Source organism: Anastrepha obliqua, chromosome 2 (genome assembly GCF_027943255.1).
Source record: "Anastrepha obliqua isolate idAnaObli1 chromosome 2, idAnaObli1_1.0, whole genome shotgun sequence".
Classification (NCBI taxonomy): domain Eukaryota; kingdom Metazoa; phylum Arthropoda; class Insecta; order Diptera; family Tephritidae; genus Anastrepha; species Anastrepha obliqua.
This window is the reverse complement of record NC_072893.1, coordinates 105,594,972-105,714,581: the sequence shown is the minus strand read 5'-3', so window position 1 is coordinate 105,714,581 and position 119,610 is coordinate 105,594,972. Positions and strand designations below refer to the sequence as shown.

At 37.3% G+C, this 119,610-nt stretch overlaps 1 protein-coding gene across 1 annotated transcript; it reads left to right on the top strand.

Moving 5' to 3' along the window:
* The first annotated feature begins 22,605 nt into the window (after positions 1–22,605).
* Positions 22,606–78,715, top strand: LOC129239069 (glucose dehydrogenase [FAD, quinone]). Its single transcript, XM_054874352.1, has 3 exons — positions 22,606–23,048; positions 77,024–77,274; positions 77,340–78,715. Exons 1-3 carry the CDS (start codon positions 22,606–22,608, stop codon positions 78,713–78,715), a joined length of 2,070 nt encoding a protein of 689 aa, XP_054730327.1.
* Positions 78,716–119,610: the final 40,895 nt, after the last annotated feature.

Below are 119,610 nucleotides of genomic sequence, written 5' to 3'. Positions count from 1 at the left end.
CATATAGCAATCCAAGAGTAAGCAGCTACGCAAGAACTCATGCTACACATGAAAGAAAATTTCAAATTAGGCAACTTCACCGGTCACCTAAGTATCCTAAATAAAATCAAAAACACCATAAGCATAGCTCAAGTTTCAGACCACATTGACCCAACCCTCTGTTTCACAAAAGGATACACAGTTACCTTTCCTAAGAGGATCGCGTGGAAAACAAACCCAAAATGGATGAATAATGATTCACAAAAATGGTACACTGATGGATCAAAAACACCTTATGGTGTAGGAGCAGGAGTAGTGGGGCCCAGAATCCACAAATCATTCACTCTCTCCAGGGACACCACCAATAATGGAAGCAGCAAACATCATGCAACGTAAAAACCACAAGAGAGTAAAGATCAAAGTACTCTCGGACAGCCAATCAGTTCTAAAAGCTTTAGATAGCTATACCTACAACTCAAAAACTCTCTTAGAATGCCACAAGGCACTCAATAACCTGGCATCCAAAAACAATGTTTCATTAATTTGGGTATCAGGACATGAGGGATATGACGGCAACGAAAAGGCAGACTTTCAAGCTAAAAAAAAAGGGCAGATGTAAACTTCGTCGGAGCTAGTCCCATGTTTGGATTTAACAAAAACAGTCTAACACAAAAAGTAAAATACTGGGTCAAAACTCTATTAAATCAGCATTGGAACAACGTAGAGGGTCTTAGACACTCCAAAAAGTTCCTAAGTTTCAACGCTAAAAGAGCTAATATGGCCCTCACGTTAAACAAAAAGAGCATTCGCACTCTCACAGGCGCCCTCACGGGTCACTTCACCTGCAACAAACACCTACATAAATTAGGCATAACTAACACCAACACCTGCAGATTTTGCTGCGAAGATGAGGAGTCTATAGAACATCTCATCATCGAATGTCCGGGGTTGATGCATAGAAGGAAAAGGTTTTTAAACAAGTTCATGCTTACAGATGAAGACTTTCAATCACTCCCTCAGAAGGAGCTGCTACAATTCATAAGCATACTTAACAGTCAATAGACAGCATAGGGTGCACAAAAGATCCATATGGTCGCAGTGCTAAAGGCCCATACCTTAACCCTTTACTACCATTAACCATTAACCATTAGTGCGATTATCGCTTACGCGATTTCGGCCGAGTTTAACAAAGCGCGCCAGTCATTCCTTTATCGTGCTAACCGGCGCCACTTGGAAATCCCAAGTGAAGCCAAGTCCTACTCCACCTCATCTTTCCAACACAGAATACTTTTAGAGCCGAAACTTTGGAATCGTGTATACCTGCAATACGTAAAAATTAACTATGAATTACGAGTATGAATAAATGGCGCATTTATTATGAAGGGAATTATCTTTAAAAAATAAATGTCATGAATGGTTCTAGACAAAAATTTTCGTTTTTCGTTATTTTATTTCAATTTAAAATCTGATACCTCTAAATGGATCACCCTTTATATAAAATCAATAGGTTTAGGTGAATATGCAATTTTCCAAAATATATAGAAAAATCGATGTAAAATTGTAATCAGATGGTAGGAACGCAATTGGGTTGGTGAATGGGAAATCCATTCAAAAATATTTGTAATAATTTTTGTTGTAAGGTTTTAACACAAAGTAGACACATTTTTCAAGTATTTGTAAGGTGTTGCTGGTAAAAAGCATTATGAAAATGCCAATGTATTTGTAAATATGTATTGAACAATCTGATGGATTTACCTGACAATTCAACGCTTCCAATTATCACGCGTCCGGCAACCACACATACTGACATGCGTGATTCCGAAATAATATGAAGACTTTCACTATTGCCAAATTTTTTAGCTTCAAGTGCAAATACCTAAGTACTCACATACAATAAAGAAATATTTATAATTATCCACAGGAGTTTGTTGTTGTGTCATTTGTATTGCTGCTGGATCTACGAGCGCCACAATTGCTCGTAAAAAGGTGAAAAAGCACTTCAATTTAAAAAGAAAGGAAAAGAAGAATAAAAAAACAAACAAATGCGGACAATCAATTCGCAAAGCACGATAAAAAAAGTACACCTTAAAAGCGAAGAAGCCGCCGTTGGCTGAGTACACAAATAATAAAGGCGCACAATTTGCGCATGCGCCAGGTTTATTTGACAAATTTAATTTCGATTACACGCATTAGTATTTATTACCGGCGTTAGGAGTTGTGTGAAATACCGAACAAAGAGTCGGTGATTAATTGCAGAAAACTATTAAGAGGGCACAATGCTGCAGTTGTTGATGTAATCAGCAGTTATCTCCTTTTGGGTTTAACTTCGTTCAAAAAAAAAATTAACTATCTTTACTTTGTTACGCCTAAAATAGCCAGCAGTAAATGAGAGAAGCCCATCTGTAACTATTTAGTTAAGGCGTTTGCTAGTGGGCCAGAAAGTGAATTCGTAAATCAATTTTGAAGTTTTTTGGGCTAACATTGGGCTAACAACTTTATGGCTAAAAAGTTCAGGCAATAGAAATATTATTTTAACTAACTAACTTACTTACAGCCAATTCTAGCAAATGTATCTTAAACATTCGCTGTAGTAGACGAATGGGTTGGTATGTGAAACCTCGTGATTCGAAACCACATGCACGAAACACCAAATGACAGAAAAAGTGTTTCCTAATAGCGGTCGCCCCTCGACAGGCAATGACAAATCTCCAAGTGTTTTTCTGCCATGAAAAAGCTTCTCATAAGAAACCATATAGCCTTTGGAACCGGAATAAAACTATGGATGCTTCTATTTGCGGAAATTCATCAAGACGCACACCACAAATAGGAGGAGGAGCTCGGCCAAACAACCAACAAAGGGTGTAAGCGCCAGTTCTTATTATTATCTCAAACAAAACCTCGGCCGATATGGTCAAAGTACACGTAGCGTTAGCTGGTCTATGAATTGCGGCATCGTAATTGTATTCGTGGCAATGTAATGGCTGATGTGCCGGCTTGGAACTGCCCGACCCACGATATCTCAATGGCAGAGAGGTTCTTATGTCTGGAAGTTGCATCAGCATTATATTTGTCTGACTAATTAAAGATAGAGGGACGCAGTGGCGTAACAATAGGGTGGCATGGGTGGCAAAATGCCACGAGCCCCCGACCCAAAAGAGCCCCGGGCCAACAGGCCGCGAGCTCAAGAATTTTTTTTTATATTGTACATGAGTAGTTTATTTTATGTGAAAAGTATATTTTTATAAATTCTGCTTAAAATCGAATCAATAAATCGTTAAGCATTTCAACCGAACTTAACAAAAAGATGTGTATTCATTTTTAGAGGGAAACTTTTTGAGTATTGTTGAGAGATTAGGAAAATACGATCCGATTTTGGAAGAGTTGTTAAATAAACCAAAGGGCCAAATAAAATACTTAAGTCCGAAAATACAAAATGAGCTAATTTCTGTCCTGGTTTTAAAAGTAGAAAATGCACTTATAAATGAAATAAATGAAACACCATTCTACTCTATCATATTCGATAGAATGCAAGATAGGTATTTCAAAAATTGTTGAAATGTGTGAACTTTACCGTTATTGTGTGATCGAAAAAGATTGTAATGGGATCCCTAAGACACTTGTCATTAACGAAACATTTTTGGGATTTCATGAAGTTAAGGATCAAACTGCCTTAGCAACGTCCAAGCAAATTATTAAATCCATAAATCACAAAAACATTCCTCTAAATAAGTGTCGAGGACAAGGATATGATGGTGCTAACACAATGAAAGAGACTTATGGTGGAGTTCAAAAACTCATAACAGATGTTGAGCCAAATGCCGTATATGTTCACTGTGCTGCTCATAATTTAAATCTAGTCTCAATAATGCAGTGAGAGAGGTTATTGATATGCAACATTTTTTTGAAACAATTCAACAAATTTATAATTTTTTTGGGCATAGTATCAAAAGATGGAATCTTTTATCAAGTTTGATATCTAATGAAGAAAGTGAGTCTTCAAATTCAATAACATTGAAAACATTAAAGCCTACTAGATGGGCAGGACGTTATGATGCCGTTTTTGCTTTAAAAGTTCGGTTTGTTGAAGTGCAAAAAGCGCTAACGAAAACAATCCTGTTAAATTGCAAATCAGATGAAAGAAATGAAGCTGTTTCACTCAAAAAGAAGATCGATAACTACAATTTTGTTATGTTACTGGTTTTTCATTGCAAGATCCTACTTACTATTGATGCAGCCTCTAAAGCACTTCAGTCTAAAGCCACCGATCTTTCAAATGTATTGGAAAGTTATCGACATGAATTTGAAAATTTAAAGATGGAAGCAAATAGTGTAGCTGAAAAATGGTCCATCACCCCTGAATTTTCTAATACTCGTCAGAGAAAGGTAAAACGCCATTTTGACGAGCTGTGCGAAGATGAGCGCCTCCAAGATCCAGAAAGTTTGTTCAGAGTGAATATAGTTTACCGAATATTGGACTTCATTATAAACCAACTGAAATCGCGTTTCATTCGAAAAAATAAATTTAAATATGCTCCAGAATTTGTTGAGATTTATAAAAAACACATATCTCAATCATTTGGCAGAGAAATTCTAAGTTTTCGATCCACCTTCAGAGACGAAATAGAAAAAATTGGTGTGTATTAGAGACCTTGCTGATTTATGAATAATAAAAAATTATTTTATGTCTTGCATTACATTAATGTTATTTCTCACAATTCCTGTGACTACAGCTAGTGCTGACCGATTATTTTCAAAACTAAAATTGATAAAGACTTAAGAAACTCTATGAGACGAGACAGGTTATGTGACTTGGCTATTCTGTCTATTGAAAATTCTATGGCCCGATTTCTAAACTTCGATGATGTTATAGTCACTTTTGCGGAACAGAAATCTCGAAAAAAGATTTTTCTTGATAAATAACTTATTGAAATTAAATTGTTGTTTTGTTTATTAAAATCATTTGTTGAAATAAAATTTGTTTCTTTTAATCAAACTGAGTACAACGTGATTGATAGGGCCCCCATCATAAGAATTTGCCACGGGCCCCAGATGTTGTAGTTACACCACTGACTCCTGCCCAGGTTAGGTTAGGTTAGGTTAGGTTAGGTTAAATGGCTGCTCTAGCTAAAGGGCTCACTTGGACAAATATTAGGAAATTCTTCCGTTGTGGTGCCATACATGGGAGAGGAGGAAGGAGATGGGAAGGAATAAGGAGCCTTGGGATTAGAAACGATGATGACCATACATTTTTACGACGGCGCCGACGGGGGCTGATTTGCGTTCGTAGTTAGCCGTAACAAGCTACTAATGAACTTCATCAAATTTATGATATCTACACCGGCTATATCCGCAGGCGTAGCGAAAAAGTGAGAGCCCAGATTTCTAAGTCCTTGCCAGACGAGAGCAGGGCAGCTGAGAAGAAGGTATTGAGATGATTCCACCTCGTCCTCCAGACAGTTTCTGCAGAACGGACTTGAGGCAATCCCAAGTCTTACGGCGTGAACACCTAACGGACAATGTCCGGTAAGGATGCCCACCAAATTTGAGAGCTGGGGCTTTGTTAGACTTAGGAGTTCCCTTGAGCGTCTCCGATCTACCCGTGGCCAGAAGGATCTCGCGACCTTGCACGTTCGCGCACTAGCCCAGCGCTCGCTGAGTTGACTCGAGGCCCATCTTTCCAGGAGCAGACCACAGGTTCTCAGGGGAACCCCAATTCTCTCATTTCGCGACGAGACCGTCTCCAAAGTTCCCTGTCTAGCCAGCTAATCAGCCCAGCAGTTTCCCTCTATGCCGCTGTGCCTGGGAACCCAAATGAGCCTGATTATGAAGTATTCGGGTGCAATCGAGAGAGAAGCCAGACATTCCCCGACCAATTTCGAGCGCACAAACAGCGAGCCCAAAGCCCTAATTGCCGATTGGCTATCGGAGTAGATATTTACTTCCTTAACGGTATTTACCGAAGTAAGCAACTAGTCCACCGCTTCCTTAATTGCGGATACCTCCGCTTGGAAAACACTACAGTGGTCCGGGAGCCTAAATTTAAGTTTGATGGGACGCTCCTTACAGAATACTCCCCCACCAACCCTTCCGTCCAACTTCGAGCCATCCGTGAACACGTTTGCCATGCCTTGCCGCCGAATGTTGCTCCCCGCCCACTCATACCTTGAGGGAATGTGAGTAGAAAAAGGTCCGCACGGACTTAGCGTGGGTGTACAGTGGTCCAGCGCCATAGGAATGAACTCAAAGTTTTTAAGAATGCTAGAGTGTCCGTAACTTAAGTCTAGCCTATGACCCGAACACCTTAATCTGATTGCGGCGCGGTAGTTTTTCCTACAATGTCCACGGGCGCCACATTCAGCATAGCGTTAAGCACTAGAGTAGGAGTGGTACGGAGAGCCCCACTGATTCCAATGAGGGCAGACCTTTGTACCCTCTCCAGCTTCTTAACTGATACCATCCTTTCTAGCGAGTTCCACCAGACAAGGACTCCGTATAGCAAGATTGGTTTTATAATCGTGTTATAAAGCCAAAAAGTGACTTTAGGCAAGAGGCCCCATCTTTTGCCGATAGCGCTCCTGCAACCATACAGGGCGACTGTTGTCTTTCTGATTCTCTCCTCAATGTTTGGCTTCCATGTAAGACCTCTGTCAAGGATGAGTCCCAGGTACTTCACCTTGTCAGAGAGCACCAACGGAGCGCCCGATATTGAGGGGAGAAACACTTTTGGTATTTTGTATTTCCTCGTAAATAAGACGAGCTCCGTCTTCAGAGGATTTATCGATAGGCCGCAATTTGCGGTCCAATTTATAACTAGATTCAGATAACCCTGGATCAGTTCCATCAGAGTATCTAGAAACTTGCCTCTGACAATAAGTGCCACGTCATCCGCGTAGGCAATTACCTTACAGCCTCTCCCCTCCAGCTCCTCCAGCAGACCGTTAAGTACGGCAACCCAGAGTAGTGGCGAGAGAACACCGCCTTGCGGAGTGCCTCTGTTCACTTGCCGGCGGAGAGAGGTGTCACCCCATTCTGCCACGACCGTTCTATCGGTAAGCATCGTGTGGATAAGCCTTATAAGTTCGGTTCCGACTCCTAGTTTACATAACGACCTGGTGATTGCCTCCGGGAGGACATTATTAAAAGCCCCCTCAATGTCGAGGAAGGCACCCACAATGAACTCCTGCCCAGCTTAAATGCAAACTTAGCCGCAACAGCAGCATAATGATGATGCTTCTATATTTAAATGATTAATTCTGTAGGAAATTTTTCAAGATGCCACTATACTCTTCACTCTCCATCGTTCTATACGGATTATATTATCAATATTTAAAAGTGTGCCCGAAATGCCCCTACTTAACCTCAAGGTGCGTACCTAAATAGTTATAAGTATTTTATTAAGTGTTTCCTCGATATTATAGCGATTAGTATACACTTGCTTTTCTTCATGAGATCATTAAATTTTCACTGCAACTTCAATTATTTTATATACAAATTTGTTAGACATTAAGAAATTCTGCTTTCCTATGTACGGCAATTTCTATTGGACAATTCCGTAACAACCAGCCCTATTTCGGCATTTCTACAAGTGCTTAGTGGCCGCTTTGTAGTTTTATTTATTTTTCCATAATTAAAACTTTCTTTTACAGCGATGAGTTACTGTTAGGCGCTGATAGATTTTGGTTTACTTTGCATCAGCCGCGCTAGCAGACGCGTTTGTGAGATCCAATGAAAGGCACCTACTTCTGCTCAATTCGTGTCTTCATATCCGCGAAATACGGTGATGAGTAAACGAAAAATGAGTTTAGGTATGTCGCATCCAATAACTCTTATTTGCGGCCAAGTCGACCGTGTTGGGGCGACACAGTTTAAAAAGCTCACCTGAAAAATAAATAAAAAGAGGAAGCGTCAATTTTATATAAATACAAATGCTAACAACTATAATATTATCTAATGAAGTAAATGGGTTTATGTAGCAAAAAATTTATGAGCATTTCCATTAAGAGTTAGTCTCCGTGATGTAACAATCAAGTTCCGGCACTTTGCCAATAAATCAAAAGCAGATGAAGTTACACGCATTTTATTACCGACCAATGCGATTGTTTTCCTTTAACTCTTTACAAAGATTGCAACGTTGCTCCCACGTTTGGAAGCACCTCCTGTAAGCTGCTATGTAGGTCCTCCATTTATGAAACAACATCAAGACGCACATCACAAATAAGAGGAGGAGCTCGGCCAAACACCCAAAAAGGGTGTACGCGCCAATTATATATACTAATCATGGGTAGTCTTTTCGTATTTCGTCAATAGATATCGTTGGAGTCATCTGTCTCCAGTGCTACCAATCACATTGTGTCATATCGTATGGTGTTAGAAAGGTGACATTTTAAGCTTCATTTAACCAAAAGAAAACTAAATTCGGAGAAGTTGAAAAAAAGTTATAGCTGTTCAGAAATGAGTGAAAATAATGAAGAAATTCGCTATATTTTGAAATTTTTGTATAAAAAAGGGAATAATGCCACGAAAGCATCCAATGAAATTTGTGAAGTTTACGGAGACGATGCTGTATCAGTTCGTGTAGCACAACAATGGTTCGTTCGCTTCCGTTCTGGAAATTTCGATATGAAAGATGCACCTCGCTCCGGTCGATCTATTGTTGAAAACGTCGGTGAAATTATGGAAAAGATTGACCAGGACCGTCACATAAGCAGCCATGACATCGCCAAGGCACTAAACATTCATGATCAAACGGTTTTGAACCATTTAAAAAAGGCTGGTTACAAAAAGAAGCTCGATGTTTGGGTACCACATGAATTGTCTGTGAAAAATTTAATGGACCGAATTAACATCTGCGATTCTTTGCTGAAACGAAATGAAATCGAACCATTTCTGAAGCGAATGGTAACAGGAGACGAAAAGTGGATCAAATACGACAATAATGCGCGAAAAAGATCATGGTGAAAGGGTGGTGAAGCTCAACAAATGGTTGCAAAGCAAGGATTGACGTCTCGAAAGGTTATGCTGTGTGTTTGGTGGGATTGGCAAGGAATCATTCACTATGAGCTGCTCCAGCCTGCTCGAACGATTGATTCTACACTTTACTGTCAACAACTGATGAGATTGAAGCAAGCAATCGAAAAAAACGGCCAGAACTGATCAGCAGAAGGGGCGTCGTCTTCCATCAGGACAACGCTAGGCCACACACATCTTTGATAACTCGGCAAAAACTGGTAGGGCTTGGCTGGGAAGTTTTGATGCATCCACCATATAGCCCTGACCTTGCACCATCGGACTACCATTTGTTTCGGTCAATGCAGAACTCCCTTAATGGAGTAAAGTTGGCTTCAAGAGAAGCCTGTGAAAATTACTTGTCGCATTTTTTCGCCGAGAAACCACTAAAGTTTTACACTGATGGAATATTGTCTCTAGAAGAAAAATGCCAAAAGGTGCTCGACCAAAATGGTACATATTTGGTTTAATAAAGTTCATTATAAATATATAAAAAAATGAGTTGAAGTTTGATTAGAAATACGAAAAGACTTTTTCGACTACCCAATATATATACCACTTTTTGTGACCTAGAATCAATACTATTATGTATGAAATGATTACTGTATAAAAAGTTCGAGGAGTTTGTCATCTTCTAGAGCGATTTAAACTTGCTCGACTAGTTTTTGTGGGGTGACGTCAAACCTATAATCTTTGCAGATAAACCACGAATGATTACTACTCTGCAGCCTTACATTACTCGCGTTCTTAATTAAATTGAGCGACATGTATGCGAAGATCTCATTCAAAAGTTGTCCATTAGGGTGCGCTATAAGCAGCGATAAAAATTGGGGTGGTAGAACTTTGAAAGTGGAGGTGGAGATTGTTTGAGCTTTTGCTTCGGATTGACTTAAATGAAATCTGTCGTCAAGCACTGGATTATAATCCACAAGGTGTTCGCAAGATTGGCCATCCAAAAATGTCTTGGAGGAGAACAGTGCAGAAGGAAGTTGAAATATCAGGCAAAACTTGGAACGAAATCAAGCATCTTGCAAAACGCAGAACCAGATGGTGTTTTATGTAGGCCTTATGCTCTAGTGGGAGAAACAGGAAACGATGACGATGATGATATACAGCGGAGTTGTGGCGTTCATTTGCGTGAAGTTACATTCCCCAGATAGTTTTATTAAATGCATATGAAAAAAAAAAAATAACAATTATGGCAAAATCGCTCAAACTGTTTGTTTATTTATTTATTTATCTTTATTTATTTAGTTAACTTTAAATTTTAAGCGCCCTTGTTGAAAAATCATATACTCTTATTTCATCAATATCTAAAGGTAGCACAAAAACGTCGCTTCCCATTGAAGATACCATACGCCTCAAAGCTAAGTTCTCTGAGCCTCTGTGTCGTCTTAATTTGCTGACGACTCAAAAACTAACTTCAATTTGGGATCTGGATGCTATTTCCGAGATAATTGATATAACCTCTATTTCTTTTAGCGTTCGAGGCCGACAGACAAAATGGAACCAAATGGCGTAAATTGAAATCAAGCATCTCAACATTTCACCCACGTGGGAATGGACTAGGCTTTCTTTGGTCCGCACCCATGTATTATGTACTATCGCAAACCGAAGCCCACACCAATAAGTGGGTCTCATTTGTAGCTGATGAGTAGACTCAGCTCACGATGTCATTCATTTCAGAAGGTCTAAATGAAAATTCCAAAAAATGTATTATTATGGAAAAACATTAAAAAAACGAATTTGATATGAGCTCTCTATGTAATCAACAATCTGCTTCAACTTGTTCATAAATCGCGTAAATTCCAAGCAATAGAAACTCCAAAAGAAATACTCGTACGCACGAACGACGCGTGGTATGAGCGCTGCTTTCTGCACCTGTTGTTGTGTAGTTCCGACAGATAAGCGCCACCGTTCGCGAAAATGTGAAATGTGACTGAAGAAGCGCAGCAAAATCGGCACTGAAGTGTGTGCGCATGCGTGCTTTGTGTTAGGTGTCGAACAAGAAACACGTAAAAAATGTCATATGAACATACTCGCATGCATGTGTGCGTATGTATGTATGTAGTATAATTGTTTAAATAAATGTAAAAGCACACGCTTGATGCTCAGGTACACCAAAAAGTGGTTCAGTTGGTGAAATAAGTAGTTGCATACAATTACACCTATGAAATGATAAAATCAGGATTTTCATTTGCTACACCCATCTACATACATACATACATACATACAAACTATATGTCATATACACTGGTGTTCGCAATAATAGCAGCGCAAAGTTTTGAATATTTTTTTTACTTAATTTTAATTTTTGTATAATTTAAAATATACAACAAAAATCATACAACTTAAAGTGTCAATTTCGGTACAAATTGGAAAAAATCAAAAATGTTCACCAAAATTTCAAGCTTCAGAATTTCTAGTATACAGTTTTACAGCCTATTTAATTTTGGTACAATAAAGTGCAAATTTGAAGTGACCCAAAAATCTCGTTGATTTTTACATTTTTTTCTTTTTGCGGAAGTCCTGTGCATTTCCTCTACATAAAAAGAAAATTCTAGCTTTAAAAAAATAATTCTCAAAAGTCAATGCTAATTCTTAGCCACTTTAAACTGGCACAATTAGGTATAGAATCTACTATTCCTATGTAGATCGAAAATCTATTACGCCGCAGAAGAATAAGAGCGGAATGGCAGGAAGCCAGGTTAGTCAGAAGGTTAGTTAGCAGGGGTATCCCTCAAGGTGGTGTGCTATCACCGCTCCTATGGCCAGTAGTAAAGGGTGTTTTTTTTTAGAGGTTAGGTTTTCAAGTTGGCACTATTTTTTTCGTAGATGGTCTTTTTGACAGCTGTCACTGGATTTATGCTCAGTTTGGTTTGCCATTTCATAATGAATAGACTTACACCTGAACAACGTTTGCAAATCGTGCAAATTTGGGCCCAAAACGAGATGGCGACCGATCCCGATTTTCACAAGAAAATTTTGTTCAGCGATGAAGCTCACTTTTGGTTGAATGGGTATGTCAATAAGCAAAATTGTCGCATTTGGAGTGAACATATATTAATCCACAAGCCATTGCTGAGACGCCGTTACATCCTCAAAAAGTCACTGTTTGGTGTGCTCTATGGGCAGAGGGAATCATTGGTCCATATTTCTTTAAGAATGAAGCCGGCCATAATGTTACAGTCAATGGAGAGTGCTATAGAGCCATGATTAATGACTTTTTCGGGCCAAAGCCGCGATCCGGCCGGCCAAAAAAACTCTCACAGAGAGACGAGCGTCGAATCTTAGATTCAATAAGGTCTAATCCCAGAAAATCTGCTGTGGAAATACAGGAAGAGGTGCAGCAAAGCGTTGGAATAAGCGTCCACCCACAAACTGTTCGAGATGTACTCCATAAGGCTGGGTACAATGGTCGAACACCGCGTAAAAAGCCTTTTATATCTAAAGTAAATAAAAAAAAAGAGGATTACCTTCGCTAAAGACTATTTGAACAAGCCCGAATCATTTTGGAGCAACGTAATTTTTAGTGATGAGTCTAAATATAATTTGTTTGGTCCAGATGGATCCGTAAAAGTTTGGAGAAAACCAAATGAGCAGATGAAAGTGAAAAATTTGGTACCCACAGTGAAACACGGTGGCGGTAACATTATGGTTTGGGGCTGTATGGCAGAAGCTGGTGTTGGAAAGCTTGTGTTTGTTGACAATGTAATGGATAAGCACCTCTACCTAAAAATCCTAAGAGAAAATCTTGAGGGTTTGAAAAAAATGTGTTCTTGTTTCAACAAGACAATGACCCGAAACACACGTCATATTTGGTCAGAGAGTGGCTTCTATATAACTGCAAGCAACTACATACACCACCGCAGTCCCCGGATCTAAATCCTATCGAGCACATCTGGGATCTGCTCGAAAAACGAATACGTAAACACACAATTACTTCGAAGGAATCCCTAAAGAAGGCTTTATCGACTGAGTGGATGAAAATAACCCAAAATGATACCGGAAACTTAGTGAAGAGCATGCGGCGGCGCTTACAAGCAGTTATCGATGCCGGGGGAGGGCCAACGAATTACTAATAACACTTAACCTATAAGAATTTTCAAATATTTTTAATATTTTCGGTTAAGTGTACGAAAACTTATTTGACGTGCGCTCAGGACTTTTTTTAATTTTTGTATAGCTATTTCTATGTCTTAAGTTCGTAACCCATAAAAAGGCTTATTTTCTGTTCTTTAACCTTTAAATATATCTATTTCGAAGAATAAATTTTATTTTTAGATTGTATGATGGAGTTTTTATTGATAATTTTCTAAAATTTCAGGTGTACTTAAACGTTTTTGGCTCACTGTAATTGGTTTGTGATAGCTGAAATATGAAATATATGACTGAGACTGCCTTGCAGTCATTTCCATGCTTGGTGTGATGATATTTACGCTATCATCTTGATTGTGGTAGATTGCCACACCGCTAGCTCTAACAATTAGTCGCTTATATTTGATGACGCAATTGAAATTTGGTATACTAATATCCTCGTTATCGTTTAATCAAGTTTCGGACAAAAGTACTATACTCGATTTGCGGATGACAGAGTCTGTTAAATCTGCGGAATGTGCTCGTAGGCTCTGACAATTAAGAGTATATACAGATAGCCCTCTTCTCTGAGTCATGAAATCGATTATTTGTTTATCTACAGTTTCCAGTCTATTTAACGATAGTCTCCGGAATTCATCTTGTAAATGAGACATAATCACTGATGCTCGTCGACCATGGTAGAATCTAAAATCATTTCCGTTCGTTATAATCCACAAGCCTTCAATACAAGTGACTCGTGATAAAGCAACGTAAACTAATGATTGCGAATGTTTTTTATCATATTCGTAAACAACTTCAGAATACGTGCTTCCCTGAGACTTGTGAATGGTCGTCGCACAAGCACAAACTAATGGTAAATGTGATCGTTTAGCGTTAATCGTTTTGTTGTTGTTAAGCGGGATTGTTGATGTGCGTCGTCCGATTGGTACCGCTGTTTTACTGATATTATGCGCTGCAACATATATCTGTATACTCTGTCTTACAACGAAGCCTGTCTTTTAGGTATAGAAAATGTATAGCTCTCTTTCTCTTTCTCTCTACGTTATATCTTTTTTTCTCTGTCGCGTAACATTATGATGTATAGCTCTCCTTCTCTTTCTCTCAATGTTATATATCTGTATACTCTGTCTTACAACGAAGCCTATGTCTTAGGTATAGAAAATGTATAGCTCTCTTTCTCCTTCTCCCTACGTTGTATCTTTTTTTCTCTCTCGTGTAACGAAATCTCTAAACGTTACATTTTTTCCAATTCACTCTCTATTCTCGCTCAAATATCAGACCGCCGCTAAAGAAGTTTCACTTCAAAAATAAATAAGTAAAATAAAATAAATTAATTAAGCAATTTGATAAATAAAATAGAAATAAATAAAAACAATAAAAATACATTAATAAAAAATAATATTAAAATAAATAATATGTACATACATATATAAATAAATAAAATACAAATAAATCATCCAAACTTTGCGGCTATTTTTTTTTTCATTTCTCTTTAAAATGCTATGCTGTGCATATGTAATTACAATATATACCGCCTTAGTATGTAAATATGTATACGTAATAGAAGCCTGTTTTAATCGCATGCATAACATTTGACATTTTCGCTCTAAATTTTTATACTTTTTATATATTATAACATAAACAGGTAAAATTACTTAATTTTTAGGCATTATTCGCATTTTTGACATTCAACTAATTTCTCTTTATAATTTCTTCGCTTCGCTTACTTCACTTGCCGGTACAGCCAAGTGCTGACAAGTGGTTAACTTCTTCATTACTCCTCGGCCACTGAGTGTGCAAATTTGAAGAAGTTTATTTGGCAATAGGAAAATTATTTTCTCTAAATCATTTTCATTTTCAACTCAAGAAGATGATTAGGACGAGGTTTCTAATTTTTCCCAAATGTTTTAAAAATAATTTCGTGAGAAGAGCCCATTTCTGTAGATCTCGGGATTTCCCTCCAGTCCATATTGCTTGCGTTCAAGCTTCAGTGGCATGTAATCGATCAGGACGCGCATTATTAGGAACTTATATAATGTGAGTTTCGCTCGTCGAGTCAGAAATTTTCTATCTTCTTGTCTACTTAAACTAAAGTAGCACTTCTTGGCAAGAGAGATTTTCCATTGGATTTCAAAGCTGATATTATTACCACTCCTGCTCCAAATTATTTAGCGGTATTAAGTACTTCATTCCGAATTTAAAGAAAAATTAAACTAACGGCCAAATATTTTAGAAATAGGTGGAAAACTCATTTTAAGTAAAAAAATTCATTCATACCGATGCATATCGAAGCGGATAGAAACGCACAGTTTAAATTTGTATGTATAATGTATATTTGTATTACATATCTACATACATATACATTTTGTAAAAAAGTTACCGGAAAAACAAAATATTTATTATTCATTGAAGTGTTTAAAAAATCATTCTGAAGAAATCCTATCGTTTAATTTAGAGAGGAGAGCGGCTATGGTGCCTGAGCATGGTGAAAATAATTGAGAAGGTGTAGCCAATAACAGCCCGTTATCCGGCTCTCACCGTTATCTTACCCTTTGTTGCTTTCTATGTGATTTTAGTTGCATCCTATCCTATCCTATCTTTTGTATTTGAAGCTGAAGTCGTCTAATGTAGACCCGACACTCCCGACTAAATGCGCTTAATTAAGTCAGAGCAACTCTCTGACTTGTGTCCGCCTATACATTTGGTAGATCTTAACTTTTTGTTGCAGTTGTTAGAGTAATAGTTATAACCCAAATATTTGTAGCATCTCTTTACTGTTTGCCCATTATAGAAGGGCATCCTAAGCAATATTTTGTTTCTTTGAATCTATGACCTGTAAGAAAAATTTTTCTCGATTTCAATTGTCGCATTGAATGCCTCCTTATCGTCACAGTTTATATATTATACATTAAGGTTGTAAATATAATATGTAAGAATGTATACCAAAAATATACTAGATATACGAAAATTTTAATTTCCTGAATGTATTGTTGGCCTACGAGGGGTGCCTTTTATATTTCGGGATTTGGCAACCCTGGTGTTGCAATCTGGCAACTGACAGCTGTATCGCAAAGTTTGACATTTTTTGGCTTTTACGTACTCAGAACGTTTTGAAATACCAGCGCTATTTGTGTTGTTTACAGTAACTTAAAAGATTCATCTCGGTCCAAAAGTGGAATTAAATCGTGAACATTTTCGTGCGATTATTTTTTACAACTTTCGACGTGGATTAACTCAGCAACATTGCATGGATGAACTTAACTCGTTTTTTGGCGATGAAGCTCCATCAAGGACCAGTGTTTATCGATGGTACGGTGAACTCAATCGTGGTCGTAGTTCACTCCAAGACGAATTTCGTGAAGGTCGTCCAAAGTCAGTTGTTGTTCCGAAAACCATTGATGCTGTGCGCGAACTAACGAACTGATATTGCAAGATCGTCATGTGACCTATCGTGAGATTGAGACAGTCTTAGGCATTAGTGGGACCAGCATACATTCAATATTGCATAAACATTTGACTGTCAAAAAAATTTGTTCGCGTTGGATCCCACACAATTTGTCAATCGCTCAAAAACAGGCTCGTGTCGATTGGTCGAAGGAAATGTTCAACAAATACGATCGCGGGGCTTCGAAACACGTCTATGACATCGGGACAGGTGATGAATCATGGATTTACGCGTATGAGCCTGAAAGTAAACAGCAGTCGACTGTATGGGTGTTTCAAGATGAGCCAAATGCAACCAATCGCCAAAGACGGATCACTCTTCACCAGGACAATGCGAGCTCTCACACATCGGCTCAAACAACTGCATTTTTGAGCACCCAAAACATCGAATTAATGGGTCATCCGCCGTATAGTCCTGACTTGGCACCGAATGACTTCTTTTTCTTCCCGTACGTAAAAAACAAACTGAGAGGTCAACGTTTTTCGACACCGGAAGAAGCGGTTGCGGCATTCAGAATGCATGTTTTGGAGGTACCTCATTCAGAGTGGCAAAAGTGCTTCGACAATTGGTTCAAACGCATGCAAAAGTGTATAGATCTTCATGGAGAATATTTTGAAAAACAATAAAGTGATTTTTGATGATTAAAATTTGTTTTTGTTCTCTAATCCCGACATATAAAAGGCACCTCTCGTATAAGACTGCAAATAAGTAAAAAATTATGAAAATTTTTTCAATCGGCTTCAGTTCTACCATCAAATTCTCTTTATGTCTTCTATCGAGTGAAAACGGATATCTCGCAATGGTAATTTGAATTTTTGAAAGAGACAAGCCAACTGGAGCCATATCAGGTGAAAACGAAGGTTGTTCGATGATACTCATTGAGTTCTTAACCAGAAATTCATTCAAAGTGATAGCCTCTAGGAGCTATTTTCCCACAAACCTCGAGTTTTTATGAAGAATTTCATATCTCAAACGCCAGATAAAGCCAGGATAACATTTTTTATTCACCTCTTTAAGTTTTTCCGGAATTTCGTTAACGGTTTTCAATGATCGATTCTCGGTACTCTTTTCACAGAATGCCATATTTCAAATCATCCATCCATCAATGCAAGGTGATCAATCAATGCAAGGTGATGAATTTCGACAAATATCAACCGTTGCAAGAGCTCAAAGCAAAGCGTGAAAAATGCTGATTAAATTGTGGCCTTCGAAACTTGGTCAACTTTAAATTACTGCTCTACGCACTTAACTATTGTAATTGCCAAAAGCAATAAAGATGTACAAGTACCAACCAATGAACGACCTGAAATGTAAACATATGTTTGTATGTATATATGCAAGTGCGCATGTAAGTACTTATGAGTACTTACACAATTCAGCTGACCTAATGGGCTATTTCAGGGCAAATGTTATGAGTTATTTTTGTTGATTTTTTTGTTTATGATCGTTTACGTGACTTTAGGTACGGGATGCAATGTGAAGTTTTGCGACACATGTGATTTGGCAGAAAAGATGTTGTTGTTGTTGTTGTTGTTGTGGAGCGTTTGAGGCTTTAATTGTAATAGAAATACAGTGGGAAAATGGAATGTGAGAAAATGATTTTATAAGCGCATTGGAAGTTGGAAATTGAAATATATCCCCTCACTCTACTAGAAGCAGCGAGATTTAACACATGCCCTGTAATACCAGGATCGGTTGAGTAACATTCACTGCGAGCCTGCTTATATACACATCAACTGATGCGCGTCGCGGTGATTGACCATCCTTCGATACCACTCGTTCACTCTAAGAGGATATGGTAAACCTAACGCAAGGGCCAAGTCTAACACTCATTTGACTTTGATCAGGCTGCTGCTGCAGGCTCAAAAAATGTAGAGCAAGGACAAATTTTAACATCGAGCCTAAATTTGCCCTTGTCCTGATACGTGCCCTATCATTTGAGACCGCAAAACCTTTTTCTCACGCCCATTGGCGGGAGTTAGAGAGCTCAGATGTATCCCTTCCCACGCTTTCTTTGAAAGTAAGCCGTACCAACGTCCCGATGAAGTCCAAGAAAAAGCATACAAAAGCGTGGGATTGAAGTCCCCAAGGAAGTCGCAGATGCGGCAAGCGACAGGTGGATGCAGAAGATCAGAGCAGAAAGCAGGCTATTCGTGGAGAAATTTCTAGCTTCAAAAAAATCAAATTAAAATCTGTGTGTTTCTATGTTTCCTAGAAAAATATATATTTTCAAGCTTACTATAATCAGGTATTTAATCTGAAAAACTACCTGATCATCTGAACTATGGTCGAAGTGTGTTTTGGTGTTTGGGCTCACTTTTCACCTTTGGCTTTCTTGTCGCGTCCGTAAATTCATGCCTCAGCATGTCAGCAGTTATGTTGCGTGTCATGAAATTGGGATCGCAGGAGGCCTCCAAATTATATCTCCCATGACTTTTTATGCTATTTTTGAGAAAAAATTATAGAGTTCTTAAAAGTATAGCTAACGTAAAAAGCATCTTTTCAGTATATGCGAGGGTTGCCTTTTTTATTTAGGGCCCTTTAGCCACAAAAAACCACACAACCATTTCTTTGCCAAAGGATTTCGGAGAATTACGGAAAACCAACCGCCAAAGATGAATCATTCTTCACGAAGACAATGCGAGTGCTCACGTATCGGCTCACACAAGAGACTTTTTGAGCACTCAAAAGATCGAACTAACGGGTCATCCGCTTTACAGCACTGATTTGACACTCAATAATTTCTTTTTGTTTCCCGCACATCAATAATAAAATGCGAGATCAACGTTTTTCAACGCCTAAAGAAGTTCTTGAAGCCTTTAAACAGCTCGTTTTGGTGGTATAAAATGGGTTCAAGCGAATGCAGAAGTGTATTAACTTCCTAGTAGAATGTTATGAAAAATAATAAAGCCATTCTATAACTGTGTTTATTATCTTACTGTGTTCTCCTTATTGAGAGCAAAATATAAAACGCAACCCTCGTAACGTGACAAATATTGAGAATATTGTAAAAAGTAGCTTGATTATGTGAGCACAAGTGTACATTTTATGGCAAAACGTAGTAGTAAAAAAATTATTATAAAATAGCTTTTATTGCGCAAAATTTTCACTTACTACTATGGGCAAAAAGTAAGGTGAATTTGGTTGTAAAATGAAAAATCTTTATTTATTTATTTATTCTTGTAAATCAATTTCATCCTCTTCAAAACAATCCCCTCTCGATGAAATACACTTATGCCAACAATTTTTTCAATCCCCGAAATATGCCAAATAGTCCATTTCCGGTATAGCCATCAGCACCTTCTTCGATTCAGCTTTTATCTCCTCAATCGACTCGAAACGCGTTCCCCGGAGTGGTCTCTTGAGTTTTGGGAATAGCCAGAAGTGACACGGAGCCAAATCAGGCGAATACGGTGGTTGCGGAACGATATGCGTGGAATTTTTGGCGAAATGGTCACGAAGAACGAGTGCAGTGTGAGACGGTGCATTATCGTGATGCAAAAACCAAGAGTTGTTGGCCGATAATTCTGGTCTTTTTAGACGAATTGATTCACGTAAACGACGCATAACGCTCAAATAATATTCCTTATTAACAGTTTGGCCAGGTGGAAGGAATTCATAGTGCACCACACCACGAAAATCGAAAAAAACTGTCATCATGACCTTTATTTTTGAACGACTTTGACGTGCTCTTTTCGGTCTGGCCTCGCCTTTAGCACGATATTCGCTTGATTGATCGGTTGTTTCAGGGTCGTAAGCATAAATCCAAGTCTCATCTCCCGTAATGATGCATTTGAGCTTGTCCTGATAGTCTGAAAGCATTGTTTCACACACATCAACGCGACGACTTTTTTCCAAGAAATTGAGAGTTTTCGGTACCAAACGAGATTTGACTTTTCGTAGGCCCAAATGGTCCTTCAAAATGGTTTTCACAGATCCTTCTGATATTTCGATCATATCAGTAAGGTCTTTAACAGTCAACTGACGATTTTTGAGCACTAACTCCTTCACTTTATTGACGTGTTGGTCATCTGTTGACGTCGATGGTCGTCCGGAGCGCTCCAAGTCATCAACACGTTCTCGACCCTCTTTGAAATCTTTGTACCACTTATAAACATTTTTCTGCGACATGGTCGAATCACCAAATGCCTTCTGCAACATGCTAAACGTTTCCGCAGCCGAAAGTTCATTCCGCAAACAAAATTTGATGGCACTTCTCTGCTCAATCAAATCAGACATTGTAAAAATCGAAAAATGAAATCTTGGTCGTTTGGTAAACACAAGCGTAAATATATTGCTGATAATGACATTCACATGAAAGTTGGCGCAGATGTTATTAACAGTGCTGCCAACTCATGAAAAAAATAACTAGAGCGAAATTTTAATCCAGCGAAGTTTGACAAATAAATTCACCTTACTTTTTGCCCACAGTAGTATACTTAAAATACATAAATAATTATAAAAAAGCAGCCAATGATTTTCTACGGTCTTCAACATTTTTTGTTCAATATTTGCGCTGGAAACATTGTTTCAAAGAAATTTGGGCACTAATTTTTTGATTGAAATTTATCAGGTAAAATTAGTGAATATTTTTCTATTAAAAAGTAAATATTAGAAAAATTCGCATTGAAGGTATCGCCAATCTTTTTGTTTTAATAATAATAAAAAATAAGAAAATTAAAAAAAAATAAAAAAAATAAAATTATTTATATTCAACTCTCGTCACCTATGAGTGCCAGTGGGAACTCAAGCGCGAGGAGTTAGTTGGTACACCTATAACGACATAAAAGCTTGCGAAAATCATGGCTTTGTTCATTTTATTATTTAAACGAAGAGTCATTTTTTGTGGAACGGAGGTTGCGCAGTTTTACGTTAGTCAGTGAACTGAATTTGCTTCTCGACTTCCTATTTGTCTCCTCGGCCCTTAAATCCTACTTTTTTGTAGGCAAGTTTTATGAAAGCTAAAATTGTTCATGGAATGTTGAGAGAGAAGAGGACAAAAATATACTGAGCCATAAAAATAATTGCACTTTTGTTGTTAAACAATTTATATCGACAACAAAAAAAAAAATATTTAAAAGAAAAAGTTAATACACGAAAAAGTCCAAAAGTAAGTACAAGCAATAACACACCAACACAACACAGCCTTGAGAAACATCCCTTATAACAGCAAGAAAAAACACCCAGAGAAATTGAGTATCAATCGGTTCAGTCCACAATAACCGTTTCGCTGCATTACCAAACCGGCTGTGAGCGACTTGCGGCGAGAGCGTACGATTTGCTGTTGTCAGCACGCGCATGCGCGCATTTATTGCATGCCAGAGTGTTGAGCACAAAAAACAAGTCTCTAAGCCAGCCAATGTTGGCCAATATGCCACAGACCTCTCCATAGGCTACCATGCATGACCAACACATTTGCTCCAGCCACAAACATTTTTTTCGCGCAGAAGTAAAACGGCGGTGTAACACTGCAGACGCGTTTAACGGTAAAACGGGCGATTTGTCGAAACTTTCCTATGCGAAGAAAAAGAAGAAAAAAGTGTTGTGAATATAATCACATGGAAAAAGTGGAAGTGGACGGGCGACAACACACGATTTGTGGCTGTGCATTTAACGATTGAATAGAAAATTTATGCAGCAAAACATTTCGATTGTTGTAAACAAATTAACTGCTTGGCTTTAGTGGGCGCATGCGCCACCACAAACGCCATCGGTTGATCAGGAGAAATGCCTTAAATGCGCATACGTGAAAGAAATCTCTCAAGTGTGCATACAAAAAAATTCCAACATTCTTCGTCGTCGAACGTCACATGTCTCCTGCGCGCCGTCGTAACGACAACAATAAAAATAACAGTTGTGTTTGGTTGAGCAAGTAAAGAAAATAACAAATCAAAGAAAGTGTAAAATTAGTTTTAATAAAACGAGTCTAGATGAGTGAAAAGTGACCGAATTGTAAGGTGCAGAATACGTACGTGCGCATGCGCAGTGTAAAAATTGCCGCAATCATCGTTTTGTGCTACTTAAAAAAACATAAATTCCCTTGTCAATTGTCAATAATTTCTATTTAAAAATCCACAATGGTGCTTGGTCTTGGCGCTGCTGCTGCCGGTGTCATCTTCAAGGCAAGCGCCGGCTCGAAAGCGGCCGTCACAGCAGGTGCGGCTGCGGTGGGTGCCACCAAGTTGGGTGTTGCCATTGCAGGCGCTATCAAAATCGCCACCACCGTGATTGGTGTGGGCAAATTGGCTATTCTGCCTTTTCTGGTAGCTGCCATAGCCTACTACAATTACGATCTCTTCGATCCGGAGAATAGGCCATTCAATGTGCCAGAAGTATCGTTGGCCTACGATTTCATCATTGTGGGTGGCGGCTCGGCGGGATGTGTGTTAGCTTCGCGTTTGTCAGAAGTGACACATTGGCGTATTTTGCTGCTGGAAGCAGGCGGCCAAGAGACGGAGATCTCGGATGTGCCGCTGTTGTCGTTGTACTTGCACAAGAGCAAATTAGATTGGAAATATCGGTAAGTGTGAAGAAAGAAGTGCAAATCTAAGATATTTTTCAAAAGTAGGTATAAGGAAGTACAATGAATGTTAAAACAGTGAATTGAAATTGGAAAACTCAATAGACTGAGTGTAAATATGTATGAACACTAGGAGAGCCGAGGAAAAAAAAATATTTTTTTGCTTAATGTTATATTATTTTAATAATATTTTTATTTTTTTCTTCCTCCGCAAATTCTCAACATCGCGTGAATTGTTTTTTAGTCGTTGGGATATTTTAGCGTCTTCAAACTTTTCTATAACCTGACTAGGGTTTCTAATTTCAAACGGAAATACCGATGATTTTACTTCACGACACTAATCACCTGCTCAAGTGCCTCCTCCAACGCACTCTCCTAACATCTCTCTTCCTGTGGACTCACCTCGTAGAAATAGATGATGAGATAGACGATGATAGCCGATAACTACACTGTAAAGGCAGGGCTTGATACACTACTAAAACAACAACAAAAACGCAGAAGCTCCTCAAAAATGGCGAAAATAACAAACCATTTGATTGATTTTAATGAAACTTTCCATAGAAGGGGTTTGAGCTCGTTGATTAGGAATCTGAAGTTTATTTTTTAAAATTCAAAATTGCAGGCTTAATTTACCGGTTGACTTAAAAATGATGCTCAGATTTTGATTCAACTTCGTATATGGGGCATATTTGGCATTGTTGACTACTAATCTGAAGTTGGGTTATGAAAAAATGAATGAATTAATGACTTTGAGCATAGCGTCCCCTAACATAAAATACCCACAAAAATAATAAAAAATAAATAAAAAAATTGTTTTCTAAGATTAAACACAATTAAACCATAAGCAAACAAATATTTATAATATATTATAAAAATTAGAAAATATAAAAATATAAAACTAAAAAGCATAAAAGAAAAAATATATACCAAAAAATTGCTTATAAATATTAGAAAAATCTATACTATAAAGGTGAATGTCTGTACGTTGTCCGCGCATCACTACGAAGCGACAACACCAAATGACGTTAAAATTTTGTATACATTCATATTTTCACCCAATGAAGGTTATAGGCATGTTTTTATGATGGAACACCCTTCCCACAGCCCCCAGGCAGTGCCACCACTTTCATTCGTCACTAATAATCGAATATTTGCTTAAATTTAATCTAAAAAATCTTAGTTTTTCCTATTTCCCACTATTTATAGCACACTCTAGACTTCATAATCCACATAAGCTGTTCAAATATGACCCAAATGCAAAGTTCAAAAACGGTTTGAGATAGAAAATTAATAAAAATATTTTTGCTTGATATTTTTCTGAATGGTTTTTTTATTCAACGAGGCATAGCAACGGATGCCGGGTATTGTAATGGTTATTATGGTTATTAATAAAAAATTATTTTCTATGAAATTATTGTTTGTAATTCTTTTATATACATATCCTAAATCCCTCAACTCCTATGCGAGCGGGGCCGCAGGTTAAAGCTATAAAAATTACATATGGAACGTCTATAAAGATTAAAAGCAATGCATAATTTGTAAAAAAAAGTCCAAAAATGGTACCACAGCCTCTTCGTGGTGGAATCTGCTAACCACATTGAAGGCCTACAAATACGAATCTGAAGTAGATTTTCAAAAAATTAATAAAGGAATGATTTTGAGCTTATCGGCACAGGGGACGATACATAAAACACCTATAAGAATATCATTAAAAAAAGAAAATAAAAAAGTGTTTTCTAAAATTAACACAAAAACAAAAACTTATAATATATAAAAATTAAAAAAAAAATTTATAAAATATAAAAACATAAAAATATAAAAAGTAAAAAATGTTACAGTAAAAAGTATAAAAAAATGTATTTATAATAATTAAAAAATTTTTAAATATTTAAAAAATACTATAAAAAATAAAAAAACATAAAAATAAAAAATAATTTTTAAATAAAGAGGTCCAAACTACACTTGTTGTAGGCGAATGAGTCGCAGACCTATAGCTACGAATCTACAGTGAAGTTTTCAAAAAATGTATGAATAAATGATATTGAGCTTATCGACATAGATGGCGATGCGTAAAATACCTACAAAAAAATATAAAAAATAGATTGAAAAAAAACAATTTTTTTTCTAAGATAAAAAACAAACACAACACCAAGATTTATAAAAATTAGAAAATATACAAATTTAAAAATTGCATCGCCATGATTGTTGGCGTAACGAGCCGGGTTGAACCTTGGCCTCCCTCAATAACTTGGACCAAAAATCTTGATCCTTTGCAAAGATCTTTCAATTTTTCAATCCAAAGATCTTGGCGTCGTCATTAATTGTCGGTCCAGGTTTTCCTTAAGCGATCACTTTCATAAGGCTTACTATTGTTAAAAGAATTGTACACAAATTAAACAATCAAAACAAGTATCTCTAAAAAGACTATAAAAATTAAAAAACCTTTAAGAATTACAAAGAAAAAAATCTATAGAAATTAAAAAAGCCTCTTCAAAATTAAAAATACGAAACAATATATAAATTAAGCACAAAAACACAACATATTGAAATTAAAAATTATTGAAATTAAAAAAAATTAAAACAATATTTATATAACTAAAAAAAAGACAGTCTATAAAAATTAAACAAAAAAAAAAATATATATATATGTGTATATAAAACTAAAAAACGAAATCTGAAAAAACTAACACAAATTTATAAAAATAAAAAACAAATCCATAAACATTAATCAATCACAATTTATTAAAATTTAATAAAAAATCAGTCTATAAAAATTTAAAACATCAACTATAAAAACTAAAAAAAAAATCTATAAAAAATAAAGTAAAAAAAAACAATCTTCAAAAAAAATTGATAACATTTAAAAAAAACATCAATCCAATCATCCAAACATTAATTAATCAGAATCTATTAAAACTAAAAAAGAAATTAACAAAAATTACAAAAAAACAATCTATAAAAATTAAAAATAAAAAAAATAATTATTTGTAAATAAAAACGGCTCCAAAAATGGCACAGTAAATGATAAAACAATATGCAATAATTAAAAAAAAGAACAATTTATATGTCGGTATGAAAACATTGAATAACTTTGAAAAAAAAAACTACTGATTTGTGTAAGTGAGGTATTTTTATTTACAAAAAAACAAACATTTAAAAAAATTTTCAAATATATATAAAAACTATAAAAAGTTTATACAAAATTTTAAAATAAAATCTATAAAAGTGAAAAAAAACATTCAGGAATATTAAAAAAAAGCTATGAAAAGTACAAAAAAAAAAACAATCTATAAAAATTAGTAAAAAATATTATTTGTACCACAAAAAGGTCTTCAAAAATGGCACAGTGATCTCTCCGTGGTGAACCCTCCAAGCTACATTTATTGTAGGTGAGCTGCAGGCGTAGCAAGACAAACAAAATTGACTTCAGATTTTTAGTTACCGCAGCCAAAGTAAGCAGTTTATGGATAAAATGTTAGATTTGAATCTAAAAAGTTGCAAGGGATGACACAAATTCCTTACAGTCTACACTCTAAAGAAGAAAATTACCTTAAAGTCACGTCAACATCGTGATAAACAGAGGTTAATGGCTATTTAGGAGTTTTTATAGGACTAAAAATTGTAAGAATTATAAGTTTCGCATAAATTCATGTAAACATACGAATTAGTTCAAGGTTAAAATCTCTCGAACTTTGAAAACTGGCAACCTTTTTTACCAAAAGATACTTTATAAATTCAATTATACGAGGGGTGCCTTTTATATTTCGGGATTTGGCAACCCTGGTGTTGCAATCTGGCAACTGACAGCTGTATAGCATTGACATTTTTTGGCTTTTACGTACTCAGAACGTTTTGAAATACCAGCGCTATTTGTGTTGTTTACAGTAAAAAGATTCATCTCGGTCCAAAAATGGAATTAAATCGTGAACGTTTTCGTGCGATTATTTTTTACAACTTTCGACGTGGAGTAACTCAGCAACATTGCATGGATAAACTTAATTCATTTTTTGGCGATGAAGCTCCATCAAGGACCAGTGTTTATCGATGGTATGGTGAATTCAATCGTGGTCGTAGTTCACTCCAAGACGAATTTCGTGAAGGTCGTCCACAATCAGTTGTTGTTCCGAAAACCATTGATGCTGTGCGCGAACTGATATTGCAAGATCGTCATGTGACCTATCGTGAGATTGAGACAATCTTAGGCATTAGTGGGACCAGCATACATTCAATATTGCCTAAACATTTGACTGTCAAAAAAATTTGTTCGCGTTGGATCCCACACAATTTGTCAATCGCTCAAAAAAAAGGCTCGTGTCGGTTGGTCGAAGGAAATGCTCAAAAAACGCGATCGCGGGGCTTCGAAACACGTCTATGACATCGGACATCGTGACAGGTGATGAATCATGGATTTATGCGTATGAGCCCGAAAGTAAACAGCAGTCGACTGTATGGGTGTTTCAAGATGAGCCAAATCCAACAAAAGTTGTTCGCGCACGAAGCACTTCCAAGCAAATGGTCGCCTGTTTTTTCGGAAAAACTGGGCATGTCGCAACCGTACCACTAGAACAACGCAGAACAGTAAATTCTGAGTGGTACACAACCATTTGTTTGCCAGTTGTCGTCCAAGAAATTAGGAAAACCAATCGCCAAAGACGGATCACTTTTCACCAGGACAATGCGAGCTCTCATACATCGGCTCAAACAACTGCATTTTTGAGCACCCAAAACATCGAATTAATGGGTCATCCGCCGTATAGTCCTGACTTAGCACCGAATGACTTCTTTTTATTCCCGTACGTAAAAAACAAACTGAGAGGTCAACGTTTTTCGACACCTGAAGAAGCGGTTGCGGCATTCAGAATGCATGTTTTGGAGGTACCTCATTCAGAGTGGCAAAAGTGCTTCGACAATTGGTTCAAATGCATGCGAAAGTGTATAGATCTTCGTGGAGAATATTTTGAAAAACAATAAAGTGATTTTCGATGATTAAAATTTGTTTTTGTTCTCTAATCCCGACATATAAAAGGCACCCCTCGTTTGCGTGTTAACATAAGCTCAATAATATTTACTCGTTATGTGTTCGGGATCAGTGCAAGCGACCATGTTTCCCATCTTTCTGACACAATCTACTGCATGTCCTTAGAAAAACTTCTTCAGTTCAGATCCCTTTCACTTTTGCATAAAATCGACTTCGCGAAAGTACCTGAGTACCTCGACCCTCAGAATAACTGGCACAAAGTCAGTGAGAAACTCTAAGCTTCTCGCTGCCAGATACAAACAACTAACGTTAGAAACACAGTTCTTGGAGCATGTGACTCGACTTCGGAACTCTCTTCCCCAAAATTTAGTATCTATACATAAGTAGCATGAACACACTTAGACGCGAACTTCAGAAATATATTAGCACTAAGAGAGATAATTTTGATTCACAAGTAATTTATTAGTAATGTTAACATTATTTGGTTTTCTTTCTAACTTAAAACGTCTTTGTAAATTTTATCATGAAAATTGTAACCTATTGTGACTTACACTAATAATTATAAGGTTTACCCTTTGCTCTGTTAGGATCGAATCATTAAATAAATTAAATAAATAAATATGATAATTTGCAAAACAAAAAAAAACCGATCATTGCTTCCAACAAATTTCAAAGTTTAAATTTCTACCAGCAATGAAATATTTAATAAATTTATTTGAAATGTGGGCCTAATGTATCTTTATTTATATATAATAAAAGAGTCTGATCAATTTCAGATCTTGATTTCGGTAAATGTTCGCCACTTTTGAGGGGTTTCTGGCACATAGTGGAGTGGTGATATATTTTCAGTGCAACCGACAGACAACTTTCCAGTTTTGCAAATATGATAATACATAACAGTGAAGACTGTGATGATGGTCACGTTGATAGCTACCAACTTCGTGATGAAATTTGTGTGAAATTGTATCTCGCGCGCATGTCGGGCGGATTTGTGTACGAGTATAATGAAAAAATCCAACAAAGCAAGCAAGCAGCGAATATGCGAAAAAAAGAAAACGAAAGTTGGAGAGTAAAAAGCGCTAAGTCACTGCTATTGAAAGATGTGCCTGTGTAAAAATGAAGAAAAAAATGTTTATTATATTATATTTCAATGTAAGTGCTTATAAAAATGTAACTAAATATTTAACGACCTGTTAGGACAATTAACAAGTAGAAAACAACGGTTGCAATAGAGATATAAATATCCAGGCGTAGTTCGTACGTGGTTTCCAATGCCAATTTAATTGAAAATCACACAAAAGACTTCTGTAAACACCCGTTAATGGTTTTATAGGCAAAAATTATATATTGAAATTGTTTAGAGTAAATTTGTGACTTTAACTTTTCAATCAAGCCATAGCAAGAGTATAACTTTTGCATAATTTCATTATCCCTAGCACTCTTTTTTGTAGATATTTTTCTTTAATACATGAATGTTAATTCACAAATACGATGAATGTGCGCTCGATGAGTGCCAGTAAGATTCACGTATTTTTATTATTTCACTTCCAATTTCATTTTTGCCAGCATTTCTTATCTCACGTAATTTATGTAATTTATTAATATTTTTTAAATTTATATTTTTTTTATTTATATTTGTTTTATTTAAATGTTTTTTTTTTTAATTTAAATTTTTTTTATTTATATGCTTTTTATTATTATTTTTTTAATTAATTTTTTTTTTCTTTTTTATATTGCATTTAAGCCAAGTCTTTCGCATGTAATCGTGAACAGTAGGCCGGGTCGATTTGTGGGGAGGCAAAAAAATCGACCATTGCTCTGTGAAAATCATATTCTAGGGATCAAAATAAGAAACTTTGATGAAGGAACCATACCTCTAAAACGAGTTCTGATGTCCCCCAATTTGGGTCGAACTTTTTAGTTTCTTTTCTCATGTAAAGGCCAAAAATGGTGATATTTTGAAATGATTGTATGGGGAACCCCCCGGGGGAGTTCCAGGGGGTGTGCCACTGGCATGGGTGGATCGGCCGTCAAAAGTTAGTGGAGGTCGGTCATACATTTGGACTCGATTGGAGCACTCTAAATGGATCAAAGTGGGATTTTTCGTTCGACCCAAATTGGGGGACATCAGAATTCGTTTTAGAGGTATGGTTCCGTCGGCAAAGTTTCTTATTTTGATCCCTAGAATACGATTTTCACAGAGCAATGAGTGATTTTTAAATCGACCCGATCTACAAATTTTCACAAAAATTTCGCAATTTTAACCAAATCCGTAGAATAATTTCTGGTACGTAGTTGTATGGCCCATTCAATTTTAGTATACCAAAGTGCAATTGCAAGTAGCTACAAAATAGCATTAATTTGGGAAGAAAATTGTCCTGATGATGCTAGCGAGCACCTTTTATATGAAAAAAATAGGCGAACGTACTTTGTATGGCACATAGAAGTACGATGGATTTTTTACATTGATTTTTTGCAAAAACTGCATTATTAAAAAAAAAAGTTAATAAAAATAAATATCGTCACAAAATTGTTGACTAGAGAAATTAATTCATTAAAAAATCCATTTGCACTGATTGTAATTGTAATAAAACTACATACATTTGAAATTTCAAGTTAATCAGCCCATATTCGTTCTGATTACTTTCACTACCGATATCTCCAGAGAACCAATGAAGCTGTTCTGTTTAGCAACTTATTCTGCCGAAATTATTACAAAAAAACAAAAAAATGTTTACCCGATAAATTGTTAGCGAAACAATTAAATTTAAATTAAAAAACAATAGAATTTAAATGAAATAAAAAAAATTAAATAAAAGTAAACCTAGAAAAATAAGATAAAAAAAATAACATAAAAAAATGAATTTTTTTTATATATATGTGATGCAAAAAAAAAATTATAAAAAGTTCAAAAGAAGCGCAGGTATTTCCTTTATAATAATTCTATAGGGTGGGCCATGTAAAATTTCCTTTTTGAATCGGCTATAAAAAAACGAATCAATATTTTTTCAAACTTTTTTTCTTATTTTGAAGATTGAACATTGTCATTTATGAATGAAAAATAATATCGTTCCACGACTGGCTTTATAGTAGGCCATTCGATCAACCCAATTTTTAAACACATTTTCGATTGTTTGGGCTCCAATTTCATGAATGGCAACTTCGATTTCGTGTTTTATAGCATCAATCGTCTCTGGATGGTTCGCATAGCATTTGTCCTTAACGGCACCCCACAAAAAATAGTCCAACGGGCTTAAATCCCAGCTCCGAGGCGGCCAATCGATATCGGAATTTCGGCTGATTATTCGGTTTTCAAAAACGGTAGCCAAAAGTTCGAGTGTAACTTTAGCAGTGTGACAAGTTGCACCTTCCTGTTGAAACCAAATGTCGTCCATGTCATCCTCTTCAATTTTTGGAAACAATGTCACGGTAACGCTCGCCATTTACTGTAACCGCGGCCCCTCGCTCATTTTCGAAAAAAAAAATGGCTCGATGATGCCGCCAGACCAAAAACCGCTCCAAACAGTGACTCGTTGTGGATGCATTTGCTTCTCTACAGTAACGTGTGGATTTTCTGAGCCCCAAATCCGACAATTTTGCTTATTGACGTAGCCACCGATGTGAAAATCAGAAAAGAGGAAGAAGACTCATCACTTTGGAAATAGGTTTTCAATATTTCCCAATTTTGTTCAAGCGTATAGCGTCCCATTTCGTAAATGTCAAACCTTTAAGTAAATTATGAACACACTTGACATGTCATTTGTGTTACCATTCTCAAAAAAATAGGTGGTTCAAAAAGCAAGCGCTATATGGCCCACCCTGTATACCAAAATATTTAATAGTGGATAAATCTCAAATTCCGTGGTTTTTTCAACATTTTTTCAGTTGACCTCTGTTCAAGTACAATCTTTCAATCATTATATTGATTGATTTGTTACATACATATGGACGTATTGGAAGAGTGTGCAAATTTTTTAAATGATTTCAGTTAAAATGAGACCTACATTTGCTTACCTGCCACTTAACGAAGTTATAAATAATTAATCTCTCAAACAATCCGCATATTATATGCGAGGTATGTGCGAGCTGCATTTGGGCTGGAAATACAACTGATGTAAACACCGCGTTTCTTATAAAGCTATTGGATTCAAAATTATAACACTGAAAAAATATTTCTTTTCCCTGACGATATTTTGCATTTTCTCCATATGACAAAAAATTTCGTGTAATTTTATTTCGCCTCATTTTGTTTCATTAAACTTGATTATATTGAATATATATTATTTATTGTTATTTCGTTTAATAGAATTTTACTTTACTTTATTTTGGCTTCTTATATTATTATTTTTAATTTATTTAGAATTTTAATGTAAAGTAATTTAAGTCAATTTAAGTTAATTCAATTCAACACAATTAAATTTAATTATTTTTCCACCTTGGATTATTTAAATTATTTTTACTTAAGATTTTTCATTTAATTTTATATTGTATTTTATTTTTTTTTCATTTAATTCATTCATTTTATTTTTTCATTTTGTTTTATTTTTTTTTCTGTTACTTTACTTCATTTTGCAATTTTAAATATTTTTTTATTTAACATCAATGTTTTATTTTATTTACCTTTAATTAATTTAAGTTTAGTTAATTTGCATTCACCTCAGATCATTTAAATTTATTTTGTTTAATTGTCGTTTTTTATTTATTTTTTGTTTTGTTTTGTTTTAAATCATTTATTTTATTTTATTTAACTTTAATTTATGTGCACTTTATTTCTTGTTTATTTTGGCTCGTTTTATTTTAATTTTAATTTTTGATTGCATTATTTTTTTATTTAATTTTATTTTCCTTTATTCTTCATATAATACTTTCCTCTTATTTTTTATATATTTGTTTTTATGTATTTCGTTTCAATTTATTTTATTTCACTTTAGAAAATTTTATTTGATTTAATTTAACAAATTTTATTTTATTTATTTATTTTATATAATTTATTATTTTAATTATATTTTATTTTATTTTGTTATTTTTTATTTAATTTAATTTATTGTAATTTAATTGAAGTTAATTATTTTTATTTCCATTATTTAATTAATTTATTTATTTTTCTATTGTATATTTTATTTTAATTAATTTTGTTTTATTTTATTTTACTTCATTTCATTTTAAATTTCCTTTTTTTATTCCATTTTTAAATTATATATATTTAACCTTATTTTTCAGTGTATTTTATTGTTTTTTTTTTATTTCGTTTGAATGTGTTTTATTTCGGTTTATAATATTTGATGATTTGATGTAATTTAGTTAAATGAATTTTATTTATTCATTTTTTCGTACATTATATTTTACTTTATAATAAACAAATTTAATTTCCTTACGTTTCATTTTGTTCATTTTATTTCATTTTATTTGTAAAATTGTCTTATTGTAATTAGATTTTATATTTAGTTTTTATTTATTTGTCATTTTTCTTAAGTAAATCCGATATAATTTCATTTCCCTAGTTGCCAATTTACTGTTTGCACTTGTTTTTATTAATTCCTTTTCTCTATTTGCGTCAATGTCATGACTGTACCTAAACACTTATTGACATTGGCTTTATTCAGTCGCCACGATCAACCAAGCACCATGCGCTGAGTAATTATGGGCAAAGTGACAATTTACATATTTATATTACTCACAGCGCTACCTTTACCTTCATTCGCCGTCAATTCGCAGTCCCTGTTGTTTGGCAAAGTAATGAAAGAAGTATGACGAATAATTACAGATTGGCCGCATCAATCATTCGTTGACACGAAGTCAATATAAATAAAATTGTCGTACTTCACTGCACGCAAGTTGTTTGAAAACCGTGGAAAACTGAAGACTTAAGTAGCGAACTTGATAAGCAAAATAGAGGAATGGTGAACGAAATCATGCCATACCTATTACAAAAATTGCTCACAAAGATGTTATTTCAATCAGATATTAGTTCAAATTCAAGCCAATTTAAGCACTAATAATCTTGGATCAAAACTATTAAGAGTTGAACTTATAAACGAGCTCAGGGCTTACACACACACACAAACGAAAACAGATTTAATGGGTTTCATATAAAAACGGTAATCGCAAAAGTCAAATTGCTGCAAATTTTACGAAATTTCAATGTTTATAGCAGAACACAACTAGCAACAAAGCACAATGTCGAAATAAGCAGTAAGTGGTTTGAACGGTAACAAATGCAACAAGCCAACAGCAAAAATGCTGCAACCAAAAAATAGCAATTGCCCGGTATGAGAACAACAAAAGCGGCAGCATAATTTCTACATACGAAAAAAAAAACGCTAAGTAATAAGCATTCGAAAGCCGGTACGACTAGTTCTGCCGCATTCATATGAAGGCTTAAGAAAATTCGTCTCACTTCCTCAGCAAAAGAGAGAAGAGCGAGAGAATGCATCTCAAAACAATAATGCGCTCTCATTCAAAAACCACATATGAAAATGCAGCAATAATAAATAGTAAGGAATGCGTGCAGTTTGTTTTGTTGTCTTACGGAAACACGCGCATTCACTGTTTGGCGGGCTTTTGGTTGAGAGCGGAAACCACCTATTTTCAAATATTTAATTGCAAACCGCAGCAATGCATATTTGCGCAAAAATCAAGAAAAAACATTAATCGGATAAAAAAGTGGAAAAAGTTAATTGGGATAATAAAGAATAAAAAAATAAAAATAATATATTAAATATAATAAAAAACTTCAATAAAAAAACCAAAAAATACAACAAAATAAAATACAATGGAAAAAACTAAAATAAAATTTCGTAAAATAAAGTGAAATAATAAAAATTAAATCAAGAAAAACTCAATGAAACTAATGAATTTAAATAAATACCTAAATAGATGATTTAAAATAAAAAATGTAATTGAAATGCATTGATTTTAAATGCAAATAAATTAATAAAGGTTAGATAAAATAAAAATATTGACGTAAAATAAAATAAAAGTAAATAAAATAAACAAGGCAAAAAAAAAATAAAATAAAATAATTTAAGAAAAGATAAAAAAATTAAATAAAATCAAATAAAATAAAGAAGTAATGAAAAATAAGATTACATAAAACAAAATTAAAGAAAACGTACTTAAATTAAATTAAAATATATTAATTAAAGCTAAATAAAACAAAATTATTGATGCAAAAATTTAAAAAAATTAAAGTAATTAGACAAAGTAAAAAATAAAAATAACACAAAATTAAAAAAACATTTAATAAAATCAAATAAAAGCAAGTGAAATGAAAGAAAACAAAATAAATGAAAAACAATAAAACTAAATTAATAAAAGTTAAATAAAATAAAATTAAGGATGGAAAATAAGATATAATTAAAAAAGTAAAAAACAGAAATACTACAATAAAAAAGGTAAAATGAAATTACGTAAAACAAAATGAAATAATAACAATTAAATCAAATTTAAATAAAATGTAATGAAATTAAATGAATTTAAGCAAATATATAAATAGGGTAAAAAGACTAAATATTATAACGCAAGATAACTCAGATATAATGATTTTTAATGAAATTAAATTAATTAAAGTTAAATAAAATGAAATATTGAGGTAAAATAAAATGAAATAAAAATAAAGCACAAACAATGATTTAAAATAGAAAAATTAAATAAAACTAAGGAATTAAAATAAAGCAAAAAAATTGCAATAAATAAAAACAAAAATAAAAATTAAGAAAAAAATAAAAACTAAAAAATTCAATCAAATGAAGTTTAATTAAATAAAATAAAACAAAAAAATCAAATAAAACTTAGCAAAACAAAATAAATGAAATATCAGCGACATGAAATTAATTTAAGTTAAAAAAAATTAACTTAATGATTTAAAATAAAAGAATAAAAAAAGAAATTTAAAAAGAAATTATCCAAAGAAATATAACTGAAGAAATAAGATTAAAGAAAATCGGCAAAAAAACATTCATTAAAAATGTAGTTTAAATCAAAAAAAAAAAAAAAAAAAATTAAATAAAACTTAATAAAATAAAACAAAAAGAAATTAAGAAAAACTTAGTAAAACAGAATAAATGAAATCCTAATGAAATGAAAGTAATTGAAGTTAAATAAAATTGACTTCTTGATGTAAAATAGAGTAAAAAAATTAATTATAAAAATACAACCAAATAAATAAAATTCAAAGATATTAGCCAAAAAATAATACAAAAATTAAAAAAAAAAAAATTTTTAAAACAAAAAGAAATAAAAAAGTGAAACCAAATAAATTAAAAACAATTAAAGAAATAAAATGAAACAATTAAAATTAAGCAAACAACATTCATTAAAACATTAAATTAAAATAAAAGTAAAAAAATTAACAAAATAAAAATCAGAAAAAATTACTCGTAATAAACTAAAAATAAATGAAATACAATGAAAGAAAATTAATTAAAGTTAAATTAAATTAATTGTAAAACAAACTAGCATAAAAATAAAGTAAAAAAAAAACAAAATAAGAAAAATTAAAATTAAAAAAGTAACAAAATGGAATAAAACATTATATTTAATTAAAATAAAAGTAAGCAAAATTAAAAAAATAAAAATCAGAAAAAATTACTCGTAATAAACTAAAAATAAATGAAATACAATGAAAGAAAATTAATTAAAGTTAAATTAAATTAATTGTAAAACAAACTAGCATAAAAATAAAGTAAAAAAAAAAAACAAAATAAGAAAAATTAAAATTAAAAAAGTAACAAAATGGAATAAAACATTATATTTAATTAAAATAAAAGTAAACAAAATTAATAAAATAAAAATCAGAAAAAATTATTCGTAATAAACTAAAAATAAATGAAATACAATGAAAGAAAATTAATTAAAGTTAAATTTAATTAATTGTAAAACAAACTAGCATAAAAATAAAGTAAAAAAAAAAAACAAAATAAGAAAAATTAAAATTAAAAAAGTAACAAAATTTAAATTAAAATAAAAGTAAAAAAAAAATGAATAAAATAAAAATCAGAAAAAATTACTCGTAATAAAAAATAAAAAAAAATATATAAAATAAAAAATTAAATTACAAAACTAAATCATATACAATAAAATAAGAAACCAAAACTACACAATTACTACTTGGCGACTAAAACCAGATGGCAGGCAATGTAACCTAACTAATTGAAAGAGAAAACTGGGTCTCCTGTTTCACTGGCGATACAATACACGGCCGTAGAAGCCGCATTTTAAGATATGTACATGTGAATGTGTGTTGAACACACATACACACACATACATATGCACATATATATATGTGCAACTATTCGCATACCTTACTATGCCACTGTGTAACTGTGACAACAATAATAATTGTAGGCCTGCACTTTAGCGGTTAAGTTGACTTTTCCAGTTACGCTTATGGGGGAAAAGAGTAACTTTTTGAAGAAAAAATCAAGTTTTTTGCAATTTGTGTTTACTGTTACTTTCGGGTAGTTTGTTGTTGTGCACCTTTTATTTGGTAATGCCATTTTTACGTTTTTTAACAACTGGCGCAAAAGGTGGAATTGATGATAAATTTAGGTCCTAAAATAGATTCTGATAATGAGATGAGGCTGTTCGACCTCTTCGAAATAGGAAACATTAAGAAAAAAGTATCTACATTAATGCAGAAAAGGCTCTTTAACCTACTCATCCGACTCGGTTTTCACTTTTGTCCCACCTAGTCAAAACGGCCTGTTTTCTGGGTCAACCGTTAGATGAGATAGATGATGACGACTGGTGAATTCATTGCGACGCGCAGGATTTTGTAAACTACTACAACAACAACGCTTGCTACTGCGAATGGCGCCGGTGTCTACAGACTTAAGCTACAATACACTAAGAGTATTTTTATGCACGAAAGTATCAACGTACTATTAACCGACTCTCACTTGATGCGAAAACTAATGGCCAGAATGTGGTGGGCTGTAGGCTTACCTACTGCCAACCAGCTACGCTCTTATGAAGCGTAGGCTAAGTTTTATCCCCAACACCGGATAGTTCCGTAAGAGAATGAAAAGAGTGTTTTTCTAACCACCTTACTCTACTCCTATCTAAGGCTGGACAATTACAGAGGAAGTGTTCTACTGTTTCTTCCCCTTCCTAGCCTACAAGAGTGTGCCTACCTAATAGCTAATGACCGATGACACAAGCCACGACCTTCGAGATGTTCTCTCTTGAGAAGTTGAGCAATTCTCGCTTTAAGGCTCAGAGCAAGTTCACAATGGAAGACTATCACACATGGACATACAAGCATTTTAGACTAAAAAAATAAATAAATAATTGGCGCGTACACTTCTGTTAGGTGTTTGGCCGAGCTCCTCCTCCTATTTGTGGTGTGCGTCTTGGCGTTGTTCCACAAATGGAGGGACCTACAGTTTCAAGCCGACTCCGAACAGCAGATATTTTTATGAGGAGCTTTTTCATGGCAGAAATACACTCGGAGGTTTGCCATTGCCTGCCGAGGGGCGACCGCTATTAGAAAAATGTTTTTATTAATTTTGCTTTCACCGAGATTCGAACCAACGACCTCTCAGTGAATTCCGAATGGTGATCACGCACCAACCCATTCGGCTACGGTGATCCTATCCTATACGGATATATCCAGTGATTGGGATTATTACCCTCCTCTCCGCATTTTCTGCTTCGAAAGGAATTTTTGAGTGAAAATCCCTTACAGACTGGATATAAAATGGATACCGGTGTAGGATTAGGGTTATATTGCGAAGAGCTTTTTATCCGTGAATCTTTTAAACTACCAGATCACTGTAGTGTTTTTCAAGCGGAAATAAGATGATTAGAGATAAGCAGAATATCATCAACAGATATCTGCATTATATCAGACAGCCAAGTTGCCCTACGATCTCTGGATGCATTCCAAATAACATCAAGGGGTGTTTCACATTGGCGCCAATCTCTTATTGAGATGGCTAAACAGTATCGCACTTTCTTAGGCTGGGTTCCAGGCCACAGAGATATACCAGGGAACTGTACGGCTGACCAACTTACAAGAGAAGGTACCTGTATGCCAAATATAAGTAATTTTATGGAGATACCTCTCGCAACTTGTAAGCTTCTCATTAAGGACGCACTAATCAATTCTGTAAATCAAAGATGGATTAGTGCCAATACCTATAAAATTGCTAGGCAAACATGGCTAAGGCTAAATCTACGTCTATTTAAGAATATTATAGAGTTGAATAGACTTCAAATTAGAATCTTAGTGGGTACCATCACAGGACGTTGTCTCATAGGAACTCACACAAGGAGATAATATATTTCTGTCGTAGCTGTAGGAATGAGGAGGAGTTGGAAATAATTCAACACCTTTTTTGCACATGCCCGCCTCTAGTCAGAAGCAGAAATCGATATCCTACTTCTTAATGAATATACATAGATGATTTATACACTTTAGGCATCAACAACCTTTTACGTCTTGTCTAAAACTCAGGATGGTTCAATCTAGAAGGAGAAATATAGCCCAGCCTCTGAGCCTTCAAATAAAGTGTAGCCCCATACTTGAGCGGCATAACTTTGAGTGGCACCGCATTTGGCTTGAGTTTTTGAAAGCTAGATATTAGGGCCAGCACTACTCCCAAATAGCAATACTCATTTTTAGTTGTTATATTTATTCCTTACCAATTGCCAATTTTTCTGACGCAATAATTTTCCACCCTCTCTAAACACGATTATTGCTGATCTCTCCAAATTCACCTCCATATTCCAATTGTTGCAGTAAAACTCTAAATTGTTTATCATATTTCGTATATAACAGCACTCTAATATTCATATAATCGTTTCATAGACCACCTCCTAACTTCTCATTTAAATATAATGCAAATAAAAGCGGCGACATCAAACACCTTTGTCAAACTCCTGATTGGGTATAAAACTCTTCCGATACTACCATACATCATTCTCTTTCGCCACACGTTTTGTTTCCATGTACACTTTTCCCAAAAAATTTACAAATTTTCTTTTAAGATTTTATCCATATTTGTTCACAAAATAACAAAAACATTTTATGCTCTCAACTTCCTTTATTTACCTTTATAGTCTTAAAAGACTATCAATTTGGGTTCCGGCCTATCATTCAACATGCCACGCACTAACTTTACTCTCTGATTTTATTTGTAGTAATTTAAATCGACGACAGACGACGATATTACGAGGGGTGCCTTTTATATGTCGGGATTAGAGAACAAAAACAAATCTTAATCATCGAAAATCACTTTATTGTTTTTCGAAATATTCTCCATGAAGATCTATACACTTTTGCATGCGTTTGAACCAATTGTCGAAGCACTTTTGCCACTCTGAATGAGGTACCTCCAAAACATGCATTCTGAATGCCGCAACCGCTTCTTCAAGTGTCGAAAAACGTTGACCTCTCAGTTTGTTTTTTACGTACGGGAATAAAAAGAAGTCATTCGGTGCCAAGTCAGGACTATACGGCGGATGACCCATTAATTCGATGTTTTGGGTGCTCAAAAATGCAGTTGTTTGAGCCGATGTGTGAGAGCTTGCATTGTCCTGGTGAAGAGTGATCCGTCTTTGGCGATTGGTTTTCCTAATTTCTTGGAAGACAACTGGCAAACAAATGGTTGTGTACCACTCAGAATTTACTGTTCTACGTGGTTCTGGTGGTACGGTTGCGACATGTCCAGTTTTTCCGAAAAAACAGGCGACCATTTGCTTGGAAGTGCTTCGTGCGCGAACAACTTTTGTTGGATTTGGCTCATCTTGAAACATTCATACAGTCGACTGCTGTTTACTTTCGGGCTCATACGCGTAAATCCATGATTCATCACCTGTCACGATGTCCGATGTCATAGACGTGTTTCGAAGCCCCGCGATCGTATTTTTTGAGCATTTCCTTCGACCAATCGACACGAGCCTTTTTTTGGGCGATTGACAAATTGTGTGGGATCCAACGCGAACAATTTTTTTTGACAGTCAAATGTTTGCAATATTGAATGTATGCTGGTCCCACTAATGCCTAAGATTGTCTCAATCTCACGATAGGTCACATGACGATCTTGCAATATCAGTTCGCGCACAGCATCAATGGTTCTCGGAACAACAACTGATTTTGGACGACCTTCACGAAATTCGTCTTGGAGTGAACTACGACCACGATTGAATTCACCATACCATCGATAAACACTGGTCCTTGATGGAGCTTCATCGCCAAAAAATGAATTAAGTTCATCCATGCCATGTTGCTGAGTTAATCCACGTCGAAAGTTGTAAAAAATAATCGCAAGAAAATGTTCACGATTTAATTACATTTTTGGACCGAGATGAATCTTTTAAGTTACTATAAACAACACAAATAGCGCTGGTATTTCAAAACGTTCTGAGTACGTAAAAGCCAAAAAATGTAAAACTTTGCGATACAGCTGTCAGTTGCCAGATTGCAACACCAGGATTGCCAAATCCCGACATATACAAGGCACCCCTCGTATTTGATTTGCTCATAGTTTACCCCTTGCCAGCAAATTAGTACACAATCTGAGAGTTCATGGGTTAACAGAAATCACAAGTCATTTCGACAAAATTAAAAACAGGAAACAAAGAAAGTGAAAATGTAAACAATAAACTCAGTTCAGTGTAGTTCAAATTCGGGTCAGTGAAGTCTTAAAAATGTTATGAACAAAAAGAAGCGTACAAGCTGCAATAAATGCACTGTTATGCCGTACTATCAGCAACTAACTAATGCAATGGTCTCTAAGCATGGGAAGATAATAAAAAGACAATGCACTAAGTAAACAGGCAGCCTATTCACACTTGTTTTCCCGCATTCAATTATAGAAATGCAGGGAACGAAATGATGCGCCTGTCGATCATTGAACGTGTGGGGCACAATATTTGCACAGCAGAGCATAGCAGTAGGGAGGGAGCTCATTCGGTTGCCCGCCGCGGTGTACAAAGCGAAAGTTCCTGCGCTTACTTTTTTGCTGGTTAGCGTTGAATTCCAACCACCTGGTTCAAGTGAATAAATTTAAGTATATTACTAAATATTATCTTCATGTGGCATGCATCAATTATTTGTTGTTTTTGTGCAGCTGTATTTGAAGTAGGGAGGAAAATGTTGGGCCTTATGTGCGCTTCCATATGTTTGCGCAGTGAAATGACAAGTGACAATTGACAAGTGATGCTAAATATTTAGTCAATTAACAATGACGGCAAAGGCGAAAAGAAACTCTAAACAAAACGCGCAAGACTTCCAAAATAGTACTCAAATAATCATATACAAACACGCAACATATTTACACATAGCACTTGTTTAATTATGTAGGTGTGGACAAGTGGATGAAAAACCCGAACGTGTTTAAGCCTAAAAATATATTGAGTAAAAAATGCTGAGTAATAAGCATGAATTTTAATTAACTTACAGAGAAGACTTGTTGCAAAAATATGATTTTTTTGTACGAGTAGTACATAAGTCTATTAGGTAATATCGCAAGTGCAGAGGATTCTTGAGAAAATCGATGACTGGTGCATCGTTAATCTGAACAAAACAACCATAGTCTTGTTTACGAGCAAACGGAAATTGGATGAACTCAGTCTACCAACACTGAAAGGTGTGACACTTGGTCTTTCCGATGAAGTTAAATATCTAGGAGTAATCTTGGATAAGAAGCTGACTTGGGAGACACACGTTTCACTGAATCGGTGAATCGCGCATTGAGGATTTTTCAGCAATGCCGTAGAGCCTTTGGTAAAACCTGGGGTCTGAAACCTGCTGTGGTCCTATGGATATACACAGCACTTATCAGACCAATCATCACTTACGCTTCTGTGGTATGGTGGCGACGGAGCATGGTTAAGTCCACAATCCGGGAACTATACAGGCTACAAAGAAGTGTATGTTTATGCATCATGGCACCCGAGTACAACCTCCGGCGATGCCCTAAATGCTATGCTTGATTTGCTCCCCTTGGATCGTAAGATACAACAGGAAGCAATAAAAGCAATGTGTAGACTCCATAAATATGGTTTCTGGGCCGAAGACGGAACTTCGGGACACAGAGAAAACTTTAGGTTGCTATCTGAGCAGTATCCACTGTTTTTGGCACCTAAAGACGACCTGATACCCACAGTTTCATTTGGAAGGAAATTTGATGTCAGATTTCCATTGCGTGATGAATGGTGCAATCCAGAATGCATGCAAGGAGGTTTGACGGATATTTTCTTTACCGATGGGTCCAAGAATGAAATAGGGTCTGGAACCGGATGTCACTTAAACGATAGTAATAAGTATCACTATGCTATGGGGGGAATGGCAACTGTTTTCCAAACAGAAGTTTCTGCCGCCCTGAAAGTAGTCGAATGGATAATCGAGAGGAGATGGAGCGGAAAACAGATTGGAGTTTTCAGTGACAGTCAAGCTGCACTGAAGGCCCTGGAGAACGCGAAGCAAACCTCAAAGATTGTTCAAGAAGCTCAATTCTGTCGCAAGACAATACAGGCTTGTACTTATATGGGTTCCGCGACACTCCGGTGTTCAAGGAAACGAAATATTGGCTAATAAGGGAGCTGCCTACTTATTGAATTATAGTCACTACAAGTAAATCATCTCAATTAAGCTCCATTGTAATGGGAATATCTATGCCCTATGCAGACCTGCACTTACCACAGTGTAGTCTAGCCATCAACGAATTGTGTCCAAATCTCTAGCACCTCGTTAAACCGACAGAACAACATTAATAGTGCATGGAATACTTGACACCACTTTTAAGCTACTCACGTCGCACATTTCTCATGCGGAATAACAAGTGTTCCAAGCTGAGTTATACAAAAATCGCAAGAGCATAGCTTACGTTGCAAAGATAGAAAATTAGTAGATAAATGGAAGTCGTTAAACGAAATAGTACGGGGATCTCTGTTTGATTATTCGAACCCCAAATGTGATAATTTTGCTTGTTGACAAAAGCGAAGGTTTCGAAATAGGCCTCATAAGAGAAGATAATTTTCTTCGAAGCCGTCTATGCAAAAGTTGCGCCACTTCGGTAGTGGTTTTTTACAGTTTCTAGGCATTGCATTGTACATCAGTGTAATTCTTCATGACTTCAATGTTCATAGATGACAGTGTCCAAGCTTGGGTCTACATAGATCCGTTGAGATACACATGAGAGACTTCGCTATAACCATCTCTATATGTTCTTAAATCTCCCTAAATTTTTGGCGAACTCAATCAGCCCCTCCAACGAGTCTGGAGCTAAGATGGCTTCCCAAAAATCGGAGGCACATTCTCCTTTGTGCGAGGCATTCACACAGATATTCGTAAATGGACTTTACCTTTTCCTAGTCCTTACAGCTCTTTTAGAAATCGTAAAACGGGGCTCTTAATCCAGCGGCCATAACACCAATAGTATTGTGCCCAGTTAGTATTCACTTGAGAAACTATATACGTGTTTTTAGAGCACGAGCCTCATTAAGTTGCGGGCTTCTCGTTCATCGAGTATTGGCTAAAGTGAATCCGCTACTCAGTAGTTGTCCAAATTTGACCAGAAGAGGAAACCCAGCAAGGCTTATTGATTGGATTCCTCAAAACCTTTTTCAGATTCTTTTCTCGTGCACTCATCTGTATGCAGAATTCCCCGAAATTCCACCACATTCCGGATCCTGGAGCCGTCATCATATTGTCGAAGAGACTGTAAGAATTTTGACCATTCTCGAATATATTCCGACATAGTTGTTATCAATCCAAAGGGCTTTATGTCTGCTTTACTGTCTAGAGAGGAAGCAAATTTTATAGGAGCGACATTCAATATGACATGACAGCTAAGCAAAACTACGAACGCTATAAAAACGGCGCCAAATTCAAAGTAAGCGGCTTTCAGTGGCACAACCTATAGGCTAAAAATGTTGGCATTCAAATGCATTTACTCAAATCGTAGCACATCACACTTGCTACAAATGATGAAATTTTCATATTTACACAACCCGAAGAAATTTTTCATTTAACTGTGTATTTGCGAAATTTCCTAATCTTTGGCCTCTTGAATTTGAAAAAAAGTTTATGGCTTTATTTCATAAATAAAACAAGAAATATTAGCGTCGTGTGACATTTCACACTTTTCACCTTTTTTACCCTTACAGATGTATGTATGTATACGCATATAAATGTATGTGCGAACACATAGCACACAAGCATATTCACGCCGCAATATTCGGCCATTAAAATATTTAAGTTTATGTGTTATGTCTAACGCTGATAGTTTTATGAAAATCGTAATTTCTTAAATAGTTGGGCGCAGACTAAAGCAATACCAAGAGCACATTTTATTATCTTTACATAATATGTATGTATGTATGTATGGACAATGGGGTGCCTCATCAAAAAAAGGTGGATGTTGTTTTACTTGAATAATCAAATATTATATTTGAACACTTCCGCCAAAATTCTCCGAAAAATAATTACCTGAGCTGAACTGATTTGAAAATATGTAGATACCTCCAGAAATCGAGTCTTTTATAAATAAAATTTAATTTTAAAAGTAGTTCTTTCCAAAAACCTACCTCACGTAATAGAAGAGTTTAAGCTTAAAAGCGTCTGCATAAAAATGTTCAAAAATTTTAACAACGGAATCAAACTAACGGAGGCGTATTGATATTTGTGAAAAAATAAAATTGGAGAGTGAGTGGATTAAAAGGTAACTTAGGCTAATTTTCCAAGAAATTAAACGGATGAGAAAATACCTTGAAAATTATACCTTCGAAGATGACGGGCCACTTTCTGTGGGCAAAGCACATGAAAAGGTTGGGCATCTCAGACAGTGTACTCTGGCCAGCCTGTGAAGAGGAGGATGAGACGGCGGACCACTTCCTGTGTGTCTGCCCCGCCTTCGCTCGAATGAGGTTTGAGGTCTTTGGCACTGATGTGTTAAGAAGCGACCATCTTGGCTCCTTGGCACCACAAGATCTACTCAGATTCCTTCGGAGATCGGGTAGATTTAAAGAAAATTAAAAGGGAATCCAAGTGTAGTACAATGGACTTAATGGACCGCCGTCTCATCCTCCTCTTCACAAGCTAGGCAGAGTACACTGTCTGAGATGTCCACCCTTTCCATGGGCTTTGTCCACAGAAAGTGGCCCGTCATCAGTCCAACCAGCCGTCTACACTCCCCTCTGCCTAATGACAGAAGTGTTTGCGACAGTCGATCGGACATGACAGGTAACATCAGTTTAGTCCATCTGCAGCCTCTCTCAGCCTGCCAAGCTCGCTTGTGGGTGGTAGTTACCCATTTGCTAACCGTGGCTGTGATGGCCGCAGAAGGGAGTGGCAAAACGCCAACTTCTTTGGTCCACAGCCCATCTTAGCTAAGGTGTCAGAGGTCTCGTTACCCGCGATACCCACGTGTCCCGGGACCCATGTTAGCATCAGGCTATTATGTCTGCCGACATAGTTCAGCCTGGATTTACAGGACTTCACTACCCCTGATGTGGTTTGAGGGCTGTCTAAGGCCATAAGCGCAGCTTGGCTGTCGCTGCAGACACATATAGATCTGCCTCTCCATCGTTTTTCCACAACAAAGTTCATCGCTTCTTGAACTGCATACACCTCCGCTTGAAACACGGAGCATGCATTCCAAGAGCAAAGTGCAGTTTTGTCCCGCTGAATTTCACGTAGACCCCAGAGCCGGAGCCATGCTCGGTCCTGGAGCCATCCGTAAAAATGCGAAAACAGTGTTTGCCGGGCTCATTTTCTGAGTCTTCCCACAGCTGAGCCTCTGGTAGCACTACACTGTATCTCTTTTCAAGTACGACTCTTGATGGCATGGAGTCAAGGGGCATGGAGAGAATCGTTGGATCGACGTCCATGCCTTCTCTGTGTTCCAATGCCGAACAGGGGCTGTACCAGTTCCCATTGTGTTTCAGTCTGCAGATGGCCTTCAAGGCCTCTTCTTGGATGAAAGCATCAAGTGGTGGTAAACCAATCAGAGCATCTAATGCCGGGCCTGAAGTAGTCGGAAAAGCTCCGGTGCAACAGATGGCCAGAGTGCGTTGTAGTCTCGATAAGGTCCTCCTGACTCCCACTAGAGAGAGTCTACTCATCTAGACCATGATAATGGGTCTTATCATAGCCGTGTAGAACCATTCGACATTGCTAGGAGAGAGACCCCACGTTTTCCCAAAGACACCTTTGCAGAAAGCACCAGAAAGCTGTCAGTGCTTTGGATGTCTTTGTTTCAACGTGTGATTTCCATAGGAGCTTACTATCGAGGATTACTCCAAGAAATTTAATTTCCTTGGATAGCTGGATTGTGACTCCTTCTAGCTTTGGCAGAACGAGTCCATCAAGCTTCCTCCTTCTGGTAAAGAGGACAATACCAGTCTTGGCGGGATTTGCCGATAGCCCATTCGCACAGCACCAAGTGTCAATCTGATCCAGAGTTTTCTGCACTTTCCTGCAGATGTTCATAAGCGAAAGGCCTGTTACCAAACAAGCAACATCGTCCGCATATGCTTGTGTGTAGACTCCCGAATCGTTTAAGGTGGTGAGTAGAGAATCGATTACCATGCACCAGAGCAATGGAGATAGCACACCGCCTTGGGGGCAGCCTCTATTAACCCCAGATGACACCAGCAGATCTTCCTCTGCTCGCACCGAAACGATTCTTTGGGCCAGCATCGAACGAAGCCAATTTACTAGCACCCGGTCTACGCCGTGCCTACTAGCAGAGCTACACATACTGTCAAAAGTGGCATTATCCAACGCCCCCTCTGTGTCTAAAAAGATGCCCATAGCGTAGTTCCTCCTGTCGATGGCCAGCTCTACCTTAGCAACAAGGTTTTGCAGTGCCGACTCGCAGAATTTTCCACTCTGATAGGCATGCTGAAATGAAGACAGAGGGTGAGCTTTCAGCGACCTCTGACGTATGCGCAATGAATTTTGGAGCTACTTTGAAATCTAAGGGATTCAGTTATTTCAGCTTTTTAAGCTCACGTAAATCTTAATACTTTTCGAAATATATTGACGAAAATCTTAGAATATATTAAATTTTATAATTTCTTTGGAAGTTGGAAACAGTTCCGATTTTATTTTATATGGCGAGTGTGCGCTTTGGCATTAATTCTTTCATACTTTCGTAAAGTTTTGCTCGGCAAACAGCTTTCTTGTTCCCTCTTGACAAATTGTCTCCCTTAATAACATAAAAAAATGTGTTGATAACTCTTGAAATTTTGAGTAAAGGTGGAGGAGAAGCAAAATTTGTAGGAAAAAAACATTTCATTTCAAGAACTCAGGGTACGTCCAAAAGCAAAACTTTAATAATTGAATCATGGGGCTGCAGCTGAAGTTCACGAGGCAATGAAGGAGCTTTTGAAATTTTCTTGATTGGAGTGCAAGTGGAAATTTGGATTTGATTTATATTGTATATCTCATTAAAAAAGCAAAGGAAATTTGGAAAAAGTATATTGCAAAATTTCACGAAATTCTTTTGGGTATGTGAAAATTAGGAAAAAAAAACAACTAAAAAATAATAACAGGTGGCTACTAAACCATCCTTGAGTTTTAATATTTTGTTATTTGAATGCGCCCACTTCATAATCCTGCTACCAGCTGCCTGTCGTACATATGCACACACTCCATATACTTGTAGTCACGCGTGTTTTATTTTCACCCCACCTTCCCTATGCTATTCACACATTTTAGTTATTTCTACGAAACCTGAAAACACAAGTCAATTAAGCAGTTATTACCCAATTTGTAAGACTTTGTTGACAACTTCGCAATTACAGTTAGGAAGCAAATATCGGAAATGGAGACAGGCGAAAGAGTGCGTGACTATCGGTTGTATCCATCACATGGAAACTTTAAAAATATAAGAAAATCAAGTTTCTAAAACAAATATTATAAAAAAATAAAAATATGGAGAGCAGGAATACAATTTTTTAAACACGAAACGCCAAGCTAACTATGGTGGAAAGCTTGGTGGTATCGTGCCACTAGAAACACTGGTATATGGCACATAGATAATGAAGAGCGGCAGGTCTTGAGTATAAGTAAGTGCCATGTGCCTTGATGTGATGCAGCAGCTCCACAAAGCGAACAAGAACGACGAAGGCGCGAAAAATTTATTTTAATCATTTAATAGTAAAAAAACAGGTGACCGACGTAGCCGGGCAATGGCTTTCTGCCAAAAGCTCCTCATAAAAACCATTTGCCGTTTGCCTAAAATATATAAATAAAAAATATGGTAAAATACCACTTAAGGCCACCGGGTTCAGAAATTTCAAAAAAATCGATTTTTTGTCTTTTCGATATTTCGTAAGTATACAAGGTGTGTTCAAAAAGTAACGCGAATTTTGAACTTTCGCAGGTTACGTATATTCGAATTTCCAATTTTTTTATGGCGATATGTTGGTATTCATGTCTCTCACTCATGCCGACGAGTTTGGCCATTTTGACTATTCAGTTAATTGTTGACAGCTGTCTTGCTTGCACGTGTTTCGGCTCATCTTCGATTTTTACCTATTCAAAAAGGTGGATCAAAGAACCTATATCAAATTTTGTGTGAAAAACGAAATGCGGATGCATTCCGAATGTTGACTGTGTCATACGCAGAAGCTACTTTGGACCAAAGTAACGTTTATCGGTGATAGAAAATGTTCTCAGAAGGCCGAGAAGATGTGAACGACGAAAATTGTGCTGGACGCCCGAGCACTTCAACAACAGACGAAAAAGTTGATGAAGTGAAGAAAATAGTATTAGCCAATCGTCGAATCACCGTTAGAGAAGTTGCTGAGGACCTACACATATCGATTGGCTCGTGCTATCGTGCGATTTTGTTCAATGATTTGGGCATGAGATGGGTCGCCGCAAAATTCGTCTCAAGACCGACAAAAGCGCGCCAAGTTCGGTTGAATGTAAAAGTTTTGCTTACCGTTTTCTTCGATTGCAGGGGCGTTGTGCATCATGAGTTCTTGCCACAGGGTAAAACGGTCACTAAGGAATATTACCTGCAAGTTATGCGCAATTTGCACGAAGCAATCCGCCAGAAATGCTCGGATTTGTGGCAGAACGAAAATTGGCTCTTGCATAACGATAACGCCCCTGCTCACACATCGTTGCTTGTACGCGACTTTTTGGCCAAAAACAACACACTAATGATGCCACAGCCACCGTATTCCCCAGATCTGGCCTCCTGTGACTTTTTCTTGTTCCCGAAACTGAAGAGGCCCATGAAAGGACGACGCTACGCTACGATTGAGGACATAAAGACGGACTAGATTTTAATCAATAAATAAATAATTTTTGAAAAAACACAAAATTCGCGATACTTTTTGAACACACCTCGTAGTTTCTTAATAATATACTGCGAAATTTTCATGCGGAAATTCCCATTACAGCTTCTACAGCCCGTTAGCTAAGTAGAGAGCGGTCCGCGCGCTCCTGTACTCAGCAAGGCCTGCGACGCGACGATGCCTAGGGTATCTGCAAGGCCACACAGAAAAGCAGTATATTGGTGGAATAGTCACATAGCAAAAATAAGAGGAGACTGCAATAGAGTGCGCAGAAAGCTGAAGCGAGCTCGTGGTACACCAGCCATCGACGCATTATTAGCACACCATAAAACCTGTAAAGCTACGCTTAAAAAAGCTATAAAGGCTAGTGAAAATTGCTGTTTTCAAGAGCTTTGCGATAGCGTGAACGTCGACCCCTGGGGAATGGGATACAAGGTTGTAATGAGAACTATCAAGAATCCAAGAGCACCACAGCCAACGTGCCCAGCCCTATTGCGAGTAGTGGTTTCCACATTATTTCCATATCAGGTGGAGTCAAACCCATGTCAGACACAATGGGTGATGGCGGCTAACATCCCAGAAGTCACCACACAAGAAGTGCTTTCCACCGTACAGCGCATTGCGGATAACAAAGCTCCGGGCTTAGATGGCTTCCCAAATGTAGCTGTGAAAGCAGCAATTAAATCAACACCCGAGGTTTTTGCTAAATTGTACAACACATGTCTCAACGAAGGCGTTTTCCCAAAAGTGTGGAAGAAACAGAGGTTGGTACTGCTACCCAAACCAGGGAAGCCGCCGGACCATCCATCGTCATACCGTCCACTCTGTATGCTAGATACACTCGGCAAAATACTAGAACGCATCATATGTAACAGAATGCAAGAGTTCATAGAGAAACCAACAGGGCTTTCCCCAAACCAATACGGCTTTAGAAAAGGCCGCTCAACCGTGAACGCAATACAAGCTGTAATGAGTATTGCTCGTCAAGCCACTAGCGGCAGGAAATGGAAAGGCGGCTCGAAGAAATACTGCGCTGTTGTTACCTTAGATATAAAAAATGCGTTCAACTCCGCAAGCTGGCCCCAAGTTATGAGTGCACTGAGAGGATTCGCGGTGCCGAAATACCTGCAAAAAATCATATCAAGCTACTTTGAAAACAGGCTCTTGCTTTATGATACTGACAACGGAATAGGCACATATAGAGTAACTGGCGGTGTCCCACAGGGCTCGGTGCTTGGCCCAACTCTTTGGAATGCTATGTATGACGGTATCCTCAAGCTTGAGCTTCCTGAAGATGCTACCCTCATTGGATACGCAGACGACATTGCGTTGGTGGTAGTGGGAAAGCATCTGGACGTGTTGCAAGCGTTATGCAACGATGCAATTGTAAGAATTCGAAGATGGCTTAAAAATGTGAAGTTAGAACTTGCAGCTCAAAAAACTGAAGTCGTATTACTAACAACACGACGGGTACGTGATTACGGTAGCTGACCATGACATAAGGTCGCAGCCATATATCAAATATCTGGGAGTACTCATTGACTCGAAAATGACCTTTAAGCATCATTTAGAGTCAGTCAGTGAAAAAGCCGTAAGAATAAATAACGCGTTGACTAGACTAATGCGTAATACTGGCAGCCCTCGCGCAAGTATACGAAGACTCCTGTTAACAGTCACAAGCTCAGTGATTCTGTACGCAGCACCAATCTGGGCAAACACAAAGCCCTCGTACCTCCAACACATACGAGCCACATACAGACTTGGCGCCCTGCGAGTAGCCAGTGCCTATCGCACTGTCTCAGATGACGCAATCCATGTGATAACGGGAATGGTGCCTATCGACCTTCTCGTGGTTGAGATGTATAGGTTGCATAATACCATTGGGCAGAAACCGTCGAACGTGGATAAAAAGGAAGAAAGGCTGCGAACAATTGAAGAATGGCAGATACGATGGGAACAATCCGAGAAAGGTAGGTGGTTCTTTGAACTGATTCCAAACATTGCGAGGTGGATTGAGCAAAAACACGGGGAAATTGATTTTTGTATCACACAGTTGCTGACTGGACACGGTTGCTTTAAAGCATACCTACATAGGTTCCATCTTGAGAACGACCCGTACTGCCCGCAGTGCCCCGAAGAACAAGAAACGGCGAGGCATATCTTGTTCCAATGCCCGCGGTTTATTAATGAGCGAAATATACTTGAGGGAGCGTTTGGCGAAAACATAAGTGAGACAAATCTTATCCCACATATGTGCGAAAGCGAAGAAAACTGGAAAATTACATGTGTAGTGGCCGCAAATATCATGAAGAACCTTCAATACGCGGAATATTCACGTAGGTCCCTAGAAAGAGCTCCTTAACACAATATACAGAACGGAATGACAATAACAGACGATTGAGTAATAATATACTCACAACGGCCTCCTGACGTACTACTTAACGGTGAAGTTCCAGGAGGACATACCGTAGGACATGAGGGGGGGTTTAGTTGGGTTAAAGTCCCACACTACGGCTTCGGCCACAGGCTTTTGATGCTTCCCCTCCTCCACAAAAAAAACAAAAAAAAATGTACTTCAACTTTAAACTCATTTATCTCAAAACGACTTTTTTGGGCTTGTGTTGTCGAAAAAAAACCATGCAACCGAATCGTCTGAAATGACTATCGCCCGTAATAGAATCATGTATTTCGTTGTTTTTTTTATAAAAAAGTTTTTTTATAAAAAAACTGAAAAAAATGATTTTTAGTGTGTCAAATTCAAGACAGCGCCATTTTGACAAATTTTGTTTTTTTTATATTCTGGTACGGGACATAGCTACAGTTATACTAATTAATAATTTTTTTTGTTTTTGTGTTTCAAATGAATGGAGGAGCCAAAATAGACAACACCGTCCAGGTCAAATTTTTGAGGAGTTGATCCTCTGCGAAAAATTTAAAATTATTAAAAATAAAAATTCATTTTTGTATGTAAAAAAGTTAAAAAAAGCGTAAATAATTTAAATATATTTTATCGTTTATTGTAAAAAAAAATCCTGAAAATACTTAAAATTTTTGAGCTCTACATCGCCGGGACCCATTAAGCAGCTCTCCGACTGTGTATGATTCCTTTCCTTTAACAGAAGGGTGAAACTCTTCTACCCATGGCAGCAATAGCGAGAAAATAGCAAAAGAATCATGGTTTTCAATCGCTTCTTTCATTATCCTTTTAGAGCGTACTAACAAAACTCTTCTTCCTTCTTGAAAGGGAAGCATCTGGGATTTTCTCTGTAGTCTTTAGGCGATGTAGCAGTCTCTTAAAGTTAAAGCATCTTGAATGATATTGAACTTTTTCAATAAACTTACATACATAAAAAAGCAATACTCGCACTCATTTCACGAGTCGCAGTAATCGCAGTCGCGCACTGAACTGTGCGGAAAAATATTTCTCCTTGGCTTCAACTCATTTTCGCAGTTGACCAGTTTATTACAGGTTAGCCGGCCAACTAGCCACTTATCGACCTTGACTTAGTCTCGAATAAAAGTATAAAATATGAGAGAGATTATATAATTCAAAAATGTTGAAACTTTCTATGTGTCACTAAACTTGAATAACATACACACACATGCATATACATAAACCTGTATGTGTGAGAAAAAAATGCAAAATATTTTATATGACTGTAAGAAATAGGTAAATCTTAATTAGTGGCTGAAAACATAAAAACAAAAATATGAACTGAAACTGAAGAAAAACTCAATTCATTCATGACTTGCTTGTTTAGCATTTAAAAAGTGTCCAAAGAAACCATGATAAACAAAGCAAAAAGGATGGCAGCAATTGAAACCCAGCTGATGACGCGCCAATTTTTCTTCTTTTTTGTTTGTTTGTGGGCTGAAATTGACAAGTGACTGAGTGAAATGCTGCTACTCTGTGCCACTAACTTTTCCCTTCGACCGAGACGCTTTTGTTATCGAACGCGAAGTTGTGCAAACAAAAGACCGGAGAAAAAACGCATACTTGTATCCATACGAGTTAAATTTATTTTTGAAAATAAAATAAATTTGTTAAAGTTTTATTTTTATTAGTTTTATTTTTATTAAAATGGAACAAGTTTGATTACACTTCAAAATAATTTGTTCTTTACTCTTCAAGGTGACTTTGAAGACTCCTTTTAACATTAAAAACTATACTTATTCAATTTATTTTAACAGTTAGATTTATACTTAAAATGAAGAGAGAAAGAGTTCCCCATTTACTATTACAACAATTACAACAATTAAATATATAACTTACATAGCTATAATAATTATTCCAGTTAGATAATGAAGAGAGCGAGAGCGAAAGGGGAAAGTTACTTATAATATATAACTCGCCTCTCCTTAAAGAATTCGAGTCTCGTCGAATCTTTTACAAATATAATATACAATCCGAAAATTTAATAGTTTCTTATAGTGATACAGATTTAAATCACACTTAACTAATAACTTGAAATATATTTAAGTTGTTTAGCGGTTTTTTTTCCAAGATAAATATTAAACTATATTAGCCATAAATATTCATTTCTTATTCTATAGTTTACATTTTAAAAAAAATAAATATAGTGTGATTTAATATAAAAAAAATATTAACGAATAGTTTTCCATGTTTTGCTCTACAAATCCATTTCATTTTTTTTATTATTATTATTTTTTTTATTTATTTTTATTTTATTTTATAGACTTTAATGGGCGTCTAAATTGTGCAGTGTCTACTTTATTAGGGTTGCTGTGGTGGTATCTGTTAAATCTTTTAGCAGTTTTTTGTCTAATTGCAGTAGGATTTTTAATATATAAATTAGATTTTTGTAAATTAAGTGTAATATTTTCTCTTTTAATATTTTCTCTATCAATGGTTTTCTTTTTAATTGCTTCAGATCTTACCTTAACCTCTTTTAAATTTATGTGTAACTTATTTATAAAATCAATTGGTTTTAATTTAGTCGTGCTGTGAATTGTATTATTATAGAAATTAACTGCTTTTAGTACTAATTCTTCAGAGTCATTAATATTTTCAGCGTTTTTTAATATTCTTATATGCTCTAAGAGAGTCGAATGCATTCTTTCTACATCTGAATTTCCTGTGTGCGAATTCGGTGTTGTAAAATGAGTTTCTATATTATTTTCTTGACAGAACAGCTTTATAAGTGCATTATTAAATTCATTATCCATAATAATTTTATCAGGTTTTCCTAAAAATGCGATTCGCTCTTCGATTTTAGTTTTAATTGTTACCATATTTTTGTCATTTAGTTTATGTGCCGTTCCTAATTTCGTAAATTTGTCTATTGTTGTCAAAAAACTAGTCTTTTGTATCTGAAAAATATCTATATGTACTATTTCATTTGGTTTTTCTGGTGTTGGAGTATGTTGAAATATTTTATTTATTGGTTTTCTGTCATATTTGTTTTCATTACATATTCTGCAGTTATTGCAATATCTATTTATAAATTTTAATAATTTAGGATTATAATAATTATCTTTTAATTCTTCGAAATTCTCCTGGATTCCTCTATGGTTACCTTTAATATGAATATCATCAATGATATTCAATAAAGATTCCTCGGATTCAATATCACTAGCAACTTTAGTACAATTTATGAAATTTATTTTATTGTTATTAGAAAATAATTCAATTAATTTATTCTGTATTATATTATATTTATTATTGTCAAGCTCCGAGTATACCCCAATTTTTCCTTTTTTTATTTCACGTCTAAATAAATCATTCAAATAATGAGTATTATTTAAGTCCTTCTCAGACACATATATTATTTTATATTTTTTAAAAAGTATTTCGGTTTCTTTATTTTTATTTTTAACTATTCTTATTTGCGTCCTATATTTATTAACAATTTTATTTATTCTAAAGAAATTAATATTTACATTTTCTTCCGTACTATGATTTACTTCAACTCTGCTCAAAAAATCAGCTACCTTATTCTCCTTTCCCTTAATATATTCAATATCGAGATCAAATTCATCTAATAATATTTTCCATCGGATGATTCTAGAATTGGGCTCTTTAAGTGAATAAAGCCATTTCAAAGGCTGATGATCAGTTTGAACTAGAAACTTTCGACCAAAAAGGTATGGACGGTAATATTTCACTGACCATACAATGGCTAATAATTCTTTTTCTAGCGTTGAGTAGTTTTTTTCATGTCCATTTAAAGTCCTACTGGCATAACTTACTGGTTTGCCATCCTGGCTCAACACCGCGCCAATAGCAGCATTGCTTGCATCCGTGGTCAATACAAATTTTTTATTAAAGTCTGGATAGCATAATATTGGTGGATTTGTTAAAATTTTCTTCAATTTTTCGAAAGCGTCAATATAAGATTTGTCATTAATATCAATTTTACTATTTTTTTTTAAATATTTTATTATAGGGCTAGCAACAAAGGAATAGTTTCTAATGAATTTCCGGTAATATCCGGTTAAACCTAAAAACGATTTAATTTCTTTTACTGACTTTGGTAGCTCCAAGTTTTGTATTATATTAATTTTCTCGGGGTTGGGCTTTATCCCATTATTTGTTATGATATGACCAAGAAAGTTTGTTTCTTTCGATAAGAATCTACACTTATCTATTTGAACCTTTAAATTGTAGTCATTCAGTTTATTAAATACTTTTTGCAAGCTTTCTAAGTGTTCGGTTAGCGAGGTTGAAAAGACTAGTATATCATCCATATAAATTATACAAATTTTATTTATATAATCAGCCAAAATGTAGTTTAGCATTCGCTGAAATGTAGCGGGCGCGTTTTTGAGACCGAAGGGCATTCGAATGAACTCGAAGTGACCACGGGGCGTTGAAAAAGCCGTTTTCTCAATGTCGCTTTCCTCCATCAAAACCTGATGAAAGCCTTTCGCAAGGTCCAAGGACGAGAAATATTGCGCCTTACCTAACTTGTCAAATAATGACTCTATATTTGGCAGAGGAAATTTGTCATCCACAGTTATTTCATTTAGCTTCCTAAAGTCTATAACTAATCGCCATTTCTGCTGGTTCGAATTATCGGACTTCTTTTTAACAATCCACAAAGGGGAATTATAAGGCGATTTGCTGGGGCGTATTATATTTTCTTTTAACATTTCATTTATTTGCTTTTCTATTTCATTTTCTAAAATCTGTGGATGCCTATAATTCTTGCAGTACACTATTTTATTAGAAGTAGTTATTATTTTATGTTTTACACAGGTAGTTGTAGTTAAATTTTGGTTTTTAATATAGAACGTCTTTTTATTTTTATGTAAAAAATTTTCTAATAACTTATTTTCTTCCTTATTTAAGTTTGTAGGCATTAAATCTTTGAATTTATCCAGCTCAAATTTTTCTATATAATTAATTTCCTCATAAGAAATGTTAAATTTATAGTCAATTAGTTTTATTTCGTTATTATTTACTTTAAGAGTATTATTTTGAAAATCTATTATAGCTCCAAAGGGCTGTAAAATATTTATTCCTATTATGCAATCGAATTTTTTATCAATAAAATTAATTAATTTAACAGACATGGTGCTATTTTTTTCTTTAAATTCATCCGGCACATTTACTATCACTTCATCTATAATAATATTATTACCGACCAGGGTATTTAATAAAATTGGTTTTATTAAACTTTTCTTTATTCCTATATTGGAAAAAAAATTATAATCTCCGAGGGTAGTAGCAGCACCACTATCAATTAGGCATCTTGTTTTTGTATTATTTATAGTTAATATTACTATGGGTAATGATAATTTCGAGGCTGCACAGGAAAATTTTCTGTAACGTGAATTGCATCAATTTCCATTGGTTCTTCATTATTACTTAAATGTCTATTATATGAATTTTGTTGATTTTGTCGTAAATTACTAAAATTTTCTAAGTCATAATTTTGGGTTTGTTGTTGCTGATTATTTCTGTTAAAAGTGTTAAAAGTTTGCGTTTGAAAATTTCTGAAATTTCTGTTACAATTATTAAAACCACCACTATTATTTCTGTTATTACGGCTACTATAATTAGGAAAGGTGCTTGAATTTTGAAATCTTTGAAAACCATTCCTATTTAATGAATTATTTGCATTTTGAAAGTTATTATTTGGAAAGGTATTGTTATTTCGAAAATCATTATTGTTTTGAAAACTTTTATACGCAAAACTATTCGCTTGTTTATTATTTACTAGTTTTATATCTTTTAATAAATTATTTTCTAAATAAAATGTATAAGCTATGTTAATAGATCTAATATTATTTTGTAGCAAAAGAGATTTAATACTAATAGGTAAGTAGTTTACATAAATATCAAAAATTAATTTTTCATTATTTTCAGGTGTATACAAAATGTCAGGTTCTAAGCTATACTTTGTGTTCATTAAACTTAAAATTTTACTTAATTTATAATGTAATTCCTCAATGTTTCTAGCTTCTTCGTTTAGAGCGTCACTTCTTAAATTAAAAAAACTTCTTTTTACTCCAAATTCCTCCTTAAGCTTAACTATTATACCCTCCCATGTAGGGTTAAATAAGGTTTCAACCGCCTTTAACGCCTTACCTTGCAGTCTGTTGCTTAATACTGTTTTTATTGTCTGTACATGTTCTGCTGGCGTTAGCTGCAACACAGTTGCGACGTCCCTCAGGTAGTTGCTGAGCGTATATTCACTGCTCCCGTTAAATGCAGGCAAGCTCCTCGCTTCACGCAAGCTCTCAGCTAGCGTCAAAGCCATTGTGGGTGTTGTTGTTTGTTCTAAGCAAACGCTGCTCTGCTTCTTTCTCTAATGATAGCTGGCTTGCTTTCTCTTTCGTCTTTCACGCCGTTAGCACTGGAATGCACACCGTACACTTTCTTCTCTTTTTCCGTTAACTTTTAACTTCTAGTAATTTCTTTTCCTTTTTTTTTTTGTTTTTTTACGAAGCCAATCTTTTTTCTTGTTTGTCAAAGATTTTGTCCGCTTTAAATATATATATGTACAGTAGTCATATCAATTTGGGCAGTAAAATTGCTCACAAATTATGCACAAATTTGCCGTTTTGCACTCAACTGCGCTAAGTTCAAATTATTTTCAACGATCATAAATTTGTTAGAACTATTCTTTCGGATTAGTTATTACACGAAATATTTTTTTTTTTTTTTTTTTTTTTTTTTTTTTTTTTTTTTTGGTTTAGTTTTTAGTTTTTAAGTTTACAAAAATTTCGCTTTTTGCCACACTTTAGTAATTTTTACCAATTCGTCCTTCTTATATATTTTTCGATCACTTTCACAATTTTAACCGTACTTTTTCTACAGATGAATTAAAAAATTTCCTTTACTGTTCCGTTTTCTTCTTCTACTTAGCTCTACCTTTTTGGTACACCAAAATCGCTTGTAATTTGCAGTTCACATCGGTTTGTTGAAAAATTTAACATTTTCTTTTTCCGATTATCACTGGATATGTTTTAACTAACATATCCCATCCTCGTCGCCAGTTAAATTTATTTTTGAAAATAAAATAAATTTGTTAAAGTTTTATTTTTATTAGTTTTATTTTTATTAAAATGGAACAAGTTTGATTACACTTCAAAATAATTTGTTCTTTACTCTTCAAGGTGACTTTGAAGACTCCTTTTAACATTAAAAACTATACTTATTCAATTTATTTTAACAGTTAGATTTATACTTAAAATGAAGAGAGAAAGAGTTCCCCATTTACTATTACAACAATTACAACAATTAAATATATAACTTACATAGCTATAATAATTATTCCAGTTAGATAATGAAGAGAGCGAGAGCGAAAGGGGAAAGTTACTTATAATATATAACTTACGAGTACTCACATGCACACATACACATGCATACATGCGTGCGCTACCTGCTCATGTGCTATGTGCCGCTGAGTAGTTTTCAATGTTAATTGCAACAATAACAAAAGCTTCATAGCGGTGAATGCCGATGGGCTTACCAGTTCAGTAAATAGAGGCAGTTCGTTGTTGCCCAGCAGCCGTCACACTCAGTTGCAGATCAGTTATGTAATTTCTCGGCTTCAGTTTCGGTTTCATACAGGAATGCTGGATGTGTGGTTTTTCCCCTCAGCAAGTTTTCGGCATTTTCTTCGACATGTCGTTATTGAATATTTCATATTATGCATGCATTACATATTTTTTTAATTCTAATTATTTTTTTATAACAAACTTGAAATTTGCGGATGACAGGGTCCTAATGGTATCTCATAAAGATACAAAACTCGCAAACAAAATTTACAAAACGAGTTAAATGTAACATTAAACTGCTTCGAAAATTGGAACATCAAATTTAAAGCAGATACAAGAAAACAGGTAAACTACAGAAACCGAAGGACAACCACCGAACCAATTAGGCAAAATATCTGGGCATTACGATCGACTCAAAATTAAACTCGCAGGAGCAAATAAACGAAAAAACGAACTGAAATGAAAAATCGTTTTAAGAAATCGTACTGGCAGCTTGGATCCCAGTTCAAATTATCATTGCAAAATAAAATACTTATTTATCGAACGACATTTGCACTGATTTGTGATCTGATAAGCAGAAGAACTATTTCAGCTGAGCGTCAAGGGTAACGGAGTAGCCTCCTCGGGCCTCTGAACCGAACCCAAAAAGTCAGTTGTCCAGGCAGATATCTACAGCCAGCCAGAGCCGTTGATGTTATGACGACGATCGATGGGATTTAGTTTAGAGCAATGGCCTAGGCTGTCGAAGAAAGGAGCACAGGAGCAGTGACCTTAATCGTCTAGCTGCCAAAGTCGGACATTAACAGAGAAAGAGCTCAACAGTCTCTTTCTTCTTCTGCGATGGGGGTTAAATGGTAAACTTAGATTTTCCGCGTGTGTGCCGATCGTCCGATGGCCGTTAAACACAGTTACGAGTTTGAAAATTTAATGACGTGGAGTCCCAAGACTTTTAGAGTCCTTCGTGTATTGTACTAAGGCCACGGGGTTCTCGAAATAGCACACGAATAGATGGAGCTGCATCTTTCTAAGAAATAAGTTGTGCAATTCCCCCTTAAAAACAGGCAGGGGGATGCGGATGACAGGCTAAGAGGTCTGTGACACCAATTCACTCCTTTTCCTGTCAAGCACGTCAGCAATTGCATTTCCCTCTAGGTTCCTCCGTCCTTTCAGTTACTTTATTAATAACCATTATTGTTTAATTAATTTTAATTCACCACTTTTGACTTAAATGTTAGGTGACAATACAGATAATTTAAATTAAAGCTTTACTAATTCTTTTGAACATATTTTTTAGATTAATTGAATAATTAAATATAATATTCTTATTAATTAAATTTTTTTTAATTAAATGGCAACTCCTTTTAATAATACTTATTATTGATTAAGGGTATCCGGTGGTCTAGAGCACGAAATTTTCACCTATTTTCACGATTTTTTGTTTGGAATTAAAAATTTAAAAAACGATGTTTCAACTTTTCGGGCTTATAAGTACGTTTATTGAACATACAAAAAAATTTTTTTTTTACTTTTGAAACAATATTTATTATTATAAAAATGCCGCTGAAGATGACCCTCTCGAAAAATCGAACCCGGACGGCGTAGATGATTTCGAGACTTCTACTCATCTGAAACACAAAATTCAAGAAGATTCTTAATCAGAAAGAGTGCAGTTATGATCGGAACTATAACAAATCGAAAAAATGAAAAATTTACAAAATGGCGCACGTAAAATCGGGTTTTTTTTCACTAGTTTTTTAGTTTAAAAAATAGGAAATTACCTCCTACTGAAATATGAATGAGACGGTATCAATAAACGGTTCGCGGATGACATTTGGCAAAAATAATTTTTTTATTTTTTGGTAGGACTGTTATAAGCTTACATGGCAAATTTCAGCGTGATATGTCACATAGTTTGTTTTCTGTGCTACTGTAAACAAGTCAAGCTCGAGTGTGTTCTTCGAATTCTCTTTTATGACTTCAATTGTCTCAAAATGTATTCCACGGAGCGGCAACTTGAACTTGGGAAACAGGAAAAAGTCACATGGAGCCATTTCAGGCGAATACGGTGCTTGCGGAACGATATTAACATTATTTTTGTTCAAATAATCGCGAACAAGACGTGATGTGTGAGCTGGTGCATTATCGTGATGCAAGAACCATGACTTGTTCCACAATTCCTTCCTTTTAAGACGAATGTTCTCACGCAAACGATTTAAAACGTCTAAATAATATTCAGCGTTAACCGATTTTGCGATTTGTGCGATTTTCAAGCACAATTTCCTTTACTTTTCCGATGTTTTCGTCGTTTACTGATGTTGCTGGACGACGTTCATGAAGCAAGTTTTCAACCGATGTACGGCCCTCTTTGAATGATTTGTACCACTGGAAAACACGTGCACGCGATAGAGCAGAGTCCCCATAGGTTGTCTGCAACATTTTTAAGGCGTCTGAAGCCGAAATTTTGTTGGAATAACAAAATTTCAAACAAATTCTTTGTTCAACTTGAATTTCCATCGTTAATTTCGAAGAACACACTCGAGCTTGACTTGTTTACAGTAGCACAGAAAACAAACTATGCGACATATCACGCTGAAATTTGCCATGTAAGCTTATAACAGTCCTACCAAAAAACAAAAAAATTATTTTTGCCGTATGTCATCCGCGAACCGTTTTATTGATACCGTCTCGTTCATATTTGAGCAGAAGTATTTAAATAAAATTATGATTCTAGTTCCGACGATAGCGATACATGTTGTGAACAACATATCCAAATTTCAAGTGATTCGGTTGAATAGTTTTTTTGTTTTCATCCCCGCCGTGCCGAAAAAAGAGATAAATGAGTTTAAAGTTTGAGGTACAGGAGCGCGCGGACCGCTCTCTACCTAGTTAATGGGCTGTAGAAGCTATAATATTGGGAATTTCCACATCAAAGTTTCATAGTATATTCTTAAGATACTATACTTTCGAATATCGAAAAACCAAAAAATCGATTTTTTGAAAATTCTAGACCACCGGGTACCCTTAAAGTCACCTTCATATTTACATTAATATATATATTTTTTTACAATCAGTTTCTTAATTTCAAACAAAAAAAAAACTAGCAAAAACTATTTTCTTATTAAAGCTCGTTAAGGTACCTTTCATTTGATAGCTCTGCCTTAATATTCAACTAAAATGTGTAATAAATAGTTATTTTTGTAGTAAAATTCAGGTAACAACGCTTGCAAAAAATTATTTTTGGAAAAGATTTTTCTTAAAAATATTTGCCTGGATTCTAATGCTGCAACATAATTATCTCTTTTTATGGCATAACCTTTTTTTAAATACAACCTGACTAAAAGCCATCGCCGATTCAAGCCTGCATAAGAGTTGAACCCATTTTGTTGGCACATTAAATTACACTTATTACACTTACAACAACAAAAACTTGTCTTTAGTGTCATATATTTAATTTAATTGATTTTAAACTAATGAAAAAAAATGCATAACGCAGCGATTGGAAATAACAGTTTTTATGTTTCTATTGAATAGAATGCAAGTTTTCTGCCACTAAACTGACTTGCACAACTTCAAAATGTTAGCTGCACGCCGTGGCTTATCTCTTATATGTTTGTGCATGACATACAAGCTGTGGGTCCTGTGTTCGATCACTAATGTCCGCACTAATGTCTGTCGACAGGCAATGACTAAACTCCGCGTGCATTTCTGTAATGAAAAGTTCCTCATGCAAAATCATCTGCCGTTCGGAGGCGGTATTTCACTGTGTATGTGTGTAAAACAATTAAGCCACACAACACAGATAGAAGAAGAGGAAAACTTGGCTTAAACACCACTCGCAGGTATTTGTGCCAGTCTCTTATAATAATTTGTTGGCTTTCGATTGCTGAAATTATCCAAGTGCTTGTCTTACTTTCAGCTTCAAATTCATTTCTTCCATACTTTTGCACAGTTTTCTGTGTGTGACAGTTTCGTCATCCTAATAATAAATAGCTAATAATAAATTTTATATGAGGCACGAATGCATTATTGTTGACTCTAATTGCAGCTTAGTCTATTGCTGCTTCAGCTTTTCATTATTCGAGGCAATTTTTTAGGAGGTCATATGCGCATTTGTTTAAAATGTACGAGTACAAGTCAGTAAGATTTACAATTCAACAGCTTAATTACACAAACAGACATGTCTCGAATTCCGGTTACATAATAATTTATCTGCTGCATTTTACTCAATGTAGTAGATATAGAGCCACATACCTAGTATTTGAAGTAAGTATACCTAGCACGAGAAGATGGATGGTGAAGATTATAGGTTTGTTGGTTGACTTTTCGGTTATGAATCGTCAAAAATTATATCATAGAAAGTTTTTCCTAATCACGTTTATGCCTAGAACTCAAATCTTTGGGTGCATTTTTTACGTTAAAAAAAATCTACTAAAAATTGTTTGTCGTTTGGAAGCGAAATATCACTTTATTTAAGTAAATAGACCTCCCAACAAAATTAAAAAAAAAAAATCGAGAAAAAAATGTATGAGCATTTTGAACTCCTAAGCAAAAAATTTTTGAAGCATAAGAATAGAATTTCGAGGAAATTCTTTTTTCCTGGTGATGAAATTTAGCCGTCTATGCGTCTTTTGCGTATTTCGAAGGCCTGCCAATAACGACTTTTTATGATGTTTATGCTCTTTATGAAATTCAGTTAGGAGAAGATATGATAATTCAGTGAGGAGAAATAAAATCATATTTAATTTCCTCCTCATTCCACGAACATTTAGATCTCCGCTTGTTATCTCGATGCCGTTAAATCGTTACAAGCAACGGTTAAGTGAACAAAGTTACACTTAATACCCTCATGCACTGCTCTGGTTGCATACAAAAACGTAATCTCGTTTAAATTTTTGCTATTCAGATAATAAATATTAAATCGTGGCTGAACTGCTTGTGAAATTGCACGTATAATTACATCACACAATGTAATTAAGAGTGATCACAGGTGGAAGTTGAGCGAACTTTCAGTTTGATTTTAGGAATAGACGAATAGAAATGCATCAAATGCTGCGTTAAAGCGATGAATGCCAATGGCAAGATGGCAAGAGCGATTTACTATCAGTGATGCCGTGTTTGAATTAATTAAATCGAAGATGGATTATTCGGGGTCTTCAGAGACGATACAAATTTTTCAATTTTGAAATCAATTTAATGCATTTTATACACATTTTCTATAATTTGATATCGCTTCAATTGTTATTTTCTAGAGACTATGTAGCCTTGTTTGTAGTATATGGATGGATCAAAAATCCAGTGGACTATATCTGATAATTAAAAAAAATGTATTATGTATTCTAGTACTGCTTTAAAAATGATCGAAGGCACATAAAATAGGAGCAAAATGTTGGCCAACCGAAAACTGTGATAAAAATAACTTATAAGCAAAATACTATAACAAAAAAAAAAAATTAAATAAAATAAAAAAGTTAAATAAAAGAAAAAAAAAATGAAGTTCAAATTTAAATTAAGGGGTTAGGTGGGTTTCACAGGATGAAAAAAGAAGATTTTGACTATTTTTTTTTAGTATATAAAATCATATATTTTATTTAAGCAATTCACTGTATCTAAGATACATATATAAACAGTATTTTGTAAAATTTTTATTTAAAAATTTCGAAAACTCAGCCGTTGGTACCTCATCTTCCTTGACGTCTCAAAAAAAAATGCTCTTGCCGTGGACAGCATAGCTCATTATTGGTTCATCTAAAATCAGAAAACCAAACGGATTTCGTTAGTACATGGATAAATCTCGTTGTACGAAGGAAAAAAAAATCAAAATTTGAATTTATGACAGGCTTTGAACCAAAAAAAACATTTTTTAGTGAAATTTCCGACATACATTGGCTAAAAAAAAATTGTTGTAATTAACAAAAAAAAAAATCCTTCGTTCAATAACTAGATAATGTTATTTCAAAGATTTGTACAAAATTTGAACTAAATCGCTTCATAACTTTTCGAGATATCGTGTCCACCGACTTAAAAAATGGAGTTTTGAGATAAAGAGGTATACGAGCGAAGCGCTCAACTGACGTGGCCTAATGGGCGGAACTTCTGAAGGGTCCATCTCTTAGAATTTTACTCGGATTGACTTAAAATTTTAGGAGAGTATTTTAAACATACTGTACTATTTAATGAGACAAAAAAACAAAATTCGATTTTTTGAAATTCTCAAACCCACCTAACCCCCTAAATAAAATTCAAAATAACTAAATGAAGCAACACAATAAAATAAAATATATAATAAAATAAAAATTAAGTAGAAATATATAAATAATAAAATAAAACGAAACCAAATACTAAATAAAATAATATAAAAAATAAAATTAAATAAAAACAGGGATCAGATCGCCACCAAAGCAAGCAAATAGAAAAAATTCAGCAGCAACTGACATTTCTATGAAGAAACAAATTATTGAAAAACGAAAGCTAAGAAAAAGATGGCAAAAAACTAGATCACCTGACGACAAGAGACAACTAAACTAAACTAAACTAAACTAAAAATTCTTAAGGATACTTAAAACAAAAGAAATAACAAAGAAACCGAAAACTATTCGAAGAACCTGACTCCCAACAAAGATCCAAACTACTCTCTTTGGAAATGTACTAAAACATTAAAAACCCCAAAAAAAAACATCAACCACCACTAAAGAAAGATGACAATTCATGGGCCGTTACAAAAGCGAAAGCGAAAAAGCGAAAACTTTAGCAAAATACTTTGAAGAGGTTCTATCGAATGACGAAGAAAAGAAAATTGACAACCAAAACAACTACCATTAAGACTTTACAAAAATAAAAAAGACGAATACACACGAAATAATAGCTTACATCAAAAAACGAATAAAACATAAAAAAGCACCCGGATATGACTTGATAACAGGAAAAGCATTAGTGGATCTACCAACCAAGGCATATAGATTTTTGCGAAACGTTTTTAGTGCAATGTTTCGCTTGCAATATTTTCCGAAACTCTGGAAAGTGGCAGAGTTTATTGCATTGCCAAAACCGGGTAAAGAACCAACTACCGTATCATCTTATAGACCAATGCGCTTACTACCGACAATATCTAAAATTGCTGAAAAATTATTGCATGATCGACTAAGCCAATTTCTGCAAAAAAAAGAAACGTATAATACCTGATCATCAATTTGGATTTAGAAAAAAAACATTCGACTATCCAACAGATCCATAGAATTACAAATAAAATCCAATCAGACCCTGAAAACAATCGTTATTGTGCGGCAGTATTCTTAGACGTAGCTAAAGCGTTTGACAAAGTGAGGCACAAAGGCTTACTCCACAAAATAAAAAGAATGCTACCTTTTGACTACTATCTCATCATAAAAAGCTACCTAACTAACCGAAGTTTCCATATTAAATATGACAATCAATGTTCAGATATTCATCAAATAACTGCTGGAGTTCCGCAAGGAAGCGTTCTTGGACCTCTACTATATGTTTTAATCACCGCAGACATACCACCTCCTGACGAAACTAATTCATCAATTGCTACGTTCGCAGACGATACAATACTACTGGCATCGGACAAAAGCTTAACTATCGCTACTGAAAAACTGCAGCGATACACAAACGCAGTTAAGGAATGGTTCAATAATTGGTGCCTAAAAATAAATAAAGACAAAACCGTACAAGTTATATTTACTACCAAAACAAAATTTACTGCAGTTCCAATTAAAATAAATGGCAAAGCAATTACAATTAAACCAACTACTAAATACCTTGTAATACATTTGGATTCGAAACTAAATTGGAATCACCACATAAAGCAAAAGATCAAACAAATAAAAGAAAAACTTCGACAACTTCATTGGTTAGTCAGCACAAAATCCAGACTTACTATACAGAACAAGCTATTATTGTACAAAGCCATGATTAAATCAATCTGGCTATATGGAGTACAGGTGTGGGGAACGGCTAAAAAGTCTCATATATTAAAAATTCAACGAAAACAATCGAAGATTCTTCGAATTTTCGCCATGTCTGACAGGTACACGAAAAATGATGACATTCACAGTACTTTTAATATAGCAACAGTAGACGAAGAGACCAAAAAAATAGCAAGAAGCCACTTTGAAAAAATACAGGAACACAATAATGCAGAAATCAACAAACTTCTGGAAAGGGAAAAAACACTGAAAGACGCTTAAAGAGAACTCGACCAAGCGACTTGATGAATGCTAGAAAATAATAAATGTGCAAAGGGGTTAAATTGCTGTTATATTGTTGAACAATTGTAATTATGTAGAGTAAAACTTGTATTGAATACTATTTAATTGTATATTGTTTCGTTTATTTTAATTTTTATCGCTTTGGCACTGGTCATTAAGCGATGTATGTAAATCCTGGCCAAATTGTTAAACAACGTACTTAATGTCAATGGACAGATGTATAAAAGAAAGGAGAACGAAAAAAAAATGTAATGAAATTGATTCAAATAAAATAAAATAGTAAAAAATAAAATGAAATATATTTTTGCGGAAACTGGACTAACTTCTATCGCAGATAACGCAGAAGACTGTATTGGTAAACTTTACGCTAAACTTATAACAACATCGAACAACGCACTTCGAAAAAATGTACAGCTTGCTACACTTCGAAAGCGTATTCCTAAGATATCGTCAACCATCCATCTCTGTCTCAAATTTGCTAAAGATAATAACCTACCGCTGCAAAGGGTTCAAATCAGTATACATCGAAACCCACCCTGGCTACTTAAAGAGGCGTCCTTTATTAACAATTTAGCACTAAAACGTAAAGCGAATACATCTCGTGAAGAATATAAATCCATTTTTTCTGAAATCGCAGCGAATTACAGAGCAATGGGCTGGAAGCTGATCTATACCGACGGGTCTAAGACAGAACAGACTTCATATGCTGTCGTAAAAGAGCAAAACGAAATAATAACTTATGGGCTCTTATTCCCATTCTGCTCTATCTTTACAGCAGAAGCAGTTGCAATTTTTAACGCCTTTTGGTATGCAATCCAAAACAAGGGCAAATTCATAGTGTGCACTGATAGCTTATCGTGCCTTTCGGCCATCCAGAACTGCAACAACTCTAACTACATAATTGATTTTATAAGAGAGACACTAACTACCAAACCACAAAAAATCAAAATTATGTGGATTCCTGGCCACGCAGATCTTAATGGTAATACACATGCTGACCAAATTGCAGAACAAATGAGAATCACCCCTACCATTACAACCAATATCATCTTTAAACATGACATCTACGGTCTCATAAAACACCAAAGGCAAAGTGACCTCCTACGCGAGTGGAGTAATTATAACCATCCCTACTCCTTAGTTAATCCTAAGCGTGTAAAACCAGGTTTTAGTGAGTCAATCCCAACGAATATGGTCACACCATACATACGCCTTCGACTAGGCCACACAATACTTACACACGCCCATATACTTCAAGGCATTCCACCCAATCTATGCCCGTTTTGCAACTCCACCCTGAGTATAAATCACATTCTGTCTTCATGCCCTAACCTTGCATCGACTAAACATCATTACTTTCGCAACATTGACCCTCTTGAAATATAATATTAAAAAATTCAACCGAAGCCAACATATCTATATTATATAACTATCTCAAAGATACTGATCTACTTCGTCGGATCTAATCGAGCCATAATCAACCTGCCAGCCGAAAGCCTCCGATGCTAGCGCTGCACTACTTTCAGTTTGTATAATAATTTTATTGTTATGTAAACCTTTATAAAATAAAATAAATAAATAAAATGAAATCAAATCAAAATAAATTAGAAACCAAAAATGGTATAAAAATAATTCAGCATAAAATAAAATATATAACAAAATATTAGTTATATAAAAGGAATTTAAAATTAAATAACAAATAAAATAAATAAAAAAAAATTAATAAAGCATAAAAAACTAATAAAAAAAATTTAACAAATATCAAAATTAAATGAAATAAAAAATAAGAACTAATTTATAAAAATAAAATACAACAAAATGAAAAGAAAAATAAAATGTGAAATGAAATAAAAGAATAATTGTAAGCTTTTAACTAAATATGACAATAAAAATACGAAAAAAAAAAAATTTTATAGCCGCTGAACAACTTAAATCGTGTAAAATAAAACAAATACATAATACAATAAATTTAAAAAATACAAAAATATAATATGTAAAAATACAATATAATAAAAAATACAAAATACTATATCACCAAATGAAATAAAAAATGAAACAAAATCAAGTAAAACAAGAGAAAAATAGGTAGGTAGGTAGGTCTGTCGGGGAGTGAGCAGCCAAAATAGGCATCCCTCACAGCATACATAGCCACAGTTGTAAACAACCAGAGAAAAAGGAAACGTTTATCCATTTTCTCTGTGAATGATCTGCCCTGCGGGAGGAGAGAATGTCAACCCTGAGCACACCACTGTTCAAGAGTCTGAAGCAACTGTCTGGCTTAGACGTCAACAAGCTAATAAGGTTCTTAGACTGCACAGACTGGATATAGTCAGGCTGTAAATAACCATAAAACAAGTTGGTAGGGAGGATGTGGCAACAAAATGTTGCGGAAGCGCAAGTTGGATTCTGGATGAGTCACCAACTTCAACCAACCTGATACGTAGGCAGAAAATAAACCACAGTAGCAGTTTATCTTCTACTCCTTGCGCTAATTCATTTTGTTTTAAGTGGTGCGCGACTACACACGTTGACGTCGTGGAAGAGTCTAGTAAAGGCAAAGATTGTCGGTTTCCAAACACATGAGTCCTGAAGCTAAGAGGTAGTCATTCCATTCCCATTTTTCTTTCCCTATCCTTAGTCTACCTTTTTCCTCTCTTTCTCCCCTGGGCTGGAGTAAGGTGTCATACGACCCGTGCCGAGACGCAACCTGGCTGGGGGCCCAGTCCATCAAATAGCCCAGTCGCAAACGGAGTATACAGAATACCTGGCGACCTTCTGTACTACCTGAGCGGTCGGCACTCGTCAGTGATTTTTCGAGATCAAACATCAAAGTAGAGGAAGATTAAACAAGCTGTACCGCAGGTTGGTGTCCTTTCTCCCTTGCTGTTCAACTTCTACATCTCGAAGCTCCCCCAACCACCAGCGGGAGTTTCCCTGATCTCATACGCTGACGACTGTACGATAACGACGTGGGGCAATGACATCGATGGCCTGTGTTCCAAAGTGAACAACTACCTTACCGACCTTTCTCGCTTTTTCACTGCGAGGAATCTCCAACTTCCCCCCACTAAGTCCACGGCGACCCTCTTTACCACCTGGACAAAGGAGGTCAAGCTGTCCCTTAAGGTAAAAGTCGACGACACACCAATTTCGACGGTTAGCAACCCCAAAATTTTGGGTGTAAAGACAAAGAACTGTTGCTTTCGACATTGGTCGGCCGGTTCTGAACTATGCTGCGCCTGTCTGGTCGCCTGGAACTAGTAATACGCAGTGGATAAAGCTACAGACATGCCAAACTACTTCCATTCGGACAGCGACCGGTTGCCTCCTGATGTCCCCCGTTTAACACCTTCACAACGAGGCACAAATGCTCCCAGTACTGGAGCATAACGAACTGCTCAGCAAGCAGTTCCTGCTAGGATGTTACCGCAGGTTGCACCCCTGCAGACACCTGCTTGAGCCTGAGCCGCCTCCCAGGCACGTCAGGAGACACCTTTTAGACTACGCCGACGAAATCCAGGACAAAACTGACCGCAATCTACTGGACCGGACAGTATTTAGACAGTCAATAAACGACATCCACCGGGAGACCGTCACCACCTTCATGAACTCCCGTCCTTTGAATGCCGTAATCGGAGTCCAACCACCACCTATTGCAGACGAAGAGCTTCAGCTTCCCCGTGAGACTCGTGTAACAATGGCACAATTACGTTCTGGATACTGTAGTAGGTTAACATATACACATACATATCTAAAACACATGTCCGGCATGTGAAGGTATCCCGCACGACACTAACCACCTCTTCACATGCCCCCTAAAACCAACTCATCTAACACCCCTCTCCTGTCGAAACAGCATGTTTCCTGGGCCTACCCCTAGATGAGCTAGACGAAGACGACCGGTGATATGCCCCACACTGACGGGGCTACCATTACCATTACAACAACAACAACAACAACCTTCTGCATTATCCAGCCTTACTTACACACAGATGCCTCTGTGCGAGTGGACTTTCCCTTGCTCAACACTCGTGGGACCAAAATGGAATCTTCTAAAATAAAACTAAATAAAATAATTTTAAATTAAATTATAAAATAAAATATAAATAAAATATATTAAAATGGAAAAATAAATAAATATAATATAAAATAATAATAATAAATTAAAATAAAATAAAACAAAATTAAATTAAATAATTTAAAATAAAAATAATGCTATATAAAATGAAATAAAAACTAAAAAAAAATCTAATACAACAAAAGAAAACTTTATAAAATTAAATTAAACAAAATTAAAAAATAAAATAATATGGATTAAAATAAAAAAAGGGGGAAAAGACAAAAAAATACAATGAAATACAAGCAAAGTAAAATCATTAAGAAAAAAAAAATAAAGTAAAAAATCAGCGAATCAAGCTTATTTTAAACGAATACGAAAAACAAAAACATTTCACGTATAAGCGAAACGGAAGAAAATTTTCAAAAGCTGTAAGTGATAACAAAAATTACGTTTAAACATGTGAGGAAACATGCAAACATTTCCAATTAACTGCACGCAGCCGGCGAAACATTGTGAAATACTCAAATGACGTTGCGCTAATGAGTTCAAACTTGAGAAGAAATCATTTGAAAAATGAAAAAAAAAACACTACCTGTGCTGGCAATCACTCGCTTGTACTCACTTAAGCACAATAAATTTTGCTGCTTTTTCCTAAAGTACGATTTAACCTTTTTGCTGCACGCAGCCATAATCAAATTGCCAGTGAATGCTTTCAGGCACCTTTTTATTTTCATTCGGTGGTAGCTTAAAATTTTTTCAATGAAATAATTTTTTGTTCCCACTTTTCGGTGATTACAGTATTATTATTAGGTGTTAAACCAGTCGCTGGTTAAGTCAGTTAAGCAGACACGCTGGCACTTTAACTGTTGGGTATTTGACGATTAGTGTCTAACAGAAAATTGGCCTTGGCCTTAACTATCCAATGCCTTTATAGTCAAATACAGTTATTTGGCAAGGTCGTGTGGAAATTGAGCTATTACATCTCCATTAAATACATTTTAAATACATAATTATTAGAATCATTAAGATGGGCAAGATGAAATTTTTGGGATAGGAAAAAAAAATCATTGAAAATTTTGTTCATCATTTTATTTGTGTACACTTCAAGGCAGCGTAATTTTAGGTAGTTTGTGGCTAATAACAGTCAACTCGCAACCATAGGAGTAGTAGAAATCATCAAGTAAAAGGATGTAAAAATTATGGGCCAGTAAAAGCTCTGTTTATTGGTGGACGGGGGAAATAGTCGAATTGAGACGTGACTGTCTTCGCCTCAAACCGTAATACAGCAGATCCAGGCGAACCGGAAAAGACATTGGGAACGCAGAGCAAAGGCCTGCTAGCGCAAGAAGCAAGAAAGAAAAATGGCAAAAACTCCGGGAAGATCTAAAAAGGGACTCCTAGGGACTTGGGTACAAGATTAAAAAAAAAAAAATAAATAATTGGCGCGTACACTTCTGTTAGGTGTTTGGCCGATCTCCTCCTCCTATTTGTGGTGTGCGTCTTGATGTTGTTCCACAAATGGAGGGACCTACAGTTTCAAGCCGACTCCGAACGGCAGATATTTTTATGAGGAGCTTTTTCATGGCAAAAATACACTCGGAGGTTTGCCATTGCCTCCCGAGGGGGGCCGCTATTAGAAGAAACTTTTTCTTCATTTTGGTGTTTCACCGAGATTCGAACCAGCGTTCCTGTCTCTGTGAATTCCGAATGGTAATAACGCACCAACCCATTCGGCTACGGCGGCCGCCTACAAGATTATGACGAATAAATTGGGAGCCAGAATACCTACACCGGAATTAAGCTCGAGCGCGATGAATTATATCGTAAAAGAACTCCTGCCAAGTGGCGGAATCAGGGGTGGGCATTGAGTGTCAAATAAATGTGACAAAAGAGCCTCCACTATTCACCAGCGAGGAACTCCAGTCAGCCGCGAGTAAACTCCAAAACAGCAAGGCACCAGGACCGCATATGGCATACTCGCAGAAGTCCTCAAGGAGGTCCTAAAAGTGCAATCACAAGTCTTACAACGCTTGAGAGGGATTTTTCCCAGAAACCTGGAAAAAGCAGCAGCTCGTGCTTATAAGCAAGAGGAAAGGCAACCTGCGCAGGCAAGCTCCTTGAAATACTGATCAAGTCTCGACTGGTCGCTGCCATAGATAATGCAAGAGCACAATCAACAAGATCGCACGGCTTTAGACACGGGGAGTCTACAATAAGCGCAATCGAAACTGTCAGAAATAGCGTAGAAGCAGCGCAACAGGACAGTATTCAATCGAGACGTTTAGTCCTCCTTGCCAACTTAGACGTAAGCAACGCTTTCAATAGCGTAAATGGGTGGACATATTAGCCGCCTAAGAGCTAAGATTCAAAATGCCGGCATACCTACAGCACGTAACGAGTAGTTAATTTCGATACCGCAAACTAGTCTATCAAACCCTAGAGGGTTCACGTTGTATATGTATACGTCACATCCGGAGCGGCACAAGGATCAATTCTTGGGCTACGACGAATTATTCTATATTCAGAAATGCTCAATAGTCCCTGTCTTTCAGACGATATCCTTGAAGAAGCTCGTAGAAAATTTAACCAAGTCGTGATACGGACACAAACGTGGCTAGATTCACGTGGCCTCAAATTAGCCACAGAGAAAATGGAGCTAATACTTCTAACCAAGAAGCACAACCCGTTAGAAATTAGCATGCAAACTTGCTCAAATACACTAACCACAAAAAAAGTCTAAAGTACCTAGGCTTAAGACTGGACTCAAGACTAACCTTCGGCGCCAAATAAAACATGCAGCAAAGAAAGCCGCTAAGATAGCATCCCTACTCAGTAAACTAATGGCAAATATAGGGGGTCCCACGCAAAGGAAACGGGAAATAATGATGGCTACCATGCTCTCCATTCTCTTATACGGAGCTGAACTGTGGGCAATTACGCCAAAGGTAAATCACCGTTGCAAACTCTTAGCATCGGTATGACGAACGGCAGCCCTGAGAATTGTGTGCGCCTACCGCACAGTATCAGGGCCAGCTGTTCAAGTAATAAGCGGTTAAACACTGGTAGGCTTACTAACTTTTAGAGGAAGAAGTTATGGGAGTTAAAGAATGAGGGAATGGAAGAAAGAGGGAATGGAAAAAAGAGTTAGAAAACCTGCAGCGCGCGAAATGAGGGATGAAACGTTAAGGCTATGGCAAGACCGCTGAATTCATGCAACCCGCGGCAGATGGACGACTATGCATGCGTTGGGGACAAAAGCACGTCGAACGCTGGAGAATGCAGTCGGTCACATAATCTATGAAAATGTAATCGACAAGATGCTAAGCATCGAGTAAACGTGGAAAATCATAAGAGGTTTCGCGGAAAGAACTCTCCAGAGTAAAAAGAAGAGTCTGCACATAGGCATAGACCTTGTAATGAATCCGACGACGCCATTTGAGTAGACGTTTGAACGAGGTCTCTCCACAACTTTTGTTCATCACAGATCTATGGCATCAAAAGAAATATTTGCTTATTGTTTTCCCTGAAGTTTTTCGACGATATCTTTTATCATAAGGTAACCTGGGGAAAACTTATCCGAAAGTTACAATAAATTTAATTAAAACTTCTAATGCCAAAAATATTCGGCAAGTGTGTAAATGCTTTCTCCAAAAACCTTTAATTCATGTACGCAATGGAAAGATTATTTTTATTTTCTTCTTATACAAAACAACACTGCACATAAGTATGGAGAAGCTTATCAGTATTAACCGGCAGGGAAAAAAAGGGAGAGAGCCTAATGTCTTTTTTCCCCTTGACAACCTGCGCTCTACTCCTGGAAGGATGGGCTATGCACCAACTCAGCGAACGCTGGGCAAGTACATGAACGTGTAGGGTCGCGAAGTCCTTCTGGCCACGTTTGGATAGGAGGCGTTCGAGGGATATCCTGGGTATGACAAAATATCATCTCTCAAATTTCGTGGGCATCATCACGGGGCACTGTCCGCGAGGTACACATGCCGTGAGACTCGGAATTACTTCGAGTCCTTTTTGCGTCAGCTGTATGGAGGATGAGGTGGAATCATCTCAGCACCTTCTCCTTAGCTGCCCAGCCTTCGCGGGACTAAGATTCAAGTATCTTGGTTCTCACTTCTTTTCTGCGCCTGCTGATATAGCAGGTGTTGATAACAAAAATCTGATGAACTACATCAGCAGTATAATGAGGTTAACACAACCGCGGACTTGTCACCGTTCGTAGTCCACAAACACTCACCACTCCCCATCCCTTCCCTTCCTCCCCCTTTTTTTTGTCCTTTAATGGTATCATAAAGGACGAACCAAATTATTTCGTCCAAGTGGGCCCTACTCTCTGGGCAACCATCACAACCTAACCTAACCTAATGTCTTTTTAATAATTAAAATTTCCAGCAATATTCTCAGTTCCTAAACTTTCTATTACACCAGCTTATAATCCTTCGTTTAACTTCTTTACTTTCAGCACCCAACCCCAGGACACTGCCTGTCAGGCGATGAAAGATCGGCGATGTTGTTGGACTCGCGGCAAAGTGATTGGCGGCAGTTCAGTGCTTAATACTATGCTCTATATACGCGGAAACCGTCGCGACTTCGACCAGTGGGCATCTTTCGGCAATCCTGGTTGGGGTTATGAAGACATATTGCCCTACTTTCGCAAATCGGAAGACCAACGCAATCCATATTTGGCACGTAATAAACGCTACCACGGCACAGGTAAGTTGGGCAACTTGAAATTACAGCTAAAAACATACAAATTTATTACTATTCTCTCCCACCAGGGGGGCTCTGGACGGTGCAGGACGCACCCTATAATACGCCGCTTGGTCCGGCCTTTCTGCAAGCTGGCGAGGAGTTGGGCTATGACATTGTTGATGTAAATGGTGAACAGCAGACCGGCTTCGCTTTCTATCAGTTCAATATGCGTCGCGGTTCGCGCGCCTCCACCTCAAAGAGTTTCTTGCGGCCGGCGCGTCTGCGTAAAAACTTAGATGTGGCGCTTTTCGCGCATGTTACCAAGGTACTGACGCATCCGGAAACGAAACGCGCCATCGGTGTGCAGTTCATACGCGACGGTCGTCTGCAGACTGTTTACGCTACACGCGAAATCATACTCTCCGCCGGCGCGCTCAGCTCACCGCATTTGATGATGCTCTCGGGCATCGGACCGGTCGATGAGCTCCAACGTGTAGGCATACCGTTAGTGCAGCATCTGCCTGGTGTGGGACAAAATCTACAGGATCACATTGCAGTGGGTGGCATTGCATTTCTCATCGATTACCCGATTTCGATTGTGATGAAGCGTATGGTAAATATTAATACGGCTTTGCGTTATGCCATCACCGAAGATGGACCGCTCACGTCCAGTGTCGGCTTGGAGGCGGTTGCTTTCATCAATACAAAATATGCCAATGCCAGCGATGATTGGCCCGATATGAGCTTTATGATGACCTCGGCGTCGGTCATGTCTGACGGCGGTTCTCAGGTGAAAACTGCGCATGGTTTAGCCGACGAATTCTACAATGAAGTCTTTAGTGAAGTGAATGATCGTGATGTTTTCGGCATCTTTCCCATGATGCTACGTCCCAAGAGTCGCGGCTTTATTAAATTAGCCTCCAAAAACCCGCTACGCTATCCACTGCTCTATCACAACTACCTCACACATCCAGACGATGTCAATGTACTGCGCGAAGGTGTCAAAACCGCCGTCGCCATGGGCGAGACTCAGGCGTTAAAGCGCTTCGGCGCGCGATTTTGGAGCAAACCATTACCGAACTGCAAACACTTGCCTCACTTTACCGACGAGTATTGGAACTGCGCAATACGTCAGTACACCATGACCATCTATCACATGTCAGGCACTGCGAAAATGGGTCCACCCAGCGATCCTTGGGCAGTGGTCGATCCACAATTGCGGGTTTACGGCGTGCCTGGGCTGCGTGTAATTGATGCGAGTATTATGCCCACCATTACCAATGGCAACATCCATGCGCCAGTGGTAATGATAGCCGAGAAGGGCGCCGACATGATAAAGGAGCTATGGCTCAGTAGCACGCAGTGGCGTAACAAGCGACAGGCGCCTGATTTGCAGCCCATTTGCAACATAACCGAAGCAATGGGGAGCGCAAGAAAAGTGACGAGCGTGGCGGGCGCCTAGCGAAAATCAACGAACGGAAGTGAAGACACATCCTTGGGCAGAGTAATAGAATAGAAAAATAGTTCTAGATTAACTTGAAGAAAAAAAACTTTTGAACAGGCACTAAGGCAATTGAGCAGTACTTGGTGTAGGGCTAGGAAAAGTGTGTTCTTTCGAATATGGTTGATAGCAATTTCTTCAATGGTCGAACTATAAATTCTGCTTAAATCTAGCACTTGACCTCTGATGCTTAGAAGCAGCATTAAGTCATTAGTCAGTTAATTACTTAGTAGTTAAAGAAACTTGATTAAAAAAATTCTAAAAAATTGTTTTAGATAAAATATATATTTATTATATTTAAATAGTAAGAAATTTTTATTTTAAAAATATATTTTAATTATTTTAAGTACCGAACTTTCGAAGTATGATTTTTATTTCAAATAATTTATCTTAATTTTTGTTAAATAATTTAAGTAGCTTCGACTAAACAAAGACTAATTCATAAGTCATTTTAGCATTGTACATATCGAGTCACATTTTTCGAGTTCTTTAAGGGAAAACTGTTTTATTTAATGCCGAATGAGTAGATAAATAAATTGCAGATAAACATTTCGTAATTCGTTTTACTTGAAAGAATCCTTCGGAGGGTGTTTTTTTCAAACAAAAAATATTTTTTTTTGCCATTCAAGTCAAGCTGAATTTTTCACGATTGCAGGCGAAGGTACCATTAAGGCCTTTTAAAAATAAAAAAAAAAAAAAAATTGGCGCATACTCGTACACTTCTGGTAAGTGCTCTTCCTTCTCTATCCTATCTCCACAAATGGCGGGACCTACAGTTTTAAGTCGAATCCGAAAGGCAGGTATTTTTTATGAGGAGCTTTTTTATAGCAGAAATACATTAGAACCCGACTAGAATTACAGAGAGGCATGCCGAAGAATCAGTTAGGCCTGAATTAGGCAGGTTCGCCAGTTCGATGGCGTCTCATTGACAATTGAGCGCTTTCGTGTCCAGTATTTTGAACATTGGTTCGCTGCTATACGTATTTGAAAATATGTAACTATGGAATATATGGGAATCCTACTATGAAACTTTCATATGAATGAAAAATAAGAAAAAAATCTGTGCGCCGGTGTTTTACAAAAATAACAAAAGGGATTTTTTCTAAACATTTTTTAATTCAAGCCTATTTTATCCTAAATATTTTCAATAAAACTATTTATAAAAATTTCAAAAATAATCGAAGATATTTCATGTTGAAAAACTCCATACCACAATTTTCAACATTGAATAAATCGCAAAATTATATTTTCTTTTCAATTTACTTCTTATTATATTCGCGTGCTTGTGAAAAGATTCGTAGTCTTCCGAATGCTATTCGTATCCAAAAAGCCCTGCTAAAAGATCACTCAAACGGCATTAGTACCTTGAAAAAGGCAGATGGAAGCTACGCAAGGAATCCAGAGGAAACCAGTCAACTACTGCTGGACACTCACTTCCCTGGATCACTTGTGCTAGACGAGATCTCTGTGCCGGCAGAAACTACTACGAGTACATCTGCGAGTGCTGAGAACTTATAACTAGCAAACAGTCTATTCCATGAAAAGCGGGTACAATGGGCGATATCAACATTCAGCCCATACAAATCTCCTGGTCCTGATGGGATATTCACCTGTCTTTTACAGCAGGGTGCACACTAGGGCGGGTCGATTCAAAAATCGCTCATTGCTCTGTGAAAATCGTATTCTAGGGATCAAAATAAGAAACTTTTCCGAAGGAACCATACCTCTAAAACGAATTCTGATGGCCCCCAATTTGGGTCGAACGAAAAATCCCACTTTGACCCATTTAGAGTGTTCCAATCGAGTCCAAATGTATGACCGACCCCCACTAACTTTGGACGGCCGATCCACCCATGCCAGTGGCACACCCCCTGGAACTCCCCTGGGGGGTTCCCCATACAATCATTTCAAAATATCACCATTTTTGGCCTTTACATGAGAAAAGAAACTAAAAAGTTCGACCCAAATTGGGGGACATCAGAATTCGTTTTAGAGGTATGGTTCCTTCGGCAAAGTTTCTTATTTTGATCCCTAGAATATGATTTTCACAGAGCAATGGGCGATTTTTTTGCCTTCCCACAAATCGACCCGGCCTAGTGCACACCATATTATCCCTAATTTGACCAGACTATACAAAGCAAGCTTACTGCTAGGATATTTACCTACAAAATGGGCTGAGGTTAACGTTGTATTTATTTCAAAGGTAGGGAAAACCCCCGAACAATTACCTGAATCATACAGACCAATTAGTCTCAGCTCATTTTTCCTTCAAACAATGGAAAATATAGTTGATCAGTATATTAGGGAAAACAATCTAGCTAACTTCCCACTGCATCGACTTCAATTTGCCTATCAACAGGGAAAATCCACTGAGACTGCAATGCACAGCCTAGTAACAGTTATTGAAAAGGCTATTGAGTCCAAACAGATAGCTCTATGTGCATTTATTGACATATCAGGGGCTTTTGATAACACTTGCTATGAGGCAATCTATAATGCCCTATATCTAAAGGAGGTACCTGAACCCATCACTAGATGGATAATATTCATGCTGAAATCTAGAACGATTAGCACCGAACTAGGGGGAACAATCAAATCTATTAAAGCCCTCAAGGAGGCGTACTCTCTCCCCTTTTGTGGACTCTAATCATAGATGAACTTCTCCACAAACTGAACAACCTGGGATTTCACACTCAGGGCTACGCTGATGACCTAGTAGTTCATGTATTAGGCTGGCATGAGGAAACCATTTCGGATCGCAAGCAGCAAGCCTTTACAATAATAAACAAATGGTGCACGGAAAAAGTGCTCTCCATTAACCCATCCAAAACAACACTTGTACCGTTTACTAGGAGAAGAAACATAAATTTCAAATGTCCGACCCTTAATGGAACAACACTACAACTCTCGACAGAAGCGAACTATCTTGGCGTCAGTCTTGACAAAACGCTTACGTGGAATTCCCATTTTGAGAGAGTTACTTCAAAATCCATAAGGGCATTCTTTGCCTGCACAAGGCTTTTTGGTAAGACATGGGGACTAAACCCTAGAATGACCTTCTGGACATTCACCACAGTTGTGAAACCCATAGTCACTTATGCATCCTTAGCATGGTGGCCCAAGGTCAAGCAAAGAAAGGCAGCAAACGAATTAAGGGGTTACATCTAGTTAGAAGCCTTGAAAAATGAGGTTTTTAAAAAAATTTTCCTGAGAAAACTTCTGAATTAATTGTTTTAAGCCTTTGTACACATATTATGGTAACTTTGAATAATATTTAAAAAAAATTTATTTGCAAGAATAACAGTTTTTATAGCTGCTACAGCAGATTTCCAGGAACCCCTCCAAAAAAAGACGTTTTACGGTGACCACTATATCTCCGAAGTGGATTATCTGAAATGAAAAAACCTAACGGATTTGATTAAAGTATTGTATATTCTTGTAATTAATCGAAGGAATAAGCAAAAAAAATTTATTGACAAAATGGCGGCTTCTCAAAAAAAAAAATCTATTTTTTGGAATAGTTTTGGCCTTAAATTGTGTATAAACAAAAAAATGTTTATCGGTTTTAAAAAAGCTTCGATTAAGTACTAGAAAATATAGTTCAGAAGCCGGTGTAAAAATTTCAGACTAACCGGTTTAGCCATTTCCGAGAAATCGTGGTCACCGACTTTCAAAACACAGTTTTGAGAAAAACAAGGTTAAAGTTTTAAAAGCTAATTTAAAGTGCTCTGACACGTCGTTACATTTATGCGTATAACTTCAAAAATAATCTTCGGAATGACTTGAAATTTTCATAGTGTTTACTTAAATATATGTACATTACAAAAATGAAATAAAAAAAAATCGATTTTTTGAAAATTCTAACTAGATGTAACCCCTTAAACAAACTGCATCGCCTGATATGTGTTGGTATTACAGGGGCTATGAAAACCGGTCCCACAGATGCACTGGGTGTGCTCCTGAATATACCACCGCTTCCAATTCTAATTGAAAGGGAAGCTCGCTCGAGTGCCTTAAGACTAAAAGGTATATCTGAACTTAAAAGTGGGGATATGAAAACACATTTAAAGATCTTAGAAGACTTCCTACATAGTCCCATTCTTCATAGGGATGATATACTATCACCCAAACCAATACTCTTCAGGAACTTCAAAGTTATAATCAATGAACGAACAGACTGGAGAACTAACTCTATCACTTTCAAACCTGGCTCCCAGCTATGGTTTACTGATGGGTCCAAATTGGAAAATGGTAGAACAGGGGCAGGAATCAATGGGCCCAAATTCAAAAAATCGATTCCGATGGGATCCTACCCAACAATATTCCAGGCAGAAATACATGCCATTGAAATATGTGTGAGAGAATGCCTTAGAAGGAAAATGAGAGGTACTCACATCTACATACTTTCAGATAGCCAAGCGGCTCTAAAAGCCCTTCTATCAACAACTATCACCTCTAAACTGGTAAATGATTGCCTAAATCTTCTCAACACGTTAGGGAACCTCAACATAGGCTGGATTCCGGGACATGAAGGACATGAGGGAAATGAAATGGCTGATGACCTTGCAAAACAAGGAGCAAATATGCAACTTATTGGTCCTGAGCCTTTCTGTGGACTCACAAAAGGCCACATTAATGAATTCCTTAGGAAATGGGAAGAAAGAACATTTGCCGCACACTGGCTAAACTGTGCCGGTCAGCGTCAAACCAAACTATTCCTAAGTCCCAACAAAGGAATATCTGACAAACCTCTCTCACTAAACAGAGTAGATCTGCATCTTTTAATAGGATAGCTTACAGGTCACTGCAGCCTGAGGTATCATATATCACCAAAACATGCATTCTGAATGCCGCAACCGCTTCTTCAGGTGTCGAAAAACGTTGACCTCTCAGTTTGTTTTTTACGTACGGGAATAAAAAGAAGTCATTCGGTGCCAAGTCAGGACTATACGGCGGATGACCCATTAATTCGATGTTTTGGGTGCTCAAAAATGCAGTTGTTTGAGCCGCTGTGTGAGAGCTCGCATTGTCCTGGTGAAGAGTGATCCGTCTTTGGCGATTGGTTTTCCTAATTTCTTGGAATACAACTGGCAAACAAATGGTTGTGTACCACTCAGAATTTACTGTTCTGCGTTGTTCTAGTGGTACGGTTGCGACATGTCCAGTTTTTCCGAAAAAACAGGCGACCATTTGCTTGGAAGTGCTTCGTGCGCGAACAACTTTTGTTGGATTTGGCTCATCTTGAAACACCCATACAGTCGACTCCTGTTTACTTTCGGGCTCATACGCGTAAATCCATGATTCATCACCTGTCACGATGTCCGATGTCATAGACGTGTTTCGAAGCCCCGCGGTCGTATTTTTTGAGCATTTCCTTCGACCAATCGACACGAGCCTTTTTGTGGGCGATTGACAAATTGTGTGGGATCCAACGCGAACAAATTTTTTTGATAGTCAAATGTTTACGCAATATTGAATGTATGCTGGTCCCACTAATGCCTAAGATTGTCTCAATCTCACGATAGGTCACATGACGATCTTGCAATATCAGTTCGCGCACAGCATCAATGGTTTTCGGAACAACAACTGATTTTGGACGACCTTCACGAAATTCTTCTTGGAGTGAACTACGACCACGATTGAATTCACTATACCATCGATAAACACTGGTCCTTGATGGAGCTTCATCGCCAAGAAATTAATTAAGTTTATCCATGCAATGTTGCTGAGTTAATCCACGTCGAAAGTTGTAAAAAATAATCGCACGAAAATGTTCACGATTTAATTCCATTTTTGGACCGAGATGAATCTTTTAAGTTACTCTAAACAACACAAATAGCGCTGGTATTTCAAAACGTTCTGAGTACGTAAAAGCCAAAAAATGTCAAACTTTGCGATACAGCTGTCAGTTGCCAGATTGCAACACCAGGGTTGCCAAATCCCGAAATATAAAAGGCACCCCTCGTATAAATATAGGAAATTTCAGCAAAATGTCGATCGCTTGTCATGGAATCGCTCGGTTGTTAAGTACAAAATCAAATTAGTTCAATTTCGCTCAAGAACCAAATAAAAAAAATTAGAATCCAAAAAGAAAAATTATGGATCTGTGTGTGTTATAAAAAATTTATGGATATTGTCGGTTGATTCAATCGCCAAAACGGGTGCAGCATAGAAAAGTCGATCGAAAAGTGTTTGTCCACAGGCTCAATAAAGACATAAAACCACGTTCGTATCGGCCATTTGGTAGTATGCAATGTGCTCTGGTTGTGTAATTGAGTAATTTCTCTACAAAAACTTACGATTAATCTTCTACAGATTGCGATAATTAGATACAGTGAGTAAGACAACTTTTCGCACAGTGAGTTTTTTTTTACAACATTAGCTATGCTTTTCCTGCCAAATTCTTCTCTTTAATTTTGCATAAAAATAAAGTTCATACTAAAGCAAAAACAACATATTTTAAAGTTTCAAGCTTTATTCAACATTAAAAAAAAAAAAAAAAAAAAAAAAACACTCATAAAATTTTCAACAAAAAAAATTTAAATAAATTAAAATATTAATATTGATTTAAACAATTATAAGCTTAGACTAGGCTTACTATTAATATTTCATTAAATTTGATTCCTTATTTATCACTGCTAAGTCGCGTTTATTGAAATTTTGTCTGCAGAACGCAAGGCACCTTTGACTACAAAATTTAGTTTTTAATGTTTTAAAAACCCTTCAATATTTAATAACAATCTTAAATATTCAGTTCACCCTGTAGCTGGTATTAATTTACATGCTCCTCCTACACTCTGTCTTCTTGTAGTCAAGGCAAACCCCATAATGGTGAATGACAAATGTGTTGCGCTATGGTGAAGTAGTAATTCAACACACTTTTATGAGAGATAAAAAATAACCAAAAAGAGGTGGATTTTGAGGAGTGCGTCTTTGATAAAAATGTTGGAGCAAATGAGGTACATATTAAAGAAATGGATGCAAATATAATATGAAAATGGTTGAAGGTAGTTTGGCTCGTCAAGAGAAACTAGAATTTTTAAATAAAGTAAGCAGCATTGTATTCATAACATTGGCGGGTCTTCCCGAATTATATTGATTATCACGTTTTGCTTAAATTGGTACATTATTTTTCTGGATAAGGCGCATAGAAGTGAAGTAGATTAAGATTAAATGGAAATAAGTTGCATAAGTTGTGACAAAATGTCCAACCAAAAGTTTGAAAAATTTTCTAAAAGAACGGACTCTGCCTTATGAACTTTCGAAAACGCTGTACAACGGCATTTTTGCAACATAATAATAGCGGTATATTTTTCTAGATTAATTAGCGCTTCTCTCGTCCTAAATTTCGTTTCCACTTGCAATGAACAGGTCCATTGGAATACGGGTTCGATCCGTGCTTTGCGCAGATTTTTTTATTTGGCCTCAGCAACTCTTTGCATTGCGGATTTTCGAAGTGACAGCAAAGGAAAGTAATAAAATGTAAGAAAAATTTATTTGGTTTCCTTTTTTAAATAACAGTAGTCAAAAATTATGTGTCTAGCTAGCGCAGAATGAGCCGGGAGCAAATTTTTTGCAAAAAGAAAGAACCACTGGCCATTGCGAAAATTTTTACCAAAAATGCTTCTGACGAAGTGGATGATGTTAAGAGGAGTTGAACTCGTTCGGACTTCCATGGATAATGAAAGTTGAAATTAATAACCCCATCTCATTATCCGGTTTTTTTATTTGTATATCTGACAATCTTGTGCTTCGATCTCTATTTTCATACAACGCTTGGGAACAGATTAGATTAGATTTGTGGGGGGTTGGACAAGTCCAAGCACGCTGTAGAAAGTGTGCTGGTATCCCGTTACTAGGTTCTCTGGACTTAACCATTGATCTCTATCTGGAATCAAAACATCATACTTCCTACCAAAGCTAACGACAGGCACCCGATTGTCCACCGGCATCGAGAACAGTGTGCACCGCTCCAACAACTGGTGGTATATCTGACAGTGGCCAGTGCTTACTTCATTTCCCCAGACTCCGTTTAACTTGAGCCTGTGCGCCGTCTTCATTGCTTCCTCTCGAATTTGAAGATCTAGAGGTGGCAAGTTCAGAATGGCATTAAGGGCATCACCAGATGTTGTGCTCATGGCACCTGTGATACCCAAGCACACACTTCTCTATAGCCTGTTTAGCGGTTTTACTCTGGAATTAACCATTGTGGCTTTCCACCGTACTACAGAGACGTAATGGGTCTAATCAGGGTGATGTACAACCAGTGTACTATCGCCGGTCTTAGAGCCCATGTCTTGCCAAAGGTTCTTCTATACTGCCAGAAGACTTTTAGTGTTCGAGAGACCTTCTGCTCGACGTGCTTCTTCTAGGTAAGTTTACTATCTAGGATTACTCCTAGATATTTAACCTCAGAACACAGTTGCAGTGTTACCCCTTTCAATGTGGGTAGTAACAGGCCTTCCATATTGCATGCAATTCGCACCAATACTCAATCTTATTTAGAGCTACCTGCATTTTATTACATATAACTTCAAGTGATCGTCCTGAGATTAATACGCACACATCGTCTGCGTAGGCTTGGATGTGTCCATTTTCCTGCAGATCATTAAGAAGAGAGTCCACCACGAAGCACCAGAGAAGGGGAGAGAGTACATCACCTTGTGGGCAACCCTTCTTAACCTCAACCCTGACTCCTTCATCGCTTTCTCTATCCATGGTAAGCAGTCTTTTGGATAGCATAGAGTGAATCCATCTGACAATGATTTCTTCTACTCCATGACTTCTGGTAGAAGAGCACATAGAGTCAAATGTAGCATTGTCGAAAGCTCCTTCAATGTTCACAAACTCGCCAAGAGTGTACTCTCTTGTTTCCAGCCCTTTTTCGATTATACTAACGCACTCGTGCAGAGCCGATTCGCAAGATTTCCCACTTTGATAAGCATGTTGTCTGACGTTGAGAGGGTTTCAACTTAGAACCCTCGTCCTAATGTGCTTCTCCACCATACGTTCCAGACCCTTAAGCATAAACGATGTCAGACTTATAGGTCTGAAACTTTTTGGTAAAGCGTAGCTGTCCTTACCTGGCTTTGGGACAAATACAACTTTCACCAAACGCCACAGTTGTGGAACCTAAGCGTGCGCAAGACATGCCGTAAAGATTCTTTTCAAAGCCTTTAATAGCTGTTCTCCGCCTCGATTGAGCATGATTGGGTAAATGCCATCGGGTCCTGGGGACTTAAAGTTTTCGAATGACGAGAAGGCGAACCTTATCGTTTCCTCGTTAACTATCCTGGATGCAATAAACCTATCACGTCTGCTGGTAATTATATTGACATGATCAGATTGATCGATAGAGCTTTGACCAACAACATTCCTGGAGCCAGGGAAATGTGTTGAAAAGAGAACATCGTACACTTCTGATTTTGAGTCCGTATAAGTACCATCGGGTTTGAGCAGTGAGTCTAGCCTAGCCGTCCGGTCTCTTTGGAGGGCTTTGCATAACCTCGCTGAACTCTTCCGTTCCTCCAGTTCACTGCAGAAGCTTCTATAAGAGTCCAATGTAGATGATATAATTTTCTTTTTATATTCCTTCCTCAGCTTTCGGTAGGTAGCCCAATCTTCTTACAACTGAGTTTTAAGAGCCCTGCTAAGAAGTTTCCTGGAAGTTTTCCGGAGTTTCGAGAGTTCGGCGTTCCACCAAGGGACTGTCTTACCCTCTCTTCTCCTACGTTCCGGGCACACCTTGTTATAACACTCGATCAAAGTTCGCGCCAATGAGTTTGTGGCTTCTTCAATCGCAGTTATTGTCCGGAGTTTGGGAATATCACGGATTTCCTATCGTGTCCAATCCGCTTTTCGAGGATTCCGGCCAGCTGGGGCCGCAAGCCTGAACTCTATATAGCGGTGGTCCGACAGGGAATCTTTATCGAGTACTTTCCAACCAGCGATATGATCTGTTATTTTATCGTTAGATAATGTCATATTAATCACTTCCTGCCTTCTGCTGGTCACAAAAGTCGGACTGGTGCCAACGTTCTGTATGACCAAGCGCGATGACAGAATAAAGTCCACGAGTTTATGCCCCCTGAAGTTACGTTTTGTGCTACCCCATAGTGTGTTCTGTGAATTTGCGTCACATCCCACAATTAGACCTAATCCCATGGATTTAGCATATCTTACAACTTCCGTAAACTCCCTCGTAGGGGGAGGGATAATGGAGTGGCAAGGAAAATAGGCCGAGACGACAATTGTCTCTACTTCTTTCTCCTCTAATCGATACTTTATTTTAACTGCAACTAAGTCTTGACAACAGAATTGTCTTAACAAAGTGCAATCAACCGCTTTCGGCATAATAATACACGTACGCGGACGGACCTCTCCCTCTTTATGAAGGATAGACCCCCACTTTATATCTCCCAAGCCCCGTATTTGTCCTTTAGCCACCCACGGTTCTTGAATTAATATTATGTGAGGGAACAAGTTGATAGGTGCATGTCGTTTTTTATTTAATATTCCATTCAATTAATTTCACCAAATGTTCACACCGAGAATTTGTATAGACAGGACAGATGCCAATGACGTGCCGAATATTTTCTGGAACAGAACTGGATAAGCGGAAGGCTTTACATTTAGATTAAGAAGCCCTTTCCTTGCACGAAAGATCAAATTTAGAGCATGAGCAGATAAGTCGTTACTGAAATAGTTGATGTTTGTAAGCGATATACCAGGATGCAAATCGTGAGACGTAGATTTTTTGGCTGAGTCTAAAAATACCTTGAATTATTTGACATATAGTTTTCCTACAAACTGCGTCCTCAAGGAAGCAGAAAGAAAGACATTTAGAGGCTCCATATTCAGAGTTTGCGATAAATTTTTCCATTTTTTAACCCAGTGTACATCAAGGCGCACAGACTCTTTAGCAATGGTGCGCGGAAGTCTGTCATTTGGCAGAGAAAAACGGTGCAAAACATAACTCAAATGAACTCTGGAAGCATGCAAATATTGCGAAAGCAGATTGGTTTCAGTGGGGATCATGGAATTCGGTGTGTTTGCAGGCAAAAAGATTTTTTTTTAAATAAAGCAACGCAAAAGACTCTCTACTACTCTAATGGGAATCTTAGGTTAATAATATTTTCGAAAATCAATTTGCTGAGAGCCTTCCACCAGATCCGTATTCATCCAGAAGACGTTTGTAAGACTGCCATTACAACACCATTCGGCTTATACGAATTTACACACATGACATTTGGATTGCGCAACGCTGCGCAAACGTTTCAAAGAGTTCTAAACGAGGTTTTGCATGGTATCGATAACATTTTCATCTATTTGGATGACATCTGCGTAGCTTCATGTTCTCAAGAGGATCATCGTAAAGATCTGCATTTGGTTTTTCAACGCTTGCGTGAGCATAAACTTACCATAAACGTCGCAAAGTCAGTTCTTGGTGTAACAGATCTTGAATTTCTTGGTCATCTCATCAAAAGAGATGGTATAACACCGATCCCAAGCCGTGTGGAGGCAATTACAAAAATTAAGCTGCCTACATTAGCTAAAGACCTGAAACGTTTCCTCGCTATGGTTTACTTTTACATACCGTTCTTGTCTCAACCACGGCTTTACCAAGCGCCGTTGTTAGAGATGGTCCCTGGGAACATACGCAACGATAAAACAGTATTAGCTTGGTCTGATAAAAATATTCGTCATTTCGAAGCATGTAAGAAAGCCTTGCAAAGTGCTCCTTACTTGCTCATCCGATACCTAACGCGACACTTTCTTTATGGGTTGATGCTTCGGCCAATGCCAGTGGTGCTGTTCTACACCAGGTTGTCAAAAACACGCTTCAACCATTAGGTTTCTTCCAACGATCATTTTCAAAGGCTGAACAACGATACAGCACTTACGATAGAGAACTTACTGCGATGTTCCGTGCTTATACGCCACTTTCGTTTTATGCTAGAAGAACGAGATTGTCACGTTTACACGGACCATAAGCCGCTAATTTATGCTTTTCGGCAGCGCCTCGAAAAAGCCTCCGATCGTCAAGCTCGTCAATTAGACTTTATTGCTCAAATTACAACGGACATTCGGCATGTTCCTGGTCAACAAAACATTACGGCAGACCTCCTATCTCGCATTGAGTCCATAACAGCGGAGCCGATTGCTTACTATGATCTAGCCGATCACCAAGCCAACGCAGAGGAACTCCAATCCTATTTAAATGGTAACGTAAATCATTCACTTAAATTAACATGTTATGTTCTACCTTCAGGATCGAAGAGAGTTTATTGTGACAGCCCAACTGGCCGCACACGACCTTTTGTCACAAAAAAGTTTAGACAGGCAGTACTGCGAGCAACACACAACATTTCGCATCCAGGCATGCGAACTACGTCAAAGTTGATGACCGAGCGTTTTGTTTGGCCTGGTATACAACGGGATAGTCGCCAATTTGCAAAGCACTGTACCCAGTGCCAACGTAACAAAATTGGCTGACATAGCGTGTCACCGTTCAAACGTCGTGAATGCCCGCGCCTACGTTTTTCACATTTACATATTGACATCGTAGGACCGTTTCCGTTATCTGACGGTAAGCGCTACTGCCTCACCGTAATTGATCGCTTCACTCGATACGCAGATGCGATAGCAATACCGGGCAGCACGGCCGCGACTGCAGCAAAAGCCTTGATAGAGAGCTGGATAGCGCGCTTTGGCGTTCCAATTGATATAACTTCAGATCTTGGGCGTCACTCCGAAAGTTCCTTATTTCAACAACTTTTACAATGTCTTGGCATAAAGCATCTACGCACAACTGCTTATCATCCGCAAACCAACGGCATGGTCGAGCGATGGCATCGGACTCTAAAATCGGCAATCTTATGTCATAACGGCGAACGATGGACAAGTTTTTTACCACTTATTTTATTAGGACTTCGGTGTTCATTCAAGATTGTCATTGGCGCATCGCCGGCTGAATTAGTTTTTGGAACAACCTTAAGTTTACCATCAGAGTTCTTTATAGATGGCAGCCAACCTACCAGCGAAACGGAAATGGTAACACATCTTCGACATGTCATGAGAAATATTCGCCCAGTTGATACTACTTGGCACACAAAAGAAAAATCCTTTGTGCACACTAATCTTACGACGTCCGATCAAGTTTTCGTTAGAGATCTTTCTATTCGTCCATCATTAACGCCACCTTACAAAGGACCATACAAAGTGTTAGAACGTCATCCGAGCTCCTCCTCCCATTTGTGGTGTGCGTCTTGATGTTGTTCCACAAATGGAGGGACCTACAGTTTCACGCCGACTCCAAACGGCAGATATTTTTATGAGGAGCTTTTTTTATTGCAGAAATACAATCGGAGGTTTGCCATTGCTTGCCGAGGGGCGACTGCTATTAGAAAAATGTTTTTTCTTCATTTTGGTGTTTCACTCAGATTCGAACCTACCTTCCCACCCACTCGGCTACGGCGGACGCCCTTTTTTCAGTTAGTACTAACCTTAAAAAGGCAGCCGTTAAAATTTCATGATATTCTATTCATTAGTTCGTGAGTTAGAACATTACATTTGTTATTTTCAAAATATTCGATCACAAAGAATTTCGTGTTTTAATTTTGCACTGCTTCCTGATGGGGAAAAATACCGTTCAAGCGAAGCAATGGCTTAAAAAGTGTTATGGAGACTCCACTCCATCAGAAACAACAAGAAAACAAAGTTCTGCTAACTTCCAACGTGGTCATAGCGACACCGATGCTGTACAACAACGCAGTGCACTTTCAAATGATGCGGCAACACCAGGTAACATAAAAAAAAATCATATTGAGTACTAATTCACTAGTAGTTCAGTTTTTAGTGCACGTGAAACTCGGTTTTTCAAATAAACGCCCAATTTTGCAGATTTGAACTCAGTTTATGAAATTCACCACACCTAAATTAGCACTGAAAAACTGGCAGCGACTCCAAAAATCTGCGAATGTTCAATCTGAACTTTTTGATTCTGCGTCCGCTACCTTGGATCTCAAGCTGATCGAATGGAAATACCATAAATGATTTACATACCTCCAAAAGCAGTCATGAAATGCGAATGAAAATTACCTGCAAAGAAATAAAAAACAGTTTGAGTTAAGATTCATACAAATATTTTCAATACATAGAAAATTTTTAATTAGAACTTTTAAGATAAATACGATCTTGCGAATTCTACATTCGTCTTGCTTAATCTGACTTTACAGAAGTGATCGAATTTACAGAAGCGGCATAGGAGAAATAAACTTTTATTTTACATATATTTTCCGATATTCAGTTAATGGTTAATACTGATAAGCTGCCGCATCCATCGTTGAAAAGTACGTTGCAGGTAGGATACACAGACTACTCTTAGAAAAACATTTTACTTGAGAGCCATACAGGCGCATTGCCGGGTTCGAGAGAGATTTCCCCAGACCTGTACCTACATGTTGTTAACCCTTTCACGACGGGTGCCGTGAACATATAGGGTTTTCCAAACAGAGGTGTTATTTTGATATTCAAAGAAAAATGCTATTTAATATAAATGATCGGATGCTTATTTCGTTATAAAATAGTCGAAAATAACATCAGGCAAATGACCACCACAACTACGCTTACCGGGCAATATCCTTTTCATGAAATTTTCCATAACCTAATTGCAAAGTGGCTGCCCTATGCCCTCAATAGCCTCACGAATTCCATCTTTGAGGTCTTGAATTGACCCTGGGCTGTTGGCGTAGACCTTCTCTTTCACGTGGCCGCAAAGAAAAAAGTCACAAGGTGTTAAATCACAAGATCTCGGTGGCCAATTGTGATCCGGAAACTTTTCCCGTAAAAGAGCAATGGTTTCATTGCTTGTGTGTAGCGCCGTCTTGTTGCACGTAGCGCCGTCTTGTTGAAAATGAACGTTGTCCAGATCAATACCATCCAATTCCGTCCATAAAAACCGTTAATCATCTCGCGATAGCGCAATCCATTCCAAAATAACACTTGTTATTGGAAAACCTTTTACAATATGTGGGCAATCACTTGGTGGACCACAGCGGCTAACGCCGTCTATATGCGGCAGTTACTTTTTAGTCCGCAGAGGCCGACGTTACCCATTCAGCAATACTGCGCCTAAACTATCTGAGCCTTCTAAAAAAATTCTTTGGAACTCTAAAGCACACTCTATGAAATACGGGCATTCGTTAGAAGAAGTGTTCAATGGGCTACAAATTTTCCTCATCTCTACAGTCCTTACAGAAAATCGTATGTGTAGGCTCGAATCTGGCGGTCATATGGTGAATACTCCAGTCCCAAATTAGTATTCGCGTGAGAAACCATATCGCACCCTAAATACAAAAGGGTCACAACTCAAAATTTTCCACACTCGAGCTTGACTTGTTTACAGTAGCACAGAAAACAAACTATGTGACATATCACGCTGAAATTTGCCATGTAAGCTTATAGCAGTCCTACCAAAAAACAAAAAATTTATTTTTGCCATATGTCATCTGCGGACCGTTTTATTGATAACGTCTCGTTCATATTTGAGCAGAAGGAACATTTTGAGTTGTGACCTTTTTGTATTTAGGGTGCGATATGTTCATTTTTCGAAGACTCAGTAGTTGAGGTTAGATTAGATTCTTTATGAGGTTTGCACTTCGACCTCATGGTCTTTTGTGCGCTCTACTCATCACAGCAGCTCATCCAAACCCAGTTCCCTTATTAAACTCAGGATAGAGCTGTGTTGGATTGAGCGAATGTGGCTTTCTTCTGGCTGCAGTTGGCTAAGATGTCTCAACCTTCTCCGCGTCATATGTTTTTCAAATATATTGGGTAGTCGAAAAAGTCTTTTCGTATTTCTAATCAAACTTCTACTCATTTGTTTTATATTTATAATGAACTTTATTAAACCAAATATGTACCATTTTGGTCGACCACCTTTTTGGCCATTTTTCTTTTAGCGACATTATTCCATCAGTGTAAAACTTTTGTGGTTTCTCGGCGAAAAACTGCGACAAGTAATTTTCACAGGCTTCTCTTGAAGCCAACTTTACTCCATTAAGAGAGTTCTGCATTGACCGAAACAAATGGTAGTCCGATGGTGCAAGGTCAGGGCTACATGGTGGATGCATCAAAACTTTCTAGCCAAGCTCTCCCAGTTTTTGCCGAGTCATCAAAGATGTGTGTGACCTAGCGTTGTCCTGATGGAAGACGACGCCCTTTCCGCTGATCAGTTCTGGCCGTTTTTTTTTCGATTGCTTGCTTCAATCACATCAGTTGTTGACAGTAAAGTGTAGAATCAATCGCTCGAGCAGGCTGTAGCAGCTCATAGTGCATTATTCCTTTCCAATCCCACCAATCACACAACATAACCTTTCGAGGCGTCAATCCTGGCTTTGCGACCATTTGTTGAGCTTCCCCACCCTTGCACCGTGATCTTTTTCGCACATTATTGTCGTATTTGATCCACTTTTCGTCTCCTGTTACCATTCGCTTCAGAAATGGTTCGATTTCATTTCGTTTCAGCAAAGAATCGCAGATGTTAATTCGGTCCATTAAACTTTTCACAGAAAATTCATGTGGTACCCAAACATCGAGCTTCTTTTTATAACCAGCCTTTTTTAAATGGTTCAAAACCGTTTGATGATGAATGTTTAGTGCCTTGGCGATGTCATGGCAGCTTATGTGACGGTTCTGGTCAATCTTTTCCATAATTTCATCGACTTTTTCAACGATAGGTCGACCGGAGCGAGGTGCATCTTTCACATCGAAATTTCCAAAACGGAAGCGAACGAACCATTGTTGTGCTACACGAACTGATAGAGCATCGTCTCCGTAAACTTCGCAAATTTCATTGGTGGCTTGCGTGGCATTCTTCCCTTTTTTATACAAAAATTTCAAAATATAGCGAATTTATTCATTATTTTCACTCATTTTTGAACAGCTATAACTTTTTTGCAACTTCTCCGAATTTAATTTTTTTTTGGTTAAATTAAGCTTAAAATGTCACCTTTCTAACATCATATGATATGACACAATGTGATTGGTAGCACTGGAGATAGATGACGCCAACGACATCATTGACAAAATACGAAAAGACTTTTTCGACTACCCAATATATATTTTTTTATTTTTCAACATAGTTCCCTTTTAGAAAAATACATTGCTCCCAACGTTCCGGACATTTTTTAACCCCTTCAAGAACTAGGATTGGTCGAACTCTCCAAAATACGCCTCTGGCTGTTCTCGTTTGAACTAAATTTTTTCTTCCCGCGAGCAATTTCTTTATGTTAGGGAACAAGAAAAAGTCGCAGGCAGTCAGATCGAGTAAACACGGGGGGTGCGGCAACAACATGCGTAACGAAATTCAAGCAGTTTGGCGGCGACAACTCCGGTTAAACGTCGTGTTGGTGCGTTACCGTGATGAAACAGCACCTTCTTTTTCGCCAAATGCGGTCGTGTCTCTTTCAATTTTTTGTGAAAGCGGTCAAATAACTCACTGTAGTATTGTCATGTGATCGTTCTTCCTGGTTCTAAAAAATCTATGAGGATGACATCGTTCGCATCCCAAAAAATCGCCGCCATGACCTTTGCGGCCGATGAGACTGTCGTCGCCTTCTTTGAAGCAGATTCACCGAGAGAAATCCATTGCTTTGATTGTTGCTTAGTTTCTGGTGTGTAATGATGAATCCAGGTTTCATCAACTGTGACAACTCGACCCAGAAATGCCGCCGAATCTCGCTTAAATTGCTCCAAACACTGCTTCGTAGTTAGCAACCGCATCCGCTTGTTGTCCACCATGAGCAATCGCGGCACCCATCGGACCGACAATTTTTTCACAGCCAACTTATCACTAGTAAAATATTAATTGCCATTCCAGTAGAAACATCTATGGCCTCTGTTACTTCGCGCACTTTCGTTCGTCGATCAGCAAGTCGTGGACTTTTTGAATGATTTCCAGCCGCTACGTTGGCTGGGTCATGTCATCCGAATGGATACAAACGCTCTGGCTTTGAAAGTATTCGATGCGGTACCAGCTGGGGGTAGCAGAGGAAGAGGAAGGCCTCCTCTGCGTTGGAAAGATCAGGTGGAGAAGGACTTGGCTTCACTTGGTGTGCCCAATTGGCGCCGGTTAGCACGAGAAAGAAACGACTGGCGCGCTTTGTTAAGCTCGGCCAAAATCGCGTAAGTGGTTATCGCGCCAATTAAGAAGAAGAATACCTTACTGTGGCCATAGATGACTAAGCGGCTACCGGTAGACAGCATCCAACTTCGCTTCTATCTCCTCGCATTTTTCGAACGATACTCTGCTCTTTTTTCATATTAGTGAAAATCACGAAACACATCTTACTTGAATTGCTGCCAAATTCAAGCTAACCTATCAGTTTGAAATTTGTTTTGCCCCCGTTTGATAGATGGCGGCATACGATGCTAACACCAACTTCCCTCAGGAACACTGTCTAGCATCAAACACGGGTACTTATGGAACCGACATTGTAAAGGGTGTTTTTTTTAGAGGTTAGGTTTTCAAGATGAAATAAAACGTATATAATTTAATGTTATGGCCAAGAATTCAGCTTTATTATAAAGATAAGGGTTTGCCATTATGTTTTAAAAATGATTTCGGGCAAGTGGCCGCCGCGGCTGGCTCGAATAAATTCCAGCCGAGAGGCCCAATTTTCGACCACTTTTTGCAGCAATTGGGGCCGTATGTCAGCAATAACGCGCCGAATATTCTCTTCCAAGACGTCAATCAAGCAACTTCACATAGCCCCACAAGAAATAGTCCAGTGGTGTTATATCGCACGATCTTGGAGGTCACGCCACAGGTCCACGGCGCGTGATAATGCGCTCACCAAAAGTTTCCTTCAATAAATCGATTGTTGCGTTGGCTGTATGGCATGTAGCGCCGTCTTGTTGGAACAAAAGGTCGTCCACATCAACATCGTCCAATTCAGGCACGAAAAAGTCATTAATCATGGCTCCATAGCGCTCTCCATTGACTGTAACATTATGGCCGGCTTCATTTTTAAAGAAATATGGACCAATGATTCCCTCTGCCCATAGAGCACACCAAACAGTGACTTTTTGAGGATGTAACGGCGTCTCAGCAATGGCTTGTGGATTATGTTCACTCCAAATGCGACAATTTTGCTTATTGACATACCCATTCAACCAAAAGTGAGCTTCATCGCTGAACAAAATTTTCTTGTGATGCGTCGCGCGAACCGAACCATTATTTTCGTAATAAATTTGCACGATTTGCAAACGTTGTTCAGGTGTAAGTCTATTCATTATGAAATGGCAAACCAAACTGAGCATAAATCAAGTGACAGCTGTCAAAAAGACCATCTACGAAAAAAGTAGTGCCAACTTGAAAACCTAACCTCTAAAAAAAACACCCTTTATATATTTTCGTCATTAGTAATGGTGGGCAATGCCATGCCTATTAATATGTTCGTAGGTGTAGCCAAAGACACGTCACTACATTACAAATGATTCTACACAAGTAATCATGTCTTAGGTGCGAAGAAAAATGTGCGCTTTCGTGTTTGTTCAAAAAAAATAAAACCTGCGCTGACAGAGTTGATCAAAACGCTGACTTGACTACCCGAGCTTGAATGCTTCTGCATGCGTGCTGCTATTTAATTTGCTCTAATGCATTTCGTAAATCCTCAAGTATTCGCATTGCAACACACAGTTAATTGTGCACTTATAACCACTTGTAATCTGCACATAATTACAAAATATCGTATCAAAATAACGCCGCTCTCAAACAGCACAAACTGCAATTGCACCCACTGCTGTACTCTCAAAGCTGCTTGGCCAATCGCGTGCTTGCCATTTTGTTAACAAGATTTGCAATTCATTACTTTTTAATTATCTACCTTTGAGGCGCATACATTTTGAAATAATTTGGATTTAATGCATTGTTACTTTACATGTGTAATAAATAAGTAGAAACGCATGCATTTTTGGCTGAAAAATGTGCGGAGTGCAGTCACACACACACACACGCGTGTGAGTAATTATGGCATTCACATCCGATCAAGTGAATGAGCGCGTTTATCATTTCAAGAGTCGGCGGCGGCGATCACCAACGAAGACGCATTGCTATGCAACGTACCGTTAAATTCCGTAATTACCAATTAATTTATACTCGTACGTAGTTGTGTATGTAAATAAAGTAATTTAATTGCAAGGAAGAATCTGAATGACCAAAGCTGAAGGAGGTAAATGCCTTTGGGCTTCGGAAATCTAATGTAAATAAGTGTTGTAAAATTTCCTTTTTTTCTATTTCTATTTGTTTGTTAACACTTTGGTGACCGGTGACGAGTTAACTCGTCTTTTCATGCCCAAACGTTGTTGACCGGTGACGAGTTAACTCGTCATTGCACTTGCATTATCTATTTCACTTTTTGACACCCAGGGCGATATAGAATATTGCAAACACTTGGCGTATCGGGTTTAGTCGTGTCCGCTCTATAACAAAAAAATTACTTTTCTTAGTATTTCGATTTCTATCACAATTTGAGTAAAATTTCAAGAATTTCAACCATGACGGAACGTATCGGCGAAGAACTTTTTAATGAATTATACGCGGATAGTTTATCTGATTGTCCGAGTGATTTCGAAATAAATTGTAGTGATTCCGAAAGTGATGAATCTGACATTATACCACCAAAACGACAAAAAGTAAATGCTATAGAATCCGATAGTGAAAGAATGTTTTACTTTCATATTCAATTACAAAAAAATAGGCGGTGTCATGGCATAGTTTCTGTGTAAAATTGCCGGTCAGCAAAGTGTTAAGTGGCTGGGTTAATGGGATGTATGCATTGTATGTTGGCAAACTCATGCGTGTGTACAGGGTAGTCCAAACACAAGTTTCTTCTTGAATTATGCATTGCTTAGTCACTGATAAATGTTCCTGAATTTGGCTACTAGAGCCCAGAGTGTGCCACTCAATCTAGGAAGTATTCAAACTTCTGTGTGCAAAAAGTAAGGTGAATTTATTTTTCAAACTGCGCGGGATTAAAATTTCGCTCTAGTTATTTTTTTTATGAGTTGGCAGCACAGTTAATAACATCTGCGCCAACTTTCATGTGAATGGCATTATCAGTAATACTCGCATATTTACGCTTGTGTTTACCAAACGACCAAGAGCTCATTTTTCGATTTTTACAATGTCTGATTTGATTGAGCAGAGAAGTGCCATCAAATTTTGTTTGCGGAATGAAATTTCGGCTGCGGAAACGTTTAGCATGTGGCAGAAGGCATTTGGTGACTCGACCACGTCGCAGAAAAATGTCTGCAAAGACTTCAAAGAGGATCGAGAACGTGTTGATGACTTGAAGCGCTCCGGACGACCATCGACGTCAACAGATGACCAACACGTCAATAAAGTGAAGGAGTTAGTGCTCAAAAATCGTCGGTTGACTGTTAAAGACCTTACTGATATGATCAGAATATCAGAAGGATCTGTGAAAATCATTTTGAAAGACCCTTTGGGCCTACGAAAAGTCAAATCTCGTTTGGTACCGAAAACTCTCAATTTCTTGGAAAAAAGTCGTCGCATTGATGTGTTGAAACAATGCTTTCAGACTATCAGGACAAGCTCAAATGCATCATAACGGTAGATGAGACTTGGATTTATGCTTACGACCCTGAAACTGACCAATCAAGCGAATATCGTGCTAAAGGCGAGGCCAGACCGAAAAGAGTACGTCAAAGTCGTTCAAAAATAAAGGTCATGATGACATTTTTTTTCGATTTTCGTGGTGTGGTGCACTATGAATTCCTTCCACCTGGCCAAACTGTTAATAAGGAATATTATTTGAGCGTTATGCGTCGTTTATGTGAAGCAATTCGTCTAAAAAGACCAGAATTATGGGCCAACAACTCCTGGTTTTTGCATCACGATAATGCACCGTCTCACACTGCACTCCGTCTTCGTGACCATTTCGCCAAAAATTCCACGCATATTGTTCCGCAACCCCCATATTCGCCTGATTTGGCTCCGTGTGACTTCTGGCTATCGATTGAGGAGATAAAAGCTGAATCGAAGAAGGTGGTGATGGCTATACCGGAAATGGACTATTTGGCATGTTTCGGGGATTGGAAAAATCGTTGGCATAAGTGTATTTCATCAAGAGGGGATTATTTTGAAGAGGATGAAATTGATTTACAAGAATAAATAAAGATTTTTCATTTTACAACCAAATTCACCTTACTTTTTGCCCACAGAGTTATAATTTGAATGAATGGCTGATTCAAATAGGAGCTGACCGAGCTTTTCCTTCAATTTGCAATCTGCGTCTTGATGTTATTCCTTAAATGGCTTTCATGGCTTGCATTCACTCGAAGCCTTGCGATTGCTTGCCCAGGGCGCACCACTATAACAAAAAGACTATTTCTTTAATGTGGTGTTTCATGCTCTAATCAGCCAATATTTCAGTCTTCTTTAAACTGCCGAAAAATTGTAGTGTTTTTCAAGCAAAAGTCTTCGCGATCCTTCAGGCATGGAAAATACTTAAGGATCGCTGTTAAGAGGGAGACATAAATATCTTTCCCGATAGTCAGGATAGATAGCCCTTGATCGCAGCCCCGTCGTAGCTATATTGCAGCTCTTTTCTGAAGAACATAGCGGGAAATTGCCGATGAGCTTGCCTGGAAGGGGTCGGGAGAACCGGTTGCAGTTGTCCCCATATCAGACATCAGTGCCCCACTGACCCTAGTTAAAAGGAAACTGCGCAATTAATTTTGGGAAAAGCCTGAGGCAGTTCTCCAGCTTAGATTCCTTTGCCCTCCTCCACCACAGCACTGGATGGCTGTACATGGTTTTTCCTCCTTTAATTTTTGTAATTTTTCGCAGGTAACGGTCTCTACTTTATGGTATAAAAACGGCACTTTCGTGCTACTTTTAGTGTACCCATGTCACTCTTGCCATATAGCCTACCTATCTGATGTTTCATTTTCACAGTGAACTGCGAATCTGGAGCAACCAAATGGTAGTAAATCACAAACTTAATCGACTACGAAGGCCACTACAACTTCACAAGTCAAAAGCCGGAGACCTCCTGAGCAAGATATTTTAAGTCTAAGAAACGCGATTACCGGAGATTGGTCACATCGTGAACATATAACTAAAAATTGCTCGAAAACAACACAAGGCGCCGCAACTGCCGATCACAGTAGGAGACGAATTTTTTATATCAAGCCTTGGCTCGCAATAGACACCAAATACTAGGTGGCTTCTCAAAGCACATTCCAAAGGAGATCTCCAAGTATTCTTTGATTAATATAAGTACAGGGTATACCATCTATATTTGGCACTTGAAAACTACAAACTATTTAGCGAAAATTACATTCATTTCGTATTCCTCTAACCAAAATTTTATTCAATTCAATGCATTGACCATCGTATCCGGTGATGCGTATTTTGAATCTTTCATCTTTATTTTTCATAACATTTTGAAGCATTTCTGGAGTTATGGCTCCGATTTTTCAGCGTTCTTTTGGAGTCGTTTTCAGGTAGTCGCGAGCTTGAGATTTATTGGTTTTCGAGATGTTCAACTTCAATGATCGGTGAGGAAAGAAGGTCCTAGGTCCTTCTGACAGACATTTTCACGAACAGTCGCGTTGTTTTCCAAACTTCGAAATAATTTATGGAATAGTTTATTGCGTTCACTTGAGGCATTTGAGGCCATTGCTACGAAATGGCGCTACAAATTAACTCACTAACTGAGATTGGCGTAAGCTTGTTTTCAGCCGGATGCAGACAGCTAATCAAAAAATCAACATTTTGCGCGCTAAGTTCATTTATCTTAGTGATTCAGTTGGGATCTTCGGAGCTGCGATACACAACTGTTAGACTCTGGGAGGCACTTGAAACAAATGTCGTGACGTAGAGCATAAAACCAACTTAACTTAACCATAAAGAATGTATTTTTTTTTTTGTTCACTCCCTAAAAACCAAAAGATAGTAGAATAAATTTATTTAAGTACTTTTTATTTTTAGTAATAATCTTGTATTTGGAACACCCTTTATATTTATACGCATTCCTGCATACTAAGTAGGTACTATGAACCACAGGGATACTGAACGCATTTCCTATGCGTGGTCACTCATGCAGGCCTACATGGAAATGAGCAACCAACTTTTAATACTCCATTCCCGCAATTGTTATAATTCACGCAACTTCACACTGACATTTGTGTGGGGGAAAAATTCAATTGGCTTTTGAAGTTGCGTTGTAGCGGTTATTGCTCAGGAAGTAATTGCAAGTCTTCGGAAGTATTTCCGTCATGAAAACGATTATCAAAAAATCCAGTTTGCGTTCCGAAACGGCATAAAGTTTATTACTGTAGGGCTCTGCTTTTGTGGGACAGCATGAAGAAGTGCATAACGGATACTGCAAAAGTTTTACCTAAACCCGACAAACTCGAAAAGTATCATATTAGCATCTCGTAGCACGAACTGTGGGTTCCGTGTGATTGTGATATTCCGCAAAATGCGGAGCCAAACGAGTACTCTAGAAAATCGTCTGAGGTCGTATTTTGTGAAGAGCATTCAAGCGTGTGCTATCCTTCGGGCTTCCTGTTTTTTCGTCACTCTCACAACCGAATGTTTAGGGTTGGGAAATAAGTTCATAACGTTTTTATATTTTCTTTTATTTTACATCGATTTGTTTGCTGTGTGGAAGCATTCGATAGAACTCTTTCTGCTCTACAAAACTATGTTAATTTTATTTTTGAGTTATTTAATTTTATATTTGTTTTGAGGCTTAGAAATGGAATAACTCAAGAGGCAAAACTCAACATATTCGACACCTAGTCTTCTTTGCTTTTCATCGAGGTCGAAAAGCTGTCGAAGCAACTCGGAACATTTGCGATGTGTACGGAGAAGGTGGCATAGACTAATCTACAGCACGGAAATGGTTTGCAAAGTTCAAAAATGCCGAATTTGACGTCGATGACATGTCCCGCAGCGGCAGGCCTTCTGAATTCAATGAAGAACGTCGCAAATCACTGATGTGGGAGAACGGTCGCCAAACGAGTCGTGAATTGGCGGAAGAAATGAACTTCGGTCATAAAACGATTCTTAATCACCTTCATTCAAAGGGATTTGCCTCACGAACTCAACAAAAAAAAAAAAACAAAGAAAGTCGACTTCAAATAGCTTCTCAATTGCTTCGTGATTTTGTACCGAATCGTCAGGGGAGATGAGGAAGGCTACCTATACCTCAATATGAAGCAAAGAAAGGAGTGGGTGGCTCCAGGAGATTCGCCAAAGCCTACAGTCAAGCCGGATCTTCATCCAAAGAAGATCATGATATGTGTTTGGTGGGACCGGAAGGGCATGGTGCACTGAGAAATGCTCGAAAAGCATGCCTCGGTCAACAAGAAGCTCTACATTGCCCAGCTCCACCGCATCAATGAGGCTATTCAGTTGAAAAGACCTGATCGACATGGTAAAACCATACTCCTTCACGACAACGCTAGACCCCATGTAGTACAAGTCGACAAATTCGCACTCCAACAGCTCGAATGGGAGGTCCTTCAGCATCCGCCGTATTTTCTGGACCTTGCAACGTCCGGGCGTTACCTTCGATAACAGAGGTTCTTAAAAACTGGCTCAACACATTTTTTAACAAACGGCGTCAACAAATTGGCCGAGAGGTGTGAAGAGGTTACAAACAGCAACGGCTATTCGCCGTTGATATTATTATTGTTTTTTGTTTAAATACAAGTCTGCGGTAAAAATGCTACGAACTTATTCGCCAACTCAATGATTTTTTAAAATGTGGTCAAATTATTGAAGAAATTGACGAGAAAACAACACGATCAAGGCATAGCCTCTACTTTGATAAGAAAACTTTAATTACAAATTTGTAATAATTAGGCAAATAATGAACTCAATTTGAGTACAGGTGGTTATAAATCAAGCTAAAAGATTATATAATTTCCGAGTGACCACTCACGCATCATCAAACTTCATGAAAAAGACGACCAGTTTTATCAGATGTGTAGCAAAAAATAATAATAAGTATTCGACATTTTCAGTTTTTTTTTAATTGAAATATTTTGAGTTTTCACCCTAAACTCATTTCACATAAATGAGAGTAGCCAGTAACAAATCCCCGTTGGCCGTTTTGGCTGACATTTTTGTCAAACCTATCTCATGTTCAAGCCCACCGTGTCCTAGAAAATTGTGGAGCTTCATAAAATCGAGAAAGCAAGCTCCTTGATACGCTCTGCTATCATTGTCGCTATCATTAACTGATGTTGCTAATAGTATTTCAAAGCTCAAAATCATCAAAGATGTCCATTGATATTCTCTCAGTAATTTTGCTAAAAAACCGTCGAGCAGTAGATGCTGCTGCACTGGAAACAATATTTAGTAAGTCGTTACACAGTAGTGAGCTTATTGATGTTTGGCTCAATTACGTATGAAACAAAATATCAGCCAAATAGCCGCCGCGGCCTCGGCGGCACACCTCCATCCGATGGTTCAAAATTTCGATGACGCTGAGGCATAATTGAGGTTCTATGCCGTTAATGTGCCGAATTATCTCATCCTTTAGCTCTTGAATTGTTGCTGGCTTATCGACGTACACCTTTTCTTTCAAATAACCCCAAAAAAAGAAGTCAAACGGTGTCAAATCACATGATCTTGGCGGCCAATTGACATCGCCGCGACGTGAGATTATTCGGCCATCAAATTTTTCACGCAAAAGAGCCATTGTTTCGTTAGCTGTGTGACAAGTGGCACCGTCCTGTTGAAACCACATATCGCTCACATCCATACCTTCCAATTCGGGCCATAAAAAGTTCGTTATCATCTCACGATAGCGAACATTATTTGGAAAAAGTACGGCCCTATGATGCCGCCGGCCCATAAACCGCTCCAAACAGTCACTCTTTGTGGGTGCATTGGTTTTTCGGCAATCACTCTTGGATTATCATTCGCCGAAATGCGGCAATTCTGCTTATTGACGAATCCACTGAGGTGAAAATGTGCCTCATCACTGAAGAAGATTTTTTTTGATATGCATTTTGATTTGAACGCCCGTTTTCATAATAAGCCTGTATAACTTTAACGCGTTGCTCGATTGTGTATTTTTCCATGATTCAAATTGAGTTGGTCTGAAATTTAAAAATGTCAAATGAAATGCAGAAAAGAGCTTAGCGTTTAGGTGTAGTTCCCATTCAACATCGGTCCTTAAAATTTAAACACCCTTTGAAACTACAAGTATCTGTTGCTCGGAGGTACCCAAAATAGTTAGATCCCTCCAATTGTATGAAAGATAAGGACTCACAACAAACATCATTCCACCATCGAGCAGGTCAACTCTGTATAATTATATAACTTCGCCGGCGAAGCATTTGAAAGTAGAGAATACTGTGGCGCCGTTTTCCTAGACATAACAAAGTATGCCCCGAGAACCAGCTATACAAATTAAAATGAATCTTCCTCCTAATTTCTTTATGAAGACATTTTCGAGTTAAAATAAATGAAGAAGTTACCAGTCTCAAATGACATCAAAGCAGGGTTTATGCAGGGAAGTGTCCTGAGGCCAGTAGTTTATACGCTTTTCACTGCCGACCTACCTTGAACAGTAAGCACACGTAGAGCTACATACGCAGATGACACTGTAGTAATGGCTAGAAATAGACATACTTCTACTGCTTCTAATCAAATTCAGCAAAAGCTTGAGAGCCTTAGCATATGGCTGACCAAATGGCGTATAAAGGCCCATGAAGCAAACTCAGCGCAAATAACTTTGACGCTCCGCAAGGATACTTGTCCTCCACTGTATCGTAACAACTGCGAGATACCGCAAACGGACCACGATAAATTTTGAAGAATTCATTTTGATCGATGTCTTACATGGCGTTATCATATACGAGGCGTGTTTTTAAAGTACAGTTTTGACATAAAAAAACAACAAGTAAATTTTTTCCAAAAATAATTTATTCACTTGAAAGGCCATACTTTACTCTACTTTCCTACATAATTCCCATCATTACTATTGAGGCATTTATCGTATCTTGAGACCAGCTTTTGTAAGCCATCGTCAAAGAAAATTGCCGCCTGATTAGACAACCACTGCTTCACAGTCGTTTTCACTTTTTGGCACCAAACGTGAACACATTTTTCGACAATTTAAACGTTCGGACACAATTTCGTGAAGAACACTTCGTGAAACAGCAGGAAACTTTTCAGCCAAGGACGAGATCGTGAATCGTCTGTTCGCTTTCACTTTACAGTCCTCTTTTTGAATCAGTTCATCGGTAATGACTGAAGGTCTCCCACTTCGTTCGTCATCATGAATGTTTTTGCGGCTATCTTTAACGGCCCTAGTCCATTTCCGCACTATTCCATCACTCATAATGTTTTCACTATACACTTCACTGATTTGGTGATGAATGTCAACTGATTTGAAGCCTTGAGCACAGAGAAACCGTATTCTAGCACGCACTTCACATTCGGCGGGATTCGCAATGGGTGGAGGCACGCAAACAGATGTAGACTCGATCGGATGGTTCCGTAATGGCGTCTGTGGGTTCCCAACAGACGTAGCTGTACGCGCTGCGTCGGTGTAATTTAAAAATGGTACTTACTTTAAAAACACGCCTCGTATTTTCAAAGCGGAAGCAGTTTGGAATAAAACTTCGTTCCCTTTATTGGCTACTTGGCCATAAATCAGAGCTTTCGCTGGACAATAAGCTGCTTATATATAAAGCAATATTGAAACAAATATAGACATATGGAGTGCAAATCTGGGGCTCAGCTTCAAAATCAAGTTCTGTTAAAAATTATTCGGAACGATTAATTTTTATTTTTTTATAAAATAAAATCACATCTGCTTGGTTTAAAATTTCATGTAATTAACATGAAATGGGATGACAAAGAAAATCATCAGATATTTACGTTGCTAAAAACATTTCAGTATATCCAGATTTGCATATCTTACGAGGAGAGGGTCAGAACTGGACGTCCATGCGCTGTTGATAAGAGTAGAGTTATAACAACTGTGACGCAGGGAAATTGGTGATATTCTTTGAGGAAGCAGAAATACATAGCTAGAAATTGGACATGATTTCCAGATCTACTACTAATTCATGATGACCATAAGCGATCCGCAGTTAAAAAAAATGTTAGTTCTGCCTTCGCCAAGGTGGATAAAGAGTCAATGCGAATGGCTTTGGTGGTGAGCGAGGACGAAACGAAGTAACTCCTGTCATCAAACAAACAGTCGGCGCTCTCGCGTATCGGCACGCACGTCACTATTGACAGTTATGGTTGTAAGAGACTTCGTTTATCTAGGAACCAGCATTAACACCGATAACAAGGCCAGCCTTAAAATCCAATGTATGTAGAATCTCTCTTGCGAACAAGTTCTACTTTGGACTAAGTAGGCAATTGCGTAGTAAAGGCCTCTCCCGACGAACGAAACTAACACTCTACATGGCTCTCATCATGCGCGTCCCAACGTATGGCGCAGAAGAGTGGACGCTGATAATATCCGATGACGCTTGGAGTGTTGAAGAGAAAGATTCTGCGTAAGACATTTGGACCTTTGCACGTTGGCAACAGCGACCAGGTGGTGGTAGCAGAGGAAGAAGAAGACCTCCTGGAGAAGCCGCTTTACTTTGAGTGTAGAACTGGTGCCGCGCTTTGTTAAAGTCGACCAATATCGCTTAAACGGTTATCGCGCCAATCAAGAAGAAGAAAAAGTTAAAACAAATAAGATTGAAAATATGCAATAAGCTTTTGCAGTAGCACCACAAAAACGATTCATTAAAGTGTTTCTTTTACGGATGCAAAAAATTTTTACGCTGAAAGAAGTTTTCAATGAACATGTCTGTCTATGTAAGAACATCGCGAGAAGCAAAAAGTGCTCTACCAACGGTTTAGAGAGATCATCATACAGTAAAGGGCGATTTTTTAAAAAGCTATATGACGTAAAATTCAGAAAAAATGCATGAAATTTTTATTTAAATCGATGGTACAGTCCATATAATTTAATGTTTGAAGATTATTTCATGCAAATGTTGACCGCGACTGCGCTTCAAATGGTCCATCTGCTTAGTCCAATTTTGGCATACTCTTTCCAATGTTTCGGCCGGTATCTCACACATAAATGCTTTAATGTTGTCTTCCAATGCGTTAATTGAAGCAGGCTTGTCTGAATAGGCATGAGCTTTAACATAGCCTCACAAAAAATAATCTAAAGGCATTATATTGCACGATCTGGGTGGCCAATTGACAGGTCCCAAACGTGAAATAAAATGTGCACCGAACTCGCCTCTCAACAAGTCCATTGTTACGCGTGCTGTGTGGCATGTGGCACCGTCTTGCTGAAACCACACGTCATGCAAGTCAAACTCTTGCATTTTGGGCAAAAAAAAAGTTGGATATCATTTCACAGTAGCGCTCACCATTCACAGTTACGTTACGATTCGCAGCATCTTTGAAGAAGTACGGCCCAATGATACCTCCAGCCCATAAACCGCACTAAGCTGTTACCTTTCCTGGATACATTGATAGCTCTTGCAATTCATCTGGCTGATCTTCACTCCAAAATCGACAATTCTGCTTATTTACGTACCCATTGATCCAAAAATGAGCTTCGTCCTGAACACAATTTTTCGATAAAAAAGTGGATCTTCGGCCAACTTTCCAAGAGCCCATTCACCAAAAATTCTGCGTTGCGGTAGGTCGTTCGGCTTCAATTCTCGCACCAGCTGTATTTTGAAAGGCTTCACACCTAAATCCTTTCGCAAAATTTTCCACGTTGTTAAGTAACAGAGGCCCAATTGCTGCGAACGGTGACGAATCGATAATTGATGGTCATCATTAACATTGGCCGATACAGCTGCGATATTTTCTTCAGTTCGCACTCTACGTAAGCGTGTTGGTGGTTAGATGTCCAATAATGTAAATTTGGTTGTAAATTTGGTCACAATAGCTCGAATAGCCGCTTCAGCGGGTCGATTAAATTGACCATAAAATGGACGAAGCGCGCGATAAACTGTTTAAAAATATAATAGCTAAAAAATCACCCGTTATATGGTATGGTTTGATGGGAGGTATTCTATAAAGACGACACTTCTTTGCATTTTCGCGGAAGGGGCATAAAGTCTTGGAAAGGGAGGTGAAGAATTCAACCAGAACTCTCTATAATAAAGAATACAGGGTATTTCAGCAAGACTCTGCACCGGCACATAAAACTAAAAGAAACCAAGTGCGGTTGAGACAGAATATTCTAGCCATTATTTCTGCTAAAAATTGGCATTCGGACAGTCCAGATTTAAATCCTCTCGACTACAAATTATGGTCGGAGTTAGAGAGTAGAAACTGTAAATTTCACAACCAAAAATTGGACAATCTCAAGAAGGAACTTATTGCAGCAGCGTGCTTAATAACTATAGAAACCATAAATGCGGCTACAGCACAAGGGTCAGACCGATTACGAGCTTGTATTAAAGCAAAATGAGATCCATTTGATTAATATTTTTCAGAAATAGTTTCAAAAAAATAATATTAATTAATAAAAAAATCAGAATTACAACGAAATTTAAAAACTCGATCCATAAATTTGTACACTGATCTAAAGTTATGACAGACTTTATGTGACAATTGAAACATTTTGAACCATTTATATTCTGCGAGGCCTCCAAATTCGGCATTGCATCTCAACCTGCCGCTGGTAAAGTGGACCACAGTAAATAACAGACAGTACAATTAGTTCTACCGTGTCAGCTTGGTTGATGATGGATGATCTTTAAAACCCAGTCAGAATAATAGACGGCCAAAAATTGTTACTGGAACAACATTCCCCAAAAATGTATGAGGCATATTTTCTGCTGTTACAACAACATTGCCAATCTTTATAAATTCATTGAGTGGGCACTGCAAACTACTTAACTTTGAATCTGATTAATTTAATTATTGTTAGCAGTGGACTATAGTTTTGGTGAGTTGGCGAATGGAATAGACAATACGAGGGGTGCCTTTTATATGTCGGGATTAGAGAACAAAAACAAATTTTAATCATCGAAAATCACTTTATTGTTTTTCAAAATATTCTCCATGAAGATCTATACACTTTTGCATGCGTTTGAACCAATTGTCGAAGCACTTTTGCCACTCTGAATGAGGTACCTCCAAAACATGTATTCTGAATGCCGCAACCGCTTCTTCAGGTGTCGAAAAACGTTGGCCTCTCAGTTTGTTTTTTACTTACGGGAATAAAAAGAAGTCATTCGGTGCCAAGTCAGGACTATACGGCGGATGACCCATTAATTCGATGTTTTGGGTGCTCAAAAATGCAGTTGCTTGAGCCGGTGTGTAAGAGCTCGCATTGTCCTGGTGAAGAGTGATCCGTCTTTGGCGATTGGTTGTCCTAATTTCTTGGAAGACAACTGGCAAACAAATGGTTGTGTACCACTCAGAATTTATTGTTCTGCGTTGTTCTAGTGGTACGGTTGCGACATGTCCAGTTTTTCCGAAAAAACAGGCCACCATTTGCTTGGAAATGCTTCGTGCGCGAACAACTTTTGGTGGATTTGGCTCATCTTGAAACACCCATACAGTCGACTGCTGTTTACTTTCGTGCTCATACGCGTAAATCCATGATTCATCACCTGTCACGATGTCCGATGTCATAGACGTGTTTCGAAGCCCCGCGATCGTATTTTTGAGCATTTCCTTCGACCAATCGACACGAGCCTTTTTTTGAGCGATTAACAAATTGTGTGGGATCCAACGCAAACAAATTTTTTTGACAGTCAAATGTTTATGCAATATTGAATGTATGCTGGTCCCACTAATGCCTAAGATTGTCTCAATCTCACGATAGGTCACATGACGATCTTGCAATATCAGTTCGCGCACAGCATCAATGGTTTTCGGAACAACAACTGATTTTGGACGACCTTCACGAAATTCGTCTTGGAGTGAACTACGACCACGATTGAATTCACCATACCATCGATAAACACTGGTCCTTGATGGAGCTTCATCGCCAAAAAATGAATTAAGTTCATCCATGCAATGTTGCTGAGTTAATCCACGTCGAAAGTTGTAAAAAATAATCGCACGAAAATGTTCACGATTTAATTCCATTTTTGGACCGAGATGAATCTTTTAAGTTACTGTAAATAACACAAATAGCGCTGGTATTTCAAAACGTTCTAAGTACGTAAAAGCAAAAAAATGTCACACTTTGCGATACAGCTGTCAGTTGCCAGATTGCAACACCAGGGTTGCCAAATCCCGAAATATAAAAGGCAACCCTCGTAACGACTCTTTCGGCATTATGATTGTTTTTTTTGCGACATTCACGTATCTTGAAAGTCAAATAATTATCCAACATTACATTTTCCGTTTTGTTGAACTCCTTAAAGGCATAAGAAACAACCCATCCGAATTCAGGAAGCACAAATCATTGATTATCCACCAAGACAACGTCTGCTCATTCCTCTTGGTCTGCAAAGTGGTTTTAGACACGTACAGCCTCCTGGTTTTCGACTATCCAGCTTATTTGACCAATGTGGCGATTTCTATATATTTGCATAAGATAAAATCTGTGCTAAAGGCGGAAAATTTTGGGTTTATAGAAGTTGTGTCTGCTTCGAATAATGGAAGATTTATAAGTACATGGAGCATTGCTCAAATGAAGGAGGGATGTATGTATTTTGAGGATGGGAAGTAAAAGTGTAAAAAAAAAAATCAAAATAAAAAAAAAAACAATAACAGTCTCCTTATTTAAAACCCACCTTCTGTAAAATTTTTTCATGAAACCAGCCCTTTGGGTCCCCAAAGTCTTCTTGGATGTTATCATCATCATTGATTCTCTATCATTCATACATATACTCGTATGCTCTTGAATTGTCTACGACGGAATTTGCGGCCTTGGAAGGGCTCTTCTTTAATTTAGAATCAACAAAGAAATATTTTATAGGTCGCAAATAATTTTTAAGGCCTCAGCATGATATGGCCCTAACTTTATGTCTCAAACAACTAAAGTAATGTCTCAACATTCCATTGATGTTTAGGACGAAAAGACTTGACTTTGCCTACATGGAGCCACTTCTTCAAGGGTTGAATTACAACTATACTTTTATGCGGCCGCTTTTAACTAAGTGAATTGCATGGAGTCAGCCTTATTTTCATTACAGGATACTAAGAGTGTGGGCATGTTTGTAAATTTTAAACCATTAAACTTGTCTATTACGAATTCGACATTTTTACAAACCATAACTTGTCGCTTTCTTGCTATGAATTTTACACAACTTTGTCACGTCACACCAGGGTGATGCACATACATACATACATATTTATGCTGCAGACATATCATACCAGCATATATACATATATGTGTAGTTGTATGCATATATTTGCACCGCATACGTCACTCAAGTCCATTTGCTGAATTAACCTGTTGCAGCAGTGTCAAAGTCACGAGCACCTAAAAGTTAGTGACAGCGTCTAATATACTGATTGCAGCTATACATACTTACATATATATGTACATACAGTAGAACGTGCTTAATTGCACACCTTAAGAAAGCAAGCAAAATAATGCAATTATCAAAATGCAAAATAATGTAATCAAGAGGAAAAGATTTAAATTTTATACACAGAGTGACTAATAAAACGCAGTAGCCAAAAATGCAAAAAATTTTTGCCATTTGAAATTTTTTCGATTAATTTGCTTTTATTTAGAGATATCTATTTAGATTAAATAAAATCAGCAGCCACTTTTACGCACTGGAGTCACCAATTTCAACTCAAAGCGAGTTTTTGGTGTGATTCTGGCGGCATGCCTCTTAGTAGATGGAACACGATGAGGTCCACTGTTTGAGTACAGAGCTGCATTTTTGTGTACTCCACTACAAAGCCGGATGCAGACTTTTCTGTGTTTGGAAAATGAATTTTGTTTGTTTTTGTTAATAAATATTTTTGGATTAAAATTTTTTTGTTAAAATTTATTGTTTGTTGTTAGATTGGATTTGTTTGGAATATAATTATTCTAATGCTACAATGTTCACAGAAATCTCCAAACCTCGCTTTTCAAAGGGGTATGTAGACTTTACTGTGTAACTGTAATACCGTAAGCATATATGTGAAGTCATTTCATTACAGATACACACATAAGTATGTAAATTTGTGGGGCAGGTTCATACGCACACATACGCATTCACATACATACAGTGGTACTATCGTAACAAGTTGAAATGAAGTTTTCTCCTCAAATGGCAAACGACGGAAATGACATCGCAAGTGCGCTGAGCAACAACAATAAAAAACGAGTATTTATGTCGAACCGGTCGCAATTTTAGTGATTTATCCCACAAATTAGTATTATCGATATTGCACACATTTTTGTTTTTGCTTTTCGTGTTTGCTATTGCTTTCATGTTCGCCTTTTCAATTTTTCTCATATGAATATGTGACTTTTTGTGTGTTGCGCGGAAGTTGCAGTTTGTTGGTTATTTAAGAGACAAAGTTGGGCGTTTGCAAAACTGAGGTGGTTAAGTAAAATTCATGTTTTGGAATTTCCATACTCTAATCAATTATCGGAAAAATTGCTATTGTTTATATGCGAATTTTTTTCAAGGTCAGCAATAATTGTTTAAATTTTTAATTATATGCATTTGTGCTTTTCGCAAATTAATATTGGGGTTAACTGCATACCATTTTGGTACTGCGAGTTTTTCTTTTTTATTTTCATATAAAAAAAAATAATAATAAATAATTGGCGCGTACACTCTTTTTGGGTGTTTGGCCGAGCTTCTCCTCCTATTTGTGGTGTGCGTATTGATGTTGTTCCACAAATGGAGGGACCTACAGTTTCAAGCCGACTCCGAACGGCAGATATTTTTATGAGCAGCTTTTTCATGGCAGAAATACGCTCGGAGGTTTGCCATTGCCTGCCGAGGGGCGACCGCTATTAGAAAAATGTTTTTCTTGCTTTTGGTGTTTCACCGAGATTCTAACCTACATTCTCGCTGTGAATTCCGAATGGTAATCACGCACCAACCCATTCGGCGGCCGCCGAGAGCTATAAGAAAGCCAGGGCAAATTAAGCCAGTGGGAACAAAAACGGATGCGGGCTGGCAGACAGTTACTAAGAGGGGCAACCAACAGAAGCCGAAGGATAAGCTAGCCGAGTCAAACGAAAGGAGCAAGCCGCGAGCAAAACACGTAAAGCCAAAAGCTGAGGGACTTGCATGTGAAGATTACGACTGATGAGGCAATCAAAGTAAGGTCCGTTAGGAATACGAAGGCTGGGGCTATACTTTCGGAGTTTGGTAGGGGAGAAAAGGTTGATTTTCCCACGCTATCTGCAGAGGGTGACCCGAAGCTCATCGCGACCGGCTATATAAAAATCGGCTGGATTCGAGCCAAGATACGAGGATGCGAACAAATTAAGTGATGCTATCGCTGCCTTGAGATAGGGCAGATACAAGTAAACTGCACTGACCCTGATAGAAAAGGTAACGTGCACCATATGCGGGAAACCACGGTATAAAATAAAAAACTGCAAAGCAGCCCCTAATTACATTCACTGCGTAGACGCGAAGCGCGACCGCACCGATCACCTGCCACGGTCAAGAAGATGTCCTCTAGCTAAGAAGTGGTGAGAGTACTCCAGGCAAACATGCGTAGAAGTCATACAGCAAATGCTCTGCTCGAACAGATAGCTGTCGAGAGGCAGCTAGGTGCAGTCATTATCAGCGAGCAGTACGGGTGGATCGCCTCTATTATATATTTATTTTTATTATTATTATTGGTTACACCCTTTATTGGATGTTTACAAAGCTCCTCCACCTCCACAAATGGTGGGACCTACAGATTTAAGCCGCGTACGAGCGGCAGAAGATTTCTTATGAAAAGCTTTTTCATGACAGAAATACACTCGAAGGTTTGTCTTTGCCTGCCGAGGTGCGACCACTTTTAGGAAAAACTTTTTTCTATCATTTGATATCACGTATCAACCCATTCGACTACGGCGGGCGTCAATACATGCATACATAGAGTATCGTATAAGCTCACGATTGAATCAAATAAAAATAACGACTTAACTTTTTAATATTTTTTTACATTAAAGTTATAAGAGGTTAACTAAGCCGGTTGAGAAGGTTACAACATCAGCTTAGTTGATGACTTGTTGAGTTCGGCCTCAAGCTCTAGTCCTGTTTGTCTACAATGCTGACTTCGACATATTTCAATTCCCCGGAGACGTAGAGTAGAATGGGGTAAGATGGGTATGGGGGCACAATAGGTAGGTGGGGTTTTCGTCGCACTGTTTTTGCAGAGGTCACTCGTCTTATGTGAATTGAATACGTGGTGGGGAACAACGTTCGCGACTGTCATTTCGGCCGTCACCATTGATTAGTTATCCTAGTTCTGGCGTTGTGTGTAATGTATGTAAATATTTGTCAGGTAAGTTTTATTTTACGTAGAAAATAATGCTGAACACGAATAATGTGTTAGTTTTTTGAAATTTTTGTTTTTAAAAAAAATATCAACACTAACATAAAACATGTGCTTGGGGGCACTATAGGTCAGCCGTCTGGGGGCATTATAGGTCACTACTTTTAATTGAATAAAATAAATTTTAATTGTTTTTGCAGCAAAATGGTGCGTAATTATGTGCGAAAAACGCCGAAATGAAGTGAAGAGGACGTAAAAAACGCAATGTGACGATGACACTCGCGTTGTCAGCTGCAGGTAATCGAATCCCGCCTTTCTTCATTTATCCACGGGCAAAATTCCAGGACAAGTTTTTACTGCACGGCACTTCGAATGCAAGAGGAGTAGCAAACGGCTCGGGATGGCAGACCAACCACACATTTTTGGAATGGCTGAAGCACTTCAAAAATTATGCGATTCGATCCAGTACTGAAAAAACTTTGCTCATCATGGATAACCACGAATCTCACATGACAATTGCTGGATTAGACTTTTGTAAGAATAATAATATTTAAGTATTAACTCTACCTCCGCACACCAGCCATCGTTTGCAGCCTCTCGATAGAGGAGTATTTGGGCCGCTCAAAACTTATTTTGACCATTCCTGCAAGGCGTGGATGTTAACTCATTCCGGCATTCCTATTACCATCGACCGAATAGCTGAACTGGTAGCTGAACCCTTGTTGAAAGGTGCTTCCAGCATGAATATCATCGCTGGATTCAGATCAACTGGCATTTGGCCATTTAATCGCGACATTTTTTCGGAAGATGATTCCACGCCAGCATTCGTAACTGATCGTCCGTACGAGTACGAACCAGATCAAGAGGCTGGTCCATCGAATGCCCATGAAGAGCCTGTTTTATCGAATGCCGATCAAGAGTCAGATCGATCGAATCTCGACCTATTAATTCCAATTGAGGACATTCGGCCGTTTCCTAAAGCTCCACTGCGCAAACCACCGAATCGAGGCCGGAAGCGACGTAAAGTTGCACTTCTCACAGATGCAGTGATGCTAGAGTCATTACGCGCTGAGCAAGCAGCTGCAGCTCAGAAGAAATCGGACGCGGAAGCAAAAAAACGTTTTGCCGCTGAAAGAAAAAAAGAAAGTGAGGCTGCAAAGAGGCAGAAGCTCATACAAAAACGCCAAAACTTGACCAAAGAAGAGAAGAAAAATGAATTAAAGAAAAATTCCTAACTTTTATAACATGTGCAGTGTTCATACTCTATAAATAAAAGTTAAAACGTTAATTTCCAAGCCATGTATAATACATTGTTCTTTTTCCCTCACATATAGTGACCTATCGCGCCCCCCGATTTTGAAAATATCGAAAAAAAGTATCTTTGCCTTATTGAATGCAGCTTCCAAAATATTTAGCCAAACATAAGTCAGTATAACCAAAATGTTAGCAGATAAATAACCTTTTAAAATCTTGCTTATTTTTCAAAATCAATGCAAAAACACCGTAGCAAGAGCTCTCCAAAAAAAAATGACCTATCTTACCCCATTCCACTCTACACTTGCTGCTTCACGCTACGTGAAGAATTCGATCCCAAGTTGTGACCTCATGCTCGAGAACTTTAAATCTTATGAATGTGGAATTTATTTGAAGATGTGTGCTATTGGCAAAATAGTAAGTATTTTTATTTAACGCATCATATCTGATTGTTTTTGCCTTCGGACTACGCTTGCTCTGCACTTTCAAATGGAGTCCTTTGAACCGAAGTAGCGAAAATCATCCAAATAGTTTAAATTGTTTTTTACTGAATAAAATGGCATTTAAGTCATCATCCATCATCTATGGATGACAGGAATATTTAAAAACTTATCATCACTGTTAAATGATTAATTATCACGCAACGTTTTACAACAGGCAACACAAAATGCATGAAGCGTTAATGAATAGATGTCGTAATTTATATTGCAGCCATGACTAAAGATATTAAAAGCATTCAAATAAGTCTAAGTGGCATGAAATGTGATGTAAAATAGAATCAACATGCAAAGTGAAGAGAAAAAATTATCATCGCGACAAACTGCGAAATTGGAACACCACGACAATCGTCTGACCCGATAAAGGCGCGACAGGGGGTCACTTACCTTACTAGGTGCTATTTATTTAAGACAATACTTATACCACTAAAACGATCATGCAGTACATTTTTTTACTCATGTTTATACCTGCAGTGAGTTTCATTCAAAGCTAAAGCAACAACTTTTGTTTGCCAGCTTAATGCAATCGCAGTCGCATCATACAGTGGCAGAGATGTTAAGAGGCAACAGATGTGATACAGCTGTTAAAAGGCAGAGACAAAATGCGCAATGTAATGTGTAGCTCTTCTTCTTCTATTTGCTCATTTTGCTTTTTCTTTTCTTCATCATTTGGTCCACTCTTTCGTTTTGCCTGGCTTTGGCGTTGATCAGGTGGACTTTCAAACGAAAGTGAATAAATATTCGTTAACCGCATAGCGCACATGCATACATACATATGTAGATACATTTATGTATTTGGGTATTTACAAAGTAAGCTGTTGGCGAACCTGTACGAATTGAAATCGAAAGTGCACATATGAGCGAGCAACCTATAGCGAAGTCAAATCATTCACTGCTGAGATGGTGTGTTGGCGAGCTTAATACTCGTATGCACCCCGCGATGAAACGATCTCAAGTCCGCGACATTTTTTATATATGGAGAAAATGCGCAACATCGTCACGGAAAAAAACTATAAAAAATCAAAGAGATTTTTTAAGCTATATTACTTGAAAGCTACACTTTATTATGCTAAAACTTAATAAGCTATAAAACTGCAATCCAATTTTTCTAGAAATTCTAATTAAAAATTGTGGAGTTGGGGAAATTTACAAATTTTTGTTTGAAACTTGGATTTATATGGTTTTATAAAAAAATAATGAACATTAAAACAAAAACGGGATCTAGGCTGAAGAACCGCCTCAGGTTATCCGCGAAAGGCACATTATGGAATCTGAAGCGCCTACCCGCCCGACCCGGATATTTGCAAAGAACGTGTTCAATAGTCCTTTTCTCTGCCGGATGCCCACAGCTTCTGTAATGGGCATGTGTAGCTTCCAATGCAGTTTGGAGTCAAGTATCAGTTCAAGATACCTAACTTTCAATGAAAGCGGGAGAACGGTATGGAAGTTTATATTTTCTGGTTGACAATTGGTAAATCTTCAATAATATGTAAGAGGTAAGTTGCGTTAAGAGGTGTAAAAAAAATCCAAAATGCTGCAAGATAAAGTTCGCTAAATAAATTCTTTTAAAATACAAAAATGTTTAACTTATAAAAAATAAATAAATAATTGGCGCGTACACTTCTGTTAGGTGTTTGGCCGAGCTTCTC

Bases quoted from the DNA above. Each gene is read 5' to 3' on its own strand.
- LOC129239069 (XM_054874352.1), top strand. From the start codon at position 22,606: ATGGTGCTTGGTCTTGGCGCTGCTGCTGCCGGTGTCATCTTCAAGGCA. The intron at 23,049-77,023 runs GTAAGTGTGAAG...CTTTACTTTCAG, and splicing joins AAATTAGATTGGAAATATCG to CACCCAACCCCAGGACACTG. The intron at 77,275-77,339 runs GTAAGTTGGGCA...CTCTCCCACCAG, and splicing joins TAAACGCTACCACGGCACAG to GGGGGCTCTGGACGGTGCAG.